Genomic DNA, 144,179 nt, shown 5'->3' on the forward strand with positions numbered 1-144,179 from the left:
TGTGGACCCGAGGATTCCCCCTCTGATTCATCCTGTGTCTCCATCTCGGAGTCAGAGTCTGCTGCCTCCGTCATGTCAGCGTCTCTGTCCCCATTCGGTCCCGTCATGACCTGCGCAGGCTTTGAGTGAGGCACCAGTGGAAGATTTGGAGGACTACCTTCCCTTGTTTCTGGTCTTTGCCGCTGTTGAACTGAGCTCCGGGGGCGGGGAATCTTTTGCGCGGATGATCTTCTGGACCGGACGTGGTCTACATGTTTTCGCTGGAGACGACCCTGGGCTTGCACTTGGTACGATATAGGGCCCGTTTGGCGAAAGATTACCCCAGGAACCCATTGGGCACCACCAGCAAAATTCCGCACGAATACTGGGTCACCGGGCGCAAACTGCCGAATCGGACGATGCTGAGACAATCCCGGTCCCTGCCGTTCTTGTGTGTGGCGTACTTTTGCGCCAATGTCCGGGAAGACCATACTAAGGCGGGTGCGAAGTCTCCGGCCCATTAGGAGTTCTGCGGGAGCTACCCCAGTCACTGTATGGGGGGTGGTCCTGTACGTAAACAAAAACCGAGCCAGTCTCGTGTCCATTGATCCGGAAGACTGCTTCTTTAGGCCCCTTTTGAATGTTTGCACTGCACGCTCTGCCAACCCATTTGAAGCCGGGTGGTAAGGGGCAGTGCGGATATGGCGGATGCCGTTCATGTTTGTAAACCTAGCAAACTCCTCACTCGTGAATGGAGTGCCATTATCCGTGACCAGCACCTCGGGGAGGCCATGCGTACTAAATGATAAACGCATTTTTTCAATTGTTGTGCAGGACGTTGTCCCCTGCATCTTATGCACCTCCAGCCATTTGGACTGGGCGTCAATTAGTAGAAGGAACATGGATCCCTGAAAAGGGCCTGCGAAATCTGCATGTAAGCGTGCCCAAGGCCGCCCTGGCCATTCCCAGTGATGTAGGGGCGCGGCCGGCGGAAGCTTCTGATGCTCCTGGCAAATGGAGCAGTTTTGGGCCACCTTCTCAATGTCGAGGCCTGGCCACCAGACATAACTCCGGGCCAACATTTTCATCTTGGTCACGCCCGGATGCCCATTGTGCAAGTCTGATAATATCAGCTCCTGGCCTTTTTCCGGGACAACCACACGCGTCCCCCACAAGAGGATGCCGTCTTCCACGCTGAACTCTGACAGCTTGGAGGAAAATGCCCGCAACTCGCCTGGGAGCTGTCTATGCTGCCCACCATACAGGACTATGTGCCGAACCTTTGACAGGACTGGCTCCGTCTGGGTCCACTCACGGATCTGTGATGCCGTGACAGGCAAGGTGTCCATAAAATTTAGGGTTGCGACCACCTCACCGGTCGTGGGGGTCGACATGGGGCCGGTCGATAAAGGCAATCGGCTCAGTGCGTCGGCATTTGCTATCTGCGTACCTGGTTTGTGCTCCAGAGAATACTCATATGCAGCAAGCAACAAAGCCCAGCGCTGGATCCGTGCAGAAGCAATGGGCGGTATCGGCTTATCCTCTCTGAAGAGTCCCAGCAGGGGCTTATGATCAGTCACGATAGTGAAATGGCGGCCGTACACATACTGGTGGAAGCGTTTCACCGCGAAAACCACTGCCAGGCCCTCCTTCTCGATCTGCGCGTACTTCTTCTCCGCTGCAGTCAATGTGCGGGAGGCGAAAGCTATCGGTCGCTCGGCCCCGTTCTCCATCTTGTGGGACAGGACAGCCCCAATACCATACGGGGATGCATCACATGTGACGAGCAAAGGCTTTCCCGGATCATAGTGGGTTAGTAACCCAGACGACGACAATTGTTGCTTTACCCGCCGGAAAGCGGTTTCTTGCGGCTGACCCCAAACCCAGGTGTGATTTTTCTTTAGCAGCAGGTGTAAGGGGGCCAGCGTAGTTGCCAGATTGGGGAGGAACTTCCCGTAATAGTTTACGAGACCGAGAAAAGAACGAAGATGCGAAGTGTCAGTCGGGGTGGGGGCATGTTGAATTGCACGCACCTTCTCTGCGACGGGGTGCAGACCCTCGCGGTCCACCCGATAACTTAGGTAGACTACTTCTTTTGCCTGAAATATGCACTTTGTGACGTAAACGGACTCCAGCCTCCGAAAGGCGTTTAAGGACAGCCTCCAGATTTTCCAAATGCTCTTGCTCCGACGTCCCTGTAATCAACACGTCATCTAGGTAGACATCCACACGTGGTAAACCTCTCAAAATGCCCTCCATAACACGTTGAAAAATTGCTCAGGCAGAGGATACTCCAAAGGGCAACCATGTATATTCATACAGGCCCCGGTGTGTGTTAATTGTTACATATGGTCGGGAGGCAGGGTCCAGCTCCAACTGCAGGTAGGCGTGACTCATATCTAATTTTGTGAATGAGAGTCCGCCTGCAAGTTTCGCGTAGAGATCCTCTATGCGAGGCATTGGGTATCGGTCGAGTCGGGAAACTGTATTCACTGTAAGTTTATCGTCGCCACACAAGCGAACTGTGGCATCTGGCTTCATTACTGGCACAATTGGTGCTGCCCAGTCAGCAAAACGGACAGGCCTGATAATACCCAAACTCTCCAAACGAGTGAGCTCCCCGTCTACCTTCTCGAGCAAAGCGTAAGGCACTGGGCGTGCCCGGAAATAGCGCGGTGTGGCTCCTGGTTCAACTTGGATATGGGCTACGGCCCCTTTTATTTTCCCCAGACCAGGCTGGAATACCTCTGGGTATCGTCCTAGCACCTCAGTCAACCCTCCAGAAACTGTTTGGAGGATGTGCTGCCATTGCAACCGCAAATGGCGCAACCAGTCCCGACCCAACAAGCTGGGCCCATGGCCACGCACTACGATAAGTGGGAAATGCCCCTCCTGGCGTCCATAGACAACAGGGGTCATTGTAGTTCCTGCAATGTCCAGTGGTTCCCCCGTGTAGGTGGCAACCTGGCCTGTGAGTCAGTTAGTGTAAGGGTCTGTATACCCTGCTTGATGCGGTCAAATGTCCTCTGGGCGATCACGGAGACCGCTGCGCCAGTATCCAACTCCATCTCCAGCGGGTGGCCATTGACCCGTACTGTCACCTTAATGGGGGCCACACGGGGAGCTGCCACACAATGCAGCTGCAGGCAGTCGTCCTCCGTCTCCACGTCCTCAGGAGTGGTCGCCGCAGGTTCATCCACATGGAAGGTACGGCCTCTGGGCTGATCCCATCTTCGTCGCCAGTTTTGTAAGGGCCCCGAAGAATCCAGCACGAGTTTTAAGGATACAAAATAATAAAGTTTATTTACTATAACAATATATACGTAGCAGTAACTTCCCTTGCTACCTTCTCCTTCCTCCTGGTTCCTGGACTGGCCAGCTTATTTATAGTAGGAGTTTCTCCGCCCCCCTCATTGGGGAAGTTCATACTCCCATAGGATTGTGGGATAATCATTAGTCCCCAGCCAATCGTCAGTAGGCAGGTTATAACATAAGATTAGCCCTTTGGGTCAAGAAAATCCCAAATCTGATCCAAGTGTTGCCTTTCTTGGTTTGTCCTGCCCAAGTGCATTATCTCACACTTATACAGACTGAATTCCATTTGCCACTGCTCAGCCCATCTGACCAGTCTGTCTATATCCTCCTGTAACCTAAGGCTATCCTCCTTACTGGTTACCACCCCACCAATTTTTGTATCATCCGCAAAGTTACAGATCAATGCCCCGCATTCATGTCTAAATTGTAGAATTTACAGTGCAGTAGGAGGCCATTCAGCCCATCGAGTCTGCACCGGCCCTTACACAGAGCACCCTACTCAAGCCCACATCTCTACCCTATCCCCGTAACCCAGTACCCCCACTTAACATTTTTGGTCAGGGCAATTTAGCATGGCCAATCCACCTAACCTGCACATCTTTGGACTGTGGGAGGAAACCTGAGCACCCGGAGGAAACCCACACAGGCACGGGGAGAATGTGCAGACTCCACACAGACAGTGACCCAAGCCGGGAATCGAACTTGGGACCCTGGAGTTGTGAAGCTACTGTGCTAACCACTATGCTACCGTGCTGCCCCGCTCTGCTGCTGGTAAAAATCATTTATGTAAACCACAAACAGCAAGGGCCGTAGCACTGATCCCTGTGGGACCACACTGGACACAGGCTTCCAGTTAGAAAAACACCTTTGACCCTTCGGCCATCACCCTCTACTTCCTTTCACTTAGCCAATTCAATTGCCAAATTTCCTTGGATCCCATGGGCTCTTACCTTCGCTGTCTGTCTGACCTTATCAAAAGCCTTGCTGAAGTCCAAGTAGACCATGTCAAATGCACTGCACACCTGGTCACCTCTTTGAAAAATTCAACCAAGTGGGCCAGACATGACCTCCCCTTAACAAAACCATGCTGACTGTGCTGGATTAATCCCTGCCTCTCCAAATGCAGGTTAATTCTGTCTCTTAGAATTGCTTCAATAGTTTCCCTACCACGGAGGTTAGACTGACTGGCCTGTAGTTTCCTGGTTTACCCCTTCCTCCCTTCTTGAATAATGGTACCACATTGGCTACCCTCCAGCACCTCTCCTGTGGCCAATGCCCCTGCTATTTCTTCCCTTGCCTCACTCAACACCCTGGGATAATCTGGTCCTGGAGTACTTTTAAGCATGACAGACCACTCAGAGCGTCTTCTTTGTCTATGTTAATTTCTTTAATGCTATCACAGTCCTTCTCACTGATTTCCATACCCACACCATCCCTCTCACGAGTGAAGACCAACACAAAGTATTCATTTAGAACCCTACCTCCGTCCTCCGGCTCCAAACACAAATTACTAATGTGGTCCTTAATCGGCCCTACTCTTTCCATAGTTATCCTTTTACGCTTAATGTACTTGTAAAACAACTTGGGATTTTTTTAATTTTACCTGTCAGTATCTTTTCATGTCCCCTTTTTGCTCTTCTAATTTCCTTTTCAAGTTATCTCTTGCACAGTCTACATGCCTCTAGGGCTCCTGCTGTTTTGAGCCCTCGATATCAACAATATGTCTCTCTTTTTCTTTTTATTCAATGCTGCAAATCCCTCAATATCGTGGGCGGTATTCTCCCAGCCCGGGGCCGGGCTGGAGAATCCACACAACCGGGCCATGCCACCCCGACACCGGCACGCGATTCTCCGCGGCGCGTTTGGCGCGTCGCCAGTCGCGGGCCGCTGTACGCGGCCAGGCCGCCAATTCTCTGACCCGGATGGGCCAAGCGGCCGCTCTAAAAAGGCAGAGACCCGCCGGCGCAGTCCACACCTGGTCGCAGCCGGCGGGAACTCTGCGCGCAGGGTCGGGGCGTGGCCTGTGAGGGAGGGGGGGAAAGAGGGGCTCCGTCCCAGGGCCTATTTTCGTCCGCGCCAGCCCCTGAACTCCTGCTCATATTGCGTCAGGGCCGGCGCGTTGAGGGAGGCCACCGTGCATGCGTGGGTTGGAGCCAGCGCCACTGCGCATGCGCGGATCCCGCAGCGCACAGTTCGCGCCAGGATGGGAGGCTGGAGCAGGTGCTGGCCCCCTGTAGGGGCCAGATTCGGTACTCCCAGCGGCCCGTTCACGCCTTCGTGAAACGTGACGGCGTTTCCGACAGCATGGACACTCTGCCGCCGAATGAGAGGATCCCACCCCCAATGTTCACTGGATTAGTTGGTCCCACCTTTTGTCTTGATTGGAACATGTTGGCCCTGTGCTCTCCCCATTTCCTTCTTGAATGTGTCCCACTGTTTTGTCACAGATTTACCTAAAGTGTCTGCTCCCAGTCAACTCTGGCCAAAACATATCTTAATTTATTAAAATCAGCCTTCCTTGTTTAGAACTTTGGTTTCAGGCTCATACCTGTCCTTTTCCAGAACAATCTTGAAGTTAACAGAGTTATGATCGCTGTCTGTAAAATGCTCCCACACTGATACTCCACTTGCCCACTTCAACCATTTACCCAGCTTTGTTACCTAAAATTAAGCCTAGGACCACCTCCTCTTGTGGGACCATCTACGTACTGGCTTAAAAGGTTCTCCTGCATGTATTTTAAGAATTCTGCGCCCTCTAAACCTTACACACTATCACTACCTCAGTTAATGTTGGGGAAGTTGAAATTCCTCACTATTGCTCCCTTTTACCTTTACACTTCTCTGAAAATTCTCTTCTATTGCTCTTGGGCTGTGAGGGGCCTGTAGAACACTCCCAGTAATGTGTCTGCTCCTTTTTATTTTTTATATTCTACCCAAAACGGCTTCATTTGAAGAGACGTCTAAGATGTTTCAGATAATTTTCAGAGAAGTCTAAATGCTTGTGACTTGATGGATCGAGAAATTCTATGCTTCCCTGACTCACTTGAAGTCTCTTGTAATTTTGGCAGTGCATCTCCCCCTGCTGGACCTTCTCTCAGGATCCCAGACCCCTGCAAAGATAGTTTAAACCCTCCCGAACAGCACTAGCAAACTTATCTGAAAGGACACTGGTCCCATTTCTGTTGAGGTGCAACCCCTCTGCCTTGTACAGGTTCCATCATCCCCAAAAATGGTCGTAATGTCCCAGAAATCTAAAGCCCTCTCTCCTGCACCATCTTTCCAGCTGCACATTCATTTGGACAAACCTCCTTTTTCTATACTCACGCACGTGGCATCTAAAGTAATCCAGAGATTACTACCTCTGGGTCCGGTTGTTTAATCTACTTCCTGGCTCCCTCACTTGTGCTTGCAGGACCTCATCCCTTTTACTGTCTAGATCATTGGGAATAATGTGTACCACATTATCTGTCTATTTGACCTCCCCCTTCAGTATGTCCTGCTGCTGTTCAGTGACATCCCTGACCCTGGCACCAGGGAGGCAACATACCACACTGGGGTCTCCTTTCCAGTTGCAGAAACGCCCATCTGAACCCCTTACAATTGAACCCCCTACCTCAATAGCCCTGGCATTTTTCCTCCTCCCCTCTTATGCAGCAGGCCTACCGATGGTGCCATGAAGTTGGCTGCCACTACACAGTCATCTCCCCAACGGTATCCAAAACAATGTACCTGTTAGAATGGTAGATGGCCCACAGGGCCTCCTGCACTACCTGCCTCGTCTACTCTGCCTGGTGGTTACCCAGGCCCTTTCTACCTGTTCAATCTTGATGTGGAGATGTCAGCGTTGGACTGGGGTGAGCACAGTAAGAAGTCTTACAACACCAGGTTGAAGTCCAACAGGTTGTTTCTTTGGTCGGACCTGCGGATAACTGTCTGTAGTGTTCCTCGTTGTAGATAGTGTTCCTGGTGATAGAAGAGCACAAAAGAGTCCTCCACCTGTGGAAGGAGCAGTTCTCTGAAAGTTAGTGATTCAAAACAAACCTTTGGACTTTAACCTGGTGTTGTAAGACTTTTTACTGTGTTCAATCTTCACCTGCAGTGTGACAACTTCATTGAATGTACTATGACTTGCTCAGCATCGCGGATACTCGATAGTGAATCCACCCTCAACTCTAGATCTGGAATGCAGTTAGCCAGTAGCTGCAGTTGGACAGATTTCCCACACACATGGTCACCAGGGACAACCAAAGCTTCCATGGTTTGCCACATAGCACAGGAGAAGCATATCATGTTAGACGTTTTAGTTGCTGTGAAATGAAGAGTCTAAAGTTCTTGTTCCTTTTCACCAAACACCATTTATTTCACTTCCACAGCCTCTGCACAAAACTCTTAACAACACACCACCTCCCAGAGGCCACCTGAAGCCCCTTTACATATCAGTGTCAATTAATGGATACTTAACATAAATGAGACAACTAATTGCAATGTCTCTTACCCCATTACTTAACAGTCTCTCCTTCCTTGGAGAAAAAAAAATAATTAGGTGAAAACTAAATTTCAAGAAACTCAAAAACACACACATGGGGCGGGATTCTCCGCCCCCCCGCCGGGTAATTGAATCGCCGGGGGCTGGCGTGAATCCCACCCCCGCCGGTTGCCGAATTCTCCGGCACCGGATATTCGGCGGGGGCGGGAATCGTGCTGCGCCGGTTGGCGGGCGCACCCCGGCGATTCTCCGGCCCGCGATGGGCCAAAGTCCCGCTGCTGGAATGCCTGTCCCGCCGGCAAGAATCAAACCACCTCTCTTACCGGCGGGACAAGGCGGTGCGGGCGGGCTCTAGGGCCCTGGGGGGGCGCGGGGTGATCTGGCCCCGGGGGGTGCCCCCACGGTGGCCTGGCCCGCGATCGGGGCCCACCGATCCACGGGCGGGCCTGTGCCATGCTGGCACTCTTTTCCTTCCGCCTTTGCCATGGTGTCCACTATGGCGGAGGCGGAAGAGACCGCCTCCACTGCGCATGCACGGGAATGCCGTGAGTGGCCGCTGATGCTTCCGCGCATGCGCCGCACGGCAAAGCCATTTCCGTGCCAGCTGGCGGGGCACCAAAGGCCTGTCCCGCCAGCTGGCAGGGCGGAAATCAGTATGGCGCGGGCCTAGTCCCTCAAGGTGAGGGCTCGGCCCCCCAAGTAGCGGGGAATTCCGCACCTTTGGGGCGGCGCGATGCCGGACTGATTCGCGCCGTTTTTGGCGCCGGTCGGCGGACATCGCGCCGATTGCGGAGAATCCCACCCATGATGTCCCCCCTTTTTTTTGTTTGGACGAGAAAGAAACAAAACAGTCACAGAAACAAGCGCCCTTCATTAACAATATCCAAAAGTTTCTGTGAACTCGCCCCTCTTTTCGTAAAACAGTCTGACAGTTGATAGCTCCTGTCGACCCATTAAATTTTTGTTATTTCCCCCCTGTCCAACATCTGCTTCAAACCTGCGGTGTTTATCCGTAACCTCTTTTCATTGACACTTTTTGTAGAGTGCACATTTTCCCACAGGGATTTATTGTCAATGCGAGAGTCAATAGGTACATTACCCAAATCCCCTAATCCCAAAATTTCTGTCAATATCATACTTATATAAAAAGCCATATCCACCGCCTCTACAAGGCTTAACGCCTCAGCAGCCAAAGTGCTTTTTACCACTCTCCTTAGAACATAGAACATAGAACAATACAGCGCAGTACAGGCCCTTCGGCCCACGATGTTGCACTGAAACAAAAGCCATCTAACCTACACTATGCCATTATCATCCATATGTTTATCCAATAAACTTTTAAATGCCCTCAATGTTGGCGAGTTCACTACTGTAGCAGGTAGGGCATTCCACGGCCTCACTACTCTTTGCGTAAAGAACCTACCTCTGACCTATATCTATTACCCCTCAGTTTAAAGTTATGTCCCCTCGTGCCAGCCATTTCCATCCGCGGGAGAAGGCTCTCACTGTCCACCCTATCCAACCCCCTGATCATTTTGTATGCCTCTATTAAGTCTCCTCTTAACCTTCTTCTCTCCAACGAAAACAACCTCAAGTCCATCAGCCTTTCCTCATAAGATTTTCCCTCCATACCAGGCAACATCCTGGTAAATCTCCTCTGCACCCGCTCCAAAGCCTCCACATCCTTCCTGTAATGCGGTGACCAGAACTGTACGCAATACTCCAAATGCGGCCGTACCAGAGTTCTGTACAGCTGCAACATGACCTCCCGACTCCGGAACTCAATCCCTCTACCAATAAAGGCCAACACTCCATAGGCCTTCTTCACAACCCTATCAACCTGGGTGGCAACTTTCAGGGATCTATGTACATGGACACCTAGATCCCTCTGCTCATCCACACTTTCAAGAACTTTACCATTAGCCAAATATTCCGCATTCCTGTTATTCCTTCCAAAGTGAATCACCTCACACTTCTTTACATTAAACTCCATTTGCCACCTCTCAGCCCAGCTCTGCAGCTTATCTATATCCCTCTGTAACCTGCTACATCCTTCCACACTATCAACAACACCACCGACTTTAGTATCGTCTGCAAATTTACTCACCCACCCTTCTGCGCCTTCCTCTAGGTCATTGATAAAAATGACAAACAGCAACGGCCCCAGAACAGATCCTTGTGGTACTCCACTTGTGACTGTACTCCATTCTGAACATTTCCCATCAACCACCACCCTCTGTCTTCTTTCAGCTAGCCAATTTCTGATCCACATCTCTAAATCACCCTCAATCCCCAGCCTCCGTATTTTCTGCAATAGCCTACCGTGGGGAACCTTATCAAACGCTTTGCTGAAATACATATACACCACATCAACTGCTCTACCCTCATCTACCTGTTCAGTCACCTTCTCAAAGAACTCAATAAGGATTGTGAGGCATGACCTACCCTTCACAAAGCCATGCTGACTATCCCTGATCATATTATTCCTATCTAGATGATTATAAATCTTGTCTCTTATAATCCCCTCCAAGACTTTACCCACTACAGACGTGAGGCTCACCGGTCTATAGTTGCCGGGGTTGTCTCTGCTCCCCTTTTTGAACAAAGGGACCACATTTGCTGTCCTCCAGTCCTCTGGCACTATTCCTGTAGCCAATGATGACATAAAAATCAAAGCCAAAGGTCCAGCAATCTCTTCCCTGGCCTCCCAGAGAATCCTAGGATAAATCCCATCAGGTCCCGGGGACTTATCTATTTTCAGCCTGTCCAGAATTGCCAACACCTCTTCCCTACGTACCTCAATGCCATCTATTCTATTAGCCCGGGGCTCAGCATTCTCCTCCACAACATTATTTTTTTCCTGAGTGAATACTGACGAAAAATATTCATTTAGTATCTCGCCTATTTCTTCAGACTCCACACACAATTTCCCATCCCTGTCCTTGACTGGTCCTACTCTTTCCCTAGTCATTCGCTTATTCCTGACATACCTATAGAAAGCTTTTGGGTTTTCCTTGATCCTTCCTGCCAAATACTTCTCATGTTCCCTCCTTGCTTGTCTTAGCTCTCTCTTTAGATCCTTCCTCGCTACCTTGTAACTCTCCATCGCCCCAACCGAAACTTCACACCTCATCTTCACATAGGCCTCCTTCTTCCTCTTAACAAGAGATTCCACTTCCTTGGTAAACCACGGTTCCCTCGCTCGACGCCTTCCTCCCTGTCTGACCGGTACATACTTATCAAGAACACGCAGTAGCTGATCCTTGAACAAGCCCCACTTGTCCAGTGTGCCCAACACTTGCAGCCTACTTCTCCACCTTATCCCCCCCAAGTCACGTCTAATGGCATCATAATTGCCCTTCCCCCAGCTATAACTCTTGCCCTGCGGTGTATACTTATCCCTTTCCATCATTAATGTAAACGTCACCAAATTGTGGTCACTGTCCCCAAAGTGCTCTCCTACCTCCAAATCCAACACCTGGCCTGGTTCATTACCCAAAACCAAATCCAACGTGGCCTCGCCTCTTGTTGACCTGTCAACATATTGTTTCAGGAAACCCTCCTGCACACACTGTACAACAAACGACCCATCTAATGTACTCGAACTATATCTTTTCCAGTCAATATTTGGAAAGTTAAAGTCTCCCATAATAACGACCCTGTTACTTTCGCTCTTATCCAGAATCATCTTCGCCATCCTTTCCTCTACATCCCTAGAACTATTAGGAGGCCTATAAAAAACTCCCAACAGGGTGACCTCTCCTTTCCTGTTTCTTACTTCAGCCCATACTACCTCGGAAGAAGAGTCCCCATCTAGCATCCTCTCCGCCACCGTAATACTGCTCTTGACTAGCAGCGCCACACCTCCCCCTCTTTTGCCTCCTTCTCTGAGCTTACTAAAACACCTAAACCCCGGAACCTGCAACATCCATTCCTGTCCCTGCTCTATCCATGTCTCTGAAATGGCCACAACATCGAAGTCCCAGGTACCAACCCATGCTGCCAGTTCCCCTACCTTGTTTCGTATACTAATTTCTTTGTTTCCCACACAAGTGGGCAACATTTACCATTGTTCCCCAAAAGGAAAATTATAAAACCTCCTGCACTTGAAACCCCATCACATATATTTGCGTAGGACGCATCACTATAAACTATGAGTTTCAAGTGCTTAAGGTCACTTAAAACCAGGAACTTCAAAACACACTCCTGCATTTTTAGTTTGGCCAACGCTTTATTTGCTCTTATTATGTCTTCCACTTTGGGATCATTCATTTTTGTACTCAACTCTAAGACATCAAAACTCACGTCCGGTCTAGTCTGTCTACCTAACCAGTTCAGTTGCCCAATTAAACTTCGCAGTTGCCCTTTTTCTATCTTTGAAACCATTACGTCTTTGTGAAACTCGGCCACGACTAATTGCTATTGGGGTGATGCTTTCCAAATAAGATTGCTGACGTAAAGTTGCCCCTAACTTAGTCTGTCCAATTTCCAGTCCAATATATTTAAATGCACCGGAAGCCTGACTTCCAACCCTGAATTCTTTCCTCAAACCAGAGATTACAATAGCTTCAAAATCACTAGTCCCACCCCACAAAAAATCATCGACATGCATCATAAAAATGCCAGAAAGATTTCCTTTATAGTGCCAGTAAAACATTGCAGGATCTGCTTTCAACTGGCAACAGCCTAACTTTAACAAAACTGACCTTACCGAAAAATACCAGACTCTAGTTGCATCATTTAATCCATATACATATTTGTTCAACTTCCAGAGTAACTTCTGTGTTAGCTGCTTCTTTAGGAGGACGGAGAAAAATGTCTCTCTGGAGCTGATGCCCCTGCAAAAAGGCAGCTTTTATATCTATAGATTTGCATTCCCATGCCTTTGTGGCTAATAGAGCCAAGAAGATCTTTAAAAAATAACCTTTCCTGCTGTAGGTGAATCTACCCTTAAATCCTGATCTTCTAAGTTTTCTTCAAATCCCCTTGCCATGAGCCTGGCCTTTGCCTTATAAGTTCCATCCGGAAGAACCTTTTCCGTGCAAATCCATCTGTGGGATAGAGCTCTTTGTCCCCTATCCAGTACTTCCGTGTATACCCCAAATTCACTCCAACTATGCAATTCTTGCTGTTTAGCTTCTTTAATAACTTTTTCATCTAATTTATTTGAAGCCACCAAAATCTCACGTGGATGTGGGCTTCTACTCCTACTAGTATTCGTAGTCTTACTCATATTCCGAGATCTTGACAAACTACGTCCCCTCTCCCGCCTGGTATCTTGTTCTGTACTGCTACTGCTTGATCTGTCCCTTCTGCTGTGGGATGTCCTTTCAATAGTTCTCGACCTTTTCCTGCAGACCTGTTCACTCTCCGATGTACTATCTGAACTGGCATTGCGTTTCTGTGCCCTCCATTTTGGAACTTCGTTTTCCCAATCCATTGTCTTGACTCCTTCCCCTGAATACTGTACATTCAACCAATGTTTATACTTTCCAGTGGTTTTCCCTGCTCTACTAATAACAGTTGCATCCTTCCATTGACTAGACCCTTCAGACAAGTATGTCACTTTTGTACCAACCTTTGGCAGTTGCCCTTTTGGAAAAATGGCCTGTTTTAATTCACCAGAAGTGTTGTGGTCCTCCACAGAAACCCTGTTTATATCAGTTAATTGGTCCTCATAGTTGTGTAACACATGCGTACCAGATGACTCTGGTTCCTCGTCATGTCTGTCTGCTCTGTCTAAATTTGAAAATTTGTAATCTGTACCCATTATCCTTGATGAATGGACCCTAACAGTTTGATTACCATGTTGCAAAATAATTGTTTTACCATCTATGCCTATGATCTTCCCAGGGCCTTTCCATTTATTAGAATTGTCTCTCTTATAGTATACCATGTCTCCTTTCTGAAAAACGGCATCTGATGGCCGTACGTTATGTCTTAAAGCTCTGCGAATTCTGCTTCCAAAAAAGCTTTTCTACTGGTATGTAATGCATTTAAATGTTCAGCAAAACCGGAGCTAATTGTAGTCCCCTCCCAAGCTGGAGTCTGGTCATCCAAAATGAATGCAATTTTAGGATTTCTACCAAACACTAATTGATAAGAACTATAGCCCCCAACCATCTGCAATGAATTCTTTGCATGTACTGCCCATGCTACAGCTGAATTTAGCCTGCAATTTGGTCGATCTGCCAAAATTTTCCAAAGCATGTCATCGATGACACCATTACTAAATGGGCTTTCTGCAGCCGTATTCATAACTCTGATATTCATGTTTTCACACATATCCCTAAACTCATCATTAGTAAATTCTCTCCCAATGTCCATAAGGAATTTTGCCGGTGGACCCCTTCCTGTCCCTATCCATTTTTCCACGATTTGTTCCAGAATTACTCTCTTTTCTTTACTTCGTACAATCGTTGATTGACTAAATCTGGTTGCTAAATCTACAAAATGCAAAATAAATATATTATTTGCTTTATCCCAGATCTTAAGGTCCATGGCCACAATGTCGTTAAAATCCCTGGCGCCTGCATCCTTTAATAAATTTTTCAGCCTCCGAGGAGACGGATGTGCAAATTGCTTTTGCAGTTTTAATACCACAAGCTTTTTATCAGCTAAAGTCCCATTTTCAACTGCCATTAACACATCCTTAACCACTCTACTTGAAAAATTATTTGTCAGTAATGGAATACAATAGTGTCCCGACTGTGTAAATTGTAAGTCCACCGTCTTTCCAAAAACTGTTGCCTGATCCTGTTCCATATCCAGTTTCATGTGTACTTTCTTCATCGACGGTCTGCTCAGAAGCAAAGGTATCTCACTTGATACAACATCCGTGCTAATGAAATGATTCACTCCGGCAATATTGCAAGGGATCACCACTCTTTTCAGCGACTTCAGAGTATTATCATCCCCAAACCTGAAACTTGTGGAACTTTCAAATTCCTTAACCTTGTTACAATTTTCAGCATTCAAAGAGTCCAGGTAACATTTTAACCAGTCAATTCCACACACAGTAGATGTCCAGCCACTGTCCAATACAGCACAGTTGAAGGATTCTGCAACCAACACCCTCATTACCGGCATAAAACTGCTTGTCAATAGGACAATGCCTTCTTTCTGGTCACTATCTTTTTCCTCTTCTGACTCTTCCGTGTCATGTGTCGCTTCAAACATTCTATCATAACGAATTGGACAGTTGAAAGCATAATGGTATTGCGAGTCACATCGAAAACATTGATTTATCATGCCCCGTGCATTTCTGGGGTTCATCTTCCTGTTGTAGGTTCTAACTGGGTTTCTATCTTCATAATTTCCTTGTCTCGGTCTATAGTCTTGAGCCCTGTTCGTAGCCATACGATTTCGCCATCCTGTTAGTAGTGTATCTTCCATATTCTGCCTTATTGCAGGCTGACCTATTTGGGTTATCAGAGCTATCGGAATTGAATGTTTCCCCAGAAACATTTGTAAAGCTTTTGTCATCTGTTCGAATAAGGTATCCTTATCAGTAAACTGAACTCCTGTCAAAACCAGGAGCCTATCCATGTTGCTCACTCTAGCACAGTCAAGTAATTTAAAGGCCAACACAGACTGTGGAAATTCCAGATTGGGTTTCTGCAGCCTTTTATATAGTCTGCCAAATTCCATTATATAGTCTTCCGTGGAGCTATCCTCCATTTTCCGGAACTTATCAAAATCCGACCATGCTTCATACGCACTTAACAAGTCATCTTTCTTATAAATCTTATCCATATAATGTAATAAAGTCTCCAGACCTTCTTCTGAGTCTAACTCTTCCAATTCCAGCTCAGAAAGCACTTTGTTTCGGATTTTACTGCCATATGGTAGAGAAAGAGCCAATGCCATACCTTGTTTTCTCTTTCCCAAAGCAGTTACTTTAGTCCACATAACTTCTCCATTTCTCCATTGGTCGTACGATTCCCTTTCAGAAAATAAGTGAGGATAGTCATATCCAGCCATCTGTATCCTGGGTTCAGCCATGTATCTTTTTTTTCCCTTCTCACTCACTCCTTGGTTTGATCAGGAAAAGTTGTATCTTTCAAACCTTCACATTTGCACAGCAACCATCCTCTGCTCCCATTGTTAGACGTTTAGTTGCTGTGAAATGAAGAGTCTAAAGTTCTTGTTCCTTTTCACCAAACACCATTTATTTCACTTCCACAGCCTCTGCACAAAACTCTTAACACCACACCACCCCCCAGAGGCCACCTGAAGCCCCTTTACATATCAGTGTCAATTAATGGATACTTAACATAAATGAGACAACTAATTGCAATGTCTCTTAACCCATTACTTAACATATCATGGGTGCAAGCACTCCTTAAACCCCTTGCTCACTTTTTTAACAAACAATTGTACTTACATAGGAATACCAATAACTTACCCCCTTACACTAACTGTACTTTCCTTACCTTTCTTTAATTACTTATATTACTTTGTTATAATAACCATGACTTTCACTTATTTGTGCTGTTTCTCAGTTAGTCCCTTCTTCCAAAACACTTTTTCGTCTCATGACTGCTTCACTTTGATGCTGATTGCAAGGTAAATGAGAACAGGAATCCAACCTTGGTGTTTATGAAGCTACGCTCCGCTCCGCTCCGCTCCTGCCTGGACTGAGACTGAGCTCTTCACTCAGTCTTTTTAGCTTCATCTTCTCCGGTTTCACATATATCCCAGTTTTCACCCAACTCCAGAAGCACTCTCTTTGAGCCGAGCATCACTTGCAGTGCACCAAACTTAGCACTGAGATGGCCTCCCTTTTATCAGCCTCATAAACAATGCTTTGGAAACTGAATTAAACTAATTACACAGTTAACCAGCTGCAGCAGAGAGTGGCTCAGCTGACTCCTGTTTCAGGAATGCAACTAAATTACATCCAATCAAAAGAGCTGCTTTTAGTTATTAGATTAAAGAACAAATTTAGCTGGAAATTAGGGCTGAAATTCAATTCAATTACGACTTACCCTTGCAACTTACCCCTTTGGGGTGGCACAGTAGCACAGTGGTTAGCTTCACAGTTCGAGGTTCAATTCCCGGTTTGGGTCACTGTCTGTGCGGAGTCTGGACGTTCTCCCCGTGTCTGCGTGGGTTTCCTCAGGGTGCTCCAACTTCCTCCCACAGTCCAAAGATGTGCAGGTTAAGGGGATTGACCATGCTAAATTGCCCTTAGTGTCCAAAAAGGTTATGTGGGGTTACGGGGTTACGGGGATAGGATGGGGGTGTGAGGGGTTAAGTAGGGTGCTCTTACCAAGAGCTAGTGCGGACTTAATTGGCCAAATGGCCTCCTTCTGCTATGTAAATTCTATGAAATCTATGAAACTCTCTGTTTGCACCAAACTCCAGAAGTACTCTTGTTTAGCCAAGCAGCACTCACAGTGCAGCCTTCTGCTGCTGGGAAGCCTTTCTTCCAATCTATTCTGCCCAGACCCTTCTGGAATTGAACTCCGTTATCAAATTTCCTCTTTACCTTTCTCTTTTCGAAGGAGAACAACCCTGGCTCCTCCAATCTTCCCTTACAATTAAATTTGAAGTAATTGTGCTGGGAGAGCGCAGATATTTTTTTTTGTTTGAAAGTGGAGACTGGCAGCTAATTAAAAACCATAGCTCATTGTTCCAGCACAGAACTTGTGGCACTTGTGCACTATAACCAAGTTCTTATCCCCGTGGGCTGAAAACTTCAGTCATTTCTTCACTACTCAGTTTATGATGATTGAGCTCAAATTTAAAGCAGATGAATATTGGAGCATACTGGTCATATTACTGGATTCAGAAGCCTGAACTAATGGTCCAGAGACTGCAGTTCAAATCCCACTGCAGCTTGGGAATTTAAATTCAATTTAGTATTGTTACTGTAGACCTACTGATCCACAGCAAAGCAGTCGACCCTTAAACCTCTGAATGGTCTGAAAAGCCACTCAGTTGTATCAATAAAACCACCTAACTTTCTTTCTAACAGCATTATGGGTGTACCTACACCACATGGACTGCAGAAGTGCAAGAAGGTGGCTCACCACCACCTTCCCAAGGGCAATTAAGGATGAGCAACAAATGCTGGCCTTTGATGAATACAATAAAGCCGCTCTGCGGTAAGGTAATAAATTGGCCACCTTAGGAAGAGGCAGGTTTACAACAGAGGTTATTGGAAACTTCCTTGATCGATTGAGCAGGGCCAGTAAAAGCTGGGAAAGCTATCTGAAATAAAGATAGTAAATGCAGGAAATTACTCTGGCAATATCGGTGGAGAGGAACAGAGTTGGGTCTGTAACATTTCATAGGCGTTTTTCTCCCATATTATGAGTTTGATTTGTTGCCGCTTTCTGTCCCGGAATGCCCACCTTGAAGAAGTTTCACTCTGCTCTCTGGGGTGGATTTCTTTGTCTTGGTTACCTTGTTTATTTCATTGCTTTCCATGTCCCTTCTTCCCCGTGATTGATCACACAGCTCCCCATCACTTCTTTAGACCTTTTTCCCTGGTCTAACGGCCATGAACCTGAATTCTGTTTCTGTCTTTCTCCTAGAGATACTGCAGAGTTCCATTGATGGTTTCCAGTATTTATTGTTTTTAGTTTCAGATTTACAGCATCCTTTCCAGTTTCACTCCATTATTGAAGATGACCATTTCTTGCGTGCGGGCATGCATACATCTGTTACGCATTCTAACATGGGCTGGGAAGCCTCGTTTTTTTGTCTTTTGTTCTTTTATGAGTCATGGACCACGCTGGCAATGCCAGAATTTCCTGCTCATATCTAATTACCCTTGAATTGAGTGACTTGCTATCAGGTCATGAGCACATTGCTGTTTGTGGGTGCTCGCTGTGCCCCAATTGGCTGCCACATTTCGTACATTACTGTGGTGATATGCCTGTGCACAGTTCTGTATATAGTTAGCAATGCGACCTCTAACCAGCTGGTGGCATCAGACATTTATTACATGACTTGAGATACCCGCCAGTTGGTAGTAAGACATACGAGAGGATAGTCACACTGAGAGTAGCTCCAGGAGAATTCACTGAATTCATATAGTACCCCATTGTCTGTATCATAGTCTGTTAGTTATCTTTTCACGTGTTTGTTAATAAATCATCTTTCTAGTTAAACAACTAGATGTTCTGTGTACATCATTACAATGGTTATATTGCAGAACACAGCGTCATACCAGGAGTGCAGGACATTAAAAGATAACAACAGAGAAGAGGGGGCGAAATAAGCTGAATAATGAAAAGAGAAGATTCTTCAACCAACCTGGTGAACTACGGCCATCTGCAACTCAGCGATGAAAGATGTTGAGGTTTGAAGGCACCCCACAAGCTTCAAGCCTCGGGTAACATAGATGAAAATTGGCGTGTTTTCAAACAACAATTTAGATTCTATGTTGCAGCCCTTGGCCTGCAGGCACAGCCTGGCGAGGGGCGCATTGCTTTGCTGCTCACAGTAGCAGGTCCTCAAGCAATAGAAATATACAATACCTTAGCCTTCAGCAGCAAAGAGGATAGCAAGAGCTACGATGAGGTGATAAAGTACTTCGATCGGCATTGCTCTCCAAAGAAAAAGGAAACATTTGAACGTTACATATTTTGTATGTGGACCCAGAAAACAGGCAAATCTTTTGATAGCTTTGTATACGACTTGTGGTTGAAGGCCCAGTCCTACAATTTCAGTAATCTGAAGTCATCGATGATCCGCGACCAGATAGTGTTTGGGATATCTAATGATAAACTCCGTGAGAGATTGTAACGGGAAGAAGACCTGAAATTAGAAAATGCTGTCAAGACCTGCCATTCAAGTGAGCTGGCTGCACATCAGATCAGTGCGCTCAGCTTGAAATATCTTGCTGCCAATATGGAAGAAGATACCAGCACCATCACCCATAAAAAATGTGGTCTCAGTGCGAGCGGCCATTTTAAGCAGCCAACCGGGTCCGCCATCTTATGCCAACAATGTGACAATCGTCATGGGCCACGACAATGTCCAGCATATGGGAAAGTATGTTCCAAATGTGGCCATACAAATCATTTTGCGAAGCAATATTTATTGCGTCCTACAGTGGACCCAACAAGTTCAGTCAACGCAGTTGATGAGATGTCCCTTGAAGAATAGTTTTTCATTGGTCTGATTTCAACCAAGGAGTCTGACTATGAAAAGTGAAGAAGTCTTATTGACCAGTTGTGACAATAGTGATGATGAAGCTGATGCTATCAAAAACAAATGGGCAATTCCAGTGATGCTGAACGACACATTGATAAAATGCAAGCTCGACACGGGAGCGAGGGCCAACCTCCTCAGTCTGTCCAATTTGCACAGGTTGTGGGTTAAACCGAAAGTCGTCAATCAACCAAGGCTGCTGATAGACTACAGTGGGAATGAGATTGAGACGCTGGGGGTATATAAACTCGACGCGTGGTACACAACAGAAGTCACATAATACCATTTTCCATTGTGGACACGAAATGGTGAGTCCATCATAGGAGCAGATGCATGTGAGGCCCTGAATCTAGTTGAGCGGCTGTACATTCCAAGCAGCGCTGCGATGGAGGATCATCATGACTGGCAATGAGATATAATGGTGCTGTTATCCGATGAGACACAAGTGAAAGTTAAAATAGAGGACGACAAACCAGATGCAGAGATGGAACGGCCAAAGGGAAGTCCAGACTTCTGGTTAACAGTCTTCAAGAATGTGAACTTGCTCAGTAGCATGATACAGGGGCGTGATGAGGCTATTTTAAAGTATCTACAAGATGTGAACATTTAATTTTCAGAGCTTGAACAGCCAATGAGCTTCATTCTGGAGTTTATGTTTGAGCCAAATGAGTATTTCACAAATGAGGTAGGCACAAAAGCATACCAGACGGAGTTGCGGCCTGGCAAGTTTGATTTTTTAATTCTTTGACGGACCAGAAATCGCGGGATGCACAGGATGCCAGATCGACTGGAAGAAAGGGAAAAAAGTGTCACACTGAAAACCATTACAACAAAGCAGAAGCATAAGGGCCAGGTGATCGTAAAACAGTTACTAAAAGTGTACCAAATGACTCTTTCTTCAATTCACTCCTCCTGAGATTCCAGAGCATGGAGTGTTAGATGAAAGCTCTGCAGCAAGACTCGTTGCTGACTTTGAAATGGGTCGCCTCTTGCATGAACACATAATTCCATGTGCAATTACAGGCGAGGCTATTGCAGATGATAATGACTCTGATGATGATTACCACGATGATAACTACGAAGATCAATACCATGAGTTCAATGAGGAAAGTGGAGACTCAGGTAGTGAGCTAGATGAGGACAACTATGAAATGCTATTCAAGTGGTTTGGTGGGAATGGCGAGGTGATCACAAGGGATGTCCAGTCTGCGCAGGACACCGATACGTTTGAGAGCTCCAAGGTGGCGTATGCAGAGGCTGAAAGTGAGATTTCAGTAGCAGATACTTCAGATGAGAGCAACTCAGCTGTGAATAGACTGATAACTCAAGAAATCATCCCCATTCTGGAGAAACTGGCCCCAGAGGCAAACGGTGAATCACCTCAGGTCCACGCAATAGTTCCAGCAGTGGACTTGCCAATATTCGAGGCCACTCCACCAAAAGACATGCTGGAAGGGCAGATGGATGTATCTGTGTGCAGTCGTCTTACAATGACAGACGACACAAATATCATCCTATCAGGCGAGGATGAGACACTAATCTGCTCTTCAGCAAAGATGATCCATACATCATCATATCAAGTGGGGACGTGCATCCAGCCCAAACACCAGAGTTTGAGGCTTTGCAGACTTCTTCTGAAGGTGCAGACTTGACCGTGACTGCATAATCTTCCATAAGTATGCCGACACTGGACTTTTCATGAGATGATGGGCATGCAACTCAGCACGTGGACCCAACCATGAAAAACTCATCGGTCCAGCCAAGGCTCTGACAGCAGCTATGGTGGCAGAAGAGCCAGGGTCAGCCTGCACAGTAGACGATCCACAAGCAACTATTCCCAAGGCGCAGTCCAGTGGCATAACGGGTGCCACCAGAGCAAAAAAGAAAAAGAGGCGCAGTCACAGGATCCCTCCCACAAAAATGAGGAGGAAGAGAAGGATACCGTCGGTCGTACCTGCGGTACTGAAGAAGAAGGCATCAGCAATGTGACTGAAGACCAGAAAGTACACGACGACGCAACAAGAAGCATCACGTTAGAAAATTTTAAAAGCTGGTGATGCAGAGAAGGCCAGCAAGGAAACCGGTCTTGAGGACGCACCATGACAAAAGGTGATCACGAGGTGATAAGAAAAAAAAGACCTGCCAAAAAAACTGGTCTTCCGGATGTTAAAGCGACATCGAGCAGCTGGTAAAAGTTCAGAAGACCAACGGGACAACGTCGTCGCGAATGTCCAATAAGCTGTACCCCAAGGACATAGTCATCAGGCATATCATGTTGTGTGAAGCACAATTTAATCTGTATACATGACATGTGTAAAAATGATAATACAGATCATGTTTTGTAAGACACAGTTATATTTGAATATAAATGTCAACATTTCCAAAGGAAGGGGGATGTGGTGATATGCCTCTACACAGTTTTGTATATAGTTAGTAATGTGACCTCCTACCAGCTGGTGGTGTCAGACATCTATCACATGACTTTAGATACCCGCCAGTTGGTAGTAAGACATATGAGAGGATAGTCGGGCTTAGAGTAGCTTCAGGAGAATTCACTGAATTCATATAGTAGCCATTGTCATAGTCTGTTAGTTATCTTTCCATGTGTTGGTTAATAAATCATCTTTCTAGTTAAAGAACTAGATGTTCTGAGTACATTATTACAACAGTTATATCACAGAACACAACAATTCCAACAATTACTGCACTTCAAGAGTATTTTGGGATATCCAGGAGGTTGCTGAAAGTGCTACGTAAATGCAAGTTTTCCTTTATAAACATCCTGAGAAATCATGGATTGTTAGAGTACAGAAGGGTTCTGAGGATTCCTTTAACCAATCTATTAATACTTTAACAAAGAGCCATCGAAATTCAAAATGTTAGCTCTCTTCTATCTCCACAGATGCTGTCAGACCTGCTGAGATTGTCCAGCATTTTCTGTTTATGGTTCAGATTCCAACTTCTGTAGTAATTTGCTTTTATCTATTAACACAAGGATTGACCAATTTATGTTATGTGGATAAATGATTCCAATGAAACAGAAAACAGATGACCATCATACATTCAGGTTACTCGTACATTCACTAGAACTGCTGACAGTCACTGCAAATGGCAAAGGGAATTAGAATCTGTCGGTCACCTTGGAACAATCTTTGCAAGACGGTTTTAATCCTCAACATTCACGGATGCTTGGAACAGCTTTGCTAGCCTCTTTTAACCTCTTCTTGTTGCTGGAGATATTACGTTTGCTGAAGATTGCATGCACCGTGCCTGGCATTGTGTGATTATCATTATCAGATACCGGATATGAGCTGTAGTTACCTGACTATAATTCCAGTCTGAATTGGAAAGGAATTAGGCTGCTCTGAGTGTATTTATCAACAGGTCAAGTGCAAAAGAAGCACAATTCGAATATAGATAGGCAATCACTGGACTAAAATATCCCAACTTCAATGCAATGACAGCCTTTTTCACATCTTCGCTATATTGGAATGAAACATATTGCAAATGTTTTGATTCACTCTATTGATTGGGAATAAGATTCAGTGTTCAGGTGACAGAATGATCTTTGGATGGTTCTCACCGTGAGATTGCATTCGGAGAATTCTAAATCAGTGGTGTGCAATAACCATGAGTTCTGGTGAACTGTGCTTGTGATTGACAGATAAATATATAAATCCCACATTCCCAATATTGAGTTGTGTTCATATTAAGAGTGGGTCATAGTTAGGTCATAGTTAGGGATATACTAAAGCTCTAAATCTGTGACCAGCCGTTCACTGCAGTTCAGTGGGTAGTGCTTTTGCCTGTCTCTGAATCAGAAAGTTATGTATTCAAATTCCACTGTAGACACTGGAGCAAAAAAAAAAATCGAGGTTAATACCTTAATGCTAGTATGGAGGGAGTGTTACCTGGAAGTGGTGTCTTTTAGGTGAGATGTTAAACTGAGTCCTTGCTTCCCTCAACAGCCCGACAACAGACTCTTGAAAAGAATCAAGGGAGTTTATCGTGGTGTCCTGGGCCAACAATTAACATTCGGCCAACAACAGTGACAATTTCAGTAATGCATACTGTTTGTGAGGCCTGACAGCCGCGTACCCTATCTTACAACAGCGATTGTACATCAAATATTTAATTGAAGGTCTTTAAAGTGCTTTTGGACAGACTGAGGGTCTGGAAAAGTGCTATATTAATGCAAATCTCTTCTTTTTCCTTTCCTTTCCTTCCCTATTTTGTTAAGAAGTGATGCGTCTTGATGTATTTGAAAGGTGGGACATGCCCAATGTGCACTAAGATGTGAGACTTTGGCCAAGATCTTCCAGTCTGTGGATTGCCAGAGACCCCAGATGCACATCAGGACCCCATGGAAGTCCAAATATATTGACCTTTGTGGAAACTGTCCGGGAAATTTGAACTTCCAATTCGCCTTATCCACAGGACCCTCTGAGAAAGTTTCGAACACTGAGCTGGAGTTGGAGACTTTGGACAATTCCATGGGACTAACCTGAATGGTTACCCAGGAAAGAATTCTCGTCTAATTCCTGGGTAATTACAGAACTCACCCCCAATCATTCATCCCTGACTCTCTCTCCCCTGGCAACCCTCCCGACACGATGAAACACCCCCAACCCACATACTCATTCACCCATATACCCACCTCACCCACCTGTCACCCTAGCCACTTTATCCACGTACCAGCCTACCCAGCTACCACTGGCTTCATACCCTTATCCATCCATCACCCAGCCCACCTACCAGCCTACCCATCTTCCCCCACACTCTCCTCAACCACCTGCCTTGTGACCAACTTATCCACTTATTCCATCCACCTTACACACTTATCTCACTTACCTATCATCCTACCCATTAACTCAGTCAGCCATTCAGTCATTGGGTGGAATCTTACCAGAATTTGGTAAAGTGGTCAGGTTCAGACTGAAAACTGGTGTGCAACTCTCCAGTTGCACAGACCAGAGTTTTCTCACCAAATATTGAGCCCCTTAGTGAGAAAGAAATGAGTGGACGTGTTTTGGGCCATCATTGTGGCAGGGCAGGGCCTCATAGAGCTGGCACCAGCTCCACAGGGATCAGGGCGTCATCTTTAAAGAGCGGCCCGAACAGCTCTACAGCCTAGTGGCCCCCAGACCCCATCATGGAGCTTGCGGGTGTTCTCTTGCCCTCCTGCCCCGAAAACCCTCACTGGCGTACATCCAACCCCACAACATTCATCGCCACCCCCTCTCCCCCCACCAACACAGTTGAAGTATAGCCGGCACTCCCTCTCCCACCCTCAATGTCCACTCTCCCCCCCACCACACATCAATGCAACTATGGGCGGCAACTAGTGCCCACCCTTGGCACAATCCTTGGCACAGGTTAGCATTACCAGGTTGGTACTTCCAGGTTTGCACTGTGCCAACCTGTCAGTGCCAACCTGTTCCGGCGAGCATGTCCCTCTCCACTAAGTCCCCAAGCCCGCTGGAAAACAGGCGAGGATCACTCCGGACTTTTTCCTCGAAAGTCCGGGGTGATTCTCCATTTTCCGGCAGGCTAGCAGGGCCCTGCCGTGCGTCACGCGGCTCTGGCTGCCAGAGGGGCCCTGCTGTCCAGACCGCACGGCCGCGCATGCACACAGCGACCGCAAGCGGTTCCGCGTGTGCGCACAGAGGCTGCAAGCAGGTCCGCGCATGCGCGCTGCGGCCCACTTCAGCGCGGGCGTCGTCGACATGGCGGAGCCACACAGTGGGCCTGCATGTAGTAAGGTAGGTACCCCCCAGATCGCGATGGCCTGCCGACCGGTGGTCCCCGATCGCAGGCCTGGCCACCTCTGAGCACCCCCCCCCGCAGTCAGATTCCCCCCACCCCCCCACCAGGACCACCACTGCGGCCGCGGGTCGCTGCTCCCGCAAGCTGGTACCAGATGTAAACCACGCTGGCGGGAGTTCAGCTGGTCGCCCGCTGAGAATTGGCACAGGGGCCTATTTCTGCGACCCCCGACCGGCGCGCAGCGACCGCGCGGGTGCGATTGCCGCCGATTCTCCGGTCGCTAGAGAATCGGCGGCCCGGCGTCGGAGCGGTGTGGCAGGAATTTCCCGCGCCCCCAGCGATTCTCCGACCCAACGCATGCCCGGAGAATCCCGGCCGTGATCTCTCTGGCGAGACCCTGTGGACGGCTAGTGTGGGCTCAAAATCGATCCATTCACCAATTCACTAACATTCACACTGTGGCATTAAACATACTATATGGCAGCCTGTGCCGTAAAAATGTGGCATGTCCTGTTTCCCCCCCTAATTCTACAAAGCTGCAATAGAATTCTCCAAATGACATTGCTTTCCACATTGCTGGAGAAACTGGATTCAGGCAGAAAATATGGAACACCTTCGGGGCAGCAAAGGTTTGAGTGGAGTGGCAAGCTGATGAAGATTGCTGTGGTACTTTCAAAGAATTGATTTGCGGACCACAGAAGTAAAAATTCAGCTTTGTGGGAAATATGTTTACTGCACAGGCTATGAGGATAGACTGCCCTTTTCCTGCGCAAACAACAAATGATATCATCAATATGTCACGTGATTGGACTCTTAAAGTGACCTTACCAATTAGGAACAAACGTGAAGACACAACACTTTCCTCCCCCTTTACAATAGAGGTTCCTGCAATGAAACATCAAAATTTACAATATGAACAATTAATAAACACAAAACTCAATAAGTCAGATGTTTCGGAGGATGTCAATTTGTGTGTGGTTGGCAGTGAACCTCAGGCGTCTGCTTTCTGGTTTAATTTGGACATCGTCTGCAGTTGCCTCAACTGATGTTGACAGAGTGTTCAGAGGTTGACTCGGTGTTGAAGTGTCCTCAACTGGGGTACTGTCTCCCACAGCTGTTTCTGGTATTGTCAGGTTCTCGGGGACGACTAGGTCCTTACTTGGAACAGTTTGTTGCGGTCTCCCGGTTGACTCTAGGCGGGATTCTCCGACCCCCCGCCAGGTGTGAGAATCGCCGGGGGGTAGCGTGAATCCCACCCCGCCGCTCCGACGCCGGCTGCCGAATTTTCCGGCGCCAGTTTTCGGGCAGGGGCGGTGATCGCGCCACGCCAGTCGGGGGCCATTGGCAGCGGGCCCCCGGAAATTCTCCGGGCCCTGATGGGCTGAGCGGCCACCCAATTTTGGCCAGTCCCGCCGGCGTGAAATAGACAAGGTCCATACCGGCGGGACCTGGCTTGGAGGGCGGTTAGTGGGGTCCTCGGGGGGGCGCAGGGAGATCCGGCCCCGGGGGGGGCCCCCACGGTGGCCTGGCCTGAAATTGGGACCCACTGATCTCCGTGCAGGCCTGTGCCGTGGGTGTACTCTTTCCCTCTGTGCCAGCCTATGTAAGGCTCTGCGATGGCCGGCGGTGAGAAGAAACAACCTGCGCATGCGCAGGAAACACGGCAGTGGTCTTGCCCATGTGCCAACTCGCGCCGGCTGGCGGAGGCCCTTTGTCGCCGGCCCTTTGTCGCCGGTTGGCATGGCACCAACCCCACCGGCGCCGGCCTAGCCCCCGGAAGTGCAGAGGATTCCGCACCTTCTGGGCGGCCTGACGCCGGAGTGGTTCACGCCACTCTTTGGCGCCAGTACAGGCCGCCCCGCCGATCGCGGGAGAATCCCGGCCACTGTGTCTGACAGACTAGTTCTAGTTGCTAAAAGTTTATCAGTGTGTCTCCTCTACACTACATCGTCCCGAGTTTGAACAAGGTAGGAGACCAGTCCTGTCTAAGACGATGACAGATAACCACTTCTCACTGGTGGTATAATTCCTTATCAATACTTCCTGACCTTTATGAAAAACACAGCGTTTAGCCTTGTTCTCATGGTCACAAAACCTGACTGCTGTTTCTTCTCAACAATTTCCCTTGCCTTAGGCAGCTTCAGCAAATTAAACGCTGAGCATAACTAACATTTTTTTATGAATAATGCCGGAAAACTTTGGGTTGTTGAATGTGTTGTATCCTCAAAATCATCAGGAATTGGCTTAGTCATATAGTCAATGATCCTTGCTCATGTGTTACCTTCAATGAATGCATCATTGTCTGAACAAACCTTTCAGCCGGCCCACTTGTGACATGATGATAAGGAGCTGATTGGATATGTTGGATTCCATTCTCCTTTAGATAATTTTGAATTCTTGCTAAATGAACTGTGGCCCATTGTCATGAACAAGATGTTCAGGATAACTGAATCTTGCAAAAATCTCACCCAATCTTTCTATTGCTCTCTCCAAGGACGTAGTCTTCACTATGGTGGCTTCAGGCCATTTCAAATGCATGTCTGCCACAATGAAAAACATTCGTCCTTCGAATGGTCCGGCATAATTTATATAAACTCTATGCCATGGGCCTTCTGGCCTTTCCCATGTAATAATAATAATAATTTTCACTGTCACAAGTAGGCTTACATTAACACTACAATGAAGTTACTGTGAAAAGCCCCAAGTCGCCACATTCCAGTGCCCGTTCGGGTACACAGGGGGAGAATTCAGAATGTCTAAATTACCTATAGCACGTCTTTTGGGACTTGTGGGAGGAAACTGGAGGAAATCTATGCAGACATGGGGAGAACGCGCAGACTCCACACAGACAGTGACCCAAGCGGGAATCAAACCTGGGACCCTGGGGCTGTGAGGCAACAGTGATAACCACTGTGCTACCGTGCTGCCCTATGTGATCGTGGCGGAAGGTTTAAAACCTTTGCACAAGCCGAACACAGTTCTCTTCAATTTCACTATCAAGCCCTGACCTTTAAAAATAGCTTCTGGACATCATCTTCATCCCTACTATCCCAAAATGACCTTCATGAAGTTGGTTTATGACACACCTGAACAATGGCAGAATGATGACCCTCACTCACCAGTGGAAACAGCCAGCCTGAATGGATAGTTCGAGTCTTTGGGTAACATATGGCTTCAACTCCGGGTTTGCTCCTACGGTCTTGCCACAAAATACCACGTCCAGTAGTGGATTATTTCTGGTATTCTTCTTAACTTGTCCTGCGGTTACCCGAGTGCTTTCGACTTTTTCTGAACAGAAAATATGACCACTCGATCTAGTCACTGAAGACTCATTAAGTAACTGTGATCTAGAGAGCCCATCGGTGTTCCCATGGAGATTTGATTGATGATATTTTATCGTATATCATTGTACTGACAATAGGAATGCCCACCCCTGCATCCAGCTCGCTGCTAGAGATGGAATACTGGTGTGCGACCCAAGTACTGGTGTCGGTGGTTAATTTCTTTCTATATAGGTATCAGTAAAAACTTTTTATTACAAAATTGATGTCCAGCTTCCTTCTCTATCTGTGCATAGTTCATTTCTGCTTTGTTCAAGGATCTTGATGCAAACGCTATTGGCTTCTTGTCAATATTGGCCATAATGTGAGAAACCACTGCTTCTACACCATAACGTGATGTGTCACAAGTTAGTTGCAAGGGTAACTTTGGATCAAAGTGTACAGGATCTGACTTTCCTAGTGCGTCTTTAGCTTGTACAAAGGCCTTCTCGCACTGATCCACCAATTTCCACTTGACACAATAAGTTGTGTAAATCATAGAATTTGCAGTGCAGAAGGAGGCCATTCAGCCCATCGAGTCTGCACCAGCTCTTGGAAAGAGCACCCTACCCAAGCCCATACCTCCACCCTATCCCCATAACCCAGTAACCACACCCAACACTAAGGGAAATTTTGGACACTAAGGGCAATTTAGCATGGCCAATCCACCTAACCTGCACATCTTTGGACTGTGGGAGGAAACCGGAGCACCCGGAGGAAACCCACGCAGACACAGGGAGAACGTGCAGACTCAGCACAGGCAGTGACCCAAGCTGAGAATCGAACCTGGGACCCTGGATCTGTGAAGCAATTGTGCTAACCACTATGCTACCGTAAAGGCTTGAGAATAGTTGCTATATTAATAACAAATCTTCCATAATAGTTTAGTAAGTGCAAAAATAATCGAAGTTGACTTATGTTTTGAGGTGCAGATGCCTGAGTTATGGTTTTTATTTTGAAGGTGACTTGTGCAATTCCTTTGCAACTATGACGTGCCCCAGATATTCAATAGTAGATTTGAAGAATTCACATTTATCGTTCCGTACTCATAGTCCATAATCTTCTACTCTCTGGAGAATGGCATCTAAATACTGAAGATGCTCTTCTTCGTTCTTTATAGTAACTAAAATATCATCAAAGTAACATTGGACTCCTTCTAGTCTGCTTACAATTTGATCCATGGCACATTGAAACAAATCAGTTAAGGACATGACGCCGAAATTAAGTATTTTATATCTGAATAACTCTTTGTGTGTCATGATTATAAAATATTGTTATGAATCTGGAACCACATTTATCTAGAGATAAGCTTGACTAAGGTCAACTTTCCTGAAATGCTGGAGTCCAGCCAAACGATCAAATAAATCATCAATTAAAGGCAAAGGGTACAGCTCGGCACACAGTACAGGATTGATAGTTACTTACAAATCGGCACATATGTGCACCAAATTATCTTTCTTCATCATGGATACTATGGGAGTGGGCCCAATCACTTACATTAACAGGTTTGAGGATTTCCATCATGACCACCCTCTCTAATTCTCCCTCAACCTTAATCTTGGTAGTGTAGGGCACTGACCTAGTCTTTAAGCAACTTGCTTGGCTTTCGTACTTAATCTTTAGCTTGACGGAGATCTCTTTCATTCTTTAAAATCTTTGGGAGACCTGCTTCGGACTCAACATCTTCATCTCATCCTAGTTTGGCTTGATTCTCTCAAGCCAGTTTCTCCCCATTAAGGCTGGATAGTTACCTGTATTGACATGCAGGGACAAATGTGCAGTCCGGTTGTTTAATGGTGCATTTTCATCGATACGGCTCCTCAACGGAACCATTCCCCAGTATAGATTTTTAGTATTATCTTTGATGGTTTTAAGACGATATGTTGTAGTTTCTCTTTGTAACCAGTTTCTGGTACCAACGAAACTGCTACTCCGGTGTCCACCTCCATTTTTACCAGTTGTCTGTCCAGTAAAGGATTGACCTAATAGCTGTTTGTTCCACCTGCAATGCCCAGTATATTCAATGATAATTTGTCATCTGACTGTGACTCTGGTCCCTTGTCGTGGATCTTTTTCCCTCTATTTGGTTTTCCATTTGATACACATGGTTCTTGTTTGGAACTTGGTATCTTTTTCCCAAACATGCACATTCAATGTGCCCCTTTTTACCATAATTCCTGCATTTTGCATCTGCATGCCCGGTTTTTACACATTGGTGGCAATTTCGAACCTGTGTCCGTGTTCGGGTCTCAGCCGACATTTTATGGATTCTAGTGCTCAAAATTAATCTTGGGCTTCCCTAGCTGCTAATTCCATAGAGATTGCAACTTCTAAAGCGTTTATTAGGTTTAAGTTGCAATCTGTTAACAGCCTTTTTCAGATAGCTTCATTTCTTAACCCACACACTAATCTGTCTCTAATGGTGTTGTTCAAGACATCTCTACAGTCACAATATTCCGCTAATTTCTTCAAAGTAGCTACAAACTGTGTGATATCTCCACAACTTCATTATAGATTTTCGAGCCTGGTTTTTCTGGCTGCAGGAAGTTGAATGTTCCCCCCCCCCTCCCTCCACCCCCCCCCCCCCCCGCCATTTTTTTCAGTAAAGCCAGGACCGCAATAATGATGCAATTTTATTTACTTGGACAAAGTAGTTGTATCCTTCAGCACATGAGCTCCACTACTTAGTGTTCTCATCATAAGGCCCCAGGCGCCAAAAGCTCCTGCCTATTTTACTATGGAAAGAGCTTGTGTAAGCACAATGTGCCACAAAATCTATAGCAGTACCTCACTTCTTTCTTTCAAACAAGCCACCCCTGAGCTCAGCCTGTTTCCTTCCATGTTTTTGAACTCCTCAGCTCCAAACTACTGTTCTAGGGTATTTGCTACTCACAATGCTCTGTGTGCTATTTCATGATATTTCTGGGCAGAGCACACGGTGAGCTTCTTTTTGATGTTGTTCGATCCAAAATCTATGTTTAATTTTGTTCCTTCGATGACTGCTATCGATATTTGACATCCCTCCGTCGCCAGCTTTGGTGTCGTAAAGTTTTTAGCTTCTGAATCTTTTTCTGATGTTTGTGCACATATTGACGGTTTTTCTGGGTGCCGGCCAGTGTGGTTCCAACCTTCGCATCGCCAGTTTTCTTTGTGGTATTTTTAAAGAATAGGCTTGCAGACCACAAATGTACAAACAAACAAGAGCTTTATTGGAAATATGTTGACTGTGCAGGCTGTTAGGATAGTCCCCCGTTTGCCCCATAAACAGCCAATGATGTCAGTAATACATCATGTGATCAGACTCTTAAATTGCCCCATTAATTGGATAAATAAATAAAAAATGGCCCAATGTGCTTCATAGAAGGATTATAAAATACAGTATGACTGTTATGACCCCCTGGGCCAGTGCACGGTCAATTCCAGCCCCACTTAACCTGGAGTCGCAACATAATTGAAATTAACAAATAATTCTAAGAAAAACTCCAATTCTTTGACCAATAACGACAGTCACCCAGGTTTGTAGATATGGCACAATTAATTTTATTAATAACAATAAACAAAATCTATAATTAAAAATGCATCAAATACAATTTGTTAACTATTCTCTAGTTCCTAAGGCCCCCCCCCCTTTAACTCTCCCCACTCTCTACACACACAAAAAACAAACAAAAAAAACACAGAGGGGAAAAGAGGGCTGTAAAAATAATGATGGAAGTAAAAAGGCCAAGAGCCTTTGTTTCAGATGGCTGACTTCTAGCACACCTTTCTCCAGTTTAAGTTTTTAGCTCGAGGTTTCTGCTTTCAGTCTGTAATGGTTTTCACTGTAGATTCATCCAGCTTCTCTGTAGATTCAGAAATACAACAACTATGCAGCTTTTCTGGAGAGAGAGAGAGAGAGAGGGAGAGAGCGCTTCTTCTCTCAGCATCCAGGACCCAACTGTCTTTTCCTTGGTTCTCTGAAAGCCATCCGACTTGGGTAGGACCCAATCACCCCCTGTTGCGGGGCAGACTACTGCCTTTTGCCAATTGATTGGCCACCAGCCAACTGATCAAACTAAATCCCTCTGATCTCTCTCAAGGTGCTATATTTCAACTTTTGAGTTTCTCATTTCCTCTACTTGAGGTAAAGATATACATCTATTAAACATCCATGGATCAAAAATGATAATGGCAAAAAAAATTTAAATGGGAACTAAGGGAATCAACAGGACAATGACACAGAGCCAAATAATGTGTTAAGTCAGATGAGCAAGAACTTGGTTGAAGAGATTTTAAGGCGTGTCTTAAAGAAAGTGAGCTGCAGAGTTGAGGTGTCATAGGGAGGATATTCCAGACTTTAGGGAAGGCAACTTAGGGCCAATCAATGGTGGAGCAATTAAAATAGGGGATGTTTAAGAGGCCAAATTTAGAGGAGCACAGATATCCCAGAGAGTTGTGATGCTGGAGGGAATTACAGAGATTATCTATTTGCAATTAGGGATGCACCAACGAATCAACTAAATTCAGTCTATTTGAATTGATTTTTGGTCATGAGGTAAGAGTACCACTTAAATTAATTTACGAGAAATTGATGTGTCACCATTTGGATACTACATTGTTGGACTATGTGTAAAACTTTAGGGAGAGGTTAACTAGGGCTGGGGAGTTGGCTAGAAAGCATTTAAAATTGTTACAGCATGTGATGAAAAAAGAGGCAGATAAGAAATCAAAAATGTGTAATTTTGTTAGTGGGAAGAAAGTATCAGTATTATTACCAATGGTTGGTGAAACATTTAAAGCAAGATTTTGTGGTCTTTATCAAATCAAAAGGAAACTGAGTGAGGTGAATTATTTATTTGATAAGAATGTCAGGTAGAACGACAACTAACAAAGTGTTTCATGTTAATATGCTCAAAAGCCATTTTGATAGGTGCGGAAGATAGAAGGAGACTATGTTTATCATTATAACTCAGAGAGAAGAGATAGGGTGGCACAGTGGTTAGCACTGCTGCCTCACAGCGCCAGGGGCCCAGGTTCTATTCTGGCCTTGGGTGACTGTGTGGAGTTTACACGTTTTCCCCGTGTCTGTATGGGTTTCCTCCGGGTGCTCCAGTTTCCTCCCACAGTCCAAAGATGCGCATGTTAAGTGGATTGGCCATGTTAAATTGCCCGTCAGTGTCCAAAGATGTGTAGGTTAGGTTACAGGGATAGGGCGGGGGAGTGGACCTAGGTAGAGTGCTCTTTCGGAGGGTCGGTGCAGATTCAATGGGCCAAATGGCTTTCCTCTAGGGATTCTATGATTCTATGATCATAAATCCAGATGAGTCTTAATTTGACATCCCTTCAATTAGATTGGACAATGAGGAAGTGATGAGAAATTGGGACAAATTGCTGAGTTTCCTTCCAGAGGAAAATCAATGGGGCCTGAAAGAGTTATTACAGTCACAGAGAGCTGTATGTGGGAACAAACTAGTAGTACAAAAGTAATTATACATGACGTAGATGTAGGAAATTCTATTCCAATTAAGCAACATCCATATAGACTCGATCCACTAAAGTTGGCACAGGTACAAAAGGAGATTGAAAGCATGCTTAAGTATGATATCATTGAAGTGAGTTGCAGTGATTGCAGCTCACCTGTTGTGATGGTACCAAAATCAGATGGAATGCAATGATTGTGTGTGGACTAAAGAAAAATCAATGCAATTACAAAGTCAGATTCATATCCTTCATTTGGAAGACTATTGAAATGGTGGGACAAGCAGATTTTATTCCCAAAGTTGACTTATATAAAGGATACTTGCAATTATCTTTTTCAGGCAGGGCAAAGGAAGTTTTGGCTTTTGTAATGCCTCCCTATGTCGGCGTGGGTTTCCTCTGGATGCTCCGGTTTCCTCCCACAAGTCCCGAAAGACGTTCTATTAGGTAATTTGGACATTCTGAATTCTCCCTCTGTGTACCCAAACAGGCACCGGACTGTGGCGACTAGGGCTTTTCACAGTAACTTCATTGCAGTGTTGATGTAAGCCTACTTGTGACAATAAAGATTATTATTACTAAATGGTCTGTATCAGTTTAAAGTTATGCCATTTTGAATGAGGAATGCACAAGCAACATTCCAAAGTCTAACCAATTTTCCGGACGAAAGAATTGTGCAGTGTACATACAATCTGGTGGTGTTCAGTCAAATGTGGAAGGAGTATTTGGAACTTTTAAAGGAATTGTACGATTGACTACAGGAGGCAGGCTTGGGTGGTAAACTTGGCTAAAAGTGGATTTGCAAAAGCCCAAGTCATATTCTTAGGCCATTCAATTGGACATGGTCAGATATTCCCACGGAATGTGAAAACGAAAGCTACTGGGGAGTTCCCACACTCTCAAGGAGAAGGGATGTTCTGAGATTTCTGGGTCTGAGTGGTTTCTACTGGAAATTCATGCCAAAATTTAACAGTGTGGTTGCTCCACTGTCTGAACTTCTGAAAGAACTGAGGAAATTTAATTGGAGGTCAGAATCTCAGGAAGCATTTGACAATCTGAAAACTATGTTCATGACTGCACCAGTTTTGGCTACACCGAATTATGCCAAGCAAGTTAAGGTGGCCAGTGATGCGAGTGTTGTGGGCATTGGTGCTGTACTGTTACAAGAAGATGACAAAAGGGATCGAAAGACCTGTTGGTTATTTTTCCCCAAAAAACTAAATATTCATCAAAAGAAGTATTCAACCCATCTTTCAGACATTGAGCTTGGTATTGGTGTTGCAACATTTTGACATTTATGTTGCTAACAAATCATCAAAACAAATTGTTTATACAGACCATAATCCATTAAAGTTTCTGGAGAAGTCTGCAAGACTGTGTAGATGGAGTTTTTTGCTGCAACCATTGGGTTTGAAAATTAAACATGGAGCAGGAAGAGAAAACTATACATGTAGCAGGAAGAGAAAGCTTGATTGCAGATGCATTATCATGACTTAGAGATGTGAGAAGGATGGAATCTTCAGTCGGAAAAGAAAGACAGAAATGGATTATACTAATGTTTAAATTTTCATGCCTAAATATAATAAGATATATCTTATAGAGTGTTAGTAGCGTTTAGTAATGAGTAGTCTTTAAAGTTGTAAAGCCTTTGCAAAAATGAAGCCATCTTTACATATTGCTGGTTCATTTTTTTAAGGGGGGGGTGTGATGAATGTAGAAACTTTTTATATAGTTTGCATTATATATATATGTTGCAGTAATGCTATTAAAACCTGGGTTATGGTATATTTTGATATCTGTTGCAATATTTTTAAAATTTTTGTTTAAAATATAGGCAGACTCTATGGACTGGATTCTCTGCTGTTTTGCCAGCAGCTTGGGGGTTTTCCGATGGCATGAGGCTACCCCACAATGGGAAACCCCATTGACCAGCCAACGAAACGGAGCATCCCGCCAGCATGCTGAACCAGAAATATGGCACGGCAGGACGAAGAATCCAGCCCTATGTCTGCAAAATGTGCAATTAAGATGTCATAAAGGTGAGATCATCATTCATTCCAACCATGTCATTCTTTCTCTAGATACGGCTAATGGAATTTTGTTCATAGAAAAAAGGTTCCCTTGGGTTTAGTTAATTAAGGGGTTGTGTTAGCCTTAGTATGATGATCATAAGCCAATTAGTGGGATAGAGATGATGCAATCAATGGAAGGAGTCAGGTCTATAGCAGGCAGTTTAGCTTTTAGTGAGCGAAAGGCAACAGGATTTACAACTTGTATGAAAGTGTCTCCTTTTGCTGGAAGCAACTCTCCTCACAGAAGGACTTGCAGCTTGTCTTAAAGGATCTTGTTTGCGGAAACCAACTTTCTACCAAGAGGACATCAATTATCATTGAGTTTGCTAACTGTATTTACAAGTGGCTTTTGATCTGCACTCGTATTGCCTGACTGGCGATAGAGAAGGTAGCAATTAGAAGTTAAAGTGTTTCCTTTTATTGTTAAGAATTGTTTAATTGTTACTTGTGAGCAATTTTCTGTGGCGTTAATGTAATTTAATCCTATGTTAATAATAAAGTTTGTTTTAATATACCATATCCTTATTTGTGCATGGAATCACTACTGGAGTGAAGTATCCTTTCCTCAGTTTCCCAAATTAAAAAAGGTGTTTGGGGTTCTTTTCCGATATCCTAACAAATGTTGGGATCTAGTCCAGAATACTAACACCACCATGACTTGCATCCAAAAATATTACTTTCTTGAAGAAGCCTATCTACTAATTAAGCAGGGCTGCGCACATGCCCATATAAAACTCCAATCAACTCTGCATCCACAGACTTATACAAGTGGACAGAAGATTCAAAGCGGCTCTTAATATTCCAAGACATTTCCAGAGTGCCTCTCCTCACCTCCCCGATCTGACAGAAAAGAAAACAATAATTTTGTCAAACATAATTATCCCATGGATTTAGGCTCATCCTTATCGTTCAAGTGCATGTGGTACCAAAAGCAATCCCTTCTAAATGCAAATGCGCACTGCAATCATTCTCAATGTCAAAACAGGCAAGCACCAATATTCTTTAGTCTGCATGTTAGCATCACTTCACTTTCCACCAAGACATGCACAACATAAAAAACAAAGGGCAGGCAAACACCAGCTGGCCTATCAAGTCTACCTGGTTTAGTTGGAGCGAAAGAAAAAATTAGATTTGCATTTATACAGAAATTTTCATGACCTGAGTATATCCTAAGGAGCTTTACTTTAGAAGTGTTACAATTTTATTGCAGCAAACAAGGCACAAATTTGCACACAACAGTTTCTCACAAACAACAAAGTGATAATCCAGTTTTGTGGTGTTGGTTGAGGGATAAATAATGACCAGAACACCAGGGATTACTCCCCTGCTGTTCTTCAAAACTGGATCTTTCAGGTCCACTTGAAAAGGCAGACAAGGCCTCGGTTTAATGCCTCATCTTGTCGACGCCGATTTTGTAATTGGCAATTGGGAGGAGAATCCCTTTTTATGACTGAATCGGGTGCGGCGCTTATTTTCGGATGCTCCAACCCTCCAAAACGGCGTCATCAGGGATAATGTTGCACGCCGTTGGGACAGCCTCAGGACATTACCTAAAAGCCCTCCCCGACGCTCCCCCCCGATAGGCCGAGTTTGATACGGCGCGGTTCACTTGTGCTCTCAGTTTTTGTGAACTGTGCATGGCAGCTGCGTACTGTGTCCTGTGCCGCCACAGTCGGTGGGGGGGGGGGGGGGGGGCTTCGGCAAGGGCTGTGGGGACTGGTAGGGAGTCGTCTGGGGTGGCAAGGGGCATCCCTGGGGGCACTATCTGGCAAGTCATGTCCGCGCGCGGCCGGCTCCATGTTGTTTGGCGTGACCGCTGCAGGTGGTCGCCGTCTGCATGCAGGGCCACGGACCCGGCCTTTCTCTGGCCATTTTTGGCATGGGATCCGGGAGTTCTACCAGCACCGCTGCCAGCTCCTCACCGGTCCCGGAATCGGTGAGGGTTCGGCGCCGATTGTGCATCGTAAAATGCCACAGTTCCCACGCTGGCATCTGCACTTAGCCACAGAATCGGAGAATCCAGCCCCGCATCTCTTACAGTGCAGCACCTCCTCAGGATTACACTGGAGTGTCAGTCTAGATTTTATTGTTCCACCTCTGGATTGGGGGCCGACCATCTTCCAAGTCAAAGACAAGAGTGCTGTGCAAGGGCTGTCCTCATGATCAGAATATTACCTTTCCCACATTCAATAATGGAAAGACCACCACACACACTGAACACTGAGAAAACATCCTAGACTAATAAGGGAAAATATACCAAGATATACATCTTAGACTGGAGTGTAAAAACATAACTTCAATGATTGAAAATGCTCAAAACACAGAAAAACAATTTAAGAAGGCTGTGAGAAAAAGCAGAAGAGATCCTTGGCTTTATTATTAAAGGAAGAGAGCATAAAAGAATGGACATTGTGTTATATCTTTACAAAGTACTGGTTAGGTCTCAGCGGTTCAATTCAACACTCTATCCTTCTGGAAGAATGTCAAGGCCTTTGAAGAGGTCCTTGAAGATATTTACTACAATGCAGAGACACTGGAGAATCCAGGATTGTTCTCCTTACAGCAGACAGGGTTAAGAGGAAATTTCATAGTGGTGTTAAAAGTCAAGAACAGTTTTGTTAGAGTAAATAAGGTGAAACTTGCCTGTTGGCAGGAGGGTCAATAACCAGAAGGCACAGATTTAACGTCATTGGGTGGTAGTTTCTGGTTTTCTAACTAAGTGCCAACACAGGCAACAGAACCAGAGTGCTGCCTACCAGCTCCACTTTTCTTTTAAATTCATTTTTATGGCATGTGGGCTTCGCTGGTTACACCAGCATTTGTTGCCCAACCTGAATTGCCCTTGCAAAGGTGGTGGTGAGCTGCCTTCTTGAACCGCTGCAGTCCATGTGGTGTAGGTACACTCACTGTGCTTGTATGGAGGAAGTTCCAGGATTTTGACCCAGCAATAGTGAAGGAACGGTGAAATATTTCCAAGTCAGAATGGTGAGTGACTTGGAGGGGAACATCTAAGTGGTGGTGTTCTAATGAATTTCTGTTTGCTTTATGCTGCTTTATATGTTACAGTGTGTCAAAGCTCCACAAGGAACTTTATGTGCAAGTTCAATTTAGCAAAATCAACATGGAAACTGACATCCTGTGTACAGAGACCCCCTAAGCAAGGAGACCCCCAACTGAGTCCCCCAAAATAAATAGATCCTCACAAAGACCTCCTAAATAAGTAGATTCCCCACAGAGACCCCGAAATAAAGAGACCCTGCCAAAGACCTGTCAGAGGAGGAATTAATAGCACTTAACTGTTTGAAGTGGTCCAGGAACTGTCAATCAAAGCTTGATATTTATAAACATTGTGGTTAGTTTTGTAGCTGACCACTTCAAAGTTACTCAACCATGAAGGGAGATGGGTGACAGCTGGGCGTGTGTGGAAGCTGTCAATTACAGCCTAGTAAAATGAATATCAAAGAGGAATGAATGAATGGCTTGCAGATTAAAGACCGGAGGGAGTTAAAACCTAGCTGACTGGTTTTCTCTTTCCAGGAATTTACAGGTGCTGCTTCCTCTACCTAGCCAGCTGGTGTATTGCCCAAGTGAGTGTTAAAACAGTGATTTTCTTCACTGCCTCTGTCTGAACAAGTCTCTAGTTTCCAAATGAGGTTGCCATGCAACAACATCATACCAACAAAATGTTTTTAAAAGGCTCCTGCCATGGACAAAGACCTTCCCCTTCTCCCATGGATATAGGGAAAAGCCCTCCCCCCCCCCCCACCATGGACACAAGGAACTCCCACCTCTACAGACCCAGCCTCCCCAATGGAAGCCCCCTCTGTCACGCCATCTTGGGCAGGAAGGACTCCTTCAGATTTGGGACACCCTCCCTGCCAGCACTTTGGTGCTCTGGCCCACCTTCATCCCCTGGCATACCCCCTGTGTGGTAGACACCACTAGCGGTATATTGTATGTATTACGGCACTGCCCGTATATTACAGGTACGACGGAAAGTCCCTGCCTGCTGGCTCCATCCAGCAGGCGGCGTATAAAAGTGTATGCTCTCCTGCGCTGATTCCATTCTGGTTCCAGCTGTGGGAGGCACAACATCTTGTGCAATAAAGTCTCGATTGTTTCACCATTCTCATCTCGTGGTAATTGATAGTACATCAATTTATTGCACAAGATTTTAAAAGATGGATTTCCTAATCAAGCCTGATCGCCTGCAGCTGAGCCCTCATGCAGCCAACACCATGTCTACTTCGACCACTGGCTAGCCTGCTTCGAAGCCTACCTCAGAGCAGCCACTGAAGAACCCTCGGACTCACAGAAGCTCCAAGGCCTCTACTTGCGGGTGAGCCCTGAAATTTTCCCCCTCATCCAGGATGCGCCCACCTTCTCAGAAGCGATGGCACTCCTAAAGGGACATTACGTTAAACCGGTGAATCAAGTGTACGCCAGGCACCTCCTGGCCAAGAGACGGCAACTCCCCGGGGAGACGCTGGATGATTTCTTGCGGGCCCCACAGATCCTCGGTAGGAACTGTGACTGCCAGGCAGTTACGGCAGTCCAACACACCGAACTTTTAATCAGAGACGCATATGTCACGGGCATGCAGTCTACGTACGTTCGCCAGCGACTACTGGAAGGGGGTACGCTCGATCTTGCGGAGACTAGGCAGCTTGCAAACTCACTAGAAGTGGCCTCCCGTAACCTGGAGTCCTATGCCCCGGACCGCGCGGCACCCTCGTGGGCATCGTGGGCCCCACCAGCTGCCAACTCCAGTTCACCGCAAGCCTGCGTCGCGCGGCAGCCAGCCAACTCTGGGGGGCCCATGTGTTATTTTTGTGGACAAAGCAAACACACAAGGCAGTGCTGCCCGGCGCGGAGCGCGCCCTGCAATGGGTGTGGGAATAAAGGAGACTTCATTTCTGTTTGCCAGGCCCGGTCGGGCGCCGCTGTTTCCAGGCCGGGATTTCTACACCCCCCACGTGCGACCCAGGGGCGCCGCAATCTTCTCCTCCGCAAGCCACGTGTGGCCCATGGGCGCCGCCATCTTCCTCACCGCAAGCCACGTGCGGCCGGTGGGCACCGCCATCTTTTATGCCACCCTCCATGTGTGACCCGTGGACACCGCCATCTTCGGCGCCATTTTGGACCGCGCCTCAGGACCCCAGCTCGTCTGGCCGTTCACCACCTACTGCTACCTCCGCCACCGCTGATCAGCCTGGGACCTCCCAACATCTTCCGCAGCTCGCCTCCATCACCCTGGATCAGTCTCGGCCCCGCAACCTCGCGACAGCTACGACGACGGTGAAGATCAACGGGCACGAGACGAACTGCCTCTTTGACTCCGGGAGCTCAGAGAGTTTCGTCCACCCCACTACGGTAAGGCGCTGCTCCGTCCTGGTACACCCCATCACCCAGAAAATCTCCCTGGCCTCCGGATCCCATTCCGTTGAAATCCGGGTGTACTATAGCGCGACCCTCACCGTCCAGGGCGTAGAGTTCAGCAACTTCAGGCTCGCTGTCCTCCCCCACCTCTGCGCTGCCCTGTTGCTCGGCCTGGATTTTCAGTACCATCTCCAAAGCCTGACTTTGAAATTTGGCGGACCCCTGCCCCCCCTCACCGTCTGCAGTCTCACGACCCTTAAGATCGATCCACCTTCTTTGTTTGCGAACCTCACCCCGGACTGCAAACCCGCCGCCACTAGGAGCAGACGGTACAGACGGACAGGACCTTCATCAGGTCGGAGGTCCAACGGCTTCTGCGGGAGGGGATCATTGAGGCCAGCAACAGCCCCTGGAGAGCTCAAGTAGTGGTGGTGAAGACTGGGGAGAAGCACAGGATGGTCATTGACTACAGTCAGACCATCAACCGGTACACGCAGCTCGACACGTACCCCCTCCCAGCATATCTGACATGGTCAATCAGATTGCGCATTATCGAGTCTTCTCTACAATTGACTTGATGTCCACCTGCCACCAGCTCCCCATCCGCCGGGAGGACCGCCAATACACTGCGTTCGAAACAGACGGCCGCCTCTAACACTTCCTCAGAGCTCCCTTCAGCATCACCAATGGGGTCTCGGTCTTCCAGGGCGAGATGGACCGAATGGTTGACCAGTACGGGCTGCGGGCCACCTTCCCGTACCTAGATAACGTCACCATCTGCAGCCACGATCAGCAGGACCACGACGCAAACCTCCAAACATTCCTCCATACCGCCAAACTCCTTAACCTCACATACAATAAGGAGAAATGCGTGTTCCGCACCAACCGCTTAGCCATCCTAGTCTACGTAGTGGAAAATGGAGTCCTAGGGCCCGACCCCTACCGCATGCGCCCCCTCCTCGAACTCCCTCTCCCCCACTGCCCCAAGGCCCTGAAACGATGCCTGGGGTTTTTCTCGTATAACGCCCAGTGGGTCCCTAATTATGCGGTCAAGGCCCGCCCACTCATCAAGTCCACAGTTTTTCCCCTGACGGCTGAGGCCCACCAGGCCTTCAACCACCTCAAGGCGGATATCACCAAATCCACGATGCACGTGGTCGACGAGTCCCTCCCCTTTCAGGTGGAGAGCGATGCATCGGACGTGGCTCTGGCCACCACCCTCAACCAGGCGGGCAGACCCGTGGCCTTCTTTTCCCGCACCCTCCATGCCTCTGAAATTCAGCACTCCTCTGACGAAAAGGAGACCCAAGCCATTGTGGAAGCCGTGCGGCACTGGAGGCATTACCTGGCCGGCAGGAGATTCACTCTCCTCCCTGACCAACGGTTGGTTGCCTTCATGTTTAATAATACACAGCGGGGCAAGATCAAAAATTACAAGATCTTGAGGTGGAGGATCGAACTCTCCACCTACAATTACGATATCAAGTATCGTCCTGGGAAGCTGAAGGAGCCCCCAGATGCCCTGTCCCGCGGCACATGCGCCAGCGCGCAAGATGACCGACTTCGGGCTATCCACAATGACCTCTGTCACCCGGGGGTCACCCGACTTACCCACTTCATTAAGGCCCGCAATCTGCCCTTCTCCACGAAGGAGGTCAAGGCAATGACCAGGGATTGCCAAGTCCGCGCGGCGTGCAAACCGCACTTCTAGCAGACAAGGCCCGCCTGGTAAAGGCCTCCCGGCCCTTTGAACGCCTAAATATCGATTTCAAAGGGCCCCTCCCTCCACCAACCGTAATATATATTTTCTCACAGTCATCGACGAGTACTCCCGCTTCCCCTTTGCTGTCCCCTGCCCCAACATGACCTTGGCCACTGTAATAAAGGCACTGCACAGCATCTTCACACTGTTCGGTTTCCCTGCCTACATCCACAGCGACCGGGGTACATCGTTCATGAGCGATGAGCTATGCCAGTACTTGCTCAGCAAAGGCATCGCCTCGAGCAGGACTACGAGCTATGACCCTTGATGCACGATCAATCACTACTGAAGCGAGAATGTAGTCCAATTGAAGGCTTTAATGAACAAGTAGTTACCCCAGCAGCTCCGGTACAGAATGACTGCTGTGGGCGAAACACAGACTCTTATGCTCCGCCTGTTGGGCGGAACCAGCAGGCAGGTTCCACCACTCATACTACAGTATAAGGTACATCCCACCTAGGTACTGCAATACCCCTAATGTTGCCTACCACAACCCGCAGGGAAACGGGCAGGTGGAGAGGGAGAATGCGACGGTATGGAAGGCCGTCCTTCTGACCCTCAGGTCTAGAAGTCTCCCAATATCCCGCTGGCACGAGGACCTCCCCGACGCCCTCTACTCCATCAGATCACTCCTCTGCACAGCCATGAATGAGACCCCTCATAATCGTTTATCTTCCCCAGGAAGCCCATCTCCGGGGTCTCGCTTCCACCTTGGTTGTCAACTCCGGGACCTGTCCTTCTCCGGCGGCACATGAGGAGCCATAAGACCGACCCCCTGGTCGAGAGGGTCCAGCTGCTCCACGCCAACCCCCAGTATGCCTACATCGCACACCAGGACGGACGGCAAGATATGGTCTCCCTACGAGACCTGGCACCAGCTGGTTCCCCTGCCAACGCGCCCCCCCACTACCCGCCCCCACCTCCAGCATCCCGTACGCCCCCCTGGGTTTCCTGTACTGTCTCGCGCCGGACACTGCTGCCACCCACCACCCCCCTGTCTACCCCCACACCTCAACTGTCTCCGACTCGCCGGACTGAGGCTCCAGCTCCAGACACAACGCCCCCGGAGTCACCACCTGCAACTGTGCCCGCCGCACCGCCAGAGCTGCGGAGGTCGAAGAGAACGATCCGGCCTCCAGAGAGACTGAATATGTAATGACCCCACGTCACCCCCGCAGGACTTGATTTTTTAACAGGGGGTGAATGTGGTGAATGTATTCACCATAATGCATGACACTGTAACCATTGTATCCACCTAATGTAACCTTTGACCTGGAAGTGGTGATACAAGCTGCTTCCAGGTACTGTACTGTAACCCCCGTGGGCTCTGCATCTGGCTCCGCCCTCACTGGGACCATATATAACCTGGCCACCTGAGGGTGGCACTCATCTGCACAACCGACTCTGGCTAGGCAAGTTCACGACTAATAAAGCCTTATGTTCACTCGCTCTCTCGCGCTCTTGGTGAATTGAAGGTATATCAACATGTTATCAAATCAATTAATAGACCCTCGCCACTGCCACCGGCTGGTGCATCGGTTTCTCTCTGGGATCATCCACCAGCCCCTGCTGGTCCAGCGCCGCCTCATTATTCTCATTCTCCTCCTCCTCCTCCTGGTAAGAGGTGGACACATGTTCCCCATCACCAACCTCCAGCACGTCGGCCCACTGCTGTGCCAGGTTTTGGATGACACAACAAACCACCGCAAAGCGGGCGACCCTCTGGGGGGTGTACTGAAGAGTACCCTCGGAGTGGTCGAGGCATTGGAACTGCATTTTGAGCAGTCCAATGCACCGTCCAATGACAGCCCGCGTGGCCACATAGGCCACATGATATCGGGTCTCCACTTCAGTCTCTGGCCTTTGTACTGGCGTCATTGGCCAAGTTCCCAGTGGATAGCCCTTATCCCCCAGGAGCCAGCCGCCCATCCTGGGGTGGAGCTTGAAGAGGCCAAGGATGGCCGACTACCCCAGGATGTAGCTCTTGTGCGCAACTCTGGGAGGTGTGCACACACAGAGTGCATGATCTTCGTGTAGTGGTCACACATGAACTGTATGTTCAGGGAGTGGAACCCATTCCTGTTAACGTAGGGCACTCCCAGATGGCCCGGTGGGGGCAAGGCAACATGCATGCAGTCTATCAGCCATGGACCTGGGGCATCTGGCGATGTCGGAGGACCCTGCTGCCCGGGCATCTTGCTGGCCTTGGTCCATGTCAAAGTTGATATATTTTTCCACCTGGGCAAACAGGGCACCTGTGACCTGTCGGATGCACTTGTGGGCTGTGGCCTGCGAGATGCCACAGAAGTCCCTGCTAGAACCCTGGAGTGATCCCGAGAGGTAAATGTTCAGGGCTGCAGTGACCTTGACAGCCAAGGGAGCATGTGTCCTCCATCTCCATGTGGCGCCACGTTCATAAGGATTTATTGAGGTGAACCCTCCTGCAACACACATTGTGCATCATCTGTTCAAAGAACCAATGACACCTGTACACCCTGGGCCATCACGGACCTCCCCCTTTGGGTCCTTCCCTGGCCTGAAGGGCGACCGGGTCCTCAGGGTGTGGGGTGTTGTCCAGCACATGGGCCGCCGCCTCGGGCATCTGCAGACGCTGCTGCTGCCATCGCCCCTGGTGTCTGGCCACCCGAGCTACCAGCAACACCACAAGGGCCTGTTCTGAGGGGGATGCGTTAGAATGACAAACAGCGGTGGTTCCCATCCTGGAGACCTACACTGGCCCATTGATCCCCCACTCCCACATTGACCCCTCCTCCCCCCTGGCCGGAACACCATGCCCATGCACTCCCAGCCACAGCGGGCCCCCCTCAATGGACCAGACCCTGTATCCCAGACACCCGCACATAACGTCAACTGTACCGAGTGCTGGTCCCCTCCTTTTTTGCACTTACACACCCTCCGGTCGTGGACATGTCCCCGGAGCTGGTTCCCATCCCCTGGGTATTCGGGAGTTGATTGCTGCGTGTGTGGTGTTGCCTCCCGTAGTGTTCAGGCACAGTGTCCAGGCATCACGGTCTGATTGAGATGCTAGGTAATGATTCTCACATGCTACATGGCTCGCCCACCCACGGGAATCCACTTGGATTGTATGAAGAGCTCTCTTAACCCTCTTATCAATAGCCTGAGGCCACTCAGGCAGAATCTTCAGCAGTTTGTGGGGGTTATGGGTGGTCGGTGGGGCAGATGGGCAGGGACAGGGATCTGTGATGGGGCCTCTGTTGTTTGTAGTATACATAAACGATTTGGAGGAAAAACTTGATTAGTAAGTTTGTGGACACCACCAAGGTTGGTGGAGTGGCAGATAGTGTTGCGGATTATCAGAGGGTACAGCAGGACATAGATAGGTTGGCGACTTGGGCAGAGAAATGACAAATGGCGTTTTAAACCAGACAATTGTGAGGTAATGCATTTTACTAGGTCTAACATAGAGGGGAAATACACAGTAAATGGCAAAACGTTTAGGAAGATAGAAAGTCAGAGAGATCTGGGCTTACAGGTCCACAGATGTTTGAAAGAGGCAACACAAGTGGACAAAGTAGTCAAGAAAGCATATGGAATGCTTGCCTTCATTGCATGGGGCATCGTGTATAAAAATTGGCAAGTCACGCTACGGTTGTATAGAACCTTGGTAAGGCCGCATTTAGAATATTGCGCACAATTCTGGTCGCCACACTACCAGAAGGATGTGGAAGCTTCTGAAAGGGTGCAGAGGATGTTTACCAGGATGCTGCCTGGTCTGGAGCCTGTTAGCTGTGCGGAGAGGCTGAATAGACTCAGACTATTTTCATTATAACAACGGAGGTTGAGGGGCGACCTGATAGACGTCTACAAGATTATGAGATGATGTGGAGATGGCGGCGTTGGACTGGGGTGAGCACAGTAAGAAGTCTTACAACACCAGGTTAAAGTCCAACAGGTTTGTTTCGAATCACTAGCTTTCGGAGCACTGCTCCTTCCTCAGGTGAATGAAGAGGGAGGTTTCAGAAACATACATATAGACAAAGTCAAAGATGCAAGACGATACTTTGAATGCAAGCCTTAGCAGGTAATTAAGTCTTTACAGATCCAGAGAGAGGGATAATCACAGGTTAAAGAGGTGTGAATTGTCTCAAGCCAGGACAGTTGGTAAGATTCACAAGCCCAGGACTTTAACCTGGTGTTGTAAGATTATGAGAGGCATGGATAGAGTGGATGGACAGGGATTCTTTCCCAGGGTGGAGGGGTCAGTCACAGGTTTAAGGTCCATGGGGCAAAGTTCAGAGGAGATGTGCGGGGTAGGTTTTTTACACAGAGGGTGGTGAGTGATGTGTTGGGTGCTCTGGATCCGTGGAACACATACAGGCCACCAACACTTAAAATAGTGCGACATTATTTTATTAAGTTAGAAACTGTTGAACATACTTTCACTGTGGGTTAACACGATGTTAGATTCAACTAAAAAACTATGCCTGTCCGAAACAGTCTATTCACTCAGCACATGGTGAAGATCTGTGCTGTAAGCTGTAAGCTCTGTCCTTGTAGGAGGCTGTATCCCGAATGAGCGAGAGCTCTGATGCCCCCTGTCTTGAAAGTGAGTGTGCTCTAACTGGTGATTGGCTGCGGTGTTGTGTGTGTTGGTTAGTCTTGCTGTGTGTCCATCAGTATGTGTATCTGCACCATGATATACTGGAGTATATTATGACATCCCCCCTTTTATAAAAGAATGTATGTGTGTGGCAATAAATAATGTGTGGTGAGAATGTCCCGAACTACGTGTGGGATGCAAAGACATATTTACAGGACTACGTACATGAGAACTAAGCTATTTACATGTGAAGGTACCTGGTGCAGAGAAGCAGTATGCAACAAGAATAACAAGATCAACACTATATACAAACCAGGGAAACGATCAAACAAAGCAACGAAACAATTCAGAGAGTCTCTAAGTCCGCAAGGTTCATAAATCAAGTCTCTGAGGTGGGCGACGAATTCTGGTTGACCGCCTCAAGGGTGGGTCGAGACCGCCGGTTCAGGAGTGGGCTGGACTGCGTCAGAATCAGGGGGATGCAGAGTGACAGGGAGCTCTGCATAGTCCGTCGCAGGGCCAGCAGGAGGGCGAGGCGACAGTGGGGGATCACGTGACGAGCGTGGAACGAGACGAAGGGCGCGTCGATTGCGGGCAGAATAGAGCCATCCGGTAGATGAACCAGGAATGAGCAGGGGGCCACCTGCCGAAGGACAACAGCGGTTGCAGACCAGCCCCCATCCAGAAGATGGACGCGGACGTTGTCATCTGGAGCCAGAGCAGGAGATCAGCTGCACGGGAGTCATGAGCCGCCTTGTGCTGTGCATAAGACCTCTGCATCCGGCGAAGGACCGGAACGTGGTCGAGGTCTGGGACATGGATGGACGGCACTGTCGTCCTCAGGGTATGACCCATGAGTAACTGGGCTGGCGACAGGCCAGTGGACAGCGGGGCAAAGCGATAGACCAGCAAGGCAAGGTAAAAATCGGACCCAGCATCAGCAGCCTTGCATAGGAGCCGTTTGACTATATGTACTCCCTTCTCCGCTTTGCCGTTGGATTGGGGGTACAAGGACTGGATGTCACATGGGCAAAATTGTACCGCCTGGCAAAGTTGGACCATTCCTGGCTGGCAAAGCAGGGGCCATTGTCCAACATAACCGTGAGCAGGATGAAGTGTCGTGCAAAGGTTTCTTTACATGCACGGATGACTGCAGACGAGGTGATGTCGTGCAACCGTATCACCTCCGGGTAATTCGAAAAGTAGTCCACGATAAGGACATAGTCTCTACCCAGCGCGTGGAACAGGTCAATGCCCACCTTGGTCCATGGTGACGTGACAAACTCATGGGGCTGCAGGGTCTCACGTGGTTGGGCCGGCTGGAAGCGCTGACAAGTGGGGCAGTTGAGCACTGTGTTGGCTATGTCCTCATTAATGCCGGGCCAGTACACTGCCTCTCAGGCCTGTCGACGGCACTTTTCCACGCCAAGGTGGCCCTCGTGTAGTTGTTCCAAGACAAGTTGGCGCATGCTATGCGGGATGACAATGCGGTTCAGTTTTAGAAGAACCCCGTCTACTACCGCCAGATCATCTCTGACATTATAGAACTGAGGGCATTGGCCCTTGAGCCACCCGTCCGTTAGGTGGCGCATGACACGCTGTAGCAAGGGGTCAGCAGCCGTCTTGCGGCGAATTTGGACGAAGCGTTCATCCGTGGCAGGTAGATTGGAGGCCGCGGATGCCATATGGGCGTCAACCTGGCAGACAAATCCCGCTGGGTCAAATGGAGTGTTGACTGCCCTGGAGAGAGCGTCCGCAATGATGAGGTCTTTGCCTGGGGTGTCTACCAGCTGGAAGTCATATCGCCGGAGCTTGAAAAGAATACGCTGGAGGCGAGGCGTCATGTCGTTCAAGTCTTTCTGTATTATATTGACCAGCGGGAGATGGTCGGTCTCGACGGTGAATTGAGGAAGTCCGTAGACATAATCGTGAAACTTAACCACACCGGTCAGAAGGCCCAGGCACTCCTTTTCTATCTGCGCGTAGCGCTGCTCCGTGGGGTCAACGCACGTGACGCATATGCAACGGGGGTCCATGATGAGGCCTCATCACGTTGAAGGAGCACTGCCCCAATGCCGGATTGACTGGCATCGGTCGAAATTTTGGTCTCCTTTGCTGGATCAAAGAAAGCTAAGACAGGGGCCGTGGTGAGTTTGGTTTTGAGTTCTCTCCATTCGCGCTCGTGGGCAGGGAGCCATTGGAAGTATGTCGTCTTCCTGACCAGGTTCCTGAGAGCCGTGGTATGAGAAGCGAGGTTAGGGATAAACTTCCCTAAAAATTGACCATGCCCAGAAATCGGGGACCGCCTTCTTGTCCTCTGGTGTTTTCATAGCTGTGATGGTAGCTACCTTGTCCGCATCCGGCTGCACACACAATTGGGAGATGTGGTCCCCGAGGAACTTGAGTTCCGTCTGACCAAAAGAGCATTTGGCCCTGTTGAGGCGGAGGCCATGCTCATGTATACGTCTGAATACGCGCTGGAGGCAACTAACATGCTCCTGCGGGGTGGTGGACCAAATAATTATGTCATCGACATAGACGCGAAAACCTTCAATGCCTTCCATCATTTGTCCAATAATCCTATGGAACACTTCTGATGCAGATATGATCCTGAACGGCATCCTGTTGTACCAATATCTGCCAAAGGGGGTGTTAAATGTGCAAAGTTTCCTGCTGGATTTATCAAGCTGCATTTGCCAGAATCCTTTTGAGGCGTCGGGTTTGGTGAAGAGCTTGGCGCGAGACATCTCACATGTGAGCTCTTCGTGCTTGGGAATTGGATAATGCTCCCTCATGATATTGCGATTTAGATCCTTGAGATCAATGCAAATTCTCAATTTGCCGGAAGGCTTTTTTACACATACCATGGAACTGACCCAGTCGGTCGGTTCCATGACTTTGGAAATCACTCCTTGGTTCTGGAGGTCCTGCAGCTGCTGCTTGAGGCAGTCCTTAAGGGGTGCTGGGACCCTGCGAGGTGCGTGCACCACAGGCGTGGCATTCGGTTTTAATAAAATCTTGTAGGTGTACGGGAGCGTGCCCATGACCTCGAAGACATCATGGTACTGGTTGATAATGGCGTCGAGCTGCGCCCTAAAGTCAGTGTCATGAAAGGCAGACGCATAAGCAGGAGAGAGAGAGTGAACTCTCTGAACTAGGTTCAACAGCTTGCATGCCTACGTGCCAAGCAGGGAGGTTTTCGAGGAGCCCACGATTTCAAAGGGAAGGATGGTTGTTCCTGAGCAGGAACAACCAGAACTCAGAGAGAAGCAGAGAGGCGGAGAAGCAGAGAAGGAACAAGCAGCTCAGAGTCAAATTACAGTCAGCTCGGCCAGGGAAAGGGACAGGGCAAAGCAGCCGAGCTAAAACAGCTAATACATCTAAGGAAGACTAGAATTTAAAGAGGAGGCAGAGTCAGGTCAGAGTCAGCTCAGAGATAGCCAGCAGAGTCAGCTCTCATAGCTCGGTACATGGGAAAGATAGGACATAGCAACCAAGCAGAACAGTGAATACATCTAAAGAAGACCAGATTTTAAAAAAGAAGATTGATTGTCAAGTTGGGCCTGAAGGTCCCTTCAACCAACCAGAAGGATCCAGAAGCAAGATCTGTTTACCTTTCTGCAAAGACAGTAATTGCAGCTTTTAAAAGAAAAAATGTAATCATAAAATAACTTAATTTAACCTGAAATAGTGGTTATTCCAAAGTCTACTTTACTTACTTAGTAATGCGGGACCCAGGATCGATGCTACTAAGTGGTAAATAGATGAAATCTTCGGTGAAGGTATGGGTTATACCGGGGGATAACTTGAAAATATAGTTTGACCTGAATAGCACCCACCGAAGCCTGCATCGGAGTCAGGGAGTGAGAATCCCTGTTCACCATTTAGAATGTCGGCCCTTTTTGGTATAGGGGAACTTCTAAGAATAGTGGTGAGTTTTTAACAACAGTACGCATACGTGACACACCGCGACGGGCGTCAGGACACAGTCTCCCTCAGGGACCTGGCCCCCGCGGGTTCCCCTGCGCCCACCATCACCTCACCGCTTCCTTCCACCTCCCCATCTACCCCAACAACACATCCGGGGTCCATTAGCACCGCCCCTGCGCCGTCACCCTGTCCGGGACCCTGTTGTAAGGACGACGCGCTCCCGGAGTCGAAGGACTCGATGCCAGCGCCTACACTGCGACGTTCACAGCGGAAAATACACCCTCCTTTGAGACTGAACCTGTGAGTCCACTTCCCCCACCCCCCCCCCCCGTCGGACTTTTTTTTTAACAGAGGGTAAATGTGGTCAGCCATGTATGGCTGTTCTATACATTATTGTATTTACTCACTGTTACTGTTGTTGTGTTGATGTTGTTATTGGCTCCGCCTGTGGCTCCGCCCCTCTGAGAAGGTATATAACCCATCGATCCGGGACAGCCTCTCAGTGCGGGAGGAGCTACTGGTGGGCACATTCTAGCTGATTACAACCACAGTTAGAACATAGAACATAGAACATTACAGCGCAGTACAGGCCCTTCGGCCCTCAATGTTGCGCCGACCTGTGAAGCCACTCTAAAGCCCATCTACACTATTCCCATATCATCCATATGTCTATCCAATGACCATTTGAATGCCCTTCGTGTTGGCGAGTCCTCACTGTCCACCCTATCCAATCCTCGGATCATCTTGTATGCCTCAATTAAGTCACCTCTTAACCTTCTTTTCTCTATGTGTTGGATATGGAGGTTGGTGGGTTGGAAGGTGAAAACAAGGTGAAGCCTATAACGGCATAGAGTTTGCATTTAAGATTATCCTCCTGGCAACACAACTATTTACCCATTGCCTCAATTCTTCAATATGATCATTCACTGGTAATCGTGTTTGCTTTGAACATCTGCAAATCTACTGCAACAATTCGGCAATCATTCAACACTGCCAACATCTAAAGCCTAACCATATCTCAGTGCACAATAATCAACCCAACATTGCATAATCTTCCACATGCCCACTTCCTTTATTGCTTGTACAGTAAATGGCACAAAGCATGGTCCTGTTCTTTTTAGAAATCTAACCAGTGTTCTCAAAAGGTGCATTTCTTCCTCCTTTGGAACAAGAACAAAGAAATGTACAGCACAGGAACAGGCCCTTCGGCCCTCCAAGCCCGTGCCGACCATGCGGCCCGACTAAACTACAATCTTCTACACTTCCTGGGTCCGTATCCCTCTATTCCCATCCTATTCATTTAAAAACAAGCGTTAAGGGGCTACACTGCTCAGATTAGCTCCTCTTATACAAGCTTCTGTTATAATCCAGACCTGGTCCCTCGGATCCAGATCTTTCCATAAGACATAGGAGCAGCAGAATTAGGCCACTCAGCCCATCGAGTCTGCTCCACCATTCAATCATGGCTGATATTTTTCTCATCCTCCTGCCTTCTCCCCATAACCCCCGATTGATCATCAAGCTATCTATCGCAGTTTTAAAAGCTAGTTTGTTGTTCCAGTGTGGCATCAGGAAGGACTTTATGAAAGGTATTCAGAAATACTCATTGGGTGCTAACAATACCTGTGGAGAGAAACAATATTTCAGGTTAACGGTCCTTTGTTCAAACTAATCTGAGCAAGACACCAGCCTGAAACTTTGCTCTCCAAGATGCTGCCAGCTGTAAGAATTCGTTGAGTACTCTGCTGTTCAACAAAATCATCCAATTAGAATCTCAGCTCCACATTCCTGCCCACTCTAGATAACCTCTGCTAGCTTAGTTGGCTGGTCAGCTGGTTTGTGATGCAGAGTGAGGCCAACAGCACGAGTTCAATTCACGTAAAGGTTGAGGTTATTCATGAAGGCCCCTCCCAAGGTGTGATAACCCTCAGGTTACATCTCCACTAGTCAGCTCTCCTCCTTCAATGGGGAAAGTAGCCATCTGGGACTATGGTGACTTTACTTGATCAAGAATCTAACCACCTCTACCCTAGTTCAGACTCCGACTCTGCATTACCACCTTTTCAAGAGGTCCAAAGACTCACAAATGGGTGGCCTGTTATTTTTAAGCAGTGACACCCCGTTCTATAATTTTCCCACAAGAGGACATATCCACCCTGTCAAGACCCCTCAGGGACTGGTGTTGTAAGCACGTCATCTTTCGGTACTAAGCACCAGCAGATACAAACCGAAAAGTTCTTGTTAACTACCGTTTCGACTGGATTGATTGGTATCAGTTTGAAAGGCATCTTGACAAATATACAGATAGGATGGGTATAGAGGGATACGGAACTAGGAAGTGCTGAGGGTTATGGCCAATGGTAGTATCATGACCGCTACAGGCTTGGAAGGCCGAAGGGCCCATTCCTGTGCTGTATTGTTCTTTGACTTGGGTTGACCCTGGAATGGGTACACATGGTCCAGGGGTTGGCATGGTGATGCCGTGCATGGTTGACCCTCCAGCACCTCCACCCCCACCTTCCCATGACAGAACACCCATGCGGAGGGCCCCCAACCCCCAGCTGAACATTCCTTCCCCCCCAGCTGAGGGTCCCCTATCCTCCGCCAAGCACTTGGGCAGCACGTCGAGCCCCCCTGTGCTCTTTGCCTGTGAGCGAAGATGGTTACTCACCTCCTTGGCTCCCCACAGTAGCCCTTCCACCAGATTCATGTTTTTAAAAAGGAGTACTAATCGGCGCCAGTGTGATCACTGGCTGGGGAGGCCGATGAATGACAGGAGGCCATTGGATATAGGGTCACTACCGTTAATTGTATGGAAATAGGGTGATAAGTGGTTTCTCGCCACGCTATGGCGGGAACCCAATTTCGGCCACGGGAGCAAGCCAGTTGCATCGCAAACTGTTTGCCGCCTGAAGAGGTTCTTGTTTTCGGCCTCTCCCGCTATTCCATAATAATAATAATAATAATCACTTATTGTCACAAGTAGACTTCAATGAAGTTACTGTGAAAAGCCCCTAGTCGCCACATTCCTGCGCCTGTTCGGGGAGGCTGGTACGGGAATTGAACCCGCACTGCTAGCATTGTTCTGCATTACAAGCCAGCTGTTTAGCCCACTGTGGTAAACCAGCCCCTGGCTTCTCTGGCTTTGTTTCATTCAAGCGAGAGTGCAACGTGGCCAGAGCATCGCTTCCATTAGCTTTGCCCCAGACAGAGTATTGTGTTAAATTCTGCGCACCACACCTTTTCAAGAACCTGAAGGCTTTGAAGAAGGTACAGAAGAGGCTTGGTAGAATATTTCCAGGGATTATAGTTATATGAATAGAGTGAAACAGCAGCTGGAATTGTTCTCTTTAGAGCTGGGAAGGCTAAGAGGAGATTTTATTAAATGTGCTGAAAATCATGGAGAGTTTATATAGATTGAATAAAGAAAAAATATTTCCAATGATTGAATGGCTGATAATCCGAGGGCACAGATTTCAGATGAATGGCAAAAGAAGCAACCTGAGGAAAAACTGTTTCTAGGCAACAAACAGCAAGGATTTAGAATTCACTGCCTAGTGGGTTGTTGGAGAAAGATTCTATTGTAGCCTTCAAAAGGGAATTGGATAAACACTTGAAAGAGAAAAACTTACAGGTAGCTGGGGAAAGGTCAGGGGAGTTTGAATAGCCGGATTGCTCCTCAAAAGAGCAGCCATAGACTTATGGGCTGAATGGCCTCCTTCTCTGCTGTACTGTTGTATGTTTCTATGATTTTATAACTATCTAACATCTAGTGTATTCCTGCTCTTGCATAGTTTTGTACAGAAGGGAATCTTCCCCAACTGTCAATCATCAGAAGATTAAACTTGTGAATTAAAAGCACTCTATTAACGAAATAAGTGAGCCCCATTCAAAGACCATTATTCTTTTAGGAGTGCATATTTCAACATTATTAAGTACAAGTGGGTTCAATAATCCCATTAGCATTCCTCTGCTATATTTCATTTTTATGATAATGTCTAATACCGCTGTCCTGATATATTCATTACACGTGTATGTTAAAATGTACAACAGTTAACTCCATTACTTTGCCAACAGGGAAAAAAAATTTAATTTAAAAAGATGTCCAACAGACCTTGTCTATCCTACAATACAGATACAGGCACCCATGACTGTACCTTTCATTCTAGTATGAATAATGATTATGGAAGATTCAAGTACCCTATTTCCAAAAGCATTACATTTAAAATTCAACGATTTGCAACCACAGTAGTTTAAATTGATGTGGATGTTTCCGATCACATTTTCTTTTTAATCTGGATGAACTATTACATAATTTCAAAACACCTAGAATTTACAAGGTTGTCCACAGTCTAAACGAGATGATTAGAGAAAGGATAATACTTTCTTGTAGTACAACCCTGTTAGAAATGTTTGAGGTGGATTAAATTAAAAGCATATCACCTTGACACCTTTTTTTAAAAGGTTGACACAATCAATTCAGAAAAGTGTACTCAATGCCAATAGTTAAAAGAAAGAATGACTTGGATTTATAAAGCATTTTTCATATCCTCGGACCTGCCACTTTGTCAATGTAATACTCTTGAAGTATAATAATAGTTGCAATGTGTGGTGAACCACTGTAATAGGAGATGTAAGGTAGGACCTGCACTACAGGTTCGCCAGTAGCTCCTGCCGGCTGGCTCCGCCCACGGAGAACTGTACAAATATGCATGACCTCCAGTACCCTGCCATTTCGCCAGCTGCAGCAGGAGGCCACGCATCTGACTGTAATAAAGCCACAGTTGTACCCAATTTTAGTCTTTGTGCAATTGATCGTGCATCAATTTATTACAGTCAGATTTTCCACAGAATGGATATCCGAATTAAGCCCGATCGCCTGCAGCTGGATCCGCACTCGCCCAACGTCAGGAAAGACTTTACTCACTGGCTAGCATGTTTCGAGGCCTACATCAAGGCTGCGGACCCCGCGCCAACGGAGGCTCAGAAGATAAACGTCCTGTACTCCAGACTGAGCTCCAGCGTGTTCCCGTTGATCCAAGATGCCACGAATTACACAAAAGCAATGGAACTCTTCAAAGAACACTACGTGCAGAAGACGAACACGCTCTTCGCTAGGCATGTACTTGCCACCCGCTCGCAACTACCTGGTGAGTCCATCGAAGACTTCTGGCGGGCCCTAATTCCACTCGTCCGGGACTGTGACTGTCAGACCATCACGGCCGCCGAACATGCGAATCTCTTCATGCGCGATGCCTTCGTGATGGGAATTGCGTCGGACCGCATCCGAGAACGATTGCTGGAAGGGGCCACGCTCGAACTGGCGGAGACAAAAACCTTGGCGATCTCCATGACAGTCACATCCCATAACGTACAATCGTACCTCTCCCGCCGTGCTTCCCACCCTTCTACTCCTTCCTACCCCTCCTGGATCCCGCTGACGACCTCCTCAGCAGGGGCCCTGCCTTCGCAATACGCCTGCGCCGCACGCCGATCTGCGCACCCCGGGGGTCCCCACTGCTACTTCTGCAGTCAGCAGAAGCACCCCCGCCAACACTGCCCGGCCCGCACTGCCGTTTGTAAAGCTTGCAGTAAAAAGAGCCACTTCGTGGCTGTGTGCCAGGCCCGCGCAGTCGCTGTGATCGCGGCCGCTATCGCCCCCTCCCCCACGCCAGACCCACAATGGGAGCCGCCGTCTTCTCCTCCCGGGTCCATGTGCGACCAATGGGCGCCACCATCTTGTCCCGACCCCGCAATGTGCGCACCATGGGCGCCGCCATCTTGTTCCGACCCCGCAATATGCGCACCATGGGCGCCGCCATCTTGTTCCCCACAGGGTCTCCGGACATCCCGACATCGGATCCGTACACGCTTGCCACCCGAAGCATCCAATGGCTACCCGCAGCTCGCTTCGATGACGCTGGACCAATCTCGCCCGCACAACCTGGCCACTGCGTCGACTACGGTTAAAACCAAAGGCCACGCGACCTCGTGCCTGCTGGACTCTGGGAGCACTGAAAGCTTTGTTCACCCAGATACGGTAAGGCACTGCTCCCTTGCTGTCCACCCTGCCAATCAAAGGATCTCCCTCGCCTCTGGATCCCACTCCGTCCCGATCCGAGGCTTTTGTACAGTCACCCTCACGGTCCAGGGCGTAGAATTTAGTAACTTCCGCCTCTATGTCCTTCCTAATCTCTGCGCTGCACTCCTGTTGGGCCTGGACTTCCAGTGCAACCTCCAGAGCCCCACCCTCAAATTCGGCGGGCCCTTACCCCCCCCTTACCGTTTGCGGCCTCACGACTCTCAAGGTCGATCCCCCCTCCCTTTTTGCCAATCTAACTGTGTATTGCAAGCCCGTTGCCACTGGGAGCAGACGGTACAGCACCCAGGACAAGACCTTCATCAGGTCCGAAGTCCAGCGGCTGCTTAAGGAAGGTATTATCGAGGCCAGCAACAGCCCCTGGAAAGCCCAAGTGGTAGTGGTTAAAACTGGGGAGAAACACAGGATGGTCGTGGACTACAGTAAGACCATCAATCGGTACACGCAGCTCGACGCGTACCCCCTCCCACGCATATCTGATATGGTCAATCAGATTGCGCAGTACCGGGTCTTCTCAGCAATTGACCTGAAATCCGCTTACCACCAGCTCCCCATCCGGAAGTCGGAATGGCCATACACTGCCTTTGAGGCGGACGGTCGCCTCTACCACTTCCTTAGGGTCTCTTTCGGTGTTACAAATGGGGTCTCGGTCTTCCAAAGGGAGATGGACCAAATGGTCGACCAGTACGGTTTGCGAGCCACCTTTCCGTATTTTGATAATGTCACCATCTGCGGCCATGACCAGCAGGACCACGATGCCAACCTCGATAAATTCCTCCGCACTGCCACTCTTCTCAACCTGACCTAAAGCAAAGAGAAGTGTGTGTTCAGCACCACCCGGTTAGCCATTCTCGGCTACGTCGTCCAAAACGAACTTCTCGGGCCCTACCCCGAGCGCATGCGCCCCCTCATGGAACTTCCCCTCCCCCACTGCCCCAAGGCCCTCAAACGCTGCCTGGGGTTCTTTTCCTACTACGCTCAGTGGGTCCCAAGCTATGCGGACAAGGCCCGCCCACTCATTCCGTCCACCCAATTCCCCCTTGCGGCCAAGGCACAACATGCTTTCGCCCGCATCAGCGCAGACATCGCCAAGGCCAGGATGCGCGCAGTGGACGAGTCACTGCCTTTCCAAGTAGAAAGCGATGCTTCAGACGTCGCCCTTGCCGCCACTCTAAACCAGGCAGGCAGACCCGTGGCATTCTTTTCCCGCACCCTTCATGCCTCTGAAATTCGACACTCATCCGTCGAGAAGGAAGCCCAAGCAATCGTTGAAGCTGTGCGTCATTGGAGGCATTACCTGGCCGGCAAGAGATTCACTCTCCTTACGGACCAACGGTCGGTAGCCTTCATGTTCAATAACACACAATAATAACACAGCAGGGCAAGATCAAAAATGATAAAATCTTGCGGTGGAGAATCGAGCTCTCCACCTATAATTACGAGATCTTGTATCGCCCCGGTAAAGTCAATGAGCCCCCAGACGCCCTCTTCCGAGGTACATGTGCCAGCACACAAGTGGACCAACTCCGTGCCTTTGTCACCCGGGTGTCACTCAATTGCACCATCTGGTCGCAATCTGCCCTACTCCGTCGAGGAAGTAAGGACAGTCACCAGGGACTGCCAGGTCTGTGCGGAGTGCAAGCCGCACTTCTACCGGCCGGACCGTGCGGGCCTGGTGAAGGCTTCCCGCCCCTTTGAATGCCTCAGCATGGATTTCAAAAGGCCCCTCCCCTCCACCGACCGTAACACGTACATTCTCAGTGTGGCTGATGAGTGCTCCAGATTCCCCTTCGCCATTACATTCCCCGATATGACGTCTGCCACCGTCATCAAGGCCCTCAGCACCATCTTCGCTCTGTTCGGTTTCCCCGCCTACATCCACAGTGACAGGGGATCCTCATTCATGAGCGATGAGCTGCTTCAGTTCCTGCTCAGCAGGGGTATAGCTTCCAGCAGAACGACCAGCTACAACCCCCGGGGAAACGGGCAAGTAGAACGGGAGAATGGGACGGTTTGGAGGGCCGTCCAATTGGCCATATGGTCCAGGAACCTCCCAGCCTCTCGCTGGCAGGAGGTCCTCTCTGATGCTCTGCACTCCATCCGGTCACTATTGTGCACCGCCACTAATAACACACCCCATGAACGTGTTTTTACCTTCCCCAGGAAGTCCGCATCCGGGGTGTCGCTCCCGACTTGGCTCGCTGCTCCAGGACCAGTCCTTCTCCGTAGGCACATCCGATTTCACAAGGCGGACCCCCTTGGTGGACAGGGTTCACCTGCTCCACGCCAACCCTCAATATTGTTGCTCTTTTTACCCTTAGTCTATTTGCTCTGTTTACGTCACCTTTGCTCATGAGTCGCCAGGTATCTTTATGATACCGCCACGTGGTTCAAGTTCAGGTTATGATTAATAATACAGCACACCACTTAGTAAGGATTGAAACAACGGTCATTTATTATATACAACAAGCAATATTAATACCCTAATACTACTATTTATATAATAAACCTATCACTACTGGCCAATACTTAACTTAGGAAGAGCCCACCAGGTCAGGGAAACAAATGGCTTCTCCAATCAGATCTGGCCCGCGGGATTCAAAAGGCTGCTACAGGTCGGTGGCTAGCTGTCTCTACCGGATAGCGATCGTTGGATTCAAACTTACTGCTATCGGTGGCTGGTCTTGCGAAGGTCTCGAGCAGGCGAAGAGGAGAGAGAGAGAGATCTGAACTTGGACCTTCACTTTTATAGGGCCCAGGGGCTTCCCGCCACCCGGGGCGGCCCTTGACCCTTAGTCCCAAGTGATTGGATTCTGTCCCCAATCTCTGGGGTCGATGTGTCCAGTGGTGAGGCGATTCCTCGATCGGGGGGTGGTCGCTCACCTGTCTTTGTTTCGGCCACTGCAGGCGCCGACAGGTCTGGCCCGGTATTCAATTGCTAATATGTTGCAATTGTTCCCGGGATAGCCGATTTAACTGTGGATGTCTGAATAGATGGGCTGCAAACAGTCCTGAATGCAACTGCGAATACCTGGGTTGATGGGCTGTTGATAGCCCTGAGTATCGATCTGGGCTACCTTCCCAGAGCCGAATATGCAAAACTGTCTGCAGCTGCCTGCTTGTGTCTTCTTGGCTGCTTTTCCCAGCAGTCTTTCGGGTTAGCCACTTTAAACTGGGTTTTGGCCAGATTAATCGGAACGCAGCCATTTTACATGGCTACAATATACCTACGTTGAGTTCCCCGATGGCCGCCAAGGTACTGTCTCACTCAGGGACCTGGCACCGTCAGGTTTCACCCCAACAGACACCCCCACCAACACGCCCCCACCCCCCCCCCCCCCACCCATCTCCCACCGCGCCACCAATATTGACCCCACCAGACCACTCCCCACCCCTCCCCTTTTCCGCACAAGTGGACGAAGAGGACTTTGGCATGCTCCCAGAGTTCCCCGATGACTGGCCAGCATCAGTACTGCCACCACCGCCATCGGTGCCACCTCCACCTCCGCCAGCACGACTTCGCCGCCACCGTTACGCCGCTCCCAACGAAGCACCAAAGCACCGGACCGGCTGAACCTTTGACGGACTCCGGACCGTCAACATGGACTTTTCTTTTTCCTACCACTGTACAAATTACACTAATTGTATATAGTTTCACGTCACCCCCGCCGGACTCAATTTTAACAGGGAGTGAATGTGGTGAACCACTGTAATAGGAGGTGTAAGGTAGGACCTGCACTACAGGTTCGCCGGTAGCTCCTGCCGGCTGGCTCCGCCCACGGAGAACTGTATAAATATGCATGACCTCCAGTGCCCTGCCATTTCGCCAGCTGCAGCAGGAGGCCACGCATCTGACTGCAATAAAGCCACAGTTGTACCCAACTATAGTCTTTGTGCAATTGATCGTGCATCACAATGTAGGAAATACAGCAGCTAATTTGTTCACAATCACCAACGTAACAACGACAATCTGTTGTTGTAATGTTGACTGAGGGATAAATATTGGTCCCAGGGCAATTGGGAGAGCTCTCATTTGCTAAAATGGAGTGGGATATTTTACAAGAGGGTGAACATTATCTCAGTGTAACTTCTCATCTGAAAGGCAGAACATATGTAGCATTCCCTTCTTATTGCAATAGGGAGTATCAGCCTAGATTTTTGTGCTCAAAGTCTGTGAAGTGGGAAGCATAAAATATACGTTAGTCAGTTACTTAACATTAATATCACCGCTGAATGTTAATTAACTATTTCAACAACATTGGATATCCCATTTGTGAACTTAAGGCAAAACTCAAAATCGTAGAGAAAAAAGGCCAAAATTGATTATGTCTGAAAGTAGAGCGACAATCAAGAGATGCATTTACAGATATACAAGCCTCGATACAACCTGGTGTTAACAGTTTGACTTAAGTCGAGGTGGCAGAGATGTATTTCCCATTCCTTTTGAACATGATTGCCTCACAAAGCCCTCATCCAGAATTCCCATTATGTTCTGAAAGTATGGCTGTCTGCCATGACTTCATACTTTCAATTGAGACCTTAATCAGTGGCAGAACTGCTTTAATAATTCCACATGCCAAGGTTTCCTCTATTGCCAGCCTGATTTCATTAAGAGCAGCGCTCACTTGGGGCTCCCCGTCATCAAGGATAACACACAATCACATTTCTCTCTCAGCCATGTGGAAACAACAGAGGGTCTTGTAACAGTTCCCAATTTAGACATAACGATAAGTAAAAGGAGTTAAGGCATAATAGTGCAAAGAGAACATAAGAACAGGAGCAGGCCATTCAGTTGCTTGAGCCTGGTTTGACATTCAATTATATCATGGCTGATCTGTATCTCAACATCATTTACTCGCACTAGTTCCATATCCTTTGGTACGCTTGCAACAACAACAACAGATATTTATATTGCACCTTCAATGTAATAAAATACCAAGGCCCATCACTGGGGTATTATAAAACAGAATATGACGCTGAGCCACAGAAAGAGATGTTACGGGGCGGCACGGTGGCACCTTAATTGGAAAAAAAGAATTGGGTACTCTATAAACGTATTCTAAAAACATAAAGAGATATTACGGCAGAGGGTAAAAGTTTGGTCAAAAGGTTAGCTTTGAGAAGTGCCTTAAAGGAGGAGCGAGAGGGAGAGAGGCAAAGAACTTTGCGGAAGGAAAAGCTTAAGGCCCAGGCAGTTGACGTATGGCCACAAATAATAATAATCTTTATTAGTGTCACAAGTAGGCTGACATTAACACTGCATGAAGCCACTGTGAAAATTTCCTCGTCACCACACTACGTTGCGTGCTCGGGTACACTGAGGGGAGAATTCATAATGTCCAAATTACCTAACAGTCTTTCAGGACTTGTGGGAGGAAACCGGAGCACCCAGAGGAAACCCACGCAGACACAGGGAGAAAGTGCGGACTCCGCACAGACAGTGAACCAAGCAGGAATCTTACCTGGGACCCTGGCGCTGTGAAGCAACAAGAGGGTAGCCAGGGAAAGGGTTGGCCCACTGAAGGATAGGCAAGGGAATCTATGTGTGGAGCCAGAGGAAATGGGCGAGGTACTAAATGAATACTTTGCATCAGTATTCACCAAAGAGAAGGAATTGGTACATGTTGAGTCTGGAGAAGGGGGTGTAGATAACCTGGGTCACATTGTGATCCAAAAAGACGAGGTGTTGGGTGTCTTAAAAAATATTAAGGTAGATAAGTCCCCAGGGCCTGATGGGATCTACCCCAGAATACCGAAGGAGGCTGGAGAGGAAATTGCTGAGGCCTTGACAGAAATCTTTGGATCCTCGTTGTCTTCAGGGGATGTCCCGGAGGACTGGAGAATAGCCAATGTTGTTCCTCTGTTTAAGAAGGGTAGCAAGGATAATCCCGGGAACTACAGGCCGGTGAGCCTTACTTCAGTGGTAGGGAAATTACTGGAGAGAATTCTTCGAGACAGGATCTACTCCCATTTGGAAGCAAATGGACATATTAGTGAGAGGCAGCACGGTTTTGTGAAGGGGAGGTCGTGTCTCACTAACTTGATAGAGTTTTTCGAGGAGGTCACTAAGATGATTGATGCAGGTAGGGCAGTAGATGTTGTCTATATGGACTTCAGTAAGGCCTTTGACAAGGTCCCTCATGGTAGACTAGTACAAAAGGTGAAGTCACACGGGATCAGGGGTGAGCTGGCAAGGTGGATACAGAACTGGCTAGGCCATAGAAGGCAGAGAGTAACAATGGAGGGATGCTTTTCTAATTGGAGGGCTGTGACCAGTGGTGTTCCACAGGGATCAGTGCTGGGACCTTTGCTCTTTGTAGTATATATAAATGATTTGGAGGAAAATGTAACTGGTCTGATTCGTAAGATTGCAGACGACACAAAGGTTGGTGGAATTGCGGATAGCGATGAGGACTGTTGGAGGATACAGCAGGATTTAGATTGTCTGGAGACTTGGGCGGAGAGATGGCAGATGGAGTTTAATCCGGACAAATGTGAGGTAATGCATTTTGGAAGGTCTAATGCAGGTAGGGAATATACAGTGAATGGTAGAACCCTCAAGAGTATTGAAAGTCAAAGAGATCTAGGAGTACAGGTCCACAGGTCATTGAAAGGGGCAACACAGGTGGAGAAGGTAGTCAAGAAGGCATACGGCATGCTTGCCTTCATTGGCCGGGGCATTGAGTATAAGAATTGGCAAGTCATGTTGCAGCTGTATAGAACCTTAGTTAGGCCACACTTGGAGTATAGTGTTCAATTCTGGTCGCCACACTACCAGAAGGATATGGACGCTTTAGAGAGGGTGCAGAAGAGATTTACCAGAATGTTGCCTGGTATGGAGGGCATTAGCTATGAGGAGCCGTTGAATAAACTCGGTTTGTTCTCACTGGAACGAAGGAGGTTGAGGGGAGACCTGATAGAGGTATACAAAATTATGAGGGGCATAGACAGAGTGGATAGTCAGAGGCTTTTCCCCAGGGTAGAGGGGTCAATTACTAGGGGGCATAGGTTTAAGGTGAGAGGGACAAGGTTTAGAGAAGATGTACGAGGCAAGTTTTTTACGCAGAGGGTAGTGGGTGCCTGGAACTCGCTACCGGAGGAGGTAGTGGAAGCAGGGACGATAGTGACATTTAAGGGGCATCTTGACAAATGTATGAATAGGGTGGGAATAGAAGGATACGGACCCAGGAAGTGTAGAAGATTGTAATTTAGTCGGGCAGCATGGTCGGCACGGGCTTGGAGGCCCGAAGGGCCTGTTCCTGTGCTGTACATTTCTTTGTTCTTTGTTCTTTGTTCTTTGCAAACCACTGTGCTACTGTGCCGCTGGTAAGGATTACGATGAGAGGGGATCTGATCGAGGTATCATAGATTATCATAGAATTTACAGTGCAGAAGGAGGCCATTCGGCCCATTGAGTCTGCACCGGCTCTTGGAAAGAGCACTCCACCCAAGCCCACATCTCCACCCTATCCCCATAACCCAGTAACCCCACCCAACACAAAGGGCAATTTTGGGCACTAAGGGCAATTTATCATGGCCAATCCACCTAACCTGCGCATCTTTGGACTGTGGGAGGAAACCGGAGCACCCGGAGGAAACCCACGCACACACAGGGAGAACGTGCAGACTCCGCACAGACAGTGACCCAAGCCGGAATCGAACCTGGGACCCTGGAGCTGTGAGCAATTGTCCTAACCACTGTGCTACCGTGCTGCCCAAATACAAAATACTAAAAGGGATTGACAAAGTAAATGTCGACCAAATGTTTCTCCCTTGTGGGCAATCCAGAACAAGAGGTCACAGATATAGATTGAGAGGCGGTGATTTAAAATTGAGGTGAGGAGTCACTACTCGCAGAGGATGGTGAATTTGTGGAACTCACTGCCCCGTAGTGCGGTAGAGTCCGAACATTAAATAGTTTCAAAGGGAGATAGATACATTTCTGATTTTAAAAAATAGTTTAAAGGGATATGAGGAACAGGTAGGGAGGTGGCTTTCAGACCAGGAAGAGATCAGCCATGATCTGATCAAATGGCGGAGCAGGCTCAAAGGGCTGAATTGTCTACTTCTGCTCCTAATTCCTATGTTCTATTGTTCCTATCTCCTCTAAATCTCATGTCCATTACCTTATTCCCCCTGGTTATTGACACCTCCATTAAGCAGAAAAGTATCTTCCTACCCTCCCTATCTATGTCCCTCATAATTTTATACACCTCAATCAGGTCCCCCCTCACCCTTCTCTGCTCCAGAGAACACAATCACAGCCTATCCAGACTCTCTTGATAGCTGAAATGCTCCAACCCAGGCAACATCATGGGGAATCTTCTCTGCATCCTCTCCAGAGCAATCATTTACTCTCTGTAGTGTGATGAGCAGAACTGTGCACAGTACCCCAGCTGGGGCCTAACCAATGTTTTATACAGCTCCAGCCTAACTCTCTCCTCCTATATTCAATACTTTGGCAAGAATCCCAAAGGCCTTCTTAACCACCTTATCAATCTACCCTGCTGTCTTCAGAGATCAGTGGCCCTGCACATCAAGGTCCCTCTGTATTTCCGAGGCTCTGACCATTCATTATATATTCTCTTGCCTTGTTAGTCGTCAAAAAATGCTTTACCTCACACTTTTCATGGTTAAATTCCATTTGCCACTCTTCTGCCCACTAACCAGCCCACCCATATCGTCCTGTAACTTAAAGCTTTGCTCCTCTTATTTACCACACCACTAATTTTTATGTCATTGCAAACTTACTTATCCCCTAAATTCACATCCAGACCATTAACGTATGCTACAGACAACAAGGGACCCAATCATGAAAAGTGTAATGTAACACCGCTGGACACAGGTTTTCAGTCACAAAAACAACCTTCGACCATCACCTCCTACCATTCAGTCGGTTTTGGATCCAGTTTGCCAAATTGCCCTGGATCCCATGGGCTCTCTTACCTTCTACATCAGCCGCCCATGTGGAAGCTTGTCAAAAGCCTTACTAAAGTCCACATAGAGTACATCAAATGCACTACTCTCATCTACACACCTAGTCACCTCCTCAAAAAATTCAATACAAACTTGTAAGACATGATCTCCCATTGACAAAACTATGCTAACTATCCTTGATTAATCCTTGCCTCCCCAATTGTAGATTAATTCTGTCCCTCAGATTATTTTCCAGTAGATTCCTTACCACTGAAGTTAGGCTCACTGGCCTGTAATTTCCTGGTTCGTCCCTGTGATGATATGCGTAAGGCAAGTTTATAGATAATATTATGGGTGACCTCCGACCACTAGGTGGCATTGTAAACCCATCACGTGACCCTGTGATTGGAGAGTTGGGAGTTGGTCATCCTGGGAGATAGACCTATTTGTAGTACCACAATAGTTGTTTAGTGTTAGTTGTTTATTATTTATTTACCCTAGTTATCTTACCACGCAGTAAATTACTTTAAACTACATGTTCTGTAGTTTATCACTCACTTCGGCCAATCTACAGAACATGACAGTCCTTACTTCCCTTCTTGAATAGTGGCACCACATTAGCTGTCCTCCAGTCCTCTGGCACCTCTCCTGTGGCCAGGAAAGATTTGAAATTTTTTGTCAGAGCCACGGCAATTTGTCCCTTGCCTCCCACAGCAACCTGAGATACATTTCATCTGGTCCAAAGGATTTCTCCATGTTTAGGCCCGTTAAAACTATTAATACCTCCTCCCTCTCAATGTTAAGTCATTCAATGCGCCTCTCTGATTTCTATACCTACATCATTCTTCTCCTTAGTGAACACAGATGCAAAGTTCTCATTTATAACCTCACTTATATCTTCCGGTTCCACTCACAAATTGCCAGGTCAGTCCCTAATAGGCTGACCCTGGTCAACCTTCTGCACTTAATATACTTATAAAACACCTTTGAATTTTCCTTAATTTTACTCACCAGTACTTTTTCATGCCCCCTCTTTGCTCTCCTAATTTTGCTCTTCTAATCATGTGTTCCTTCACATCACAGTGTGGGCAGTATTGTACTCTATCTCACAGTGACCCTTTCTATGCCATACATTTAAGCTATAGGTTGGGGATGATACTAAGGGGGAGGAACTTTCATCACCCTGCTTCAATCATCATAAATCTGGGGCAGGAATGATGGGTCTGTCACATAATGGGATGAAGGCAGAAAAATAAATCAAGCGCAGATAAAGTTAACGTGGATGAAATGGAAGAAAAATGCTCCAGGGAATTTTAGTATTTTTAAAAATATAAATTTAGTGTACCCAATTATTTTTTCTCCAATTAAAGGGCAATTTAGCAAGGCCAATCCACCTAACCTGCACATCTTTGGGTTGTGGGAGTGAAACCCACGCAGACATGGGGAGAATGTGAAAACTCCACACGGACAGTGAACTAGGGCTGGGATTTGAACCTGGGTCCTCCGTGCCACAGTCCCATTGCTAACCACTGCACCACATGCTGCCTTGAATTTTAATATTCTGCTAATGATTAATTATGCAAGCTTCACACATTTCTGATACCAGTGATGCATGTAATAAACCACAAAAACATTACATTAAAATGTTCTCAAACTCACTCGACCAATACAATTATTAGCTACAATTAGTAATTGACTGGCAGTAAACTCACTGAGTAATTAATTTGCTTAGCACCTTTCAAAATGCATACATTTCCCTGTATCTAACTACTGTAAGCATCTTTTTTATAAGTTGGGATGGTATCTGGTCACACAATATCACAAAGCATGGCAGATGTCATTCATTTGCACAGTGTCTTCACAGAAGCAATCCTCTCAGGCTGCAGCAAGGCCTACTGAGGACACTGTACTCCTCAAAGCCTCTTCAGCTCCTTCAATGTCTTACTTAGTCAACTGGGAGCAATTAAGAGAAATCGGAGAAAGGAAAAGGAATTTTTTAAATCAGCATAATATCCTGACAGACAGAAGACTACCAGATGGATTAACAAGTGAACAATTTATTAAATTAAGACACTATGTACAGAGAGAAGTCTTACAACACCAGGTTAAAGTCCAACAGGTTTGTTTCGAATTACTAGCTTTCAGAGCACCGCCCCTTCCTCAGGTGAATGAAGAGGTGGGTTCCACAATACATATATAGACAAAGTCAATGATGCAAGATGATACTTTGTATGCGAGTCTTTGCAGGTTATTAAGTCTTTACAAGTACAGACGGTGCAGCTGGAGAGAGGGATAATCACAGATTAAAGAGGTGTGAATTGTCTCAAACCAGGACAGTTGGTAGGATTTTGCAAGCCCAGGCCAGGTGGTGAGGGGTGAATGCAATGCAACGTGAATCCAATGTCCCGGTTGAGGCTGTGCTCATGCGTGTGGAACCTGACTATCAGTTTCTGCTCGGCAATTCTGCGTTGTTGCGCGTCCTGTAGGCCGCCTTGGAGAACGTTTACCCGAAGAACAGAGGTCGAATACCCTTGACTGCTGAAGTGTTCCCCGACTGGAAGGGAACATTCCTGCCTGCCGATTGTCGCGTGATGTCCATTCATCCGTTGTTGCAGGATCTGCATGGTTTCGCCAATGCACCATGCCTCGGGACATCCTTTCCTGCAGCGTATAAGGTAGGCAACGTTGGCCGAGTCACACGAGTATGTACCACATACCTGATGGGTGGTGTTCTCATGTGTAATGGTGGTACCCATGTCGATGATCTGGCATATCTTGCAGAGGTGGCCATGGCAGGATTGTGTGGTGTCATGGTGTCGTGGAGTTTGGAGGTTGCGCCCCATTAGCAAATCAGACCCCTGTCATGGCATGTGGTGTGGTCTGACCGCAGAAAAAGAACCGGGCCAACCGTGTCTCCAAATATCCTGAAGTCTACTTCCTCATTCTCTGTTTGAATGTTTGGATCACTGCTCGGCTAACCTATTCGGGGCCGGGTGGTCTGGAGCGGTGCGCACGGGGCTAATCCCATTTGAGTGCAGAAATGAGCCCCACTCAGCACTGGTGAAAGCCGTCCCATTATCCGAAACTAGCACCTCGGGTATATCGTGAGTGCTGAATGTCTGGCGCAGTGTCCGACTGTGGCTTTCGTAGTAGTTACTTGCATCCGGTGTACCTCCATCGACTTGAACTGTGATGAGGAACATGGAGTTCCGGAACGATCCTGTGAAGTCAATGTGGAGGTGGGACCGGGCTCGACCCGCCCATTCCCATGGGTGGAGGGGAGCCGCCAGTGGCAACATCTGGTGGTCCTGGCATGGCACACACGCAAAGCCAATTTCTCAATATTGGCATCTATTCTGGGCCACCAGACGTAACTGCGGGCCGTTATCTTCAGTTTGGAAACTCCCAGGTGGCCAGTATGGTGGTCCTGTAAGACCGGGCTGTGGACATGTTCCAACCACGACTCATGTTCCCCACAGGATAATGCCACCCTCAATGCTCAGTTCCGGGAGTTTGGTCATACAGGCCCTCAGGCAAAGCGCGGTGCTGGGCCGCATATAAGATAATGTGCCTGACACGGGACAGCTGCGGGTCCGTCTGGGTCCAAATCCAAATGCGAGATGCTGTTCTGGGCAAAAAGTCCATAAAATGCATGGTAACAATGACTTCACTGACGGAGGCAGATGTCGGCGACCTGCTGAGCAGGGGAAGGCAGCTTAACGCATCTGCGTGAGGAATCTTCATCCCCAAATGATGTTCTAGTCTGCATTCATAGGAGGCCAGCAACACGGCCTAACATTGGATTTGTGTGGACGCTATGGGGACAATTGTCCGGTCTCCCTTGAGCAGACCCAACAAAGGCTTGTGGTTTTCACCCCGAAAACGATGGCCAGATGGTCAAAGAACAAAGAACAATACAGCCCAGGAACAAGCCCTTCGGCCCTTCAAGCCTGTGCCGACCATGGTACCTGCCGAAACTAAAACCGTCTGCACTTACGGAGACCATATCCATCCATTCCAACCCTATTCATATATTTGTCTAGATGCCCCTAAAATGCCACTATCATACCTGCTCCCACCACCTCCCCAGGTAGCACGTTCCATATATTTACCACCCACTGTGTAAAAAGCGTGCCTCGCACATCGGTTCTAAACTTTTCCCTTCGCACTTTAAACCTATGTCCCCAAGTACTTGACTCTCTTACCCGAGGAAAGAGCATCTGGCTATCCACTCTGTCCATGCCACTCATAATCTTGTAGACCTCCATCATTCCAATGACAACAGACTGAGTTTATCTAACCTTTCCTCATAGCTAATGCCCTTCATACCAGGCCACATCCGAGTAAGCCACTTCTGTACTTTCTCCAAAACATCCGCATCCTTCTGGTAGTGTGGCGACCAGAATTGTGCACAATATTCCAAATGAGGCCTAACTAAGGTCCTGTACAGCTGCAACATGACTTGCCAATTTTTATATTCAATGCCCCGACTGATGAAGACCAGCATGCTGTATGCCTTCTTGACCACCTTATCCACATGCGTTGCCACTTTCAGTGATCGGTGGACATGCACGCCAAGATCTCTCTGCCTGTCAGTACTCACAAGAGTTCTACCATTTATTGTGTAATTTGTAGCCACTTAAAATGGCTAACTCCCGATTTAAAATGGCGAACGGCAAAGGCTGATGGGAAAGTCAGCCAACAGGACAAAACCGAGTAGCTGCAGGTTGACTGTGTATTTACCTCTGGAAAGGCCAGACAAGATCGATACCAGCAACCATCAGCATAACAAAACACCAGCCATCTGCATACTAATGAGCAATCCCCGGGAACAATAGGCAACATTTAGACACATAAAGCCAAACCAGACTCTTCGGCGCCAGCAGAAGCCTACACAAAAGGAGGTGAACGACCACCTCAAGACCGCCCATCGATCAGGGAACCGCTCCAGCATTGGAGAAAATCCAATCACTTGGAACCAGGTACAGGGTCCGCCCCGAAAGGTGGGAAGCCCCTGGGAATATAAGAATTGAGCCCCAAGTTCAAGGCGCTCTCTTCCACCTCTCTTCAACCACTTCCAGCTCTTCCTCAGCTCCAACTTTTCAACAGCCGCTCAAAACTGCAAGCCTTACTTCAACGCTTGCTACGGGATAGGCGCTCCTAGCTACCAATCTGTACCAACTTCGAATCCCGCAGGCTCAGAACCCAAACAAAAGGCCATTCGTTTCCCTGACCTGGTGGGCCAGTTCCAAGTTAAGTATTGGCCTATTAGCTGTAGAAGTAGCTTAGACGTAGAATTTGTACATGAGTAGTGATTACTGTGTATAATAAATGTGCTTTGATTTAAATCTTACTAAGCGGTGTATTGGATTATTGATCATTACTCGGCCTTGAACCACGTGGCGGTATAATAAGGATACCTGGCGACTCGAGAGCAAAGGTGATAAAACAGAGCAATTAACCTAAGGCAAAGTTAGCAACAAATTCCTACATGCATTGGACCTTTCAAATTGCATTACCTGACACTTGTCCAGATTAAACTTCATCTGCCATTTCTCCGCCCAAATCTCCAACCAGTTTATATCCTGCTGTATCCTCTGACATCTCTTCACTATCCGCAACTCCACCAATCTTTGTGTCATCTGCAAACTTACTAACCAGGCCAGCTACATTTTCTTCCAAATCATTGATATGCACCACGAACAACAAAGGCCCCAGAACACCCCAGTTCTCCCCTACCCGGCGGGGCGGGGGGGACTAGCGGGATGGAGTGGTGGGGACCACTCCGGCGTCGGGCCGCCCCAAAGGTGCGGATTTCTCCACACCTTTATGGGCCAAGCCCTCACCTTGAGGGGCTAGGCCCGCGCCAGAGTGTTTGGCGTCCGCCGGTCGGCGGTAAAGGCCTTTGGCGACACGCCAGCTGAGGCTGAAAGGTCTTCGCCAGCCGGCGGAAGTCCGCGTCAGCGTCAGCGGCTGCTTATGTCATCCCCGCACATGTGCAGGGGGGTGTCCCTTTCGTATCGTCCATGGTGAAAACTATGGCAAGGCGGAGAGAAAAGAGTACCCCCATGGCACAGGACCGCCCGCCGATCGGTGGGGCCCAATCGCAGGCCAGGCCACCTTGAGGGCACCCCCCCCCCCCCGGGGCCAGATCGCCCCGTGCCCCCCCCAGGACCCTGGAGCCCGTTCCCGCTGCCTTGTCCCGCCGGCAAGAAAAGTGGTTTAATCCACACCGGCGGGACAGGCATTCCAGCAGCGGGGCTTCGGCCCATCGCCAGCCGGAGAATCGCCGGGGGGGGGGGGGCCGACCAGCATGGCGCGATTCCCACTCCCGCCGAATATCCGATGCCGGAGAATTCGGCAACTGGCGGGGGCGGGATTTACACCAGCCCCCGTCGATTCTCCGACCCGGCAGGAGGTTGGAGAATCCCGCCCCTGATCCCTGTGGAATGCCACTAGTCACAGCCTTCCATTCAAAAAATCACCCTTCTACTGCGACCCTCTATCTTCTGTGCCCAAGCCAATTCTGTATCCAACTTGCCAGCTCTCCTCGGATCCCATGTTACTTCATCTTTTGTACCAGCCTACCATGAGGTACCTTGTCAAAGGCTTTACTGAAGTCCATGTATGCAACATCTACTGCCTTCCCCTCATCTATCCTTCTCGATCTGCGCATAGTTCGGTGCTGCATTGGCCACAACCCAATAAGGAGATGTGTCATTCAAAAGTATGAGCAGCTTGGCTCAGTCGAGATGGTCAACAATTGGGATGATGAAAGCTGCTTTTTTATCTCAGAGAAAGCTGCTCGCTGTGGCTGAGCATATTCCCAAGCTGGCCCTTTTTCAACAATCGATGGAGGAGGCCAGCAGAGTTGCCAGGATGAAGATGAACTTCCCGTCGTAGTTCATGAGCGCCAGTAAAGAACTAAGCTCCATCAGCCCTTCTGGCACGGGGGCCTGCGTGATGGCATGTACCTTGTGAAATGAATGAAATGAAAATCGCTTATTGTCACAAGTAGGCTTCAAATGAAGTTACTGTGAAAAGCCCCTAGTCGCCACATTCCGGCGCCTGTTTGGGGAGGCTGGTACGGGAATTGAACCGTGCTGCTGGCCTGCCTTGGTCTGCTTTCAAAGCCAACGATTTAGCCCTGTGCTAAACAGCCTCAGTACTCAACAGGGTGCAGGCCGTGGCCGGCCATGTGGTACCCTAAATAAGTGACCTACACCACTTGGAACACACATTTCTTCCAGCATAGGCGAACACTGGCCTCCATAAAATGTCAGAGAACTTCAGCCCAGTTCTGCAGATGCTCCCAGTCAGAGGACCCTGTAATCAGTACATTGTACATCGTCTAGGCCAACTGCTATATGGGGCAAACCCCATAGGATATTCTCCATTACCTGTTGGAAGATCGTACAAGTCGGGGAGACCCCAAAGAGTAGACAACCAGGTATATTCGTACAGACCTGGTGCCTATTAATCGTCAAAAATCATCAGGAGCCGGAGTCCAAAACCAACAGGAGATACGCATGGCTCATGTCTAACTTCGTAAAGATGATGCGACTGCCACGGTGCTTTGTGTATAAGTCCTTAATGCCTGGAACAAGGTAAGGACCCAAACGTGAGACATGGTTTACCATCATCTTATAGTCGCCGCAAAGATGTACGGTGACACCAGGCTGCATCCCGGGTACGATTGAGACTGCCCAGCCAGAGAACTGCACGGTGTGTATTATGCCCAAGCACTCCTAACGATCCAGCTCTGTATCTACTTACGGCCTCAAGGTGTATGGGCATGGAAATAGCGTGGCTGCACTGATGAGCCAACGCTAATCTTGGGCACTGCCCCTTTTATGGTGCCCAGGCCTTCCTGGAAGACATCAGGGAATTTAGCCAAGGCCCCTTACGGTCTACATGGGTACATGCGGCATACTAATTGACAGTCAAGGTAGAGGTGCTGCAATCAGTCATGGCCCAGCAAGCTTGGTCCACCCCAGCATACCACTACTAATGGCAGATTGTCCGATTGTTGCCCAAACGTGACTGGGACCATTGATGTACCTGTAAATAGCCAATGGCTCCCCCCATATATATGTTGCCAGCCATGCTTCGGTGTCCCCTAGAGCCAATGTCTGGATGCCTGATCGGATTTGGTCAAATGTTTGGCGGCTGACTACAGAGACTGCTGCTACAGTGTCCAAATCCATCTGTATGGCGTGCCTGTTCACCTGAAGTGGGACATGGATTGGCTATACTTGTGGTACTACTATGCAGTGCAACGGCTGTTAGGAGTCATCTTCCCCATCCAAATAGTGTGCCTGGCTACGGGCACGGGGGTCGCATCTAGCGGGATGAGGCGGGGGCCTCTTCACGCCGTCTGTCACCTCGGTCTTGCCGGCATTTTGCTGGCCCGTATTCGTGGTCCAGGTATTCTCAATCGGGGGAGACTGCTCGACAGACCTCTAGGCTTCTGTGGCAGTGGTCTACACCCCTGGGATAATGCCCCCAGGATCATGGGACTGTCTTTTGGTCTCAGGAAGGCTGCACAGCACTCGTTCGTGAGGCGCAATTTCAGGCCCACTATGCTCTGCAGCTCCCGGACTCTCTTTAGCATTTATGCGGGAGATGGCTCTCTCAACTGCCCACTGCAAATCCAAGTGATCTTCCGCTAGGAGCTTCCATTGTGTTGCTGCATCGCGGATCTCACAAACAAAACGGTTTCTCAGAATTTTGTTCATTGTCATTCCGAACTCGCAGAACTCAGCGGGTTTTCGTAGGCAGGTCCAAAAATCTGACTTTCCCTGACTCTAGGTGACCATGTGAAGTCGAAAATGGAGGACAATTATCAGTGGTTTGGTGTTAAAATGTTCCCTAACTAAGGCCACTAAGGCGACGAAAGACCACGGGCTGGGTTCTCCGATTTTGAGGCAATGTCCCCGCGCCTGTTTGGGAACGGTGGCGTTTTCCGACAGAAAACATTGCGTAAAACGGCCACCGATCCTCTATTTGACTGGGGGCTAGCATGCTGGCAGCGTAGAGCACTCGGAGAATTCCCGGGTCCGTGGCCGCGCATGCGCATGGCGGCGGCCTGCAGCAGCCGCACCATGCTACATGGCGCCGGCCGTTCGCGGACCCCTCCCGTGAAATGGTCCTCCCCTTTGGCTGGCTCACGCACCCCGTATCACTCCCTCACAGTTCCCCCAACAACTGATAATGTCCCACCTGCCTGCGGATTGGCCCTCCCCCGACTTTGGCGGCGCTGGACTGAGTCCGCAGCCACCACGCCAAGTTCCCAACGGATGAGACCACACGCGACCGACGCCGTTGGGAACTCGGCCGGTCGGGGGCGCAGCATCTGGTGCGGGCCTCAGGCAATGTCCTAAAACCGTTGATATGTCACGTGGCTTCGGGGCGGAGAATTGTGAAAGCGGCGCCGCCCCCGATTAGGTCGGGAACTGTGATTCTCCCACCGATTGCTGAACGCGATTTCGGCGTTGGCGACCGGAAAATCCAGCCCCACGTATCTGAGGCATACTGTAGGTGATGCCTCTGCAAGCCATAAGCAGGATTACCATTTACCGTTCATTGTCAATTACAGCTTTGTTCTAAAGAAGTATTGCATTCACTCAATGTACTGCCCCAATCGTCAGTACCTGCATCACATTTCTCCAATTTTCCGATGTGAGACATCTCTGCCGGTTGAAGAGCGGCCTCCTGAGGCCTATTAAAAGTGGTCCGGGTTCGCAGCACTTGGCGTCGATGCTGCTTCACTTGATCCTCGTTGCCAGTGTAGAATCCGCACAGAGTGATCACATGGAACGAACAGTAGCATGCAAAAATAAAGGTTGATTGATACATACATTAACGATTCCACTTCCCAAAGAGTCTCCCGCCATGACTTACACTCGTACCGGGGTTTTTATACCCTGAGTGTTCCCCTCATTAAAGGGGAAGCCCCATCTAGTTACCGAGCAAGTTCATACTCTGCAGAGGTCATCGGGAACCAGATGGTCCACACCCCGTGACTCCGCAGGGGTTGCAACAGGCGCATAACTCATTGCCAGAATACTTGCTACTTCCCTGGATCGGAGGAGCTCCAACAACACCCAAGAAACTCTGCGCCCCATCCATCACTTTAAACATTCACTCCCTCCACCAAGGACACACATTGACAGACGTATGTTCTATCTGTAATATGCACTGCAGCAACTTGCCAAGTCTTCTTCAACAGAATCTTTCTTGGGTGGCATGCTAGCACAGTGGTTAGCACTGCTACCTCATAGCACCAAGGATCCGGGTTCGATCCTGGCCTCGAGTCGCTGTCCATGTGGAGTTTGAACATTCACCCCGTATCTGCGTGGGTCTCACCCCCACAACCCAAAGATGTGCAAGGTAAGAAGTTAAATTGCTCCTTAATTGGAAATTTTTTTAAAAACAGAACCTTCCAAACCTGCACCTAATGGAATAAGAAAACAGATGCATGAGATTACCACCCTGTATATTTCCCAAAATCTCACAAAACATCAGGGGCGTCATTCTCCGACCCCCCGCCGGGTCGGAGAATGGCCGTTGGCCGCCGTGAATCCCGCCCCCGCCGAAGTCTCCGCTCCCGGAGATTGGGCGGGGGCGGGAATCCGGCCGCGCCGGTTGGCGGGACCCCCCGCTGGATTCTCCGGCCCGGATGGGCCGAAGTCCCGCCCAGGAACTGCCTGTCCCGCCGACGTAAATCAAACTTGGTATTTACCGGCGGGACCAGGCGGCGTGGACGGGCTCCGGGGTCCTGGGGGGGGGCGCGGGGCGATCTGACCCTGGGGGGTGCCCCCACGGTGGCCTGGCCCGCGATCGGGGCCCACCGATCCGCGGGCGGGGCCCACCGATCCGCGGGCGGGCCTGTGTTGTGGGGGCACTCTTTCCCTTCCGCCTCCGCTACGGCCTCCACCATGGCGGAGGCGGAAGAGACTCTCCCCACTGCGCATGCGTGGGAAACTGACAGCGGCCGCTGGCGCTCCCGCGCATGCGCTGGGAAACTGACAGCGGCCGCTGACGCTCCCGCGCATGCGCCGCATTTCCGCGCCAGCTGGCGGGGAAACAAACGCCATTTCCGCCAGCTGGCGGGGCGGAAATCCCTCCGGCATCGGCCTAGCCCCTCAATGTTGGGGCTAGGCCGCCAAAGATGCGGAGCCTTCCGCTCCTTTGGGCCGGCGCGATGCCCGTCTGATTGGCGCCAGCTTTGGCGCCAGTCGGCGGACATCCCGCCGTTGGGGGAGAATTTCGCCCCAGGTCATGGAACTATCGACATTCCTTTACTGTCACAGTGAGCTGCCACAAGTGTCAGTCTGTTTCTGTAATGTTGGCTGAGGGATAAACTTTGGCCCAGGACACATGAAAACTTATCCTGGTCTTGTTTGAATATTGCCACGGGATCTTTTATATTTACCTGAGAGTAACGTCCCACCCGAAGACAGTGGGCGCATTTCAGCAGAAATTAAACAGTGTCCCATGTCGAGCACGTTTAACCGGGTATTTCCCGATGCTGCCAGCGTCGCGAGCGACCCCGCTGTTGAAAGAATTCTGCTTCATTGAGGGGCCTTGGCAAGAAACGACCCACCGAGGCCCCACTTCAACGCATTTCCTGCACTAATGAACTCCACTTGCCAGTGCAGGAAGAGATCGGGGGCCATTTTTAAATGGCGCCTCAAACTCTAAACCCCCCCAACATGGCCTGCGAACCCGCAATGCCCCAACTCACGTAGAAATGGGGTCAACAAGCTCCCCGCACCCCACCACATAAGGGAGGGGCCCCCTTGGGCCTGATCCCTGGCTTGTGCTAAATGCCACCTAAGCACCTTCGAACTGTCAGCCTGGTATCCTGGCAGTGCCCCTGCTAGACTGGCTTGCCACCTGGGCACCCTGGGCATGGCAGGGTGACACAAGCATGGCAGGTTAGCAGTACTGGTGTGTCCAAGTGGTAGCGGGTGCCAGGGTATCACCCTGCTTGGAGCCTCACCACCCATGGGCCCCCAATTGCCTGGGTAGGGAGAACCCCCCCATCCACAAGTGTTGGAACACCTGGTCCACACTGATGGAGACCAGGGATGAACGGTGCTCGCTCGGTGTCCGCAAGGCACCATGCCTTGGGTAACTCCGGAGAAAGCATATCCAAGTGATCCTGACTGCCCACTTGAATATGCAAATTTAGTTCCTGTCTGTTGTTGGCTGGATCCAGATCGCGATGCCTCGTGAGATCTCCTTCGATCACGAGGCATGACAAGGCTGGTAAGTATCGTGAGAGTCTTTTCACGAAATTTACCAGCCTCATTGTGCTCAAGTCTGCGCAATGAGGCTGGTAGATCGCAACCAGCACTTCCAACAGTATCAGCCTGGATTATGTGATCAGTGTCTGGAGTGGGGCCTGAACCGACAACTATCTAAATCATTGCAGCGTAAAATTCCATTGGCTCATGGATTGATAGAACAATATCAAATTATCAATTAATGAGGACCAATTAGGAAAGAAAAACCGACAAAAAAAAACCTGACACTTGTGAATCATAGAATGTTACAACCAAGGAGGCCACTTGCTCCATCATGCCAATGCCAGCCCATTGAAAGTGCTTTCCAATTATTGGAACTCCCATGCTTTTTCCCCACAGCCCTGCAATTATTTCCCTTCAAATAATTATCCTTTTGATTGACACGATTGATTTAGTGGGCCCAGCTGCCATGTTCTTTGCTGCGGCAGCGTGGATTAAATTCTGCCCACCATCTCCCAAATGCTTTATTTTTGTTCTTGGAATGTGGGCGTCGCTGGCTGGGCCAGAATATGTTGCCCATCCCTAATTGCCCTTGGACTGAGTGGCTTGCTCGGCCATTTCGATAGGGGCAGTTAAGAGTCAATCACATCGCTGTGTGGGCCTGGAGTCAGCATACTTCAGCAATATTTATATGTTTAGAACTTCATATGTTCCATGCAATTCTTTTTATAGCTACTTGCTTTCAATACTACATGGATGTTGCTGGGTTATTGCCACTGAGGGGCATTGAGAATCAACAGTCGGCTGGAGGACAATAGTGAGCAATCATCATTTTATCTGGTGCTAGATAAATGACTGAATTCAATTACCCAACCCCACCATGGTGGTATTTGAACTCACAACCTCCAATTCTAATCCAGTAACATAACCGTCAGACTACTGTACCCTATATTTACTGTGTAGTATGGACTTTTACGTGCTTGCCTATTTCATGTCTCATTATTGTGAACAAGTGTCTGATTGAGATGAGGAGCACTGAATAATTCATAATACAACTGGCATGTATGAGAAGTGCATCTTTATTTTACCCACAGATGCATTATGGTGGTCCCTCAGGAGTGTTAGATTTATGTATCTAGCTGTGTTACGACACCCTGGGCAAGTGCGCAGTCAATTCCAGCCCTACTCATCCCGGAGTCACAATGCAAGTGAATTAACCAATAAAAGTACCTGAAACCTTTGGCCTTTCGATATCCAATAATTACAGTAACCAGGTTAGAAGTTTAAACACATTTATTGTTTATTTATAACAAGAACAAATATGAAATACACAGTAAACACTGATGTTAAAATCTGAAATGCCCTTTAACTGCCCTGCCCTCTACCCACACACACAAGACAGACAAACACAGAGGGGTGGAAAGGGGTGAAGTAATCAGGATTAAAGGTAAAAATATAAGAGTCCTTGCTTCAGATGATGAGTTCTTTAGTGTACTTTCTTCACAGTATGAGTGTGGATTAAACTCTCTGGTTTACAACATGCAATGATTGTGATTGCAGTTAGCAATATCTAACTCTCAGCTTTTCCAGGAGAGACCCCAGGCTTCACATTGGCCTGTTCTGCAGAGACAGTTATCAGATTCTCGTCTCTGCTTGAATTAACCTTTTCTGCAGAGATTGGTTCCCGCAATGAACGTTTGGTGAGCTGGTTATTTCTGGAGAAAGCAGGGTGGGAAAAGAGTGGCCTTATCCCTCAGCTGTCAAAGCGAAACTGAATACTCTTTAGGTCTCAGAACCATTTCAGTGGAAACAGATACAATCACTAACTGTTACTGGACAGAGCACCACCTTTTAGGCCAATTCATTGGCCACCAGCCAAATCAGTCGAGTCATCACTGATCTCTTCTGCAACTGAAATCCCCTGCTTGCATTAAAGGCACAGGCATTGGCTTCCTTCTGCTTGAATTAAAATGGCTGGCTGCCTTAAGGACACATGTCCATAAATCATCCGTGGCTCAAAAATGTAACGGCAAAAGCAAAAGAAAGGGATAATCAGAGAATCAACAGGGAATAAACAGAATCAAACAGGAAGGACCCTTACAAGCTGCCACAGGCAAGAGGCACATTATCCATTCATGGGTCTCACTTATTATCATGCCTCTCTCAACCAAGGAACCAATTCAAAGGTTATTCATCCCATTCCTATTTATGGGATCTTGTTGTGCACAGGAAGGGTAGTTGCAGTCACAATGGTGACGGTAAAGCTTTGAAGCACTCAGATTGCCTTGCAAGATATAATGAGGTGCTATGTGATTGCAAATTTACTTTGCTTCCCATCACCTGGGAGCAGCACCATGCTCTACTACAGAAACCGATAGCTGATGGACAATGACTGTGATGCCAGAATTCAATCCTGGAATGTAGGTGACACAGAAATAATTTTTTCAGTTTGTTCCATTTCTTGAAAACCCTTTATAACCTCACCCCTATTGCTCATTCCCAGATTCAGTTAAAATCCTGTAAACTGCAGGCTTATGTGCTGCACCATTCAATGGTTGTACCATGAATTCAGGTTGTTGTTGCTGTGAGCTGAGTCCTGAAGTTAGAAAACTGGAAAGGCAGAGTGTTTTCTGAGAAAAAAATGAAATCCAGACCTGAACTAAGTGTGGGTATCGTACGTGGTCTGAACATGGCAAGAACATTTTCAAAATGCACGTGTTATATGTACTGACTCAACTTCAGGAGAATGAAAACATTGAGATCCATAATGCTTTTTATTTAACTCTCTTGCGGGATGTGGGTGCCATTGGCACATACAGTGCCTCCTTTAAAAATTGGGTGTTATGAATCAACTGCATTTGTAGGTCTGGAATCTGTAGCTCACTGAGTAACACGCTCACTGCCCAGTCAGAAGTTGTGGGTTAAGTCCCGTTCCAGGGCTTGAACATGACATTTTAGACACAATGGGTGGGATCCAGACTTACATAATTAAGTGAGTTTATCTGCTCACTTAACTAATGCCGAAGTCAGAGCTAACCAGCCCCCGGGGATCTATTGGACTCGCCGAGGAGACCCCAACCAGGCACCCTTTAGCATTGGTTCCCACAAACGGGGATAAGGTGGAACAGCACTTGGGGGTGGGTGGTCTCCCAGGCGATTACATGCCCCCGGTGGTTGGAATCTGAGCAGCGTGGCACCCTGGGAGTGATGATGCCATCCAGGCACCATGGCACTGCCAGCCTGGCACTGTGGCAGCCTGGCAGTGCCACCCAAGTGCCAACCTGACAGAGCCCAGGTGCCCAGATGGCTCTGCCAGGATACCAGGCCTACAGTGTCACAGCGGCCGGATGGTATCGGGGGACCAAGATGGTGCCCCCATCTCTTCCCGCACAGGCGAGCGGATCTCCTCAGTGCAGGAAATGTGACCTCAGCAGGCAACGTCCCGCCGAGGCATGAAAGAAACAGGGTCCCATTCGAAAGCAAGGTTGCCCCTGCTAATCCTGCCCAAAACGGGACTCTACTCTTGTTAATCGTGCCTGTTATTTCTTGGATGTGATGTTAAACTGAGTTTTACGGATAGGAGAGAGACAAACTGCACTGATTTTCACTTACCACCTGTCCATAAGCAGATGTTTTGAATTAATTTTTTTAAAATAGGCAATGGAGCGTTTTCCCAATGCCTCGATTTTTGTGATCCAGTTTTCTAATAATCCACAGTAAACATGATGGGCTAAAATCTTCCAGCAGAGACAGGCTTTGAGGTACAGGCTGGTGTTCTGCCCGGAGGGGCCTGTTTCTTTGTGGCTTAGCAGTTGGATGTTAAAACAGCAGATTGACGAATTCTGAGTTCTCAAAGGCATATCGGGTTATTGGAGTTATATGACCTTCCTTCTCCACAATGACTTCAAAAAGGGATGTTTATCCAGGGTCTGGAATTGGCTTTGATTTTAGGGCTGATAATTTCCCAGTCATTGGTCATTGAAAGAAACACCATCATATACTGAGGTTATGCCTCCCTCTTTGGGTGAATGTAAAAGATCCCATGCCACTATTTTGGAAAGGAAAGGGTGTTATTCCTCATTTCCTTTCAAATATCTCAACATGAAAAACAGATGGTGATAGAAACAGATTGTCCAGCACAGGCATGAAGATATTACATATTTTAACGTTATATATTAAACAAGCTATATTTGGACACCAAAAGCTGCTTAAGGTGGCTGTAGGATATCATGTGACTTAGCTGTATTCAGCTCCAGACAATCCTGAAGCTCAAACAAATGCTTAAATACATATGGACAATCACAGGCACTTGTTAAATTTGCATATCAATTTGTTAAAGGATGGACTGTCTGCAGAAAGGACCATAACATACCAGCACACTCTTCTTTCTGCTTCACCATGGACAACTGACACATCAAAACTCAATGGGTGTTAGACGAAATGGAATGGATCAACCTCTCACTGTACTGTAATAGCTCCTCATCTCAAACACAGAGACATTAGCTGTTCGAAACTCTCAGGGTATGAAAAGCCACAACATAGGATGTTTACCAGCCTAACACACCGCTGCATTTGGAAAAGAACTTTGAACTTCTAGCAGATCACTTGGGTAAGGCAGCCATGTTTGTTACCTTTATTTTTAAAACAGCAGAACCTGATCTGGGACAGATGCCATCAGAAGCACCATCTAAGACATTGAACCAGCTGCAAGACAACTATTCCGTCAAGGTCACATACAGTCAAGCTATTAAAACGCCTTCCCTTTAAATGTTTGGAAAAAACTGTATGGCATATTTTTTTAAATGCTTGCTATTTCACTGTATCTGTTGACATCAGCTGAGGGTTGTTATTATTGGATTTGTGCTGCATGACTTATTTCACAACCTTCCATTATCACTTTGGAGTCCCTTCCAATTCAGTTTGATTGACAGCTCCAAGTGGTTATAGGTTGATTGGTGTGATACTATGAACTCTAATGCTTATTTTTACAAGGGATTAAGCATGTGAATTTAATGTTTGTCCTTATGAGGGAATATATGGCAGAAGGCATGAGGTTGCAGAGGTTGGTATGGATGGGGCATGGAAAGTATATGGAATGTAAGGGGGTATGAGGGATGAGGACTAGAGGGCAGTATTTTGTTTCAATTTTTTTAATGTTTGAAAAAATGTCTCTGCACCAAGCAGCTTCTGCACTTGTTCTGGGATTGCCCAGCCTGACTTCCACTACCCCAGATGAAAAACCTAAGTTCCAGGGCCACTTTCTCCCAAGACGTATTTGTGGAGCCGGGAAATGTCCCGGCTCTGTGGTCCCGACCTGAGAGTGAAAACCCAGGCCACTAACCTCACACATTAAAACACTTTGACCATTGACAACAATAAAACCAATAAACTTGTCCATGACAACAACAATATTCAAAAGGGAATTTGATACAGAATGTAGAATGGTACACAGTATAGAAGGAGATCATTCAGGTAGTTCAATCAAAGAAGCAGTATTGACACAATGGGCCAAATGGCCTTCTTCTGTGCAGGAGCACTCAATGATTCTATGATAAATGTTTGGTTTTATTGCTGTATATATGGGGTGAAGTGCTATGATATTGGACTATTTGCAGTTGTTCCTATCTAACTAACCTGTCTTGTTTCTACATCACTCCTATTTATTCCCTCCATCAATATATCAACTAATTTGCAGTCAAATTGCAGCTGTAACATATACTAATGAAACAAATTGCTTTTCTTTCTGTCAGTACATGTTCTGTCCTTCATGCGAAAAGGTGTCATTTCTGAAGTGGGAAGATTTATGAATATACGACAGTTCTGCTGACTGCTACATAAGACAGTAATTATATCTCATTGAAGTGCCGAACTTTGCTGAGGAATGTCAACATTCAATCAAGGGCAGTTGAGCTTATTTAAGAGCACGTTGTTGATGTCATCACAGTACTGTCGTGATGGATTCTGAGCGTTGACGATTGGAGAGTCACACAAAAAGCCTACACTCTCTTTCCAATACTTGTTCTGAGAATGTGAAAACTAACACAAAAATATCTTTTAAGAGCCCGGTTTCCACAATCGGCCCCTAAATTCCCGGAGCTTGAACACAGGATTGGAAGGAGAATCATTTTGTCCCTCAAGCCTGTTCTGTCTGTCAATGAGATCATGGCTGTTCTGCAACCATATATCCAGTGATGAAAATGACCAGGGTCTCCACCTCTGGACTCCAATAGACAGGGGCTCTGTTCTACCAAACATGTGCCAGTGGAGCTGCTCCCAAACACTGAGGTCTACAAGTGTCGCATTTGTATAACTTTGAACTTGTGTGATGTAAATGGAGATGCATCCCAACTCCAGGGTGAAGCAAACTGAGACTGATCTTCAAAAATGGGAAAAATCCTGATGCATGCATCACATTCTCTGCTTCCACCACCAACATCCAGAAAATATGGACATTAATTTATGCAACCGCAGAGACACAAAACCTTACATTGTCCTATTGTGCGCCTGAACTAAACCCTGTTCACTAACTGGGCTCACCAACCTGTATTTGCTCCCAGTTCAGCAATAGCTAACTCGTAAAATTCTCAATCTTGCTTTCATATTCCTTAATGAACCCATCCCTCCCTATCCATCCAAAAGCCTCCAACATTACACCTGAGCTCCTCCAGTTCTGGCCTCATGAGCATTCCCTATTTTAATCTCTCCAACGCTGGTAGCTTTGTGTAGAGCTGCCTGTTGGCCTTAAGTTCTGAAATTCCCTCCATAAATATCTCTGCCTCTCGACCTCTTTCTCTTATTTAAAACTCTCCTTAAAATATACGGATGGGATTTTCCAGCCCAGTCTGCTACCAGGACTGCTCCAATCCCGTCGGTAGTCAATGGGTGTTTGGCTGGCCCGCCGTTACTCCCACAGCGGGTCCCGGCACATCAACGCTGGAAAATCCCAGCCTACATCTTTGACCAAACCTTTAGTCACTGCCCTAACATCTCCTTTTTGGCTCAGGGTCAAATTTGAACGAATCCCGCATGTTAAAGATGCAAAATAAATGCAATTTATTGTTATTGTTGCTGTTGTTGGGTAATTCTTGGGAGGAATCAGATAGAGCCCAAATGTGACTAACTTAAGTTTGTCCTAAAAAAAAAATTCTTGATGCAATCTTCGGTTGAATTTCATTTTGAAGATGGCTTATCTGCAAATAGAATCAGCTGTAGAATGATGGGTATAACTACGTTTTATTCTTATTCAAGATTTAATTGTTAAAACATTTTCATGTGCAACTTTGCTCTAAAAACTAAACAGTGTGTTTTTCTGCAGTTGCCTTGATCATTTCATAGCTTCTGAAGAACCTGAAGAAAGACTTTGCTTTCCAACCGAACAGTGCTGGATGGTGTAATGGTTTTGGACTTCTAATCCGAAGGACCTGAGTTCAAACACCACTATGGCAGTTGTGGTATTATAGGTATTACGGATCCTGAGAGGCTGGAGCACCATTGGTGGAAACTGTATGCTTTCTATTGGTTAGGATGTATGGTAGCTCCGCCCTGCTAGGCGGGGAAAAAGAGCCCGTGCCGCCCCAGCAGCCTTCATTCTGTACCTGAGTTGCTGGGGGAAACATCTAGCTTATTAAAGCCTTCAGTTGGACTACAACCTCGCTTTAGTGGTCATTGATCATGCATCAATTTAATAAGCTAGTTTTTAAGAAGAAAAGATGGAGCTCCGAATCAAGCCGGAGTGTCTGCAACTCAGCCCCCACGTGGCAAACTCAGCGGCAATCTTCAAGCAGTGGCTGGCGTGCTTTAAAGGGTATCTCGGGACGGCCAAAAACACACCCATGGGAGAGCAGAAACTGCAAGTCCTGCACTCAAGGGTGAGCCCTGAGATTTACACCCTCATCGAGGAAGCGGAAGACTTCGATGCAGCAATAGAGCTGCTAAAAGGACACTATATTCGATCGGTAAACCAGGTCTACGCCCGGCACCTGCTTGCAACAAGGTGACAAACCCCTGGGGAATCGCTGGATGAATTCTACCGTACATTCCTGGTGTTGGGGAGAAGCTTCGGCTGCCCGCAAGTTTCGGCGAGCGAACACACTGAACTCTTAGTCCGGGACGCTTTCGTGCTATGCTATCCTCACAAATCCGCCAGCGATTGTAGAAAAAGACACTCTGGGTCTCAGGGAGGCACGGGTCCTTGCAGGCTCCCTGGAAGTGGCGTCCAGGAACGCCCGCGCTTATGTCCCGACCGTGCGGCAGCCCCCTGGGCAGCGTGGAACCCCTCCGCGGCCGACCCCGAGACTTCCTCCATCCCCCCACAGGCCTGCGCTGCAAGGCAGCCTGGCAACCCCGGTGGGCCCCGCTGCTACTTTTGCGGGCAGGCCAAGCACCCCCGCCAGCGCTGCCCGGCCCGCCCATCCACCTGCAAGGGATGTGGCATAAAGGGCAATTTCGTGGGGGTATGTCAGGCCCGTGCAGTTGCCGCGGTCTCCGACGGCGATTGCGGACCGCAACCAAAAACTTCTCCACGGTACCCGTGCGGCCAGCGGTCGCCGCCATCTTCCTATTCCAGGGCCACATGCAGACACCGGGTGCCGCCATCTTGTTCCACGGACGCCACGTTGGAGGGATGGGCGCCGCCATTTTGTGCACCCCCAGCCAAGTGCGACCAATGGGAGCCGCCATATCGGATGAAGCCCCAGGACCCCAGCTCGGCTGACCACGCACTGCCCGAAGAGAACTCTCAACTGCTGCGATTAGCCTCGGTGACCCTGGATCAGTCCCGGCCTCAAACACTCTCAACTGCTGCAACGACCGTATTCATCAACGGGCACAAGACATCCTGCCTAATCAACTCTGGGAGCACCGAGAGCTTCATACACCCTGACACGGTAAGGCCTCCGGTTCACAGTCAGTGGAGATAAAGGGGTTTTGTGTAGCAAACCTCACAGTCCAGGGAAGGGAGTTCAAAAATTTCTGTCTCTATGTCCTTCCCCACCTCTGCGCGGCTACATTCCTGGGTTTAGACTTCCAGTGTAACCTCCAAAATCTAACCTTCAAATTCGGCGGCCCTATACCCCCCGCTTACTGTCTGCGGCCTTGCGACCCTTAAGGTCGACCCGCCTTCCCTGTTTGCAAACCTCACCCCGGATTGCAAACCCGTCACCACCAGGAACAGACGGTACAGTGCCCAGGACCGGATCTTTATTAGGTCAGAGGTCCAAAGGCTATTGAGGGAAGGGGTCATTGAATCCAGTAACAGCCCCTGGAGAGCTCAAGTAGTTCGTGGTAAAGACCGGGGAGAAGCATAGGATGGTCATCGACTACAGTCAGACCATCAACAGGTTTACACAGCTGGACGCGTACCCTCTCCCCCACATATCCGACCTGGTAAACAGGATCGCGCATTATAAGGTCTTCTCCACGGTGGATCTCAAGTCCGCCTACCACAAGCTCCCCATCCGCACTAGTGACCGCAAATACACTGCCTTCGAGGTAGATGGGCGGCTCTACCACTTCTTAATGGTTCCCTTCGGTGTCACCAACGGGGTCTCAGTCTTCCAGCGCGAGATGGACCGAATGGTTGACCGGTACGATTTACGGGCAACATTCCCGTATCTCGATAATGTTACCACCTGCGGCCACAACCAGCAGGACCACGAGATTTAAAAAGCGCGGGGCAGAGATTTAAAAAGCGCGGGAGTTGAGAGTCGGAGCGGAGATTTAAAAAGCACGGGAGCTGAGAGTCAGAGTGGAGATTTAAAAAGATTGCGGCCTAGTTTCAGGAGCCGTTCGGAGGAGGAGGAGCAGTCTCTGTCAGGGAGAGAACCTGAGAACATCTGAGACCCTCAGAAGGTAAGTAAGTGATTTTTACTCATTTTTACTTTTATTACCTTTTCAAATTGTGTGTGTGTGTGTGGGGGGGGAGGGGGGGGGACTGAAGTGACATCACAGAAAAGCTGTGACCTGAGTGGCTGGTTGGGAATCAACACTAAATTTATAAAGTTAAACATTGGTAACTAATTAAACATAATTACCTAATTATAATTTAGAGGGGTATCTAAGCCAGAGATCGGAGAGTATTATATTTAGCTTGCACATTTATAGTAGAAATCTAGTGCTAGGAAACAGATAGTTAACAGTAACTTTAAATTTTTTTTAAAACTTTTAACTTTAATTTACTAATTAATTGACGCAATGTCAGTTAGAGGGGTGCAGTGCTCTGACTGTGAGATGTGGCAGGTCCAGGAGGTTTCCAGCGTCCCAGGTGGCTTCATCTGCAGAAAGTGCACCCAACTGGAGCTCCTCACAGACCGCATGGTTCGGTTCGAGCGGCAATTGGATGCACTTAGGAGCATGCAAGTGGCGGAAAGCGTCATAGATAGCAGTTATATAAATGTGGTCACACCCAAGGTGCAGGCAGAGAAATGGGTGACCACCAGAAAGGGCAGGCAGTCAGTGCAGGAATCCCCTGTGGTTGCCCCCCTCTCAAACAGGTATACCCCTTTGGATACTGTCGGGGGGGGTTAGCCTATCAGGGGAAAACAGCAGCAGCCAGAGCAGTGGCATCACGGCTGGCTCTGATGTTCAGAAGGGAGGGTCAAAGCGCAGAAGAGCAATAGTAATAGGGGACTCTATAGTCAGGGGCACAGATAGGCACTTCTGTGGATGTGAAAGAGACTCCAGGATGGTATGTTGCCTCCCTGGTGCCAGGGTCCAGGATATCTCCGAACGGGTAGAGGGCATCCTGAAGGGGGAGGGCAAACAGGCAGAGGTCGTTGTACATATTGGTACTAACGACTTAGGCAGGAAGGGGCATGAGGTCCTGCAGCAGGAGTTCAGGGAGCTAGGTAGAAAGTTAAAAGACAGGACCTCTAGGGTTGTAATCTCGGGACTACTCCCTGTGCCACGTGCCAGTGAGGCTAGAAATGGGTAGATAGAGCAGCTAAACACATGGCTAAACAGCTGGTGTAGGAGGGAGGGTTTCCGTTATCTGGACCACTGGGAGCTCTTCCGGGGCAGGTGTGACCTATATAAGAAGGACGGGTTGCATCTAAACTGGAGAGGCATAAATATCCTGGCCACGAGGTTTGCTAGTGTCACACGGGAGGGTTTAAACTCGTATAGCGGGGGGTGGGCACGGGAGCAAGAGGTCAAAAGGTGAGAGCATTGAGGGAGAACTAGGGAATAGGGACAGTGTGGCTCTGAGGCAGAGCAGACAGGGAGAAGTTGCTGAACACAGCGGGTCTGGTGGCCTGAAGTGCATATGTTTTAATGCAAGTAGTATTACGGGTAAGTCAGGTGAACTGAGAGCTTGGATTAATACTTGGAACTATGATATTGTTGCCATTACAGAGACCTGGTTGAGGGAAGGGCAGGATTGGCAGCTAAATGTTCCAGGATTTAGATGTTTCAGGCGGGATAGAGGGGGTTGTAAAAGGGGCGGAGTTGTGCTACTGGTTAGGGAGGATATCACAGCTGTACTACGGGAGGACACCTCAGAGGGCAGTGAGGCTATATGGGTAGAGATCAGGAATAAGAAGGGTGCAGTCACAATGTTGGGGGTTTACTACAGGCCTCCCAACAGCCAGTGGGAGATACAGGAGCAGATAGGTAGACAGATTTTGGAAAAGAGTAAAAACAACAGGGTTGTGATGATGGGAAACTTCAACTTCCCCAATATTGACTGGGACTCACTTAGTACCAGGGGCTTAGACGGGGCAGAGTTTGTTAGGAGCATCCAGGAGGGCTTCTTAAAACAATATGTCGACAGTCCAACTAGGGAAGGGGTGTTACTGGACCTGGTATTGGGGAATGAGCCCGGCCAGGTGGTAGACGTTTCAGTAGGGGAGCATTTCGGGAACAGTGACCACCATTCAGTAAGTTTTAAAGTGCTGGTGGACAAGGATAAGAATGGTCCTCGGGTGAATGTGCTAAATTGGGGGAAGGCTAATTATAACAATATTAGGCGGGAACTGAAGAACCTAGATTGGGGGCGGATGTTTGAGGGCAAATCACCATCTGACATGTGGGAGACATGTGTCAGTTAAAAGGAATTCAGGACCGGCATGTCCCTGTGAGGAAGAAGGATAAATACGGCAATTTTTGGGAACCTTAGACAACGAGAGATATTGTAGGCCTTGTCAAAAAGAAAAAGGAGGCATTTGTCAGGGCTAAAAGGCTGGGAACAGGCGAAGCCTGTGTGGAATATAAGGAAAGTAGGAAGGAACTTAAGCAAGGAGTCAGGAGGGCTAGAAGGGGGTCACGAAAAGTCATTGGCAAATAGGGTTAAGGAAAATCCCAAGGCTTTTTACACGTACATAAAAAGCAAGAGGGTAGCCAGGGAAAGGGTTGGCCCACTGAAGAATATGCAAGGGAATCTATGTGTGGAGCCAGAGGAAATGGGTGAAGTACACAATGACTACTTTGCATCAGAATTCACCAAAGAGAAGGAATTGGTAGATGTTGAGTCTGGAGAAAGGTGTGTAGATAGCCTGGGTCACATTGAGATCCAAAAAGATGAGGTGTTGGGCGTCTTAAAAAATATTAAGGTAGATAAGTCCCCAGGGCCTGATGGGATCTACCCCAGAATACTGAAGGAGGCTGGAGAGGAAATTGCTGAGGCCTTGACAGAAATCTTTGGATCCTCACTGTCTTCAGGTGATGTCCCGGAGGACTGGAGAATAGCCAATGTTGTTCCTCTGTTTAAGAAGGGTAGCAAGGATAATCCAGGGAACTACAGGCCGGTGAGCCTTACTTCAGTGGTAGGGAAATTACTGGAGAGAATTCTTCGAGACAGGATCTACTCCTATTTGGAAGCAAATGGACGTATTAGTGAAAGGCAGCATGGTTTTGTGAAGGGGAGGTCGTGTCTCACTAACTTGATAGAGTTTTTCGAGGAGGTCACAAAGATGATTGATGCAGGTAGGGCAGTGGATGTTGTCTATATGGACTTAAGTAAGGCCTTTGGCAAGGTCCCTCATGATAGGCTAGTACAAAAGGAGAAGTCAAACGGGATCAGGGGTGAGCTGGCAAGGTGGATACAGAACTGGCTAGGTCATAGAAGGCAGAGAGTAGCAATGGAAGGATGCTTTTCTAATTGGAGGGCTGTGACCAGTGGTGTTCCGGAGGGATCAGTGCTGGGACCTTTGCTGTTTGTCGTATATATAAATGATTTGGAGGAAAATTTAACTGGTCTGATTAGTAAGTTTGCAGACGATACAAAGGTTAGTGTAATTGCGGATAGCGATGAGGACTGTCAGAGGATACAGCAGTATTTAGATTGTTTGGAGACTTGGACCGAGGGATGGCAGATGGAGTTTAATCTGGACAAATGTGAGGTAATGCATTTTGGAAGGTCTAATGCAGGTAGGGAATATACAGTGAATGGTAGAACCCGCAAGAGTATTGAAAGTCAGAGAGATCTAGGAGTACAGGTCCACAGGTCACTGAAAGGGGCAACACAGGTGGAGAAGGTCGTCAAGAAGGCATATGGCATGCTTGCCTTCATTGGCCGGGGCATTGAGTATAAGAATTGGCAAGTCATGTAGCAGCTGTATAGAACCTTAGTTAGGCCACACTTGGAGTATAGTGTTCAATTCTGGTCGCCACACTACCAGAAGGATGTGGAGGCTTTAGAGAGGGTGCAGAAGAGATTTAGAACAAAGAACAAAGAACAAAGAAATGTACAGCACAGGAACAGGCCCTTCGGCCCTCCAAGCCCGTGCCGACCATGCTGCCCGACTAAACTACAATCTTCTACACTTCCTGGGTCCGTATCCCTCTATTCCCATCCTATTCATGTATTTGTCAAGATGCCCCTTCAACGTCACTATCGTCCCTGCTTCCACCACCTCCTCCGGTAGCGAGTTCCAGGCACCCACTACCCTCTGCGTAAAAAACTTGCCTCGTACATCTACTCTAAACCTTGCCCCTCACACCTTAAACCTATGCCCCCTAGTAATTGACCCCTCTACCCTGGGGAAAAGCCTCTGACTATCCACTCTGTCTATGCCCCTCATAATTTTGTATACCTCTATCAGGTCTCCCCTCAACCTCCTTCGTTCCAGTGAGAACAAACCAAGTTTATTCAACTGCTCCTCATAGCTAATGCCCTCCATACCAGGCAACATTCTGGTAAATCTCTTCTGCACCCTCTCTAAAGCCTCCACATCCTTCTGGTAGTGTGGCGACCAGAATTGAACACTATACTCCAAGTGTGGCCTAACTAAGGTTCTATACAGCTGCAACATGACTTGCCAATTCTTATACTCAATGCCCCGGCCAATGAAGGCAAGCATGCCGTATGCCTTCTTGACTACCTTCTCCACCTGTGTTGCCCCTTTCAGTGACTTGTGGACCTGTACTCCTAGATCTCTTTGACTTTCAATACTCTTGAGGGTTCTACCATTCACCGTATATTCCCTACCTGCATTAGACCTTCCAAAATGCATTACCTCACATTTGTCCGGATTAAACTCCATCTGCCATCTCTCCGCCCAAGTTTCCAAACAATCTAAATCCTGCTGTATCCTCCGATAGTCCTCATCGCTATCTGCAATTCCACCAACCTTTGTGTCGTCTGCAAACTTACGAATCAGACCAGTTACATTTTCCTCCAAATCATTTATATATACTACAAAGAGCAAAGGCCCCAGCACTGATCCCTGTGGAACACCACTGGTCACAGCCCTCCAGCCCATTTACCAGAATGTTGACTGGTATGGAGGGCATTAGCTATGAGGAGCGGTTGAATAAACTCGGTTTGTTCTCACTGGAACGACGGAGGTTTAGGGGCGAACTGATAGAGGTCTACAAAATTGTGAGGGGCATAGACAGAGTGGATAGTCAGAGGCTTTTCCCCAGGGTAGAGGGGTCAATTACTAGGGGGCATAGGTTTAAGGTGAGAGGGGCAAGGTTTAGAGTAGATGTATGAGGCAAGTTTTTTACACAGAGGGTAGTGGGTGCCTGGAACTCGCTACCGGAAGAGGTGGTGGAAGCATAACGATAGTGACATTTAAGGGGCATCTTGACAAATACATGAATAGGATGGAAATAGAGGGATACGGACACAGGCAGTGTAGAAGATTGTAGTTTAGTCGGGCAGCATGGTCGGCACGGGCTTGGAGGGCCAAAGGGCCTGTTCCTGTGCTGTACATTTCTTTGTTCTTTGTTCTCTTTGACACCAACCTCCGAAGATTCCTCCAGACCGCAAAAATCCTTAACCTTACATACAGCAAGGATAAATGCATGTTTAGCACCGACCGCCTAGCCATCCTCGGTTACGTCGTGCGAAATGGAGTTATAGGCCCCGACCCTGAACGCATGCGCCCCCTTATGGAGTTCCCCCTCCCTCACTGCTCCAAGGCCCTGAAGCGTTGCCTAGGGTTTTTCAGCTACTACGCCCAGTGGGTCCCCAACTTTGCAGACAAAGCACGTCCCCTGATCCAATCCACAGCTTTTCCCCTGTCGATAGAGACCCGCCAGGCCTTCAGTCACATCAAAGCAGACATTGCAAAGGCCACAATGCACGCCATCGACGAGTCCCTCCCCTTCTAGGTCGAGAGCAATGCGTCCGACGTAGCTCTGGCGGCCACCCTCAACCAAGCGGGCAGACCGGTGGCCTTCTTCTCTCGTACCCTCCATGCTTCCGAAATCCGCCACTCCTCAGTCGAAAAGGAGGCCCAGGCCATAGTAGAAGCTGTGCGACATTGGAGGCATTACCTGGCCGGCAGGAAATTCACTCTCCTCACGGACCAACGGTCGCTTGCTTTCATGTTTCATAATGCGCAGCGGGGCAAGATAAAAAACGACAAGATCTTCCGGTGGAGGATCGAACTGTCCACCTACAACTACGAGATCTTGTATCGTCCCGGGAAGCTAAATGAGCCTCCTGAAGCCCTGTCCCGCGGCACATGTGCCACCGCACAAGTGGACCGCCTCCGAGCCCTTCACGAGGACCTCTGCCACCCGGGGGTCACTTGCTTTTTCCATTTTGTCAAGACCCGCAAGCTGCCCTACTCCATCGAGGTGGTCAGGACAGCCACCAGGGACTGCCAAATCTGCGCGGAGTGCAAACCGCACTTCTACCGACCAGAGAAAGCGCACCTCAGAAAGGCTTCCCGTCCCTTTGAACGCCTCAGCATGGACTTCAAAGGCCCCCTCCCCTCCACCGACCGCAACACGTACTTCCTGAATGTGATTGATGAGTACTCCCGGTTCCCATTCCCCATCCCCTGCCCCGACATGACCGCAACCACCGTCATCAAGGTCCTCCATAGCATCTTTGCACTGTTCGGGTTCCCCGCTTACATACACAGCGATAGGGGGTCCTCCTTTATGAGGGACGAACTGCATCAATTCCTGCTCAGCAAGGGCATCGCCTCGAGCAGGACAACCAGGTACAACCCCCGGTGTAACGGATAGGTAGAGAGGGAGAACGGAATGGTCTGGAAGACCATCCTACTGGCCCTATCGTCCAGGAACCTCCCAGTCTCCCGCTGGCAGGAAGTCCTCCCGGATGGCCTCCACTCCATCAGGTCACTGCTTTGTACGACCACCGACCAGACACCACACGAACGTCTCCTTGTCTTCCTCAGGAAGTCCTCCTCTGGGACCTCGCTCCTGACCTGGCTGGCAGCATCCAGACCCATCCTGCTACGAAAACACGTGCGGGCGCACAAGTCGGACCCGTTGGTTGAGAGGGTCCAACTGCTCCATGCTAACCCCCAGTATGCCTACGTGGTGTGTCCCGACGGCCGACAAAATACGGTCTCCCTCCGAGACTTGGCGCCCGCCAGAACCCCACGCACACCCCAGCCACCAGTCCCACCCTCCCCTCCACCGGGGCACCTTACAGGAGGATCGGTCCTTCCGCCGGCCCCGTCTAGGCCCCCTCACCCACCGACGCTCCCCGCAGGCACTCCCTTCCCAGGTCAACCGTTTTCCCCACCAGCGCCGTCGAGGGGTGCCGAAGCTGCCATGGAGATCGAAGCCACGCTCCCGGGGTCACAGACGCCCACGCCTCCACCGGAGTTACCGCCGAAGCTCCGACGATCACAGAGGATGACCAGGGCCCCCGATCGACTGATTGCTCCATTTTAAATTGTAGACTGTAAACTGTAAATTGATTACTCCATTTTAAATTGTAAACTGCAAATTGCAAACTGTAAATGTAAATCATCAAATGTACATAGCTATCAGAATTGTAAATAGTTACTAAACACTGTGCGGAGGTATTGTGGTACCTCCATAACTAATTCTACCACGTTGCCATGTTTGTAGTATCAGGCCACCACCCCCGCCGGACTCTTTTTTAACAGGGGGTGAATGTGGTATTATAGGTATTACGGTACCTGATAGGCTAAAGCACCATTGGTGGAAACTGTATGCTTTCTATTGGTTAGGATGTATGGTAGCTCCGCCCTGCTAGGCGGGGTATAAGAGCCCGTGCCGCCCCAGCAGCCTTCATTCTGTACCTGAGCTGCTGGGGGAAACATCCAGCTTATTAAAGCCTTAATTTGGAGTACAACTTCGCTTTAGTGGTCATTGATCGTGCATCAGTAATTTAATAATTTTACTGGATGTATTTAAAATGTGGAATTAAAATAATATTTCATTTTGCAAGAATGTCGCTGTAGCCATGGATTTCTGTCAAAATCCAACCGGTTCACTAATGTCCTTTTGGGATAGAAACCTGGCATTCCTGTCCATTGTACATTGATCGAGTGTTTAATTGTAGTCAAACATGTTCACCTTTAACTGGCGAATCACATGCACTCCTCTAATAGGAACAGATTGAAACTGTGGTTAATGGGTTTGGAGGTGCATGTTTGGAATCTGTGTCTTGCTCCATTAAAGCTTATAAGTGTACCAAAAGGTTATGATCCTGTTCTGTCCTTCACGCCGAGCAACCTGGATTGGATTTTATGGAATAGCAGCAGGAGTAGACCATATAGCCTTCAAGTTTGCTTTACCTTTCAAGACAATCATTCTTAATCTTCAGCCTCTACTCAATTTTCCTGTCCACTCTCCATATCCTTTGATTCCCTGAATTCTTCCACCTCAGTTTTGAAATAACTCACTGATAGAGTATCCACACTCTATGGAGTCGACAATTCTGAAGTTTCACAACTTTCTGAGGGAGCAAAGTATCCTAATCTCAGCCCTAAATCAACACCATTTCCGTGTTCTAGATTCCTCAGCCAGGGAAAACAACTTTTCAACATCCACCCTGTCAAGCCTTTCATAACCTCGGATATTTCAGTGTGATGACCTCTCATTCTATTAAAGTCCAGACAGTATAGGCCCAAATTATTCAACATCTCATAGGACAAGGCAAGTTGCCTTTCCTTAAATACCTTCCTTCCAAAACTTCACACAGGTGTGGTCTCACTATATAATTCTATCAAAACATCCATATAAGGGGCTGGTTTGGCACAGTGGACTAAACAGCTGGCTTGTAATGCTGAACAATGCCAGCAGCGTGGGTTCAATTCCCGTACCAGCCTCCCCGAACAGGAGCCGGAATGTGGTGACTAGGGGCTTTTCTCAATAACTTCATTTGAAGCCTACTTGTGACAATAAGCGATTATTATTATTGTTGTACTCCAGTCCCCTTGCAATAAGGGTCTAAATGCCATTTTTCCTTCCTAATTGCTTGCTCAGTTGCACACAAATGTTGTGCTCTTCGTACAAGAACATTTAAGTCTCTCTCAATATCAAAATTTAAAAGACTCAGGCCTTTTCACAAATACTCTGTTTTTCTATTCTTCTATCAATGCTAATAATATCATACTTTCTTACATTCTACTCACTTTGTCATCTTGTAGCCCACTCACTAGACCTGTGCATATCTCTTTGCAACCTCTTTATGTCACAGCTTACATCATCATGTAGCTCATAATCAACAAACATAGATACAGTACTCTTGTTGTCCTCATCTAAGTCATGAATATAGATCGTAAAGAGCTGAGTCTGTAGCATTGATCATTGCGGCACTCTATTTGTTACAGCCTGCCAACTTAAAATGTCCCATTTATCGCAACTGTCTGTTAACTAATTCTCTATCCATGTTAGTATATTACCCCTAATTAGACTTAGACATAGAACAGTACAGCACAGAACAGGCCCTTCGGCCCTCAATGTTGTGCTGAGCATTGTCCGAAACCAAGATCAAGCTATCCCACTCGCTGTCATTCCGGTGTGCTCCATGTGCCTATCCAATAACCGCTTGAAAGTTCCTAAAGTGTCCGACTCCACGATCACAGCACGCAGTCCATTCCACACCCTAACCACTCTCTGAGTAAAGAACCTACCTCGGACATCCCTCCTATATCTCCCACCCTGAACCTTATAGTTATGCCCCCTTGTAACAGCTACATCCACCCAAGGAAATAGTCTCTGACCGTCCACTCTATCTGTCCCCCTCATCATCTTATAAACCTCCATTAAGTCGCCTCTCATCCTCCTCCTCTCCAAAGAGAAAAGCTCCAGCGCCCTCAACTTTTCCTCATGAGACCTATCCTGCAAACCAGGCAGCTCCTGGCAAATCTCCTTTGCACCCTTTCCAATGCTTCCACATCCTTCCTATAGTGAGGTACCCAGAACTGCACACAATACTCCAAATGTGGTCTCACCAGGGTCATGTACAGTTGCAGCATAACCCCGCGGCTCTTAAACTCAAGCCCCCTGTTAATAAACGCTAACACATTATAGGCCTTCTTCACGGCTCTATCCACTTGAGTGGCAACCTTCAGAGATCTGTGGACGTGAACCCCAAGATCTCTCTGTTCCTCCACATTCCTCAGAACCCTGCCAATGACCCTGTAATCCGCATTCAAATTTTTTCTACTAAAATGGATCACCTAGCACGTATCAGGGTTAAACTCCATCTGTCATTTTTCGGCCCAGCTCTGCATTCTACCAATGTCTCTTTGCAGCCTACAACAGCCCTCCACCTCATCCACTACTCCACCAATCTTGGTGTCATCAGCAAATTTACTGACCCACCCTTCAGCCCCCTCCTCCAAGTCATTGATAAAAATCATAAATAGCAGAGGACCCAGCACTGATACCTGTGGTACACTGCTGGTAACTGGTCTCCAGTCTGAAAATTTTCCATCCACCACCACCCTCTGTCTTCTATGTGATAGCCAGTTACTTATCCAATTGGCCAAATTTCCCTCTATCCCACACCTCCTTACTTTCTTCATAAGCCGACCATGGGGAACCTTATCAAACGCCTTACTAAAATCCATGTTTAATACATCAACTGCTCTACCTTCATCTACACACTTAGTTACCTCCTCAAAGAATTCAATCAAATTTGTGAGGCAAGACTTACCCTTCACGAATCCGTGTTGACTATCCCGGATTAAGCTGCATCTTTCCAAATGGTCATTAATCCTATCCTTCAGGACCTTTTCCATTAACTTACCGACCACCAAAGTAAGACTAACCGGCCTATAAATACCAGGGTCATTCCTATTCCCTTTCTTGAACAGAGGAACAACATTCGCCACTCTCCAGTCCTCTGGCACTATCCCCGTGGACAGTGAGGACCCAAAGATCAAAGCCAAAGGCTCTGCAATCTCATCCCTTTTCTCCCAAAGAATCATTGGATATATCCCATCTGGCACAGGGAACTTGTCGACCCTTAGGTTTTTCAAAATTGCTAATACATCCTTCCTCAGAACATCTACCTCCTCCACCCAATTGTATCACACACTCATCCTCAAAAACGTGGCCCCTCTCTTTGGTGAACACTGAAGAAAAGTATTCATTTAACGCCTCTCCTATTTCTTCTGACTCCATGCACAAGTTCCCACTACTGTCCTTGACCGGCCCTAACCTCACCCTGGTCATTCTTTTATTTCTCACATAAGAGTAAAAAGCCTCGGGGTTTTCCTTGATCCGACCCGCCAAGGACTTCTCATGCCCCCTCCTAGCTCTCCTAAGCCCTTTTTTTAGCTCATTCCTTGCTACCATGTAACCCTCAAACAACCCAACTGAACCTTGTTTTATCATCCTTACATACGCTTCCTTTTTCCTCTTGACAAGACATTCAACCTCTTTTGTGAACCATGGTTCCCTCACACGACCATTTCCTCCCTGCCTGACAGGGACATACCTATCAAGGACATGCAGTATTTGTTCCTTGAACAAGCTCCACTTTTCATTTGTGCCTTTCCCTGACAGTTTCTTTTCCCATCTTATGCTCCCTAATTCTTTCCTAATCACATCATAATTACCCCTCCCCCAATTATAAACCTTGCTCTACCGTATGGCCCTATCCCTCTCCATTGCAATAGTGAAAGACACCGAATTGTGGTCACTATCTCCAAAGTGCTCTCCCACAAACAAATCTAACACTTGGCCCAGTTCATTACCCAGTACCAAATCCAATGTGGCCCCCCCTCTTGTCGGCCTATCCACATATTGTGTCAGGAAACCCTCCTGCACACTCTGTACAAAAACTGCCCCATCCGAACTGTTCGACATATGGAGGTTCCAATCAGTATTTGGAAAGTTAAAGTCACCCATGACAAATACCCTGAGACCTCCACATCTATCCATAAACTGTTTTGCAATTTCTTCCTCCACATCTCTATTACTATTTGGGGGCCTATAGAGAACTCCTGACAACGACCGCTCCTTTCCTATTTCTAACTTCGGCCCATATTACCTCAGTAGGCAGATCCCCTTCGAACTGCCTTTCTGCAGCTGTTAAATTATCCTTGATTAACAATGCTACTCCTCCACCTCTTTTACCGCTTTCCCTACTCTTACTGAAACATCTATACCCCGGAACTTCCAACAACCATTCCTGTCCCTGTTCTAACCATGTCTCCATAATGGCCACAACATCATAGTCCCAAGTACCAATCCACGCTCCAAGTTCACCTACCTTATTCCGGATGCTCCTTGCATTGAAGTAGACACACTTCAACCCACCTTTCTGTCTGCCGGTACACTCCTACAACCTTGATACCCTCCTCAGTACCTCACTACTCTCAACACTGGCTTCTGGACTACAGCTCGTTTTCCCATCCCCCTGGCAAATTAGGTTAAACCCACCCGAAGAGCCGTAGCAAATTTACCTCCCAGGATATTGGTGCCCCTCTGGTTCAGGTGCAAGCCGTCCTGTCTGTACAGGTCCCACCTTCCCCAGAATGTGCTCCAATTATCCACGTAACTGAAACCCTCCCTCCTACACCATCCCTGCAGCCACGTGTTTATCTGCACTCTCTCCCTGTTCCTCACCTCGCTAGCACGTGGCACCGCCAACAAACCAGAGGTGACAACATGGTTTGTCCTGGCTCTCAGCTTCCACCCTAGCTCCCTAAATTCCTGTTTTAAATCCCCATCCCTTCTCTTACCTATGTCGTTGGTACCGATGTGTACCACAACTTGTGACTGTTCCCCCTCCCCCTTAAGGATTCTGAAAACACGGTCCGAGACGTCACGGACCCTGGCACCCGGGAGACAACATACCATCCGTGAGTCTCTTTCGTTGCCACAGAACCGTCTATCTGTCCCTCTAACTATTGAGTCCCCAATAACTATTGATCTCCTGCTCTCCCTCCTTCCCTTCTGAGCCATAGGGATGGACTCAGTGCTGGAGATCCGTTCACCGTGGCTTACCCCTGGTAGGTCGTCCCCCTCAACAGTATCCAAAGCGGTATACTTGTTACTGAGGGGAACGACCACAGAGGATCCCTGCTCTGACTGCTTTCTCCCAGCCCCTCTCACCATCATCCATCTATCTTGATTCTTCGGAGTAACTACATCCCTGAAGCTACTATCTATGACCACCTCTGCCTCCCGAATGATCCGAAGTTCATCCAGCTCCAGCTCCAGTTCCCTAACATGGTTTCTGATGAGCTGGAAATGGGTGCACTTCCCAGAGGTGAAATCAGCAGGGACACTAACGGCGTCCCTCACCTCAAACATCCTGCAGGAGGAACATTGCACTGCCTTCCCTGCCATCCCCTCTAGATAAAACAAGAAAAAGAAAGAAAGAGCTTACCTGTTATTCACTCTACCCCTTAGTTTAGAGGAGGTGGAAGGGTGGGGCACACTACAAGTATATTGTCTAGGGTTTAGGAACCGCCCAACTTAAATACAGGTAAAAATAAAACACTTAACCAGATGACAGGCCGCTCTACAAAAACTGAAAGGGGTTCCACTCGAGATGAATGTGCAGCTGATATGTGACCATCAGATGCGCATCATGTATGTCTGTGCCCAATACCCAGGCAGTGTGCATGATGCCTTCAACCTGGCACACTTGACGATTTCAGACATGTTTAAGATGCCCCCCCCCCCCCCGCCCCCGTAGCTGGGTGGTTGGCTCCTGGGTGACAGGGGTTATCCACTTCGGCCGTGGCTGATGATGGCTATCTGGAGGCTCAGACCAACGCTGAGACCCACAACAACAATGCCCATGCCGCAACCAGGGGCGTGATCAAGCACTGCTTGGGCTTCCTGAAGATGCAGTTGAGGTGCCTGGACCGCTCTGAAGGAGCCCTCCAGTATGACGCTGAGATGGTTGCCCGCCTCGTGGGTGCCTGCTGCGTCCTCCACAACATCGCACAGCAGAGGGGCGACATGCTGGAGGAGGAGGCTGAATGGCAGGCCTCCTCCGACGAGGAGGATGCAAGGGAGGGCGAAGATGGGCAGGACATGGGGCCTAGTATAGCACGACATGTGTACCAGGGTCAATGTGCACAGGACGCTATGATTGCCTCCACGTGGGTGGGGGAACTGGCCAAAGTTATGGACTCCGTATTCCACCCCCATACAGCCCCACACCCTCTCCCCGCCCCCCACCCCCCTGGCCATCCTCCTGCCTGTAACCCCCTCCAATATACATACCTGCCGCACTACAGGATGCAGGCCCGGGGTTGGCAGTAACACTGGGTCTAGTCCATGGGATGGAGGATGATGAGCTCTGGTGCTCCGCATCATTTGACTCCTGCCTGCTGTCGCATTTTCCACTGTCCAACTGGGTGATCTCTGCTTGAGAGCTGGTCAATCCATCACATGGACCCATCAAATCCCTTGTTCCAGGCTTACCTGGGTCCCCTCCCACAACTCCTTTACCGGTACATCGATGAGTATTTTGCTGCCGCTTCTTGCTCTCGTCCAGACCTGGAATAACTCATCAACTTTGCTTCCAGTTTCCACCCCTCCATCACTTTCACCTGGTCCATCTCAGACACCTCCCTTCCCTTCCTTGACCTTTCTGTATCCATATCCGGCAATAGACTATCTACTAATATCGATTACAAGCCCACTGACTCCCACAGCTATCTGGACTACAGCTCTTTGCACCCTGCCCCCTGTAAGGACTCTATCCCTTTCTCTCAGCTCCTTCTCCTCTGTCGCATTTTTTCCGATGATGCCACTTTCCAAAGTGGTATTTCGAAAATGTGTTCCTTCTTCCTCAACCGTGATTTCCCACCTACAATTGTTGACAGGGCCCTCAACAGTGTGCGGTCCATCTCCAACGCCAATACTCTCCCCCCTTCCCCTCCCTCCCAGAACAAGGATAGAGTCCCCCTCGTTCTCACATTTCACCCCACCAGCCTCCGTATGCAAAGTATAATCCTCTGCCATTTTCACCAACTGTAGCGTGATGCCACTACCAAACACATCTTCCCTTCACTCCCTCTGTCAGCATTCCGCAGAGACCGTTCCCTCCGAGATAATCTAGTCCACTCCTCCACCATACCCAGTATCTCTCCCATCACCCATGGCATCTTCCCATGCAATCGCCGAAGGTGTAACACCTGCCCCTTTACCTCTTCCACGCTTAACATCCCAGGCCCAAAACACTTATTCCAGGTGAAGCAGCATTTCACTTGCACCTCTTTCAATTTGGTCTATTGCGTTCGCTGCTCCCAATGTGGTCTCCTCTATATCGGAGAGACCAAACGTAGACTGGGTGACTGATTGCTGAGTACCTTCGGTCTGTGCGCGTTCAGGACCCTGACATTCCTGTTGCTTGCCATTTTAACACAAGACCCTGCTCCCATGCTCACATGTCTGTCCTTGGCCTGCTGCAATGTCCCAGTGAAGCTCAATGCAAACTGGAGGAACAACATCTCATCTTCCTGTTAGGCACGCTACAGCCTTCCAGTCTCAACATCGAATTCAACAATTTCAGATGATTAGCTCTACCCCAGCTCAACCTCTTTGTTTTCATTCCATTTCATTTTAACTGTCTTTTACATTTTATTTCTTTCTTGTATTTCTTGTATATATATTTCCCCCCCCATCTTATCCCCCCCTCTCCTTACCTTTTCTCCCCTTTGCTTCCCCCTTCCCCCCCATCTGTCAAAGCTTACTCTCTGATTTTAGTTTCTCTGCTGTTTGGCCTTTCCCGTGACAGCTGTCCCCAACATCCTCCACCATCCCAGAGACACTCAGCTCAGTTGTGCACTTCAGCGAAGAGGCTCCTGGGACACTATCTGGTGCGCACCACACAGACTCCAGGTGGAGGTAGGAAACCCTGAGGGGACAGACGATCGGAGAGCAGGCCGACCCCAGGGATTAGCTGCCATCCAGGCGTGTTTCGGGATTCTGGAAACAGACAGTCCCATCAATCGTGGAGATGCAGTCGCAGAGTCAGGGACAACTTGAGGGGTTGTTGGCGAGCATCCAGCGCCTGCAGGTGCAGTTGGAGGAGTTCAACCGCGTGCAGCAGCAGGAGGTTGCGCCGTCCATGCGTCCCACCCAGGCCAACACCCCACAGTTGGCGTCCGCGGTGGAGACCTTGAGAGCAAAGGTTTCGGCCATGGATCAACAAGTCCTCTGCGTTGGCAATCTGTGCAGGCGGTGGCCAAGGCTGCCTTCTCACAGGCAGCCATGTGCCAGAGCCAACTAATATTGCAGCGGTGCTTCTGAGCGTGGCCCCGTCGCAGCAGGCCATTGCTGAGAGCATCCTCGGCATTGCTCAGGCGTTGACCGACGTGGCACTGACAAAGAAGGAGGTGGTCCAGTCCCAGAGAGAGATGGCACAGTCATTGGCTGATATGACACAGAGCCAGAAGGTGGTGGCACAGTCACAGCGTGATGTGGCACAGTCTCAGATGAGGTGGTTCTTGCCCTGTGCTGAATGGCCACAAGCGTGCAGAGCCTGATCGAGGCGGCAGCATGCCTCCTGGACTGGCAGTGTCAGGTGGCAGGCGAGCATCACGGGTTAACTCCACTCACACCCTTGTCCCAGGGATTAGCCCGGAGGCCATCGGGCACCCAAAGGGAAGATGAGGTGATGGGGCCCATCCCGGTGACTCCCGCAGGGGAGGTTCCGGAACACCACAGCACCTCGGACTCCCGCCTCCTGGCCCATGGCGCATCACATGGGTAGCGAGCAGAACAGGGCGGCACCTGGGAGACCCGAGCAGCAGCAGGGCCCATCCAGGTCCGATCCCTCAGAAGACGGCCGCCAAAGGGACCCAGGTCACAGGACAAGTATCACAGCAGGCCGCTTCCACTCCTGATGTACCATGTGGGGATCCACCTTGGTGCAACTTTAGGGCCTGTAAGACCAGAAAGGTAAACACAAGTTAGGTTGGCACTGGTGCAGCAAACAGTGTAGTGATAGGGGCAAGAGCACAAACCTGTATATATGTCACATTAAACACCTGTGCACAATGTTACAACCTGCCTCTGTGCTCTGTTAGAGGGTTGTACGGGGTGGGTTGGTCTGAATGAGCTGGCCGCAGAGGGGCGCAGAGGGGAATTGGTGGACATTGGAGGTGGGTTTGGCCCATGGACCGTGGTTCAGCCAGCAAGTGGTGCTCCGATGCCGCCCCCCCGGTCAGGTCCCCACTTGGCGCCTCGAAGGACTCCGTGGCATAGAGGTTCAGGGGGACCGTCACCTTGACGGCCACCGGGAGCGGGTATCCTCCCCCATTCACCCGCAGTGCCAGGTGCACCATGATGTGGAAAATATGCTGCACAGACCCCCTGCTCAGCCGGAGTCTTCGACGGCATGCCCGATCTGGCAGGTCCTCAAATGACAGACACTGCCATTACACACGAGGCCTCATGCAGCCCCTCTTCCTCGGCCTGTTGAGCAGCTGGCTCTCCATCCTCAGTGGCTGCCTCCTGTTCCTCTCAGGCAGGCTCTGCTGTGGCAGGGTCCCCCTCAAGCAGCTCCAGCTCATACAGCCCAGGGCTGCGGCGACCAGAAAGGGAGGTCACCATTGCTGCTGCATTCCAATATCCATTGTCTGCAAGGGTGAAAAACTGACATGTTAGCATAGTGTATATTCCCATACCCAACCAGGTCCACCGGGCTACATGCTGGCCCCGGCTGGCACTGCTGACCCTGCCCCCGTATGTCCATCCCCTGCCCCCCCATCTCTGCACCCCTGGCCTTGTCGGTGCCCGGCATCGTGGGGGCCTCTGACCCTGGTGCCCATCCTTACTACCAGGGGTACAATCGACTGGCACTGCCCATGCCAGGGGTACCCTCCATGGCCCCATTCTGGCGCCAACCCTGTAGGGACTACTGTTGCTGTTGCCCTTGGGTGTGCAGAATAATACCCTGGTTGGGGGCCGGTTACCGGGAGGAAGTGCTATGGCAGAGGGTGGGGTGTGGAGGGTGAGGACTGGGGTGTGTGGGTCATGGAGTGGAGAATGGGGGCTGGGTGCAGGGTGGTGGGGTGGGGTGGGGCACCCATACGGCCGGTGGCACTCTGCAGAACAATGGGCAATGGTGGGTGGTCAGTGGGTGCGCAGCAAGATGGCTGCCTTGCAGGCCGCGGTAATAGTAGTCCATGCCTGGACACCGCCCCATTCCGATGGGGGGTCACCCCAGCCCCATATCCTAACCCCCGTCACCCCCTACCCCCAATCCTAGCAGGGACCCCAGCTGGCCCGACCAGTGTCAGGACCGGCAGCGCACAGTTGCACCTCTTTGTGTGCCCCTCTCTCCCTCAGTAACCATGGCACCTGTTTCCCGATTTTTAAAAGCACAAGTGAACCTCGCCATCGCGAATTCCCCCCCAGTGGAGGTGCAGCATCACGGAGGGACCAGACAATACCGGGTCAGGCCTGCTAATAATATGCAAGCAGCGTTTACTGTATGTGCGGAGTGGAACGCATTGACGCTGCTGTCGAGGCACTGGACAATTGCGATCTGGCGTGAAACCGGTGCCCGCCACAATTTAGGAAGCAAAACTGATTCCCTGCCCAATCGCCTATCGCAATTTCGGCATCGGCCGACGGAGAATCCTATCCCAGGTACTTTGAAAGATCAAGAATAAAAAACTTTTCAATATACAACTCAAAGCATGTCACCGAGTAGCACTCCATACAAGATGGGATGTCTTTTCGAACCACCTAAGTTGTCGTTCTGTAAGTACCTCACCATCAATGCAAGCTAATGGCTGCAGAAAACCATTTTAATATTTTTGGTTTCATTATTATTAATCAATTCTACACTTAGGCCCTTTTGGCAATGGCCCTTCACTTCCACATCAAACAAAACCTTATTGACATGCTTTTAAAGGATTTTTCCATTCAGGAGGAACCTCTGCAACATCAAAGGTCGTGACACGTTAAGGGGTATTACAGTGAAAGGCATCTGCCAGGCAGATTATATCTCTGCTGATCTTTGGCAACCAGCCATTAGTTGGGCAAAAATGAAGAGCTGTATTATCTTGTCAATGAGGTGTCCAAAATAACATGCTCCTATCTTATGAAATGCATCTAAAAAGCTCAACACTGAAATTCTAAAAGACACGCATAAGGAAAAATGCCAACAAATAAAACACAGTTGAAAGAAATTTAGAGAAGCTTCCATTATACTTCAAAACTTCACTACCAATTCATCTGTGAAGAGCAAGCTCATTTTAAAAATGGGTAGTGCAATAAATTACATAGAGACAAACATGTCACAAAACAGCATCTGAGCATCATTGCAGATCAATTTTGGTCACCAAAGTAATCCAGGAATATATCAATTGGGCAGGAAAGTGGAACACAGTTCATTCCATGATCTTATTGCCCTGTGGTGCATACCCGTTGAGGAATATGCCAGACTCCTGCTCCTAGCCCTATGCTCTTAATTAATCATTATTTACGCAAGTGTTTGTCAACTGCTGCACACCCTACCAATTGTTCCCAGTACTGGAATTGAACTTGAAGTCAAATACCTCAAAAAGCTCTCACCTGTGGGCCGAGTGGCTTTGTTTAAAGGAAGAAGGCTTCAATTTATAAGTGGTCTTCCAATAACTCAGTACACCTCAAAAGGTTTCACAGTTAATGAAGTTCAGATTCCCTCATTTAGAGCACTTTCAATAAGATATTAATTTTAGATTTATTTCTTGAATCACACTGCAAGTCAAAAGCTGAAATTTCGGGTTAGCTCAGGTGATAGGTTAGCACTGCGCACGTGATCAGGAGGACGCCAACATTCAATTTCAGGTACAGTGCTTTTGCTGCTTTTAGTGCTTTCAGCGAACTAAAATTTTGTCATCGGAATTTTTTGTTTAATCTTTTCTTTTTCGTCATAATGATCCTTGTCATGCAAAAATTTGCAATGCTTTGGAGATTACGTCAAGACACGCATGCAGTAAACTTTTTTATTCTTGGCATGCAGATATCGGTGGCAAAGCAGACATTTATTGCCCATCCCTAAATGCCCTTGAGAAGGTGGTAGTGAATTGCTGTAGTCCAGCTGGTGCAGGTATACCCACAGTGCCACTGGGAAAAGTGTTCCAGGATTTGATTCAGCAACAGGCATTGTGTTATGTAATTTGGAATAACAGAAGCTGCTACTTGATGCAGTTTTGAGTAAAAGATGCTCCAGACTTTGAAGCGAGTTCCGTGTGTTTTATTGAACTATTAGCACAGATCTCAACGAGTTTGACTCTCTGCTAATCTAAATGTAGTAACTCAGTCTAACTGAACCAGCCTTGCTGTAAGCCACGTGTTGGGGTGTGATGCTGAGGATACACCCTGTTTCACTCTGTAGATGTTGGTGTCCTATTCTATGTGTTCATTAGCTGCATGTTTGCATATCATGACAACAGAGAAGGAAAATTGATATAATTCCAAGTCAGGATGATGTGTGGCTTGGGGCAAACTTGCAGCTGGTGGTCTTCCCATGCGTCTGCTGCCCTTGTCCTGGGTGGTAGAGGTTGTGCGTTTGGAATATGCTGTCAAAGGAGGTTTGGTGAGTCGCTGCAGTGCATTGTGTACAAAGCCAATTACATAGATATGAGGGGAGAACTGGTTACAGTTGTTTGGGCCAATACATTAAATATGGTGGGAAATAAACCTTGAAAGCAACAATTTAAAATGTCCAACATGCATACATTCCATTGAAAAGCAAAAACTCAGCAAGAATTATCCATTCAAGGCTTACTCAGGAAATTAAAGATAATAATATGTTCAAAGAAGCGGCATAGAATGTTAGGTTACAAGAAGAGGCGTAGAATGATGCAAAGCACAGTAACTAGTCTAAGGATTGGGGGTATTTTTGAAACCAGCAAAGGGCCACCAAAAAGATGACAGAAATGGAAAAAATAGAATATGAGAATAAGCTGGCAAGTAATATAAAACCGATTAGGTATATAAGGAAAAGGAGCAGAAGTTGACCATTTAGCCCCTCGAGCCCGCTCTACCATTCAAATCAATCATGGCTGATCCTCTACCACAATGCTATTTTCCCGCACCATTCCCACATTCCTTGATATATTTATTTTCTAAAAGTCCATCATTGGTATATTGAATAGACACAATGACTGAGCTTCCACAACCCTCTGGATAGGGAATTTCAAAAGTTCGCAACTCTGAAGAAATTCCTCATCATCCCAGCCCTAAAGGGCCGCACAGCAGCACAGTGGTTAGCACAGTTGCTTCATAGCTCCAGGGTCCCAGATTCGATTCCCGACTTGGGTCACTGTCTGTGCGGAGTCTGCACGTTGTCCCCGTGTGTGCGTGGGTTTCCTCCGGGTGCTCTGGTTTTCTCCCACAGTCCAAAGATGTGCAGATTAGGCCATGCTAAATTACCCTTAGTGTTCAAAAAGGTTGGGTGAGGTTACTGGGTTACGGGGATAGGGTGGAGGTGTGGGCTTGGGTGGGGTGCTCTTTTCAAGGGCCGGTGCAGACTCGATGGGCCGAATGGCCTCCTTCTGCACTGTAAATTCTATGATTCTATAAATGGCCCGGCTCTTACTCTGGGACTATAAGTGGGACTTTCTGCACAACCCACTGCGTTTTTCGCAGTGGTGGAAATGATCCACTATTGGCCGGCGGTGGGATATCCTGGTCCTACCGAAGCCAACGTGGTTCCCCATTGAATGCACCCCTCACCGCTGAGAAACCTACTGCAGGGGTGCACCGTCGACAGGACCAGAAGATCCCACGAGCGTGAATGGCTGGATAGTTCTGGCCTGTGTCTCCTTATTCAAGACCACGCCCCCCCCGCACCACCAGCCAGGGGAAACAACCTTCCTGCATCTACTCTGTTGAGACCCATAAGATTTCTGTCTCCTTCAATGCGATCACCTCTCATCCTTCTGAACTATAAGGAACATAGGTAAGGTCTCTTCAATCTATCCTCAGAGGATGATCCTGCCAACCCAAGAATTAGTCTGGTGAGTCTTCGTTACACTCCCTCTATGGCAAATATATCCCACCTTAGGTAAGGAGAGTAAAACTGTACACAATACTCCATGTGTGGTCTCCCCGAGGCTCTAATGCTTGCTGCACCTGTATTACAGCTTTCAGTGACTTGTGAAAACAGACAGCCAGATCCCCTTGGACATCCGCACTTCCCAATCTTTCGCTATGGTTGGATCACCTTTCCCATTGGTTTTGTGTGCCTCAAACAAATATAAATTTGTTATAAAACTTGTATTAATTGTTCAAATTCTACCTCCAGAGGGGGGCCGGAGCATCGCGATCAGATCGTTGCCCGCCAACGCCCGGTACCGATCCTGATTTTACGATGTTCAGCACCATTTGTGACTCCTCGGACACTGAACCGATCTGAGTCCAAAAATTGCAAGACCTGGACAACATCCAGGCCTGGGCTGACAAGTGAAAAGTAACAGTTGTTCCACACAAGTGCTGAGTAATGATCATCTCCAACAAGAGAGGACCTAACCTTCACCCCATGACACTCAGTGGCATTACCATAATTGAATCCCTCACATTCAACTCCAGGGTTTTTCCAGGGCGGCATGGTAGTTCAATGGTTAGCACTGCTGTCTCACGGCACGAAGGAGCCGGGTTTGATCCCAGCCCTGGAAACTGTCTGTATGGAGTTTGCACAGTCTCCCCGTGTCTGCATGGTTCCCACTCCATAACCCAAAGATGTGCAGGATCGGTGGATTGGCCACACTAAATTGCCCTTTAATTGGGTTTTACCATTGACCAGAAACTGAAATGGACTAGCTATATAAGTACTGTGGCTACAAGAGCAGGTCAGAGGATAGGAATCCTGTGACAAGTAACTCACCACCTGATTTCCCAAACTCCATTCACTATCTACAAAGCACAAGTCAGGAGTGTGATGGAATATTCTCCACTTGCCTGGCTGAGTGCAGCTCCAAAAATATTCTGAACCACATGCAGGACAAAGCAGCCCACTTGCCTAGCACCTATCCACAAATATCCACTCCCTCTACCACCGGTGCACAGGAGCAGCAGTGTGGCTTGGGTGGGGTGCTCTTTCCAGCGGCCGGTGGAGACTCAATGGGCTCAATGGCCTCCTTCTGCACTGTAAATTCTATGATTCTATAAATGGCCCGGCTCTTACTCTGGGACTATAAGTGGGACTTTCTGCACAACCCACTGCGTGTTTCGCAGTGGTGGAAATGATCCACTATTGGCCGGCGGTGGGATATCCTGGTCCTACCGAAGCCACCGTGGTTCCCCATTGAATGCACCCCTCACCGCTGAGAAACCTACTGCAGGGGTGCACCGTCAGCAGGACCAGAAGATCCCACGAGCGTGAATGGCTGGAAAGTTCTGGCCTGTGTCTCCTTATTCAAGACCCCCCCCGCCCACCAGCCAGGGGAAACATCCTTCCTGCATCTACTCTGTTGAGACCTATAAGATTTCTGTCTCCTTCAATGCGATCACCTCTCATCCTTCTGAACTATAAGGAACATAGGTAAGGTCTCTTCAATCTATCCTCAGAGGATGATCCTGCCAACCCAAGAATTAGTCTGGAGCGTCTTCGTTACACTCCCTCTATGGCAAGTATATCCCTCCTTAGGTAAGGAGAGTAAAACAGCATGGGAGCTGAGTGAGCCGGGACATTGAAAACAGCGCGAGAGGTGAGTGAGCCGGGACATTGAAAACAGCGTGGGAGCTGAGTGAGCCGGGACAGTGAAAACAGCGCGGGAGCTGAGTGAGCCGGGACAGTGAAAACAGCACGAGAGGTGAGTGAGCCGGGACATTGAAAACAGCGCGGGAGATTTTAAAAGCGCAGGAGCTGCGAGTCAGAGTGGAGATTTTAAAAGATCGCGGCCTAGTTTCGGGAGCCGTTCGACGGAGGAGGAGCTGTCTCTGTCAGGGAGAGAACCTGAGAACATCTAAGACACTCAGAAGGTATGAAGGTAAGTAAGTGATTTTTACTCATTTTTGCTTTTATAGCTTTTTCAAATTGTGTGTGTCGGGGGGAAACTGAAGTGACATCACAGAAAAGCTGTGACCTGAGTGGCTGGTTGGGAATCTACATTAAATTAAAAAAATAAAGCATTGGTAACTAATTAAACATAATTACTTAATTATAATTTAGAGGGGTATCTAAGCCAGAGATCAGAGAGTACTATATTTAGCTTTCGCATTTATATTAGAAATCTAGTGCTAGGAAACAGATAGTTAACAGTAACTTTGAAAAAATTAAAAATAAATATAATTTAAAAAAAAAAACTTTTAATTTTAATTAATTGACGCAATGTCAGTTAGAGGGGTGCAGTGCTCTGACTGTGAGATGTGGCAGGTCCGGGAGGCTTCCAGCGTCCCGGATGGCTTCATCTGAAGAAAGTGCACCCAACTAGAGCTCCTCACAGACCGCATGGTTCGGTTGGAGCAGCAATTGGATGCACTTAGAAGCATGCAGGTGGCGGAAAGCGTCATAGATCACAGTTATATAAATGTGGTCACACCCAAGGTGCAGGCAGAGAAATGGGTGACCACCAGAAAGGGCAGGCAGTCAGTGCAGGAATCCCCTGTGGTTGTTCCCCTCTCGAACAGGTATACCCCTTTGGATACTGTCGGGGGGGATAGCCTATCAGGGGAAAACAGCAGCAGCCAGAGCAGTGGCACCACAGCTGGCTCTGATGTTCAGAAGGGAGGGTCAAAGCGCTGAAGAGCAATAGTAATAGGGGACTCTATAGTCAGGGGCACAGATAGGCGCTTCTGTGGACGTGAAAGAGACTCCAGGATGGTATGTTGCCTCCCTGGTGCCAGGGTCCAGGATGTCTCCAAGCAGGTAGAGGGCATCCTGAAGGGGGAAGGCAAACAGGCAGAGGTCATTGTACATATTGGTACTAACGACATAGGCAGGCAGGGGCATGAGGTCTTGCAGCAGGAGTTCAGGGAGCTAGGCAGAAAGTTAAAAGACAGGACCTCTAGAGTTGTAATCTCGGGATTACTCCCTGTGCCACGTGCCAGTGAGGCTAGAAATAGGAAGATAGAGCAGCTAAACACGTGGCTAAACAGCTGGTGTAGGAGGGAGGGTTTCCGTTATCTGGACCACTGGGAGCTCTTCCGGGGCAGGTGTGACCTATATAAGAAGGACGGGTTGCATCTAAACCGGAGAGGCTTAAATATCCTGGCCGCGAGGTTTGCTAGTGTCACACGGGAGAGTTTAAACTAGTATGGCAGTGGGGTGGGCACGGGAGCAATAGGTCAGAAGGTGAGAGCATTGAGGGAGAACTAGGGAATAGGGACAGTGGGGCTCTGAAGCAGAGATGACAGGGAGCAGTTGCTGAACACATCGGGTCTGGTGGCCTGAAGTGCATATGTTTTAATGCAAGAAGTATTACGGGTAAGTCAGATGAACTTAGAGCTTGGATTAGTGCTTGGAACTATGATGTTGTTGCCATTACAGAGACCTGGTTGAGGGAAGGGCAGGCTTGGCAGCTAAACGTTCCAGGATTTAGATGTTTCAGGCGGGATAGAGGGGGATGTAAAAGGGGAGGCGGAGTTGAGCTACTGGTTAGGGAGAGTATCACAACTGTACTGCGGGAGGACACCTCAGAGGGCAGTGAGGCTATATGGGTAGTGATCAGGAATAAGAAGGATGCAGTCACAATGTTGGGGGTTTACTACAGGCCTCCCAACAGCCAGCGGGAGATCGAGGAGCAGATAGGTAGACAGATTTTGGAAAAGAGTAAAAACAACAGGGTTGTGGTGATGGGAGACTTCAACTTCCCCAATATTGACTGGGACTCACTTAGTGCCAGGGGCATAGACGGGGCGGTGTTTGTAAGGAGCATCCAGGTGGGCTTCTTAAAACAATATGTAGACAGTCCAACTAGGGAAGGGGCGGTACTGGACCTGGTATTGGGGAATGAGCCCGGCCAGGTGGTAGATGTTTCAGTAGGGGAGCATTTCGGTAACAGTGACCACAATTCAGTAAGTTTTAAAGTACTGGTGGACAAGGATAAGAGTGGTCCTCGGATGAATGTGCTAAATTGGGGGAAGGCTAATTATAACAATATTAGGTGGGAACTGAAGAACATAGATTGGGGGCGGATGTTTGAGGGCAAATCAACATCTGACATGTGGGAGGCTTTCAAGTGTCAGTTGAAAGGAATTCAGGACCGGCATGTTCCTGTGAGGAAGAAGGTTAAATACGGCAATTTTCGGGAACCTTGGATAACGAGAGATATTGTAGGCCTCGTCAAAAAGAAAAAGGAGGCATTTGTCAGGGCTAAAAGGCTGGGGACAGACGAAGCCTGTGTGGAATATAAGGAAAGTAGGAAGGAACTTAAGCAAGGAGTCAGGAGGGCTAGAAGGGGTCACGAAAAGTCATTGGCAAATAGGGTTAAGGAAAATCCCAAGGCTTTTTACACGTATATAAAAAGCAAGAGGGTAGCCAGGGAAAGGGTCGGCCCACTGAAGGATAGGCAAGGGAATCTATGTGTGGAGCCAGAGGAAATGGGCGAGGTACTAAATGAATACTTTGCATCAGTATTCACCAAAGAGAAGGAATTGGTAGATGTTGAGTCTGGAGAAGGGTGTGTAGATAGCCTGGGTCACATTGAGATCCAAAAAGACGAGGTGTTGGGTGTCTTAAAAAATATTAAGGTAGATAAGTCCCCAGGGCCTGATGGGATCTACCCCAGAATACTGAAGGAGGCTGGAGAGGAAATTGCTGAGGCCTTGACAGAAATCTTTGGATCCTCACTGTCTTGGAGAATAGCCAATGATGTTCCTCTGTTTAAGAAGGGTAGCAAGGATAATCCAGGGAACTACAGGCCGGTGAGCCTTACTTCAGTGTAGCGAAATTACTGGAGAGAATTCTTCAAGACAGGATCTACTCCCATTTGGAAGCAAATGGACATATTAGTGAGAGGCAGCATGGTTTTGTGAAGGGGAGGTCGTGTCTCACTAACTTGACAGAGTTTTTCGAGGAGGTCACTAAGATGATTGATGCAGGTAGGGCATTGGATGTTGTCTTTATGGACTTCAGTAAGGCCTTTGACAAGGTCCCTCATGGTAGACTAGTACAAAAGGTGAAGTCACACGGGATCAGGGGTGAGCTGGCAAGGTGGATACAGAACTGGCTAGGTCATAGAAGGCAGAGAGTAGCAATGGGAGGATGCTTTTCTAATTGGAGGGCTGTGACCAGTGGTGTTCCACAGGGATCAGTGCTGGGACCTTTGCTGTTTGTAGTATATATAAATGATTTGGAGGAAAATGTAACTGGTCTGATTAGTAAGTTTGCAGACGACACAAAGGTTGGTGGAATTGCGGATAGCGATGAGGACTGTCAGAGGATACAGCAGGATTTAGATTGTTTGGAGACTTCGGCGGAGAGATGGCAGATGGAGTTTAATCCGGACAAATGTGAGGTAATGCATTTTGGAAGGTCGAATGCAGGTAGGGAATATACAGTGAATGGTAGAACCTTCAAGAGTATTGAAAGTCAAAGAGATCTAGGAGTACAGGTCCACAAGTCACTGAAAGGGGCAACACAGGTGGAGAAGGTAGTCAAGAAGGCATACGGCATGCTTGCCTTCATTGGCCGGGGCATTGAGTATAAGAATTGGCAAGTCATGTTGCAGCTGTATAGAACCTGAGTTAGGCCACACTTGGAGTGTAGTGTTCAATTCTGGTCGCCACACTACCAGAAGGATGTGGAGGCTTTAGAGAGGGTGCAGAAACGATTTACCAGAATGTTGCCTGGTATGGAGGGCATTAGCTATGAGGAGCGGTTGAATAAACTCGGTTTGTTCTCACTGGAACGAAGGAGGTTGAGGGGCGACCTGATAGAGGTCTACAAAATTATGAGGGGCATAGACAGAGTGGATAGTTAGAGGCTTTTCCCCGGGGTAGAGGGGTCAATTACTAGGGGGCATAGGTTTAAGGGAAGCGGGGCAAGGTTTAGAGTGGATGTGCGAGGCAAGTTTTTTATGCAGAGGTTAGTGGGTGCCTGGAACTCGCTACCGGAGGAGGTGGTGGAAGCAGGGACGATAGTGACATTTAAAGGGCATCTTGACAAATACATGAATAGGATGGGAATAGAGGGATACGGACCTAGGAAGTGTAGAAGATTGTAGTTTAGTCGGGCAGCATGGTCGCCACGGGCTTGGAGGGCCGAAGGGCCTGTTCCTGTGCTGTACATTTCTTTGTTCTTTGTTCTTTGTAAAACTGTACACAATACTCCATGTGTGGTCTCCCCGAGGCTCTAATGCTTGCTGCACCTGTATTACAGCTTTCAGTGACTTGTGAAAACAAACAGCCAGATCCCCTTGGACATCAACACTTCCCAATCTTTCGCCATGGTTGGATCACCTTTCCCATTGGTTTTGTGTGCCTCAAACAAATATAAATTTGTTATAAAACTTGTATTAATTGTTCAAATTCTAGCCAGAGGGACCCCCACAGAGACGCCTAACCAGAGGGATCCCCCACATGGACCCCATAAATAGAGGGACCTACCACAGATCTCCCTGAAAAAAAACCCTAACTGGAATCGAGAAATCAGTCCAGACAGAGGTCGTGAACAAAATTAGAGTTGTAACACTTACCTGCAAGCACCACGTGCCAGTTCATGGAAAGAGAACAGCTGTGACCTGTGTCTAAACCCCTCAGATCCTGCAGCTGAAAACCATTCATTCACTTCTAGTAGTGGGCTGTGATTGACAGCTTCCACAAAACCGCTGCAACTTTGATTCATTCATCGCCCTTCATGGGTCAGAGTCTCCAGTGAAACCCCAATGTTTACAAATGTCAACCACATCAAAGAGAGGCAAGTGTACTCTCACACACTTGAGTGATTGGAATGCAGTTAGTGACTGGAATGCACTTATCTCTCTTTGATGTGGTTGATGATTGTAAACATTTGGTGAGACCTGTTGTGATTCCCGCCCATGTGATTCACGACCCAGAGGACTGGAGAATCATGGAGAGCCAGAGATTAGAGTGCCCCACCCACTAGGTTGATGCAAATATGTCATTGAGACATATTTACATTCATTCACACTCTCCTGCTGGCGAGCGGGCGCCCCCGATCCCACCTCCAGAGGGGGGCCGGAGCATCGTGATCAGATCGGTGCCCGCCAACGCCCAGTACCGATCCTGATTTTACGATGTTCAGCACCATTTGTGACTCCTCGGATACTGAACCGGTCTGAGTCCAAAAATTGCAAGACCTGGACAACATCCAGGCCTGGGCTGACAAGTGAAAAGTAACAGTTGTTCCACACAAGTGCTGAGTAATGATCATCTCCAACAAGAGAGAACCTAACCTTCACCCCATGACACTCAGTGGCATTACCATAATTGAATCCCTCACATTCAACTCCAGGGTTTTTCCAGGGCGGCATGGTAGTTCAATGGTTAGCATGCTGTCTCACGGCACTAAGGAGCAGGGTTTGATCTCAGCCCTTGAAACTGTCTGTATGGAGTTTGCACAGTCACCCCGTGTCTGCATGGTTCCCACCTCCATAACCCAAAGATGTGCAGGGTCGGTGGATTGGCCACACTAAATTGCCCTTTAATTGTGTTTTACCATTGACCAGAAACTGAAATGGACTAGCTATATAAATACTGTGGCTACAAGAGCAGGTCAAAGGATAGGAATCCTGTGTAAGTAACTTACCACCTGATTTCCCAAACTCCATTCACTATCTACAAAGCACAAGTCAGGAGTGTGATGGAATATTCTCCACTTGCCTGGCTGAGTGCAGCTCCAAAAATATTCTGAACCACATGCAGGACAAAGCAACCCACTTGCCTAGCACCTATCCACAAATATCCACTCCCTCTACCACCGATGCACAGTAGCAGCAGTGTGTACCATCTCCAAGGTGCACAGCAAGGTTCCTTAGACAGCACCTTCTAACCCACGACCACTACCACCTGGATGGACAAGGGCATCAGACACATGTGAACGCCACCACCTGGAGGTTCCCCTACAAGTCATTCACCATCATGGCTTGGAAATATATGCCCGTACCTTCACTGTTGCTGGATCAAAATCCTGGAACTCCCCCTCGAATAAAACTGTGAGTGTACCAACATCTCAAGAACTGCAGCAATTCAAGAAGGCATCTCGCCATCACCTTTTCAAGCTATAGGCAATAAATGATGGTCGTGCCTCCGATGCCCATGTCCCTTGAATGACTCAATTGGGCGGAGAATAGGTTGTGATGCTAAAATCGCAATCCGCAATGATTTAACGGCAAACCACGATTCTCGTCAATGCGTACCAGAACGCTTGCACACAGGACACCGTTTGCATATCATTCGCGGGCCTGACCCGGTATTCTCTGGGGCCTCCGCGATGCTCCGCCTCCGTTGGGCCGGGTTCCCAATGGCGCAGTTCACTTGTTCGCTTTTTAAAATTGCAAAACCAACGTGGTGGCTGCTGAGGGAGAGAGATGGGGTACGGAAAGTGTCCAAACAACACCATAGTTTGCTGACAGTTGTGCTGCTGGCCGGGGGGCTTCTGCCAGGGCTGGGGGGAGTAGCGGGGAGGGGCCAGGAGGTGGGCTGTGGGGTCGGAGTGGACGGGCACGGAACACCATTGCCACAGCCGATAAGGCGGCCATGCAGCTGGATGCAGGCTAGAGGCCCACTGTGAACGTAGGGCCATGGGTCGTATAGGTGTCCCCCCCCCAGGCCACCCCCCTGGGTGCCCTCTGGCCCCAGCCGGCTGTATGGGCGTGCTCCAGCACAACCTGTGCCATCTTGTTGGCTGAGATGAATGTGTGTGGGGATTGTAATGTGTATGTGCTGCTGCAGCTTGTCTCAGAAACGTAGAATCCCACTGTAAGTGCTGTCACCGGGGCAGGATTCGTGGACTTCCACGACAGCAAACCTGGCACCGCACCTGGACAGATTCGGTGACTGTTGAGGAGCGTGCACCGACGCCACGTGGAACACAATCGATTCCAATGAGAACCGGTGCGGAATTCTCCGGATTCACGATTGACACTCGTGAAGCTGACAGGCTGCAGCCACATATACACACTTCAGTCCCTACTCACACCGTCCCAGCCAACAAGATGGCAGCAAGTGAAGCAGCACCCTGTTTCAAGGACGCCGAGCTGGACGCTCTCTTGAACGAGGTGGAGGAGAAGCGGGACACCTGCCCCCCGGCCCAGGTAGGAGGCTGCCAGCAACTGCCGTTCACCATGCCTGGGCACAAGTGGCAGAGGCTGTCAGCGCCACGAGCAACATTATCCAGACCAACTACATGATGTCCTCAGGGGGGCCAGAGTGAGTAGGCAACACTGTGCCCCTAGCTCCAACCCACACGGGTATAAGACGACCCCCTCTCACCCAGAGACCGGCCGAACCCTGCACCACAAGCTGACCCCCCCACCCGCCCCCACACCCCCACCCGGTAGGAGAAGGCTGCCCACGACCGCTGGGAGCCGGAAGAAAACGGAGGGGGATGGCCGGACTTGCGGACCCTCACCATGGCTGAGCAGAGGGCCATGGACGTGGGCGGCAGCCAAGAGGAAAGGGAGGTCGCTGGGGTGGAGATAGGCTGCGGACGAGGAAATTAGACCCCACTGAGTTGCAATTCCCCATGAGACTTGTGCTAACCCCCCATCAACTCTCACCCTCAGCCCCACACTAACCACACCCTCAATCCCACAACACCCTCACACCCACCGTCACACCCACCCTCACTCCCACCCTCAGTCCCACCCCCACCACCCCCACTCCCCTCAAGCCCGTGGTCTAATCATGCGTCTTGCTTTGTGTCTCGGAGGAATTGCTGTCGATGGGGCGGGTCCATCTGGTCGCTCGCGCCCCCAGCCAGTGCCACAGCCGGAGCCCCCCACCCCCCGTGTGCTGACCAGTGATGGGGATGGCAGTATGGATGTCAACCAGCAACAAGAGGCTCAAGACACCACGGACACGAGTCTGGGGATGACACTTAATTCCCATCAAACTGTCTCCAACATCCTCCACCAACCCAGAGACACTCACCTCGGTTGGGCACTTTAGTGAAGAGGCTCCTGGAACACTATCTGGTTTGCCCAGCACAGCTGATCTGGTACACCAGGTGGAGGTAGGAACACCCAAGGGGCAGATGGTCGGAGGGCAGGCCGACCCCAGGAACTAGCTGCTGTCCAAACAGATTTTGACTTCTGGAATAGACGGTCCCATCAATCGTGGAGATGCAGTCACAGAGCCAGGGACTTCATGAGCGGTTGTCATCAAGCATCCAGGACCTGCGGGTGCAGTTGGAAGAGTCCAACCACTTGCAGGATCAGGAGGTGATGCCGACCATGCGTGCCACCCAGGCCAACGCTGCATGGGTAGCGTTCGTAGTGGAGGCACGGGGGCCACAGTTCTGGCTACGGATCAGCATGTCTAAGGCCTGGGGCATTCTGTGCGGATGCTGGCCGAGGCCCAGGACAGGGTGGCCGCCTCACAGACCACCATGTGCCAGAGCCACGACCACAGTGGAGAACCCCTGTTACCCAGGAGCTAACCCCCCAGCCGGGGGCATCTCAAACATATCAGAAATCATCGAATGTGCCACGATGAAGGCATTGTACACACAGCCCAGGTATTGGGTGCAGCCATGCATGATGCACACCGGGTATTGGGCACAGACATGCATGATGCGCACACACCAGCTGCACGTTCATCGAGTGGAAGCTCTTTCGGTTTGTGTAGAGTGGCCTGTCATCTGCAGGTGCTCCAAGGGAGAGATGCATCCTGTCAATTACCTCCTGGACCCGTCAAGGGCAGCAAGCCCCACTGCCCTGGCATCCTGGTGAGTTCGGTCCACTTTGAAATGGATGTATTGCGCCATCTGAGAGTATAGGGCCTCCGTGATGGCACAGATGCACCTGTGCACCGAGCTCTGTGAGATCCTGGACAGGTCCCAACTCGTCGCCTGGAAGGAGCCTGTGGTGTAAACGTTCAGGGCGACTTTCATTTGACGGTCACTGGGAGCCGGTGTCCTTCCCCATAGCCCCGCGGCGCCAGATGCACCAGATATGTTGCACTGTCTCCCTGCTCAGCCGAAGTCTTTGACGACATGTCCAGTCCGGCAAGTCCTTGAACAACAGGCGCTTCCAGTACATATGAAGCCTCATACAAGGCCTACTTTGCGCCTCCACCTCCTCTTTGGCCTGTTGAGCAGCCGGCCCCTCATCCTGGGCGGCTGCCTCCTGTTCCTCTGGGGCAGGCTCCACTGCTGTAGCCTCCTCCTCCTCGAGCAGCTACAGCTCGTACAACCACGGGGAATCTCCCAGGGCTGCGGCAACTAACAGGAAGGCCACCATTGCTGGTTGTATTCCATTGTCCATTGTCTGAAAGGTGTAAAAGGCTGATATGTTAGCATGGTGTGTACCCCATTTCCAAACAGGTCCACCGGGATACATGGTGGCCCTGGTTGGCACTGAATCATTTGCCCCCTCATATTCACCGCCCCCCCCCAATTCCCCCTGGCTCCGTCGGTGCCCGGAACAGTAAGGATTCAGGCCTTCGCACCCGTCCCTGCTGCCAAGGGTTCCATTGGTTGGTGCTGCCCTTGCCAGCGGTATGCTCCATGGCCCCTGCCCGGAGCACCCGTAGGGGCTACAGTGTGCGTTGATTGTCCTGCATTCATATTCCCCCAGATATTAATCTTGGTGTTTACAGCATGGTTAGGGAGGGAAGGTGGGTACAAGACTTGATTCTCCCCCTCCCTCCACCCTCAATGGAATTTGGGTCACAGGATACATGGACAAAGCTTCCAATTCTTGGTTCCATCACAAATTTCACCCTTCTCCCAGCAATCCAAATGTTCCCTAGCATCGATTTGGTCCCTACCAGGTGTTAGGTAGGAGACCATTATTGTTGACCTTAGCCCAGCTCATCCCAAGTTGCACTATCCGAGGATTGAGATAAACTAAATGCCTCAAGAATGAAGATTCCATTTTCATTCTCAAAACATGCAAACGTCCTGAAAGATTATCCGTTTCAACTAGTGTTTAAAGCAATGATCATTAAGGATAAATGAATGGAATTACAGGAATCTGCAGTTAACAATAAAGCATAGACGAGGCTGTGAGTGGAAGATAGAACTAACGTTTTGTAAAAATCGAGTTATTGAGCTAGCCAGAGAGAATGGCATTTGCTTTAACTGCTGCCGAAGACAAGGCATGAGGTAATTAAAGAACAATCAAATTTGCATTTATATAGTATCTTTCACAACTTCAGGATCTCCCAGAGCATTTTGCAGCCAAACCTTCCAAGTTTAGTCACTGTTGTAAAGTAGGAAATGCAGGAGCCAATTTATACACTACAAAATCCCACAAAAATCACTGAGATATTGACCAGGTAATCTTTTAATGATATTGGTGAAGGGGTATATATTGACCAGGACACCAGGGAGCTGGTGCCTCCGGATTTTGTATATTCACATGGAGCCTTATCCGAATCTCCGATTGTGCAGTGCTCCATCTGCCAATAAACATAGACGCAAGGGTGGTACCACTGCTCCAGTATTCGTGCCAGGTACATGGCCACACACACCTCTACCTTCAATAACTCAGTGAAAATACTCAAACTTGTCAATGGCTTTTGTGTATTGCACACCTTTGCACTTCAAAGAATCCCTGTCATTTTTAAAAATTAATTTACGGTTTGTGGGCGTTGCTGGTTAGGGCAGCATTTATTGCCCATTCCTGGTTGCCTTTCAGAAGGTGGTGGTGAGTTGCCTTCTTGAACCGCGGCAGTCCTTGAGATGTAGATACACCCATTGTGCTGTTAGGGATAAAGTTCCAGGATATTACCCCAGAGACAGTGAAGGAACAGCGATATATTTCCAAGTCGGGGTGGTGAGTGACTTGGAGGAGAACCTCCAGGTAGTGAGGTTCTCAGGTATCTGTGGCTCTTGTCCTTCTAGATGGTAGTGGTCGTGGGTTTAGAAAGTGCTATCTGAGGAATCTTGGTGAGTTACTGCAGTGCATCTTGTAGATGGTACAGACGGCTGCCGCTGTTCGTCGGTGGTGGAGGGTTTGAATGTTTGTGGAAGGGGAACAATCAAGCGGGCTGCTTTGTCCAGGGTGGTGTCAAGCTTCCAGAGTGTTGTTGAAGCTGCACTCATCCAGGCAAGTGGAAAGTATTCCATTACACTCCTGACTTGTTTTTTGTGGTTGGTGGACAGGCTTTGGGGGTCAGGAAGTGAGTTACTCACCGTAGGATCCCTAGCCTTTGATCTGCCTTGGTAGCCACAGTATTAATATAGCTAGTCTATTTCAGTTTCTGATAAATGGTAACCCCCAGGATGTTGATTGTGGGGGATTCAGCGATGGTTATGTCATTGAATGTCAAAGGATGATGGTTAGATCCTCTCTTGTTGACGATGGTCATTGCCTGGCACTTGTGTGGCGCGAATGTAACTTACCACTTGTCAGCCCAAGCCTGGATATTGTCCAGCTCTTGCTGCATTTTGGCATGGACTGCTTCATTATCTGAGGAGTCACGAATGGTGTTGAACATTGTGCAGTCATCCCCAAACATCCCCACTTCTGACCTTATGATGGAGAGAAGGTCATTGATAAAACAGCTGAAGGTGGTTGCGCCGAGGAACTCCTTCAGTGATGTCTTGGAGCTGAGATGATTGACCTCCAACCACCACAACCATCTTCCTTTGTGCCAGGAATGACTCCAACCAAAGGAGAGTTTCCCCCCTGATTCCCATTGACTCTGGTTTAGCTAGGGCTCCTTGATGCCATACTCGGTCAAATGCTGCTTTGATGTCAAGGGCAGTCACTCTCACCTCACCTCTGGCATTCAGCTCTTTTGTCCATGTTTGAACCAAGGCTGCAATGAGGTCAGGAGCTGAGTGACCCTGGCAGAACCCAAACTGAGTGCCGTGAGCAGATTATTGCTGAGTAAGTGCCGCTTGATAGCACTATCGATGGCTTCTTCCATCACTTTGCTGATGATGAAGAGTAAACTGATACAGCGGTAATTGGCTGGGTTGGATTTGTCCTGCTTCTTATGCACAGAATACACCAGGGCAATTTTCCACAATGCCGTTAGATGCCAGTGTTGTAGCTGTACTGGAACAGCTTTTCTAGGGATCCGGAAAGTTCTGGAGCACAAGTCTTCAATTCTATTGCTGGGATATTGTCAGGGCCCATAGCCTTTGCAGTATCCAGTGCCTTCAGCCATTTCTTGATATCGCGTGGAGTGAATCTCATTGGCCAAAGACTGACATCTGTGATGCTGTGTACCTTGTGTTGCCCTATTATGTATTTTATTTTATTTCCTTTTCTTTTCATATACTTAATGATCTGTTGAGCTGCTTGCAGAAAAATACTTTTCACTGTACCTCGGTACACGTGACAATAAACAAATTCAAATCCAGATCCAGATCCTCTAGAAGACACAAGATGGATCATCCACTCAGCACTCCCGGCTGAAGATTGTTCTGAAAACCTCAGTCTTGTCTTTTGCACATGTATGCTGGGCTCCTCCATCATTGAGGATGGGGATATTTGTGGAGCCTCCTCCTCTTGTGAGTTGTTTAATTGTCCATCACCATTGGATGTGGCAAGACTAAGCTTAGATCTGATGCGTTTTGTGGAATTGCTTAGCTCTCTCTATTACTTGCTGCTTATGTTGTTTAGCACACAAGTAGTCCTGTATTGTAGCTTCACCAGGTCGACACATCATTTTCCGATATGCCTGATGTTGCTCCTGGCATGTTCTACTGCACTCTTCAGTGAACCAGGATTGATTCCCTGGCTTGGTAGTAATGGTAGTGTGGGGGAAATACTGAGCCATGAGGTTGTAGATTGTGATTGTATGTAATTCTGCTGCTGCTGATGGCCCACAGCACCCCATGGATGCCCAGTCTTGAGTTGCTAGATCTGTTCGAATGGATGGTAGTGGCATAGAACATGTAGCAGGTGAGAAAAAGCAGAAAGGAGGATCCTTCACCTGTGCCTTGCTTCTGATAGTTCTCAAATTCAGTTCGAAATCCTTTTTAAAGGGTGAATAACAATCCTTAAACAGCTCCTGGTGCTAAACAAACCAACTGGTGCGTCATGCATGCTCCCAGAATGTTATATGCTCAGTCTAATTAAATGAATCGCCTTTTGCCTTCTAGCATCAGGCCAGGCATGGTCTCGAGCACATGAGCCAAGACCACGTTATGTCTGAAAACTTTAAAGACACAGTATATACAAGAAAATGATATGTGAGAAAAGGATAAAGAATGACAGCTCCTTCATGTTCTGAATATGAACAAGCCAGACAATCAGTCATCCAATAGCTTTTGTCAGAAGCATTCAGAGTTCGCCAATAGAATCAATTATATGTATTTATCCCTCATTAACTACAATCGGTTTCATGAACAGTGCAATCTCCAGGATCTTATTACAGTCTGTGGTCTTGAGAGTGTAATCAGATTGTCTGTTGTGTGTACTCAACAAAGTTAAATTGTTCATTCTTGTACATTTTAAACAGCATTATTCATTGAAGGAATTCTTAAACATATGCCAGAGAAACACTCAACATAATTGCGATCAGCTGTTCAGACCACATCAATAAGGACTGCAGAACTAAAAGACCAACTTTGATGAAGGAGCTAGACAAGGCCTCAGTTTGATGATTCATCCAAAGACAGCGCCTCTCCGGCAGTGCGGCATTCCCTTTGTGCTGCACCAGAAGTGTCAGCCTAAACTGTGTACTCAAGTCTCTAAAGTATGGCTTGAACCCACAATCTTCTAACTTCGATGAACCATGGCTACAACGTTCCTTCCTTCCACCTGAACAGTCTCCCGCTGACTCTGTGTGCCCTTCAGCCAATTCAGGCTTGAATGAGGGTTAAATGGTTGCAGGCAGGATTTCTGACTCTCCCTTGGAGGAAGTCGCGTCTTAGAGAGCTTCCAGCCAATCAAATTGGTGGGCAACTCTCCTGTCCCTGCAGCTACATGAGCTGCAGTGGACTGAAGAGAAAGTACACCAGCATGCCTGAGCCTTAAGGGGGGTGGGTGGGGAGGGGGGCCACTCGCAATCAGAAGGGGGCCAGAGAATCACCCCCATTTATTTTCTCCATGGTATCTGCACTGTAATTCTTTCTTTTCTCTATCCCCTCTAATACTATATAACTGCAAAGCGGGCAACATTGTGACCGCAGTCTCCCCCTCCACATTTTGAATGTGTGCCAGTAAACTTTGATTTTTGAACCCTTTGAGTTCATTCTTTCACGGGTTTTCTGTGAGGTAATAGAAATTGGATCACAGCAAAACTGAGAGGTTGAGGAATACACCACCACTTATAAAGAATTGTTTATGGACACATGGTGAGTGGAAAAATCAGTGTGGTTTAAATTACCACCCCCCCTCCCCCTGTCCAGAACAATAGAACTCAGTAACATAAGTGTGGTGAGGCAAATAGCAGAAAAACATTTAAGCAGAAGCTAAATGAGGGAGAAAGGAATAGTTCAATGTGCTGATAGAGTTAAAACATAGAGCAGGAGGGGACTTGTGTAGAGCATTAATATAGAAACAGATCAGTTGGTCTGAATGCCCTGTTTGTGTGCTTAAATTCTATGTAATATTGTTCACAGCATTTCCCAGACTGTAAGCATCAATGGTGAGAATTTTGACAGGGACAGTTGCATAATATTAACCTGCCGATAGTAATGTGAAGTTATCAGGCCTGTTGCTTAATCATTAGGGTTGCAAGCTGAGCAATTACTGTGCCAAAACTTCTGTTAAACTTATGACTTTACCATTCAGTTCACAATGCCTGTGCCACCCTTTGAAGAATATCCCCACTGTTGCCCATAGCCTTGCAAATTCTTCCAAAGTGCTGTAGCCATGTAAAATGGCTGCGTTCCATTTAATCTGGCCAAAACCCCGTTTAAAATGGCTAACCCGAAAGACTGCTGGGAAAAGCAGCCAAGAAGACACAAGCAGGCAGCTGCAGACAGGTTTGCATACTTCAGCTCTGGGAACGTAGCCCAGATCGATACTCAGGGCTATCAACAGCCCATCAACCCAGGTATTTGCAGTTTCATTCAGGACTGTTTACACCTAATCAACTCAGACATCCACAGTTAAATCAGCTATCCCCGGGAACAATTGCAACATATTAGCAATTGAATACCGGGCCAGACCTGTCGGCGCCTGCAGTGGCCGAAACAAAGACAGGTGAGCAACAAAACCCCCCGATCGAGGAATCGCCTCACCATTGGACACATCGACCCCAGAGACTGGGGACAGAATCCAATCACTTGGGACTCAGGGTCAAGGGCCGCCCCGGGAGGCGGGAAGCCCCTGGGCCCTATAAAAGTAAAAGTCTAAGTTCAGATTTCTCTCTCTCTCATCTTCGCCTGCTCGAAACCTTTGGAAGACCAGCCATCGATAGCAGTAAGTTTGAATCCAATGATCGCTATCCGGTAGAGACACCTAGCCACCGACCTGTAGCAGCCTTTTGAATCCTGCGGGCCAGATCTGATTGGACAAGCCATTCGTTTCCCTGACCTGGTGGGCTCTTCCTAAGTTAAGTATTGGCCAGTAGTGATAGGTTTGTTATATAGAAAGTAGTATTAGGGTATTAATATTGCTTGTTGTATATAATAAATGACCGTTGTTTTAATCCTTACTAAGCGGTGTGCTGTGTTATTAATCATAACCTAAACTTGAACCACATGGCGGTATCATAAAGATACCTGGCGACTCATGAGCAAAGGTGACCGAAACAGAGCAAATAGAATAAAGCTAGAAAGAGCAACAGTGCCACAAAGGAAGTCTGGTCCAAATAGTCTCATTTGGCGCTTTGTCAAGCCATAATTTAGTATCTAGTTCCTTTCTGAAAATTACTAGTGAATCTGCTTCCAGCACCCTTGAGGGCAGTTCATGAAAGGAATGGCTGAACTAGTCATCCACAGACCCAGCCTAACGCTCGGTTGACATGAGTTCAAATCCCACTAACTCAGCTGGTGGAATTTGAATTCAATTCATACACCTCGAATGAAAAAGAGAGTCTCAGTAACAGTGATCGCAAAACTGTCGGATTGCCATAAAAATCCATCAGGGTCACTGACCCGACCCAGCGGAAGAAATCTGCCAGCCTGATCCAGTCTGATCTACAAGTGACTCCAGGCCACATCAATGTGGTTGACTCTTAACTGTCCCCTGAAGTGACCTAGAAAGCCACTCAGTTGTATCAAACCACCCCTGAAAAGTCAGATAAGAATAAAACTTGCAACGCCTTAGGCACCAGAAACAAAAAGGCACAACTTTCCAGTCTACATTGCAATTCCTCCTCGCTAACAGTGGGAGGAGTCTTTGTGCCAAGATTTGGAAAGCTGTCCCACAGACAAGTCAAGCAACAGTCTGGCATAGTCACATCATTATTAGGGCCTGGTTCTCCCCCAAAATTTCTGAGTTCATTTGGGACGGGATTTTCAGGGAGTTTCCCACAGGCTCTGCCGGCGAGTTCCCCAATACTATTCAATGACACTTCGGGCTGGATTCTTCTGCCCTGCCCACCGCAAGAATGCCACGGGCGAGCTGCGGACAATGGAGAAGTCCATTGACCTCGGGCAGGATTCCCCGGTCGCCGGGCGGATGCGGCCGGAGAATCCCATCCTCGGTCACATTTTTTGGGCCCTGGGGAGTTTCTCACCAGTTTAGCCGATACTTTGAGTGGATTCTCTGGAAAGATTTCTAAGGGCTAGATTTTTCCGCCCAGCCGGCTGAAAGAACGTCACAGGTGAGACACCAACAATGGAGAAGTCCATTGACCATGGGCGGGATTCTCCGGTCGTCGGGCTGTTGTAGTGAGTGGGAATTGCCGCAAGCTTCCCAGCGTTCGGCACAGCAGACCGGCAACGCTATTCAACATTACTTGGTCAACTTAACGAGGCCTCAGGGGCTTCTCGCCATAAATGAAGGCTCGCCAGCTGATTTTCCGGCACCGTGCTCGCCCCCTGTCCCATGGAGTGGCGCCGGTGGTCACCAGCTCCCCAAGTTCCACCCCTCTGATGAGACCACATCTCACAGTCAGCGCACAGGACACGGTTGCCACTGACAAATGAGCCGCGGTTCTTCGGCCTCAGAGTCCACAGAGGACGCCCGCCAGGGGCATCAAAGGCTGCGGGGTGTGGTAAGCAGCTGTCTGTCTCCACCTCAGATATGCAGCCTGGGGACACACCTCGACATAGCAGTAGAACTAGGAGGGCCAAGCACATCGAGGACCACTGAGGGAACCGGGGGAGGGGATTGGAGGGGGTATAGGTAGGGCGTGAGGGGGCTGGGGTGGGGGAGGGGGCAGCACAATCGGGAGGGTTGGGAATTGTAAAACACAATAAAAAACCTTTGTGCACAACTAGTACGATGCCTCGGTCACTTTCTTCCACAATGCGGGCTGACCTCCACACCCTTGGCCCATCTCTCCAGGCAGCACTCCCTCTCGTGGCACTCACCCAGCCTCTGGCGTGGACATGTCCCCAGAGCTGTATCCCATCCCCTGGGTCTTCGGATGTTGCGTGTGTGGTGTTGCCCCATGCAATGTTCAGGCACAGTGCCCAGGCATCAAGGTGTGATTGGGATGCTAGAAAATGACTCCCACATACAACATGGTCCGCCCACCCATGGGGATCCACTTGGGTTGTGTGAAGTGCTCACTTAACCATGTTTTCCAATTCCCTATTCGCAATAGTGTCAGCAGCACGGCCAGGGGCCTCAGCAGTCAATGGTCGGTGGGCAGACAGGGAGGGACAAGGGTTGCCCCAGGAATGGGTACACACGATACGGGGGGAGATGGCAGGGGTCCTGGAAGGGAGGGATGCTGTAAGGGGGTTGAGGGGGCCTGAAGAGGGGGCCCCCCAGCCACCCCATAGTGCATTGTCCTCACTTAGGGGGCATGGGGTAGTGCCCATGGGTGGTAGTTGTGGGGGACCCACAAGCTCACTTAGAGATCAGGGCACCCTTTCAAAATGGCAGCCCTATCTCTGAGTTCAGCTTCCCAGTGCAAAAAAAAATTCTAAGGGCGTGATTCTCTGGCCTCGTATAACGATGGGATACAATGAGGCCGTTGAATAGCGGGAGAGGCCGAAAACGAAAACGCAAGTGGCAAATAGTTTGCGAAGCAACTGGTCCGCTCCCGTAGGTGAAATCGGGATCTCGACGTAGCGAGCGAGAAACCAATTATCACCACTTATGCCTTATTTCCATACAATTAACGAGAGCCACCCCATGTACAATGGCTTCCGGGGGGAGGGGGGGGGGGGAATTGGGGGGCAACCCCACATGGAACTACCCTGTCACCCCACCGACCACCCACAGCTCCCGAAATGCCTTACTTACCTCTTTGCACATTCCCATTCTTCAAACACCCCCTCCACCCTCCTTTCATCTGCGTGGTCCCCCCTTATCTCCTGGCCCTTGTCAGTACTACCCTGGCACCCAGGCGCACTCCCACTGCCACCCTGGCACCCAGGCAATGCTCCTGCCAGCTTGGCAGTGCCTTCCAGGCACCTTGGCAGTGCTAAGGTGTCCATATTATAGAGGGAGGGCCAGAGGGCCACCCTGCACTGAACCTGACCACCCAGGTGTCTCCGATGGTGTGGGAGAGCCCCCAGGTGCCATTCCGCCTGGTCCATGTTTGTGTGGAGCAGTGCTGAATGGCGCTCAGCTGCAGCCTCACTGGGGAGACTGGTGAATCGCGTGATGCTAGTGGATACTGGGTAAGTTTGCCAAAGCCGGTTTAAGACCAGCTTCAGCATGCGCCGTTTGGTCCCTCCCATTGTGGGCTGGATTCTGACTCCGACACTTTGCGGGACTTGGGTGAATCCCTCATGGCGTGAAAACTTCCGGAAGCCTGCGAGAGGGCTCTCTCAGCATTCACCGGCCTCATTGGGGCAGCATGGTCAGCGCAGGAGGGCCGAAGGGCCTGTTCCTGTGCTGTACTTTTCTTTGTTCTTTGTTTTTTGTTCATCAAGTTCAAGCGAGAGCACAAGGCGGCCAGTGGGTTGCACCCATTGAATTATACCTTATGGACAATGTTCCAGACATCACCGTCACTATTCCTGGTTACGTCCTGTCCCACCAGTGGTGGTGGACGAGTTTTATAGAGTCAGGAATCATAGAATCATAGAAGTTTACAGCATGGAAACAGGCCCTTTGGCCCAACCAGTCCATGTCGCCCAGTTTTTACCATTAAGCTAGTCCCAGTTGCCCGCACTTGGCCCATAACCCTCTATACCCATCTTACCCATGTAACTATCTAAATGCTTTTTGAAAGACACAATTGTACCCGCCTCTACTACTACCTCTGGCAGCCCATTCCAGACACTCACTACCCTCTGAGTGAAGAAATTGCCCCTCTGGGCCCTTCTGAATCTCTCCCCTCTCACCTTAAACCTATGCCCTCTAGTTTTAGACTCCCCTACCTTTGGGAAAAGATGTTGACTATCTACCTTATCTATGCCCCTCATTATTTTATAGACCTCTATAAGATCACCCCTAAGCCTCCTACGCTCCAGGGAAAAAAGTCCCAGTCTATCCAGCCTCTCCTTATAACTCAAACCATCAAGTCCCGGCAACATCCTAGTAAATCTTTTCTGCACTCTTTCTAGTTTAATAATATCCTTTCTATAATAGGGTGACCAGAACTGCACACAGTATTCCAAGTGTGGCCGTACCAATGTCTTGTACAACTTCAACAAGACGTCCCAACTCCTGTATTCAATGTTCTGACCAATGAAACCAAGCATGCCAAATGCCTTCTTCACCACCCTGTCCACCTGCGACTCCACCTTCAAGGAGCTATGAACCTGTACTCCTAGATCTCTTTGTTCTATAACTCTCCCCAACGCCATACCATTAACTGAGTAGGTCCTGGCCTGATTCGATCTGCCAAAATGCATCACCTCACATTTATCTAAATTAAACTCCATCTGCCATTCGTCGGCCCACTGGCCTAATTGATCAAGATCCCGTTGCAATCCTAGATAACCTTCTTCACTATCCACTGTGCCACCAATCTTGGTGTCATCTGCAAACTTACTAACCATGCCTCCTAAATTCTCATCCAAATCATTAATATAAATCACAAATAACAGTGGACCCAGCACCGATCCCTGAGGCACACCACTGGTCACAGGCCTCCAGTTTGAAAAACAACCCTCGACAACCACCCTCTGCCTTCTGTCGTCCAGCCAATTTTGAATCCAATTGGCAACCTCACCCTGGATCCCGTGAGCTTTAACCTTCTGCAACAACCTACCATGCGGTACCTTGTCAAAGGCTTTGCTAAAGTCCATGTAGACAACGTCTACTGCACTGCCCTCATCTACCTTCTTGGTCACTCCCTCAAAAAACTCAATCAAATTTGTGAGACATGATTTTCCACGCACAAAGCCATGCTGACTGCCCCGAATCAGTCCTTGCCTCTCTAAATGCTTGTAGATCCTGTCTCTCAGAATACCTTCTAGCAACTTACCTACTACAGACGTTAGGCTCACCGGTCTGTAGTTCCCAGGCTTTTCCCTGCTGCCCTTCTTAAACAAGGGCACAACATTCGCCACTCTCCAATCTTCAGGCACCTCACCTGTGGCTGCCGATGATTCAAATATCTCGGTTAGGGGACCCGCAATTTCCTCCCTAGCCTCCCACAACATCCTGGGATACATTTCATCAGGTCCCGGGGATTTATCTACCTTGATGCGCTTTAAGACTTCCAGCACCTCCTCCTCTGTAATATGCACACTTCTCAAGACATCACTATTTATTTCCCTTAGTTTCCTAACATCCATGCCTTTCTCCACCGTGAATACCGATGAGAAATATTCATTCAGGATCTCACCCAACTCTTGTGGCTCTGCACATAGATGTCTTTGTTGATCCTTAAGAGGCCCGACTCTGTCCCGAGTTACTCTTTTCCCCTTTATGTATCTGTAGAATCTCTTTGGATTCTCCCTTGCATTATTTGCCAAAGCAATTTCATGTCCCCTTTTTGCCCTCCTGATTTCCCTCTTAACTCTATTTCGACAATCTCTATACTCTTCAAGGGATCTACTTGATCCCAGTTGCTTATGTACGTCATATGCCTCCTTCTTCTTTTTGACCAGAGTCTCAATATCTCGAGTCATCCAGGGTTCCCTACTTCTACCAGCCTTGCCCTTCACTCTAAAGGGAATGTGCTTACCCTGCACCCTGGTTAACACATTTTTAAAAGCCTCCCATTTACCAGCCGTCCCTTTGCCTGCCAATAGTCTCCCCCAATCTACCTCTGCAAGTTCCTGTCTTATACCATCAAAATTGGCCTTGCCCCAATTAAGAATTTTAACTCTTGGGCCAGACCTATCATTCTCCATAGCTATCTTAAAACTAATGGAATTATGGTCACTTGTCCCAAAGTGATCCCTCACTAGCACTTCTGTCACTTGCCCTTCCTTATTTCCCAAGACGAGGTCAGGTTTTGCCCCCTCTCTAGTCGGTCCATCCACATACTGAATGAGAAATTCCTCCTGAATACACTCAACAAATTTCCCTCCATCCAAGCCCCTAATGCTATGGTTGTCCCAGTCAATGTTGGGAAAGTTAAAGTCCCCTACTACTACCACCCTATTATTCTTGCAGCTATCTGTAATCTCCTTACATATTTGCTCCTCAATTTCCCGCTGACTATTTGGGGGCCTGTAGTACAGTCCTACCAAGGTGATCTCTCCCTTCTTATTTTTCAGTTCCACCCATATAGACTCAGTGGGCGAACCCTCGGATATATCCCCTCTAAGTACTGCCGTGATGTTCTCCCTAATCAAAAACGCCACTCCCCCTCCTCTCTTACCTCCTGTTCTATCCTTTCTATAGCATCTGTACCCCGGAACATTGAGCTGCCAGTCCTGCCCCTCCCTTAGCCATGTTTCAGTCATAGCTATAATATCCCAGTCCCATGTGCCCATCCATGCCCTGAGTTCATCCGCTTTGCCCGTCAGGCCCCTTGCATTGAAATAAATGCAGTTTAATGTAGACCTTCCTTGCTCTCTGCCCTGCTTTCTCTGGTCATGCTTTACACACTCTCCCTTCCTGCCTTTTGTTTCTGTCCCCACTGACTTCCTACATCGGTTCCCATCCCCCTGGCACATTAGTTTAAACCCTCCCCAACTGCACTAGCAAACACCCCCCCGAGAACATTGGTTCCGGTCCCACCCAGATGCAGACCGTCCGATTTGTACAGGTCCCACCTCCCCCAGAATCGGTCCCAATGCCCCAGGAATTTGAAACCCTCCCTCTTGCACCATCTCTCAAGCCACATATTCATCCTAGCTATCCTGTCATTCCTACTCTGACTATCACGTGGCACTGGTAGCAATCCTGAGATTACTACCTTTGAGGTCCTACTTTTTAGTTTAACTCCTAACTCCCTAAATTCAGCTTGTAGGACCTCATCCTGTTTTTTACCTATATCGTTGGTGCCTATATGCCCCACGACAGCTGGCTGTTCACCCTCCCCCTCCAGAATGCCCTGCAGCCGCTCCGAGACATCCTTGACCCTTGCACCAGGGAGGCAACATACCAACCTGGATTCTCGTTTGCGTCCGCAGAAACGCCTGTCTATTCCCCTTACAATTGAATCCCCTATCACTATAGCTCTGCCACTCTTTTTCCCGCCCTTCTGTGCAGCAGAGCCAGCCACGGTGCCATGAACCTGGCTGCTGCCACCTTCCCCTGGTGAGCCATCTCCCCCAACAGTTTCCAAAACGGTAAATCTGTTTTGGAGGGAGATGACCGCAGGGGATCCCTGCACTGCCTTCCTACTCTTCCTCTGTCTGTTGGTCACCCTTTCCCTATCTGCCTCAGTAATTTTAATCTGCGGTGTGACCAACTCACTGAATGTGCTATCCACAACTTCCTCAGCGTCGCGGATGCTCCAAAGTGAGTCCATCCGCAGCTCCAGAGCCGTCAAGCGGTCTAACAGGAGCTGCAGTTGGACACACTTCTTGCAGATGAAGGAGTCAGGGACACCAGAAGGGTCCCTGACTTGCCACATCTCACAAGAGGAGCATGACACGGGTCTGAGCTCTCCTGCCATGACTTAAACCTGAAGTTAAATTTGAACTACACTACACAGCTAAGAGAAAGTCAAAGAGAGAGAAATCACTTACCAGTTACAAGCCAATCACTTACCTGCTGGCTGTGATGTAATTGCTCCAGAGACTCCCTCACAGCTCTGCTTCTCTGCACCTCCTTCAGGTGAGCACCAAATTCCCTTAACTAGTTAATTAATTTACTTAATTAATTTGATTTTTTTTTTTTTTTTTTTGTCACTCCCCTCTTACCCGAACTCAGCCTTACCCAAACTCAGATACACTCTGTTTGCCTCCAGCACTCCGTTTCTATAGGCTCTTCAGCCACACCCTTTGTATCCTTCCTGATTTACAGTCAGCCAATAGGCCTGCTCCCAAAACTGATCTCTCTCCCGAACAGCTGACCTGCAAGGTAAGGAAGTGGTTAATCAGTACTTACCTCACCCACGGCGCGCCCTTTTAAACTGTCCCCTCTGCCTCGCAGCTCCCGCGCTTTTTGAAACTCCCGCGCTGTTTCCAAGGTCCCGGCTCCCTCTCTCTCCCGAACAGCTGACCTGCAAGGTAAGGAAGTGGTTAAGCAGGAAGGAATGGCCTTGTGTGTCCTGAACTGGACCACATGATATCTCATGAATCATGTCAAACATGGGCAAGGAAACCTCCTGCTGATTACCACAAACAACCCTCCCTTACCTGATGAATTAGTTGAAGACCTCTTGGAAGAAGTACTGAGGGCACAAAATGTACTCTGATTGGGGGAGACTTCAATATTCATCACCAAAATGTGTTTGTTAGAACTGTGACTGATTGAGCCACTCAAATCCTGAAGGTTATATTTGACAGACTGAGCCTGCAGCAGGTGATGAGAGAACCAGGGAAAAACTGTGGGCTGGATTCTCCGTTTCTGAGTCTAAGTGCTGACGCCAACGGACAATCCGTGGACTTTCACGTCAGGAAAATTCGGCGTCACACCTGCACCGACTCTGCTACAGGTGAGGGGCTAGCACCGGCGCCGCGAGGAACACCATCGAATCCCATGGAAAACGTTGCGCGATTCGCTGGGTCCATGATGGACAGTCGCAGGGCTGACAAGTTGCGGCCGTGCATAAACAATGCACGGCCTACACACACACTGATCGAGGCTGAAAAGATAGGACAGGTTGTGCTGGATCACCCAAGCAGCTGATGGGGCGGCTGGGGCCAGAAGGCACCCAGGACATCAAGTTTAAAGCGGGTTGTCAGCGGCATGCACAGCTGCATGGCTGCCTTGTCGGCTGCGGTAATGGTGTTGCGTACCAGTCGCCCCCAACCTCACAGCCCACCTCCTGGTCACCCCCCACTACTCGCCCCCCCCCCCCACCTGCCCCCCCCAGCCCTGGCAGAAGCCCCCCCCCCCCCACCCCAGCCAGCGGCACGACTGTCAGCGAAGTATCTCTCTCTCAGCAGCCACCATGCCATGTTCACGATTGTTGACAGCACACGTGGACCGCGCCGTCGGGAACTCGGCCCATCGGAGATAAAGAATCGCGGGTGGGCTAACTAATGATACGCAAACGGTGTTTAAACTAAGCGTGAATTGCGTCGCATTTACCTTTTTCGAGGAGACGGAGCGTCGCGATTCGGCATCATACCGGCGCATGCCTCGATTTCGGCATCAGTAACTATTCTCCACCTGATCGCATGCCCCGATTTCGGGGTCAGCTAACAGAGAATCCCACCCTGTGTTTGTCCTGCCCTCACCATTCTATCTGCCATAAATGCATTTATCACAGTACTGGTAGGAGTAGTCTCTGCATAGTCCTTGCGAATGCAAAGTCACGCCTTCACACTGATGGTACCCTCATTCGTGTTGTGTGGCACTGCCACTGTGTTAAGTGGGATAGATAATCGAAACTGGGCATCCATAATGCACTATGGGCTGTTAGCAGCAGCAGAATTGCATTCAGTCACAATCTGTAACCTCTTAGATCGACATATCCCTAATTCTACTAAAACCAACAAGCCAGCGGACCAACCACAGTTCAGTGGGGCATGCTGTGCAGAATAGCATGCCAGAAGTAGCACCAGACACACCAGAAATGTGGTGCCAACCTGGTGACGCTACAATACAGGACTACATCCTTGCTAAACAGTGGAAACAGCTTGCTACAGAGAAAGCAAAGAGGTTCCACAACCAATGGGTCAGATCAAATTTCTGCATCAAGTCACGGATGATGGTGGTCTATTAGCCAAATTGCAGGAGGAGGAAGCTCCACAAACATCCCCATTCTCAAAGATAGGAAGGCCCAGCACATCAACACAAAAGAAAAAGTGAAAACATTTCCAACCATCTTCAGGCAGTCATGCCGAGTGGGTGATTCATTTCAGCCTTCTCTGGAGGTCCCCACTGTCATGTTATTCACCCTGGGGTAACACGGACTGCAACACGATGCAGTTAAATGATCAAGCATACACCAAACGTAGGCATTGATTCAATAAGATTGATTGAACTTCAGTAACGAAGCACACAGCTGCCTGTGGGTTGACACTCTACTACTCTAAGTAAACTAACTCTAACTATCCAGACCAGGCTAGCTCTGATCCACGTGTAGAAGGTGTTGAATGATTTGTACACCCTGACTGTCACTACAGTTGTCACCAGTGGAAAGAGGCAGAGTGCTGATGCCTCGTGTGTTTTATAGTTGGAAGCCACCCCTCTGGTGTTCTGTCTGGTGATTGGTCGTGTTCTGTTCTGTATGTTGATTGGCTCACCTGGGTGTCTGTCACTGCCTGCTTTTACCTGCATGGGTGCATATTATGACACCCACCATCATAGATTCCAGTCTTCAGTAGATTCAATTTACTGCACAAGATATTTAAAAATGCCTGAAGGGAGTGGATATTGGAAAAACCATTGGCCCTGGCAAAATCCTGGCTGTAGTACTGAAGACATATCCATAACTAGTTGTGCCTCTATTCAAGCTGTTCCAAAAAAGCTACTACATTGGCATCCACCCAATAATATTGAATGATTCCAGCTAGGTATGTCCTGTCTGCAAAAATGCTCAATAAATCTACTACAGCCAAATATGTGCTCATCTGTCCAATCTTAATCATCAAAAAACTGATGGACGCTGTCTTTGACTGTGGTATCAAGGACTAATTGCTCAGCAACACCATGCTTAATAATGTTGACTTTGGGTTCTGCCAGGACCACACAGTTCTGAACTCATTACAGCCTTGATGGAAACATTAACAGAAGAGCTGCATTCCAGAGGTGAGGTGAGAGTGACTGTCCTTACATCAAGGCAGCATTTGATTGTGTGTGTTGAAGAAAAGAATAGTCAGCACTTCGAGTTTTTGCAAAAGGCCCTTTATTTAACACGAAGTTCGTGGAGGGAATTAGAATGACTGCAGTCTTTCTAATTGTCCCTGCTTTACAAAGGTAAGGCAAGTAATTTATATCATATCATAAGCAATATCTAGGACAGAGAGGCATTCTTGAGATTAAACAAGGAGACAGAAAGCGGGCAAAGTTTGATAACAGGCCTTGAGTTCCTCGCCTAAGCAAAACAATGTGCAGCTGTACGCCTGTTTACGTGGTGTGTCCTTCCGACTGTTTCATACAGAACTTCGAACTTTTTGACTAAAAATAAGGCTATATATCCATCATGCTTCGCTAAGTGCCTATTTCCATGAAATATAGTCAAGCAGCTGATTCAAATAATACAAGGTAATTAAGGCCGCTAATCCGCCAACTAAAGTCCCTTCTACAATTCCCTCCTTGTTGATCTTATGATCAACACATGTTAGTACATTACATTGTCCTCAGCAGCAAAGGGTGGGTTATAATGTAAGGGGAATGGACGTATGATAGGTACCTGATTGTTAAGTGGCTGGGACCATGGAGGCAATGCTGACATACGTGCCCCCATGCCCTGACAACATCCCGGGCAACATTTAAACAGTAACCATACGACAATCAGGATTACAAAATGATTATAATCCAAATCACAATCCTCTGTCCTAATGTTACCAACCATCCAAAGCCAAAATCCCCCATCCTCATGCAATTGTGCTACCTCTCTACGAATGTGATCCACCAGGTTATCAATTTTCTCTGAGTTATCAGGGATGTATGTGCAACAGTCATTGCCAATCAGGGCACAAGTACCTCCTTCCTCAGCTAACAAGAAATCAAGGGCCATCCTATTCTGGGGCTGTTCTTCAGCACAGGTTAAATCGCTGGCTTTGAAATCAGACCAAGGCAGGCCAGCAGCACGGTTCGATTCCCCGAACAGGCGATGGAATGTGGCGACTAGGGGCTTTTCACAGTAACTTCATTTGAAGCCTACTTGTGACAATAAGCGATTTTCATTTTTTTTCATTTCTGTAGGGCAACCGCTCTTATAGCAACCGTCTCAGTTTCTATTTGGTTAACAGCTTCTGCAGTGTCATTAGCTACCTGCTCAAGGATGTCGCGTAATTCGCGTAGTTCGTATGCATCAGTGGCTATTCCTAATGGTGGTATCATGATTCCCAGCATTTGTGCCCATGTCATAACACTTTGTGTCATCCTGTGGTGGGGATGGTCCTGCAGTTGCTGGACATGATTAAGGGACTACATATCCCAAATAGCAGGAGCCCTCCCAATTCTCTGGTAACCACGGGTACGCCTTGCGTCCACAGATAAAATACGTGCCGTTATATGCGGTCAGGTTTCCTTTACTATCAGTCATCATTAGTCTGATCAGACCCCCCCCCCCCGCAGGGGCCTCCATTAGTATGATTTTCAACCGCTGACCAGTCAAAGATGAATAACACTTTAACTGTAAGACGGGGCATAGGGGGTTGCCAATTCAAGGTCTGGTTGCACTGACTCATCCCTACTGGGTAGGTCCCATATGTTTTATGTTTCCAGAAGCATATGCTACCCTTTGGGACTCCAGTGTAATTGGGATGGATCAAATAGGGCGATTGGCGTGTTACATTAAATCTAGGCCACCACCATCCTTTAAACCTATTCATATTGTATCCAGCTGATCTCCAATCTAACATATCCTGTGGATCTTCACCATGCCCTGTATTATTCCGTCTTAGGGCCCACTCGGCTATCTCGTTACTGTTGAATGGGATGGGCCGCACGGGGATGCCCTCCCCCGAGCATCTGGGAATTTCTGTACAAAGCCAACAACTGGATTTATTTACCCTCTCTGCGTATGAGTGAGACATGTATATCAAGGTGTTAGTGTTCAGTTTACCCTCTACATAATGTTGGATTAATATGATTAGATATAAAAACATCAACGTCGTCATTCTCTTCGGGGCAGCGTTTCGCTGGTACTCCCAAAGTTCTGTATGATGTACTTTACACCGAGTTGCATGGATCCAATCTGGCTTGTCCTTTACTTTAACGGCTGTTTGGGTTGTTAGCAGCACTTGGTAGGGTCCTTTCCACCTAGGAGAAAAATAATCTTTGTTTAATGCTTTCACACATACTTGATCTCCAGGTTTAAAGGGGTGTGTATTTCCCTCTTTTGGATGCATCTGAGCCTGTCGCACCTTTGCATGTATTTTTCCAGCAGTCTCGCACATAGCCTGGGCATATTTTCATATTGCCTTATCTGCCCATATTAAGGCAACTGCCGCAGGGGTCATTGGGGGTTTTGTTCCAGTTGTCATGGGACGTTCCATTAATATCTCATACGGAGTTAAGCCAGTATTGCGATTTTTCTGATTTCTCAGGGCATACATTACTATGGGTATGGCATCTGGCCATAGCAGCCCATTTTGTTGACACAGTTTTGTAACTGCAGTTTTAATTATTCCATTCACCCGTTCCACCATTCCTGAGGATTACGGCTGATATGGGATATGCAATTTCCAATCAAATCCCATATCTTCTGTTCGGGTTTTGGTCAATTTGCTAGTGAAATGAGTTCCCTGTCACTGTTAGTACCCATCGGTATTCCAAACCTAGGTATTATTTCCTTCAATAGAATATTTACCACTGTTCTAGCGTTGTTTCTTTTGGTCGGAAAAGCCTCTACCCACTGTGAAAACATGTCCACTATCACCAGCATGTATTTAAATCCCTTAGCCTGTGTACAAAATCTATCTGCAAATTTTCAAAAGATATTTTGGGCTGTGGGAGATGATCAAAGACAGCGCGTGTTTTGCCCCGATTATTCCTCTGACAAATCATACATGTACGGGCTACTTTTTCAATTGTTACCGTAATACCTGGAGCATACTATTGTTGACATATTGCATGTGTCATCCCTCCTTTGCCTACATGAGCCTGCCCATGGGCAAGGCGGCATAGTGGCAAAAACAGACTCCTGGGGCATCGGGGTGGACCCAGATCTGATGGCTGTTTTGGTAGCAACCGACTTTGAGCCAGGAGCGCTGTTCCTGTAGGGAGGCTTGATCCTGTGCCTGCTTTAACTTTGGTTCTATTATGGTGGACGGAAGTTCAACTGCAGCTGCTTGCAGTTGTGGCTGCTGTTTGAGAGCCACTTGTTTGGCTATGTTATCCGCAAATCTATTACCACTGGAGACTTCATTGTCTGCAGTAGTATGCGCTTCGCACTTTAAAACGACTATCTTGCTCGGCAGCTGAACAGCATCTAGTAAGTTTAAAACCAATTTAGCATGTTTAATAGGTTGGCCGGAGGAAGTTATTAAACCCCTATTTTTCCATAATTGGCCAAAATCATTTGTTCACCCCAAAAGCGTATCGATAATCAGTATACATGTTGACTGTCTAACTTTTAGCTAGAATACAAGCCATAGTAAGCGCGAATAACTCAGCCGCTTGGGCAGACGTTCCCGAAGGCAGAGCAAAAGCTTCCACTATCTCGAATGGAGTTACTATTGCATAGCCGGCGAGGAGGGTCGTATCATTTGGTCGGCTCGCTGACCCATCAGTGAAAAAGATGATATCTGGATTTTCGAGTGGGTGACTCAATAAATCAGGGTGAGGGGTTGTGGTGGCTTCAACCAATTGTACTCAGTCATGTTGAAACAGATGTTCTTCTTCCGAGGGCGCGGGTAAGAGTGTAGCAGGGTTGATAGCTGGTGCTCGCTTGTAGGTAAAGTTAGTCTTAGAGAGAAGGATTACCTCGTACCCAGTGCGTCGAGCTGCTGTAAAATGCTGCATTGCGGATGAATTAAGCTGCAACAAAACAGAGTGAGGAACCAATACTGTACACGGGTGGTCGAGTATAAGGGGCACTGATTTTTCTACTATAGCCGCCGTGGCTGCTACTGCTCTTAGGCAACTTGGCATACCCTTTACCATTGCACTTAGGGCAACCGAGTAATAGGCAAGGGGCCGTTTTCCTCCTCCATGCTCCTGCACCAGGACCCTTTTTGCAAATCCCACTGTTTCATTCACATAAAGAGTAAAGGGCTTGCTGAAATTAGGAAGTCCCAAAGCAGGGGCACTAACCATGGCTTGTTTCAAGTTACGAAATGCTTGCTCCCTCTCTGGGATCCAGGTAACAACCGAAGGGGCATCCTGTAGGGTAGCCTTGCGCAGTACTGCGTCCATCTCTCGATAGTCCGGGATCCACTGCCTGCAATAGCCCACCATGCTGAGGAAGGTAAGGGTTTCCTTTTTCGTACGCGGAGTTGGAACCCTTGCTACAGCCTGTCCTTGCTGAAGCAGAAATCCCAAATACTGAACTGTCTCCTGACAGAATTGCAGCTTGTCCATTGAGGCCCTATGCCCTCTTTCCGCTAGATGTGGCAATAACAAAAGGATATCCTGTTGGCAAGTTAGACCCCACTCTGAGCCCAATGATAAATCGTCCGCATATTGTAACAGCGTTGAGTCGGACGACAACTGGCACTCATCCAAGTCTTTTTTAGCCGCCGCAGCATATACTGCCGTGCTTTCTGTGTAGGCCTGCGGGAGGCGGGTCCAAGTGTACTGCTGATTTTGATATGTAAAGGCAAATAGATATTGACTGTCCGGGTGCAATGGTATGGAGAAAA

The sequence above is a fragment of the Scyliorhinus torazame genome, chromosome 10, assembly GCF_047496885.1.
Source record: "Scyliorhinus torazame isolate Kashiwa2021f chromosome 10, sScyTor2.1, whole genome shotgun sequence".
NCBI lineage: Eukaryota > Metazoa > Chordata > Chondrichthyes > Carcharhiniformes > Scyliorhinidae > Scyliorhinus > Scyliorhinus torazame.